Raw genomic sequence first — 144,179 nt, 5'->3', positions numbered from 1 at the left:
GCATTTTTCAGCACAGAGTCACTTAGAAGAAATTAGTTTTGCCTACTGCACTATTTTATCTATACTGCAGCAGAGGGAATGAGCAGGGGATTAATTTCAAAAGTGTAAACTAAACACTCAGGACAACACATGCAATCTGAGTGCAATTCAGGGATTAGAATGTGAGTCAAATACTTATTATTTTAAAAAAAAGGGAAGTAGTGTCCATCAGCACTTACAGAATTTTTGATTTTACCCAAGACAACTTGTTTTCTTCATCATTAGCTTTCTTTCTATTGACTACAGTATGGTATTTGCCAAGGCAGTTTTCCGTTTCACCTGAGGCAGATTGAAAGACACCTCTGTTAGAAAAGGTAGCTTGTTAAATTAAACTAAAGATGTTCTAAAAATATTAAATTTCCATCTGTTGAATAAGCTGTGGAATATCATCAGAGACTAAATATTTAGTGTGAAAAAATTCAAATTAAGCTTTACATGCGTTAATTAAAAACAAACCAGCAAACATGCAGAATCTACTGTATGGCAATAAACATGTAAGAATCACTTCCTTGTCATTTGGATGAGTAAAATTATTTTGCCTTGACTAACATACAGCACAAGCAAGGAAGACATTCTCATTTGTCTTGATCAAGATTATTTGCTTTTACTTTTTCATATCTGTCATCCGGACTGATCCTTCCAGAAACTGTGTGAAATTAAGATTTTCCAATTATTATTTCAAAGGTAAAAAAAAAATCCCAAATCAAACAAAGTTCTATCTCAAATGAGTAAATTTGTGTTTTCTTTGTCATCCAACAGGCTGAGTGACTGCATTTTTGTGGCAGTGGACAGCACAGCCTCTGCCCTCCCTTGGACATGTACTGTGCAGGGACGTGATGTGGGAGGGATATCCTGGGGCAATGAACTGACAGATCTCCACCCTGGAGACACAACAGCAAAAAGGAACCAAACATGCTCACACATGAACATTTGTCACTCTGATCTGGGTTAAAAAGCACCTTTAGACCTAAGTACTTATGTTACAATATCATATTTATTATTTTAGGATGAGGGATCTGCCACAGCTCCCGTGCTGAAGGGCTGGCTTGGTGGTTTGTGTAAAAACCACTAGAGCCATCTCAAAACTGAAGCAGTAACAGCATTCAAACAACCATCCTTTCTCACTGAGGTCAGCCTGGGCATGCAGGGGCCCAAACATCAGGAATTTATTATTCCCACTTGCATTCTAGGATGTGTATAACACAGAACTGCTCATGTCAGGGAACCTCTGAGCAGCCAGCACTGTATAATGTCCCACCCAGCCAAACCCAAACTCATCTGTCACACCATGCAGAACAGGCATTCTTGGTGAGAAACTTTTCCTTCATGCAGTGCATGAAGGAAACCTGCCTTTAAAGGCACATAGAGCAACCTAATTAACATCTTTTTATCAGAGGCCCTGCCTACCAGGCCAGCATTTTTCTTCATTCTTCACCAAGACATAATGTCTGCCTCTTACTTTCTTCAGAAAGAGAAATTGTAACTTTCTTAATGAAGCTTTAGAAGATCCTCCAAACTTTGAATTCCCTGTATTTCTAACCCATAAGTCCTTATATACTAGTTTTATTAAATCCTCAAAGCAAACTTTGCCATAGCTGAGTACTCTTTCACTGTGTCCTTACTAACATTTTTTCATGAATAAAACCAGGTCCTAAACAGGAGATCTGAGGTTGCTCTTTATCTCCCAGCTACAGTAATCTCCTTATCAATTTGTATCATATCCAAATATCTCAGAGTTAACTAGGGCAGGAAGTTTGATTCTTAAAACTGAAACAAAACACTCTCAACTCTCACTTTCTTTAACAATTAATCCCAGCTCCTACTCAGTCTGCTGTCACTTGGAATTTGGTTTTAATGAGGAACTGAAGCTCTGATACATGATATCTACTCAGCAATCACAAACAGAGGCTTCAGTTAAAAAAAAAAACCACAACAAAAAGCACTAAAATACTATGTGCATTTCTGCTGAATAACCAATAAATGGATGTAATACTGACCCTTTACAGGTTCTCTGGCATAAAAGTGTCTCTGTATTTGAATGTGCCCATATTTAAATTAAAGAGGCTTTTACCACAAAGACAATAGCATGGTCTCAGCACAGAGATGTTGTGGGAATAACATTGGCACAAACTTTTCCATGAAGAACACAACTGCTGCCTTACAAGAGCTGGTGACAGGCTGGTGCTTTTCAGAGCAAAACAACTTCAACTCATGGGGCTGCTCTCCTACAACTGCCCTGGACATTTGTCTTCTCAGACAGCAGGCCAGAAACACCAGCAGTCTGAACAGGGATTTGAAATGGACACAGAGAGACTGAGCTTTCTAAGGCAGCCTGGAAAGAGAAGAAATGTTAATGGCAAAATAAATGGGTTTTGTACGACCCTTTTAGCAATACTTTTCACTGCACAATTTTTCTAATACAATGCTAGACCAAGCTAGTAAATGAGTACTGATCCTTTACCTTGAAAGGAGTTTTCCTTGATTGCAGCAGCAGAGATTGCAGTACTTTGTGTGTTACATAGCATATATATGAAATATGTGGTGTATGAAATGAGAAAGGAATTGCCCTGAGTTTTATTTTAATCTGTAACACAAGAGTGTCAGAGCACTTCTGAGTAATGCAGCTTTTCTTAACCCTTTACCATTTAAAGATTTCATTATCTTCTTTAGAATTTTTTGAAATATATTTTTGGCAAAGTACTTTACTGCACTATGCTTTGGTATCTCTACTTCTGCTAAAGACCTCACTAAAAGTTAATAAATTGTTTATAAACTAAATTAGTTATTTCATAATAAACATTACTATGGTTTCAAGTCAATTATTTCAATCTTTTAGGGAACTAAGTGTTAATGGCATTGAAAAAATTTCTCTCTTTCCTGTGGGAGAGAATACTATATTATCCTTGACATAAAAATGCTTGTATTTAACAGCCCCTGAGACAATCCTACTCCCCTCACAGCACCTGCAAGGGAGCAATTAGTATCTGTGAGAATTTCACATGGCACAGAAAGAAATGATCTTGCCTGTTCTATTTTTTATTGGCAGCTCCTAGGTCACTGGTGTGGGGTGCTGGAAGAGACCCCTGCAGCAGAGATCAGATGGACTGGGGGAAAGGGACAAGATAAACCCATTTGCCACATGGCTACACAGTTTTCCTATTTTTTCTCATACTTGTATCACCCACACATACAGCTGACAGAGAAAGGAACCAGTCTCTGCTGTGGAAGAAGGCACTGAATTTCCAAGGACAGATGCAGGGTGTTGACATGAGAAACAAAGGGTCAAATGAGCATTTTTAGATCACAGACTGAATCAAATAATTCCAGATGATTAAGACATCTGGGATAAAGGACACACAGGCAAAACAGAACAGATGTTTTGTTTCAAAGAATTCATTCACAAAATTTGTTTCAAACAATGTTCAGAGTTAACTCTAGCTCAGAGAAATGAACCTTACCTAAGTGTACTTAGAGCAATAACTGCAAATGGTGCTCTTAAAGAGCTGCTGTAACAGACTCAGAAGCTGCCTCAGCATTCAGAGAGGCAGATGGATAAGGCTGAGCAGGGGCAGTACCACCAAGGACAACCCCACTGAGCCTCATCCCACTGCCCAGGATGAGTAACTCAGTGTCTGCAGGGGCTCACTGGGGGGAGAACCACAAATGCCAGCAGAAGCTGATGTGTGCCTGAGAAGGCACATCACATGCTGTGTGCTGGGAACCACCTCAGTGTGCCAGGAGAGCCCCTGAGCAGTCAGCCAGCTCAGAGACACTGATGAGCCCCAGAGGAATTCCAGAAAAACAGACAGGAAAATTTATGTGCAATACAAGTACTCTTGGCTTGTTTCACACCTTTTTTCCATTGTTCAGTATTTGGTGTTCATTTGTTTACATTCCTTCTAAAAAGTGAAGAAAGCATGAGAGCATTAGAGGTGTTCAGGGAGCAGCTTACCCATCTCTAGCAAACTATGCAGGCCAGTGGTTGCTCCAGATTAAACATTAATAGAATAATAAATGTATTTCAGCAAAGACTTGGATTACCTTAGTGCTTGCTGAACTCATGGCAGACTTCCCCAGTTCCTTATCTGGGTATAACCATAGTAGAAAATAAAAACAGTTAAAAAGGGGATGTGAAAAGCACATGTTTATATGATTTAATATAGGATAGACAGCTACCTTTGGTAGTCATGAAGTTGGAGCTGGTTCTTAAAGGGTGATCTATGTTTCATAGCACTTTATTATGATTTGATTAGATGGACTCAAGGGCAAGTAGATCTCCTGTCAGACTTGGAGACAAACATAACAGTCTCTCTGACCCTAGCACAGCTGTGGTATTCACATGGCTGACTAGAAATGGTCCTATTAAAGCTTTCTAATATCTGGGTTCAACTCTGATTCACATCCACCAATTACTGCAGGAAGGCTATAAAGTAAGTAATATATATGTAAACAAAGACAGCAATATATATGTAAAAATTGAAAAATCCAGGCTAGGTATATTAGACCCAATCCTATAGTCATTATTCTTCTTCCCCTCCTCCCCACATACATATTTAGGTAACTGACTTGCTTAAGCATCTTTAAATAATTAAACATCTTTAGCATTCAGGTAAATCTCAGGCTAATTCAAACAAAAGATAAATTTCCAGGCTTTCACAGGAAGCTACTAGCATGGTCTGCCTGTCCCTGTGCTACAGAAAGCCACAGCAATCTCTCCAACTTGACCCAGTGTTCACTGCATAAATGAAGTGGCACATATTCATGCCAGCTGCCCCCTGCTTGGGGCTGTGCAGATATATCCAAATTCTCTTTTAAGTTGGTGTGTACATCTTCAGTCCATACAGCTAATTTGGATCATTTGGATTTAATTTCAGCTTTGCATGGCAAAGAGCAACTTAATCATCAAGAAGCAGTGGATTTCAAAAGGACCGCTCAAAGAATCAGCCCTTAGTTGATGCTGAGCAAGGGCTTCAGCCATGAAATTGAAATTTCTGTTTGCAAAAAAAATTCTCCTGAGTGCCACAGTATAAACATTGACCAAAAAAATTAGACACAAACATACAGCAACTGCAAGCAAAAAATTTCTTCAACTACTATCTTACTTGGGTGGAGCACAATTTAAACAGCCTAAAGATCTGTACCTAAATGCACGTGTCTATACTGACATCTTAACCCATGAATTATTGTATGAATACCACATTTATTGTATAACAATACAAAAAATGGGACTACTACTATCATTAATGAGACAGGACCAAGGCCTTGATAAGAAGATGGAAACAACATCCCTGTGAAAGTTCCTATCCATTCAGATAACACTTGCATAAATCCAAATGACAGGATGACTAGGAGTAGTGATGTTACACTCATGGGGACTGTGTTTAGAGTAATGGCAAGGGCAGCAAAGACACATATTTAAAATTAATGTGCACAGGAAGATGTTGAAGAATTGCAAAGAGTACATAATTTTAAACTAGAGATAACCATAGCCAAACACCCTGTGTACCCTTAATATTGCATCTGTACCAAAAGAGTATAAAGAAGATAATGTATTAAATTTCTATATTGATATTAGAATGCATTTTCAATAGGTAATCAGAAAGTTATTTCAAGTTTCATAACAAAAAGAGAGTTAAGTGATCCTGACTAAGTCAGCACAGATGTGCTGGTTAAAATGTGCACATCCTGAGACCCAAGTGAGCTGCAGCAACCACTGTCTCCTGTGCAGCCAGTTGCCAGGAGCTGTGGAAAATGGTTAACAGCATTGCAGGTCTACAGAGGGAGAGAAATGTGGAAGGGGCATACAGGGCAGACAGAGGAAACACTGAAAGAGAGGAAACTCTGATTTGTGGAAGGGGAAGATGGAGCAGCAGGTAAGTACTTGGAATCTCATGAGGAATCCAGTAATGTTTCCTCCATGAAGAGTGATCTAAGCATTCAGGCAACCAAAGGATCAAAGAACAGACTGTGAACTCTCATTTTTGTAGAAAACTCTCCCTTTCAAGTCCACACAAGTTTTCAGTAGTTAGATCAATGCAAATTATTGCGTCTATTAATGAACATAGGACTCCTGCATGTCCCAGGGAATCAGTAGGGCACCTTTCACAAGCATTACATCTATTCAGAATCACAGAATCATTTAGAGTGGAAAAGTCCTTCAAGATCATGAAGTTCAACTAATAACCAGCACTGCCAAGTCCACCAGAAAACAAACCATGCTCCTGAGTGTCACATCTACACATCTTTAAAATACCTTCATACTCCAGCATTTCCCTGAGCAGCATGTCCTTGACAGCCCTTTCCATGTAGAAATTTTTCCTAATATCCGATCTGAGCCTCCTCTGGTGACACTTTGAGGTCATTCCCTTTCTCTTGTCACTTGGTACCTGGGAGAAGAGGCCATCCCCCACCTGGTTACAACCTCCTTTCAGGCAAGTGTAGAGAGTGATAAAGTTCCCTCAAATTGCCCTTCTCCAGACATAAATTATGCTGTATTTAGTTAATACATAAATCCATCTCCCATTAAAATGACATCTCAGCTTTCAATATGTTTATTTTTATTAGGTAAAAATGCGTCAACTCTTCCTTCTTGATGTAAAAGGATCCATTTCTTAGTGCACTGCCCCTGGATTTAGAGGGGATTTTGGGACCCTGTTTTGCTACAGACTGTGCATGACTTTGGACTTAATCTCTCTGTGCCTCAGTAAAGGATAAAGCTGCTATATTTCAAGGGCATGGTGAAGTATGCTAGGTTAAGACTGTGTGGATCTTGAATGCAATCAAAGCAAGCCTTACACAGCTCAGAGAGGCAGGTAAATGGTTTATACAAACTGGCTGACTCAGCAACATTGCACAACCCAAGTCCTGGCCAAGTCCAAGTGAGGGACCAGAACCAATGAGAGCAAGAAACCCAGCCTTCTAAAATGAATAGAAAATACAAATAAACATGGTATTTCAGCGAAAAATAGAATAATTACATTAAGACCAATTTTAAATAGTTTGTTTTAACACCATTATGATATATATTTCTACTTAATTTGCTGGTTTGTTTTTTTTTTTTTTTTTTGGTAAGGCAACAGAATAGATTATATGTCAGTGACCATTGTGCAAAAAATGACAGATGTGCATTTGTCACCAGAAATGGTTCTATTGACTTTATTGAGTGTTTCAAGATCAATGTGCTTATTTGAAATTTAACACTCCTAAAAATTAGCATAGAGGGCTTCCTCTATGTAAATGAAACTGAAAAAAAAAGCATGAAATTTAAATAAAATTTATTTTCTGTTGAGATTAAACTTAAAATGTTCATTTTTATTGAGCCTACCTTGCATTCTGCATGTAAGTTATTGCAACATCCTAGTTCATCCTCATCTCTGAACATCAGGATGTCTCTCTCCACTGTTAAATAATACAGACTGAACCAAGTGGTAAACTCATCCCTGGAGAGAAAACAAAAACCATACAGCAAGAAGAGTGTTTTCATTAGCTTTTTCAATCACTGACACAGTGTAAAAGCAGGCACTGGAGCTTTTGTTTCAGTGAGGAAAGTCAATTTAACAGTGTCCCCAGTCCAGCACAGTCAGTTCAGTGTCCCTCAGCTCATCTGAGCTGGTGCTATTAAGTCAATTGTTGCCCCCCTGGCCAATACAGCATTCCAGTTACAATGCACTTTCAGATGATGCTTTAAATGCTTGGTTCAGCAGGGATACACACAGCTTTCTAGTATCAACCACTCCTGATCAACACTCTGATTTTTCCCTGTTCAGTCTATGTTTTGGAGATTAGCAAAACATTACTCATCTCAGTCACTATCTTCAGCATTAGCTAGGCAGTCTGCATAAAATTTGCATTAAAATATGTGGTGGTACAATTACTTTAATAAAAGTGGACTAAACAGACAAAATAGTGAATGAAAAGAAGCAGGTATAATAGAATACGATGGAATAAAAAGACAATATATGAAATAAATAGCTGCTAAATTCACAGGGCAGGAATGTGAGAAACATAACACCTCAAGCAGAAAAGGCTGAATGTTTTTCTTAATATTCAACAGTAGAACAAGTGAGAATGTAGAAATGTGACTTAATGCTATAAAGACTTTGCCTTTAAAAGTTCTATCAGAATGGGCAGCAAGTGAAAAGGCAAGAGGAGGTCTGGAGGTATTAATTGTGCATACACAGCTCAAAAGCATTTACAAGAAAAGACTCATTTTCTTTTTCCTATTTACTTTGCCCTGGACTGTAGTAACAGAAGACAATACAAGATACTGAGGATTTCCAGACTGCAAAATATTTTGCAGCTGCATAGGACACAGAACATGAGAAATGTCAAGTTCATAAAATGGATGTACTTAACTGAATTACAAAAAAAAAATAGTTTATTTTGTAATTTAGTTCACCATCCCAATACTTATCCTATGTTCTATGACAACACAGGTTACAGTATTAGTTATACCTCCAAAATTTTCCTGTGGTCTGGTATGGGCCCAGTGAGTATTCTCTCTCAAAAAAAAAAAAAAAGGAAAAAAATAGTAATCTCCATATACAATAAAGACTGTAATTTTGGAGGAGAGAGATTTTAGGACTTTTCAAAAATGTTTACCTTATATATGACAAGAAATGGCTTTGGAACTTTGGTTCCAAAAGCTAAGAGCAAACTAAGATGTTGTTTGCTAGATAGATTCTTCTGCAAACTTTATAATGAAGACAGATTCTTGGGTAAGACTATACACAAGTGGAGAAGGGAACCAGGAATGACAAGATCTGGGTGCACTGGCTAGTTCCTAACAAAGTGGTTCTTAACATGTAACTAAGAGGTGAGACTCCTTTCCATGGAATACTGCTAAGGGAAAAAGTTTATATGGGTTCAAGAGAGCCCTGACACTTAAAATCCATCAAGGTTCACTGAACAAACAGAAACCAACTCTGTTTCAGGAAGTTCTTGAGCAGAAAATGATGAAAGCCCTGGAGAGAACCAGTCTGTCCCCATCTCTTCCCCAAGGTATCTGCTTTCAGCTGCTGGCTCATTTTTTATGGATCTCCCTTTTCTGACAATAAGCATATTTGTATCCTATCCACAAACAAGTTTCCTTTCTGTAAGCATAAGAAACAACACAACAATCTGGCTATTTGACTTCACCACTTGTGCTCCAGCATATGCCTACAAAACACATGAGGAGGTAACTTTGCAAGTAAGAATGAAGTCAGTTTTTAGGACATGATGCCTTACAGTAATTTGAATGCTGTATTATTTGCTCAGAGGATGCCCATGCCGCAGTGTCAGCAGGTGTGGGAGTACCACACAGGCACAACGTGCACAAGCCCTGTCCTACCACGACTCAGCAACACCAAAACCACTTTTGGCAGCAGTAGCCACTGTTATCTCATAACTAAAAGGTCTGAAAAAGGCCTAAAATAAATTTTTAATGATGCTGCCCACATTAAGGACAGAGGTATTAGCCAGATCCAACTGTCACACATCACCAGGACTGAAAAAGCCATGAGTACACAATCTTAGAGTGCACAAACAGAGCTCTGACTGCTCCAGCAGAGGAAGGAAATTTCAGCTGGCTGTTTAACATGTGTTTGCTAACCAACATGTGTTTGCTAACACTACTTCTGTCTCATTTAAAGATACTTTCAGAAGGAAAAAGAAAGGAAATCCACAACAGCAACTAAAAATGACACAGAAGTAACCAACATCAGCTCTCCCTGTGGGAAACCAGGTGTTGCATTTGTCACAGCTGATCTTATGACAAGGCTCTCAGCTGCAAACACGTTGCCATAGGGTTTCTATAGGTGACCAAACAAGATGAATGGGAATTCCAGCCTAGACAACATCTGTTTCTTCATCCTGACCCACTCTCTCCCTCCCCCAAGAAGTCCTTCAGCACCTGGGCTCAGCCAGGCACATGTGCTTTCCCATCTGAGTCAACCCACCTGAAGATTTCCAGTTCTGGCTGTTTGCTGTGGAGGGACAAACATCTCCAGCATGGTGAGACTGAACTTCATATGAAAAATACTTACATTGACTGTCTCAGCCATGAATTCTTGAAACTCTGGGGAACAGAAGGAGGCTCCACTCTTCCTCCTGTTCTCCCCATTTTGAAGAACAGCCTAATGTATCACATGACATTTTCTTCTTCAAATGCCTCTCTAAGAAATCTAATAAAAACTTGGTTTTCTCCCTTTTAATTATTACATGAGCAACGTATACACAAGACAATCCATAACTAGGGCTTACTCTGAATATTATTTCACTTGTTTTGTTGAAAATGCTTAATGCAAACACCAGTTTGGAGAAAGACAAGCAATTACAGTGCCTATCATTTTTTCTGATAAAGGTCATTTAGCAGTATATAAAGCTTTCTACCCCTGAATGAAGCTGTTCATATTCTCACCAGAAATCATAACGTTTCTGGCTTTAGCTATGCTTTATTGAAGAATTCAATCTGTGCTATGAAATTAAGTACATATATGATGTATAAAACATAACCATCAGAATTGAGAAACAAGGATTCACATGTAAATTTTGTCCTTCCTAACACACATTGCCTGTTTATCTCTTAGTGCTTCTGCCTCAACACAACTTCATCTCTTTTTGCAATAGCCTCCGCTTCTGTTCCTGGACAGATTCTTGTTTCCATTGTTTCCTCTCTTAAATCTTTTTCCTCTTCCTCCTCACCTCCTTTAAAATGAGTAGAAAAGAAACCTCTACCCAACTCAACCTTAAATCCTTCATAATTTCATTGTGGCTTGTGGACTACATGAATAATGAGACTCCCTGTCTCCAGAAACCTGACCAACACTCTTTCCATCACCTCCTGTCCCATGACAGTTATGAGCACTCCTGAAGGACAGCCAAGCCAGCATGGAATCTTTTCTTTCCAGCTAAATCCTTTGTTTCCAACCACAAGAAATTTCTAAACTCCTCAGCAGAGAGAAGATCTGTATCACCTCAGTGGGAAAACCTTGTTTTTGGGGCACTGGGGGGTGAGGTCTGCCAGGGCCCCCCTTCCTACATCAGATGCAGACTGGGAAAGAGGCAAGAGCCTTCCCACCAGCTGCCTGGGACATGGCTCTGCTCACTGGTGCAGATTGCTAAAGGTCAGAACATGATAAAAATCAGATTTGCTGGAAGTTAGGAATTGTCTTTTGGATCGCATATCCCAAACATGAGTGTGATGGCCTGGACTGGCTTCAAGTCCACCATATAAGCAGGCAGAGCTTGCTTTCTTTCAGGCTACCAACAAGCAGACAGGACAAGGGAAATTAAGGAAAAAAAAAAGGCAAGCATTGAAATCCAAAAGCCATAACTCACCAATTAAATATGAGACTGACAAGGCACTGAAATCCTCTCAGGACCAGATCCTTACTCCTAACTGAACCTCAACTGAATCAGGAGAAGCCTCTGTTGAAATAGGAACATAATCACCCTCAAACTTCTTTAGATCACAAGTACCTGCAAGCTGGAGGCCTCAATTTACAGCTGTTTGATAAATATGAAAATTAGTAAAACTTCCAGGTGCAAAATGCTAAGAAGCAATTGCTGCTAAAATCACAGCTCTGGGACTGAATTAGTGCATTTGGAAGCCATCTGTGCTCTTACAGCTCTGATTACAGGTGGCAATTTTGCTGATAGTGGCATATGATTATCCGTGGCAGCAAAAAAAGGCTGTTTTAACTCTGAACTGTTCTGTGTATGAATCTGCAATCAAGCTGTCTGGGCACAGCCACAGCGGACCAAAAAAGAGAATAAGCAGTATCCATGGCCTACTAGAAGGAAGAGGATGAAGGAGGTGTGGTCCTAAACCACCAGGCACTGATTCATACCCTTTTCCTAAGTTTTGCACCTTTCCTTGGCTCCAGGCAGACACAAAATCCCATTTCTGCAGGATTCCATCACATGGGTTTGGCAAAGAAAAAAACCTCCATGTTGGCTCTTCATGAAGAAAATGGGGTTGTCCTTTTAAACTACAAATGTTCCTTCATGCTTTTATGTGATATTGGATATTGGAAAGAGATTTCTGCACTTTTCCAAAGGTGTTAGACACAAGCATTTCCAAAACAAAATACAATGCAGAGAACAGAATCACTTTTTAAATAAAAGTATTCCAAGGAAAAAGCACCAATGCCTATGTGCTTACTGCACTTGGGCACCTCATGATTCTGGGAGGGAGGAATTCCTGCTGGAATGACTGTGCTCAGCCAGGGCAGCAGGGGACACACCTGTCTGCCTGCCCAGGCTGCTGAAGGGAAGCTGCTCTGAAGTTTTGCCTCTGATACATGAGTCTTATCAAAAGTGAGTAAAAAATGATACAAATGCACAAGATGCAGTGGTCCCAGGGCAGTGGCAAAACCACAGCATTAACCATTGTAACCTCACTGTACTAACAAAACAGTTCCTCTTTGGCTAGCCAGGGTGACATCCTGACTATAATGATCCTCTCAATGTTTAGAGTACTTCTCTACTCCAGAGGGAGAATCCTGAGGTGGAACTTGCTCAATTTATGCCCAAGATTGCATGACTTGGGTTCCACAATAGCCTGGAGTCACACTTGCAGACTTCCATTCCTCCAGCATGGTCAGGCCCAGAGGAACAATGATAATTCCAGCCCCATCACAGTTAACTTGCTTTCTGCTCCAAGAAGCAAGGGTTTTTTTTGGTTTAGCAAACTATCTATTTCCTATCTATATAGAATAATGGGAATCTTTCCCCTCACTTACTGATTTCTGGGAAGAAAAAAACCCCACAAAACCAAGAATATTTGACCCACATCCCAGCCCACCTAAGAATTAAGGCTTCTTAGAGGATCTAAAGAAAAAGACAGATGAACAGCATGTTTGTAAATGTAATAATATATGTCCATATGGAAGGAAAAGCTAAACTGTCCTTTTCTGTGAAAGAAGCTCAACAGATTGCCTGGAAATAGGCAGCTCCCTTTCCCCTTGTAAGGGAAGCAAATGCCATCCAGATGGAAATTATCAAATGGATCAAACAGCTACATTTTATTCCCAAATGATCTTTGTTCTACTTATCACTCATTACACCAGGAAAATTATTTTTCCTGAAGCCCAAATATAGTAAAAAGAGTATTATTTATCGTATGCTTGTTCAAAATACTCTGTGTTGAAGGTTTCCCTGATGAGATACTGATCTTGACACACAAGAAGGGTGAGAAGAAAAGTGTCCTTCCTAATGAGAACACTCCTTTAAGATCTGTGGAATCTTTTAATTCCCATTAAGCCCACACTGTCCTGGCAGCAGTTGGATCTGAAGCCACTTCCTGATGCCCAGGGTGATGAAATGCCCCTTCAGCAGCCCTGTCACTTGCCAGGTTTTAAAAGGGGGAATGCTACCAAGTCCCAGCAAAGCCACACCGAGGTTCTTCTGCTGCCTTCATTTATACTGTCCAAAGGGTAAATACTTCAACTGTAAATTTGCATTGAATAAAAACTAAATTTAAAAATCACAAAGAATCCTCATCTTTGACCTAAGTGATTATTAAGGGCATGTATAATCAAATACAATATTTTCAGGGAGCATTTTCAAGGACATAAGAGGCATTTGTTACTACCTAAAAGAAAGGCAATGAAATCTCAACTCCTAATTTTTCTTACGACTTTGAAAAATTTCTGCAGCATTTTATGTGGTAAAAATAATATTTGTTTAAGCATCTCCTCCTATAAATTTAGGATTATAAATATGGCTAATTACCCTATTCTCTTACATAAGCTCTAGCTATTTAATTATAATATGATCTTTTAGCCTGAAAACCGACAGCAGCACAAATACAGTTTTATGTGAGGACATAAAATGTTTAACAGCTGTGGCTGACTGACAGGACCAAATCAAGAGCATCTAATCTAACTGGGCCATGTAACACTACCTTTTATTTCACATTAATCATTGAACACCAGTTCAACTGTGTCATAGATCAACCAAGTGGGCCTATAAATTAGGCAATAAATTAGAAGTTGATTTTTTAATGGTGTGGTCACTAACAGATAACACTGGGTTCAGGTGCAGCAACCCAAAAAATAGAAAGTACTGATAATCAAGGAGGAATTCAACAAGCAGTGTCAGATATTTTGTACAACTCTGTGCTTGGTAATTAGTCCCAAAGCAGTCATTCTGAAGTGGGAAGAAGCCCCCAGTATTAAGCTTCCAGAGTATGCAGCTGAGACATGCATAAAAATGTATTGCTACAACCTCTGTTCAACTGAGAGCTTAAAAGTAGGAATTCATAATAAGTTGTGTATCATGGCATCTCTAATAAAACTTACAGACAGGACAACCTCTTCTAGGGGGAAAGCTAGGCTGGAATAATAAAATAGGAATGTTTCTACATTTTAAAGGGGTCAGATTTATCCACCACAGAAGTTATGGCTCCTAATACTATTGTCTTACTCAGAGCCTATTTACCTATAAAATTTACAGGGTAGCCCAGCACTGCAGAAGACTGTTTATTTCAAAACAGACAAGGAGTGTTTGCTTTCATGCTAGAGCTTAAAATTTTTTCCCGCCCAAGGACCACTATTAAATCAAAGCAAAGCCTTCTTTTCAAAATGGTTTATTAAAGTGAAAGATGTGTCTTGACAATAGCATTATTCTTTCCCAGTATCCAGTTTGCCAGTGCAGAGAGCAGCACTCACTCTTAGCTGACATGTCACCTTCCTTGGACCTGCAGGACTCAGAAATCACTTTTCATTCAGGAGCAGCAGAAACCACTTCCCTCCTGTGCACTCTGCAAAGCTCCCAAGGAAGCACACCAACAAGGAATAGCTTTAATATCACCTTACTTAGGACACAGAAATGAAGCAGAACAACACAAAAGAGGTCAGAAGCCCTCTAAAGGAAACACTTGTGCTTAGCTGATTTCCCAGGAGAATTGCAGTGCTGCAGCCACTAATCCACTGCAGAGAACTCCCCCCAGCTCAGGCTGAACCCATGTTTGAATACACTGTTTTATAAGCTGCTGTGTCTGTCCTGCACTGTCCTCTTTTAAACTACTCAAGAGGAAGCATGCACAAGTGCAGAGGAGAGCACAGCTCACAAATAAAGAACAATGAATCTGGCTTATTACCATGCAAAAGCTCCTGAGTATTAGCACTACACCTGGCATATGCTCAATACCTCACTTGATGAATGCTGCTTCTGCTCTCCTGGGGCCTTGAGTGAATCTGTCAGGTCAACAAGGCTTCAGGAATACATGCTCATTTCATTTCCTGTTTAATCTATTTATAAACTGGTACCTAAACATTTTACAGTGAATCCAAGGTGTGTGACAAAACCATTCAGCTAACCCAAGCTGTAAGTACAGAGGGAAAGTCCTCAGCCAGAACATTCAAAAAACAAACCAAACAAACCCTAGATAGAACAACACAAAAGAGAGGCTCCCAAATATTATTGTCATTTCCTCTTCTATCAAGACTACTCTGGTGTTCAGAGCAGTCACCTTGGACTCAGGAGGAAGACTGCAAGTCTTGGTCCTGCTGAGCACAACCAGGTGACACAACCACAAGACCTTGGTCACTTTACTACTGAAGTACTTTGGGAGGGAATCACCTCCCTTTTTTCCTGCAGTGTAGACTTGACATCTGGGCTAGTTCCATTCCACTCATCTTTACAGTCAGTGAGTAGAAAAGGCTCCTCTAGAGTGCAGATCATCTTGCCTATATTAGACCTACATTATGATGAGGTGAATCCTGTCCTGTAGATCAAGAAATTATTTCTCTTCATGGTGGCAGGGACACCAGGAGACTAACTCAGAAATGTCCCAAGGAATCCCACTCCTTGGAGCATGACTTCAGCTTAACTCAAAAAATGGTGACCAACTCCCTGCCAGGAGACACCTGACAACCACTGCTTGAAGGTCTGCAGTGTTGGCTGAGCTGTAAGCAATAAAGAGCTTGATTCTGTAGCCTAATAAAGATCTTGTCACCAGATCTAATACAAAGTCTTGTCACCAGAGAAGACCCAGGAAATGTTGAATCAATTGTCTGTCCACATGAAAAAAGTGCAAATGGCAGTCTCAGAGCCATCTCCAAAGGGGACAACAGGAATTGCTGTTCTGGGAAAGATGCAGATGTCAGATATCACAGAATTACACAACATTTTGAGTTGGAAGGGACCCAGCAGGATCATAGAAGTCCAACTCCTGGCCCTGCACAGGACAGCTCCAAGAATCACACCACATGTCTTAGAGCATTGTCCAAGTACTTCTTGAGCTCTGTTGGGCTCATTGCTATGGCCCTTCTGTGCAGAGCTGTTCCAGTGCCCAACCACCCTGGATACAAAACCTTTTCCTGACATGCAGTCCTAACCCTCCTCTGACACAACTTCAGGCCATCACCTTGGCTCTCTGTGTCACCACAGAGAAGAGATCAGTGCCTGTCCCTCCTCTCCTCCTCACAGGGAAGCTGGAAATGCAATGAGCTCTCCCCTCAGTCTCCTCCAGGCTGAACAGACCAAGTGACCTCAGCTTCCCCTCAAGGGCCTGCATCATCTTTTAGCCCTCCTTTGGACATTCTAATTGCTTTATATCTTTCTAATATTGTGATGCCCAAGACTGCACACAGAATGTCACCTGATCTTCCTTCCACTGCTCATGCATCCTTATCCTTTTTTGCCTTATCTCCAAAGGAAAATCCCTGCTCAACCAAGACAGCTTTCTGCCTCATCTGATAGACTCGAAACATTTAGGAATTGCCTGCTCCTGTGCCCTCAGGAGGTGCTGCTTAAAAACTGACCAGCACAGATGGACCCCAGCATCTGAAAAAAGCTTTTTCTCAGGGAACCTTATTCATGAGTTCCCCAAGCAGTCAGAAGCCTGCTCTCCTCATGTCCAGGACTGAAGTTTTTCTGGCACTTTTCCTCCTGTTTAAAACAAGTGATTTTAAACTCAATCACTTTATGGCTGCTGTGGCCAAGACAGCCACCAATCTCCGTCTCACTCAAGGCCCTCTCTGTTAACAAGCAGCAAATCAAGGAGGGCATCTTTCTTAGTTGCCTTTCTTATGATTTAAAGGAATCTCTTTGTTCCTCAAACAATTTATCAGAGTTATTGGCCAGGCAAGGCAGCCTATAGCAGAGTCCTACAATGATATCCACATTATTTGTTAGCAAATAGTACTTTTTTCTGCCTCTCCTGAGCACCATCACACAAGGTACTTTCTGTACGAACCTGATTCTGTCCATGTAACAGACCATGATTCCTGTCCACACCAGCTGCAGCTTTGTTTCTTAGATTTCAAAACCCTGAAGAGGTCATGGCCTTCAACATGCTCTCCAACACTCACTCAGGGCCAGCCACCTGCTACCCACCACTAATTCTCCAGAATTACTGCACAGCTCCTTCTGTGGCTGCTCATCTGCTCTGGAGCAGGCTCCTTGTGACAGAAAGGGTTTCTGGTTGTGCTCACCAGCCATAGGTTACAGACAGTACACTTCTGCCTTGCAGAATGATGAGACACCAGAGCATCTAGGAGCTATATCAAGTAATTTATTATTTATTTCTGCCAAGTTCAGGGACTTCAAATGAGCCTGCCTGCTCATTCATAAACAGCCATTTGCAAAAGATCTACCACCCACAAAAGGTCTCTAATTACCTGTTAATTCAGGACCCACATCATATTGGTGATTATACCCAGCACAGAAAAGGCACATAAAATTGTGGGGTTGGCAGGGATGAGCAGAGCCCAATCCTTTGCTATCCACAGAGCACTGACATTAAGGAGTACTCTTTCTCCTACAAATCAGCTCCTCCAAGAGACAAGAACTGCCTTGTCCCCAAGCAAAGCTCTCTGTGCAAACAGTCACAAATTACCAATCCCTATCAGCTAGGCAACCTCACCACGAGATTTTAAAGCCCCTTTACCAGAAGGGACTGTCTGCAGCCAGCTGGAAATAGAGATGTGGCTGCTGAGAGACAGTCCCCAGCCCACAGAGGGAAAGCAGGGAGGCAGCACTCAGCAGATGGTGGGGGCAAGGGACAGCCACATCTTCCCTTTTTAGCTGCAGCTTTCAGCGAGGGTGAGAAAGAGTCATTCTCAATTTTCAGCCTTGGAGCCACATTAAGAAAACCAGCACTGTGCTCCAGGTGCTTCCCCTTCCAGGAGGCTTTGCCAGCCAGCCATCCACTGACAAGCCACAGCATTTCAAATTCCAAATTGTCCAACTGCAATTAATACAAGTCCAACCAAAACAAACTCCCAGCAATCCTTTACTGAAATACCCCTTTGCTCCACGATGTTCTCACACCACAACCAAAAAACAGAGGCTAGGCAGAACAGGTAGCATCTTAATTTCTGAGTAATCACTGATTCAATACTCCCAATAACCCATGAAAAAAAGAACTCTCTCTCCAGCCTTAGATATTTGACCTGGTTCCCTAATGGCTTGAGCACACAGTGTCAGTGCCTGGGAAGGCAGGTCACAGCTGCTCTGGACCACCAGGCTGAAACTGAGCTGCTCCTGCACCCTGCTGAACCTGACCCACCATCTGTAACAGGATCCTCTAGCTCTTTTTCCTTTCTTTTTCTGTTTTCTCTTTTTTTAACGACCTGCTTACTTCACAAGGCATAGCTTTTTGTCTCAAGAACTTCCCACACTACATGAAGGTTTCCAAAGGCAGATAGTTTACATTACATGAAATATGACAGTGGCCACAGTCCAAGAGCCCTTTAACAAGGGTGCAAGTCAGTCTGGCTCCCACCACAGGAGTCTGACACTTTCCCTAGGGGTGCCTAACTCCCACTCAGAAAAGGCTCAATGGTTTATGCAGCTAAAAGCAAAATTCTGCTAACAATATTTTATGCAACCACTGATCTTTTTTTCCCCCCTCTCTTTCAGCAGCAAAAGAGACAACAGGGAACTGAACTGCTACAGGACAAAGTGTCCCCTGCTGGCCTGGTCCCACTGTCATCTACATTTGGGCTGGCATGTAGGGCACACAAGTGAGTGTTCTTCCCATGGAATCTAGTTTATTTATGAAGGAGAAGACAGACTGATCCATACCTGGATTTTTAATCCGTAGGGTAGTCAAGGTACAACCAGAACTTCCACTGCCTATTCCTAGTTCCCTCTTAATTTAAGGTTTAAATTCAGTCTTTAAAATAAGAATTAAAGAAAACAGTCTCTACTCTTGCCCTTACTTGTATTTGCAAATCCCAAGACAGAGGAAAAAACAAAGCACAAAAAAAGAATGATCTGCAGAAAATCACTTCTGCCTGCTATTTTAAACCATATTTATTTATGGCAAACTGCATGCAATTATAGACATATATATGTGTATATATATGCACATAAATATTTTATGCACATTTATATGTAAATGAACACATTATTCTATGGTTCCCCATTATCTTGACTGATAGGATGGTCAGAGCCAGATAGACTGCTGACAGACTATATTCCTAGCTAAATGTAATAGACCATTCTTTCTGAAATATCTGATTTTCCGTCCCAGGCTTGGTTGTTCTCCTCATTGCCAAGAGCAAAGTATTGTGAGAAGGATGGACCTAAGTCAGTGCTACCAGGTGCCTGACCTGATGAGATTACATTTGTGCAAACAGATATGTAAGGTTTTTTGGTTTAATTAGGCCTTAAGAGAAAGGTTTGCACTGCAGAAATCTTTCATGCATTATCTGGTTTTAATTAGGGGCTTTAATATCCATCAGCTTATGGGCTCAGTGAAAAGGCTGTTACTAAGAAGGTACTAGATAGTGCTTTAACAAATCAGAATTGCTACTGACAAAAAAAAAAAACCAAAAAACAAACAGGTGTTCTTAGGGACTAGAGCAAATTTAATCATAGGCAACTTGGTTCTTTGCTCACTCCTACAAATACCAGTCCTGGGGATGAAAATGAGTGACCCCAGACTGAACGCAAGACCTGACTCCCAAATTTCCTATGGGAATGAAAGCTTCCCATAGCACAAGGCAAGCAATACATGGGGAGTGGCAGGCTTCATGAGCAACCCTTCTGCATTTTCTACAAATGTTTACTATACAGGACAACCTAGGATCCTGGCATCTTTTACCTGAAAGAAATTGAGTTTTGCCATCTTCCCTACTTTTCTGTGCCTTCCCAGCCTTCTCCAGCATATCAGTTCTCAAAGAGGAATGCAGAACATGTTCTTTCCACTGGTTCTGATCAAACCATTTCTGTTGTAGACATTAATAAGATGCAATGGCAACTTTACCTTTTTACTTGCAGGATTAATTCTTTCTAGTTAAGTGAAACTGCATGCACAGCTGAGTGTAGACAAAATACAGGGCAACTTACCATTAAAAAAAATAATTATGAATGCTATTTTCCTGAAAAATCAGAGAAGTAGTCTAACGCAGGAATTGCACTGACTAAAGAGAACTCTTTAAAATATGGCATGATCTGACATTCTAGGTGTTCTTTGCATTTGAACACAAAAACTGGCTTTACATTCCCTGTTTATCACTTCACCTGCCAGTGAAGAGCAAAACAGATAAAGCACAACTGGAGGAGGATTATTAGTTTTCTTTAATTTCAGGAAAATGCTCATTCAGTGTTGGAAGAAAGTGATGGATTTTTTTTTTCTCCTCTTACAGGAGAAAGGCTATCCTTTCCAGTGGTTTTTGATCCTCAGATTCCAATTCCTCCCCCATGTGAGTACAGTCTACTCCACAGTGCATTTTTAGTCTCAGATACACCATGAGTTTTCTTTTTATCTCTCACACAGCCTTTAGAAAGCACTATGCACTATTTCAGGTTTCTGCTTCCGTGGAATTCTACTTCTGAGTAATACTTCTGTTGAAACTAGAAACAAAAGATGTAACTTTGCTGCTAAAAAGAGATATTTTGATTTCAGTATTAGGTAGCTCAAATCTAGAAAAAAAGAACTGGACAAATATTGCCTGCGTATATTAATAAACACTTGTTTGATATTAGCTATTGATCCCTGAAAATCATTTCCTGTGCTGTTTCAAACAACATCTTTGGGAGAGGGAGAGTCTGAATGGGGAGCAGGCTCATGATGGGGAGCATCACTCAATAGGCAGCATGGTGTCATCCAGCTCCTTTCCAAGTATCCTCATCCTCCAGCCCAGTATAGATAATGCCATTCCACTCATGCAGGTCCATGGATGGCAAACAGCAGAGCACAGGTGGCTCAACACAGACCAATTCAGATTTGCTCTGCAAGCACACTGCTACTGATCCCCCTCAATATAGAAAAACCCCAGCAAACAGTTCACAGAATGAGGGCCAAAATTAATTACCCTGTATAACTCAGTGAGCAAACTGAGACTCCCACAGGACCTCAGCTCAGCAAGACAGCAATATAGGAACCATCTGGTCTGACACTGGACATTTTGGGTCAGGTTCCTATAAATGACCATGTTTAAATAATTTGAAGCTAAATAATTTGTTTGATGGTGCAAAGTACCCTCTCATCTTCTTGTAAATCAACCAGTGAATAATTATTTGGTTTGATCTCACTATCACTCTATCCAGTAGTGAGAAAAATAGAGTAAGACAGAGGTTTAAAAGACGAAACCTTTAGCTGACTCACCTTTTCCAGTGCTGCTGAATGCAGCTCTCCAAAATGACTGCTGCTAATTTATTGCCATTCCTCCACTGTAGTGTTCAAACTTCAGCATTTTTAATTAAGAGAAATGAAAGGCAGCTGAAGCAGCTGGCCAAATGGTAACTGTGGTATCTGCACATCTTTAAAAAATGCTTTGTAGCAGGAAGAATGGATGTCTTTAAAAATTAAAACCACAAAGGGCTACAGGATTTTAACTGAAATCTGTGACTTGTGAAGCAATGCAGAGAAGTGCCAGCACAGAATCCATTTGCTGGATGAATTGCTTGAGTCCATTTTGAATTATTGTGCTTCAATGCAGGTAATATCCTTGCAAATGTCTGTTCTTCCATCTATATCTCTGTGTCTGCAGCCCTTGTTCAGGAAATTATTAGTTCCAGCAGGAGGAAGAATGGGGCCAAATAACCTAATTAGCTTAAAATGAAGCCTGAACACTTAAAATAAGCCACACTTATCTGTGATAGAAAGGGACTGGACTGACAAAGGCTTAATTTCATGGAAAGTCACCATAGCCCCAAACACAAAGTAGATTGCTTCACTAGAGTAACAAAGACTTATTATCGTATTATCACAGAGTATTATTATTAATATCCTTATTATTAGCACACTTCATGCATTATGATCTGACCTCAGACTGAACTGGCAGGCCCTGTATTTTACTGTCAGCAAGATAAAGCTCTAAGAAGTTCTCACAATGGCTAATTCTTAAAGCATCATTTTATCAATGAAACAGTTACCATGCTCAATATTTACAAGAGCTTTTGCATATCAAAATATCTTAATACTTGACAAGGCAGCTGATGGCTGGATAGCAGGTATATCTGTCTTCAGAAGTTCTGGCCAGGCATCAGGAAGAAGTGAAAGGCACATAAAAGCAAAGCCCACATTTTGGAATCTCACTGGTACCTCCTGCTTGGGCAGCACTCAACACCACCACTTCCAGGGACTATTTCCCTTGGCCTCTGGGGTGTGCTTTCTAAAGCTGTGTTGGATGAAGAGCAATTCAGTTCCTGCTGTAATGCCACCTTACTGAGCAACTGAAGGCAGCTTTCCACAATAAAGTGTGAGTGTGGGCATTAATATTTCATCAAAACCAGGCATTTTATTTCTGGCTTCCGAAAAACAAGTAGGAACATACTCTGAACCAGCTGGGGTAATCAACAGAGGCAGAGGCAAAGCACAGCAACTGTGACATGCATTACTGTGTGTGAATGCCCTTTTCTAATAAAAGTGATGAAAAATACAGAATAAAGATGTAGGAATAATGGGTGTTTCCCAAATGTGTTCACTCTGGTGAGGTCACAGTATAAATCGGTAATTTGCAGAATTTACAGCCATGCTCAGTTAAACTTCCCAGAGCCAACCAGCACCAGTGCTCTCATGCACCTGCACAGCCACACTATTCCATCCTCCTTTTCACAGCCAGCATGCACCCAAGGCTCCTGCAGCCCAGACCACAGCTATTTCTGAGCCAGACTGCGAGGAAGTGCTGTCCTGGTGATGTCAGCACAGCTGGCCTGGCACTCCACACACTTCTCCCTGTGGCAGGGGTCTGGCAGCACAGGGTGCAGCCTGCTTTGTCCATCCTGTGAACTCAGATATTTCTGTGCCCACAATGCCCATGCAGTCCTCTAAAGAAAGTGGCTGTGGCCATGTCCAGTAAAACTACTCAAGCTAAGCTACAATTTTTTACTTAAAAGCAGAAATTGAAGGATGCTATTTTATAGATACTAGCTCCTACAGCAATATACTGTATGTATTTACAGATACTAGCTCCTACAGCAATACACTGAATGTCCTGCTGTAGTTGGGCCTATTAAAAAAAAGGATATATTTTTTAAAAATCCCAGTAGAAAAGAAACACAGCAAAATTACCCTGTAATTTTTGTAAAATTAATTTCTAGGAAGTCTATGACACTACATTTCTTGACATTCCAAAGGAAACAGTCACACAAGGGAGATGTTCTTTCAGAACTGCACACTGAAGAAATAGGTTACACATAAAAGCAAAAGTGATTTAATAGGTTTGTTTCACAGTTTCAGTTGAAAGAAAATCAAATCATCAACAAAAGGTGAAAAGAAAATGGGGTGGTGGCCTGACTAATGAAAAACCCATGTATTTCAGTGATCTCAAATGTTCTGTGAAGTTTTCATAATAAAAACTATCACAGCTCTTTTCCATATAAATTTTCCAGTCATCTCAAACTACTTGCTAGGCCGTCCTAACAAGTAAAATATCTATGATTTAAAAAAAAAAATAATTCATTGTACTTTTGTATCAGTGGGAAAAATCACACTGCTAAGATGTTTACCTTGTTTTATTTCTGCAGGTTTTATTCTTTCCCATGCAGCTGATTTCTCCCCACAGGATATCGACCTTTATTGCTTGCTGACAACACGTCTGGCAAATAGCTTTCTGCTGTGGTAGCTGAGGTTGAGCCATCTGTTTTTTCTCCAGAGAGCCATGCCTTATTCATAATGGCATCTTTGTGTTTCACTCCCTGGGCAATAGCACCTGCAGGCTGGTTTCCTCTCTGACCCCAGGATTTGTCATCGTGTTCCGACGCCGATCCCTCCCCTCCGCAGCCCGGAGCCCGGCACGGTCCGGGGGCACGGCAGCATCCTTCATCCCTGGCAGCACAGACCAGGGGGCTTCCCCGTGGATCATGGGCAGCCTGGGACCAGCCCATGGGTCTGAGCTGGAGGGGACAGCTGAAGGTATCTGAGGAGGAAAGGAGAACAGGAACCCTGGATGTCCCAGTGTGTTGCTGAATGTTTTTATGAAAACGGGATGCTCCGTGCACTGAGGCTGATTTCAGCTGCGGCCTCCCTATAATCGTACAGGAGGCCCATGTCCTCTTCCATTGGGATTTAATTAAAGCTCATGTGATTTATATTAAGAAAATAATCTCTGAATTCATGAAGATCAATCAAAGAGCTACTTGCATTCTGCTTTTCATAATGGTTTTCTTTCATGGCTATATTTTCATTAGTCTTTTTTCTGTGTGAGTGGGAGAGAGGAAAGGACCAGGAAACTTGATTTGAACTGTTACATATATCCCCTGCACTAAATAACACGTTATCCGAATTCTGAGTCACCATTTCATTGCATAATAAATTACTTAACTAAAAGAAAATCTCAGCATCTTCCGTGTTCTTTTCATTAATGCCAAAAGCAAAAACAACACTTTTAATTGTTTCATTGCATTTATTTTAATCCAAGATTATAAAGGAAATTCACTAGAGTAATATTTTTAACTACTCTACCTAACTGGCTCCAGTAATTGCATATTTGACTTTTGTTCCCACACAAGTATGAAGAGGTTATGCTGTCTCAGAGAGGCTGAAATCTCTTGCGTGTTTAGTTTAGCAGCAGACTGTCACAAATGCAATTGCAATTGATCAGCTCTGTTCTTAACAGGATTCCTGCAGTTAATGGAAATTACTATAAAGAGCTTCAGGGCATAGGAATAATTGGATCACTAAAAAAAAAAAATAAAGAATTGGAGGGGAAAAAAGGTAGGACAAGATCAACATAACAACTTTTTTTAAAACATCCAACAATTTGCAAAGATTATCTTACCGTAGAGTAAGATACACCATGATGAAATCAAAATCTTTTAATTATTTTTGTAAGCCCCATGCCCCTCTTAAACAATGGGAAAGAAAATGCATAATGAAAAACATTAAACAGTTATTACTGTCCGCTTGTCTAAACTAACAATCAACTGTGCATCTCTGGAAGGAATCATTCAAACATCTCTATCTTCTGCCAAGAATAAGAGATTTCACTAAACTAAAAAGAGTGAGAAAACTTGTACTGACCTGGCAGGTTTTGGGGTGGTTTTCTCTTAGTTCTTTCTGCAAGGCTGTGGTCCTCTCTGGGCTTGCTACTGTGACAGAGGAGCCAGCACACATGTTTGGGGTGAGGGGAGAGTTGTGGGGGCCACTCATCCCTGGCTGAGAGTCTGCAGATACTGACCCTGTCACCCCCTTCCCTCTGGCACGTGCCACACGATCCTCTGGCTGTCCATTAGCCTGTGAAACATCTGTGGAGGAAGGCAGCATCTGCAAGAGAAAATAGCATTTTAACAAATTCAAGATAGATTAAGTGTTCCAATGCTGCTCATTTTGGATTAGTGGAAGCCATTTGGATCAGTTCACTAAAAGAAATATTCACCAAAATTAACTGTAAATAAACTACATTTAGGAAAATAAGGGAAAAGATACCATACCGGTTATTTCAGATGTAGAGCATTCCTGCACCTCTCTAAATAAAGAATCCTCTATTCAACAAGTCATCCTCAAAACAAAACAAAAAAGATTTCTAAGCTTTAAATACAGCTGAAAATTTGCCTTGGGCTATTAAGAAAACATAGATTAAAACTAGAAAAAAATTCCTAATTATAAAATTATCTCAGTTTTCTTGAAGAATCTAAAAATTTCTTACAGGATTCTTTTACAAACATATTTTCTCATTCCACACTGCACAACTAATTCAGGTTTGTCTACCTATGAATATTCAAAAAAGTTAAGCTGAATAGACTCCAAAAGTTCAACTGCATGAACCCTTATCCAGACCCTCCTATTCAAAACAAACAAACAAAAAAATTCAGTTGATCTTATTTAATCTCCAAATCAACTTTAACACCAGAGCAAACTATCCTTTTAGAATATCATCACTGAGCTGCAGACAAATTTAAGAGAGAAATGGCAGTTTAATTATGCACATTTTCATAACAGTTGCAAGAAATCTCCCTGAATACTAATGACTACTACAAGGCAGTAGCATTTTATCATTCAAAGCCAAATTTATTATACCTACCAGATCACTTTTGCATTGTCTCTTGAGATTGCAAGCCTTGCCATTTCAGCCTTTCAGTTTTTGAAGATTTATTTCTTTCTTTCTAAAATTAATACACCTCATTATGCATTACCATCTCATTGCCATTAGTCCTCTTTCAAAAGCTCCAGAAATGCAGATACATATATATGCCAGGTAAGGAAGAATTACTTAAAAGAAAACACATTTTACTTAAAATAATATATTGGTTTTGCTCTGTGCACCTTTATTGAATTTTAGCTACACCACCTGTGTCCATTAAAAAAAATAAAAATCAAAGTACTGAAATGCAACAGCAGTGTAAGATTGCTCTGAAATGACCCAACAGAAAGATGAGCACTTTTTGACAAGCTCCTGCATCTAAATATAGTTCTATTACGACATAAAGAAGAACACATGGGGTTTTTGTTGTTGCCATTTCACCTCCTGTTCTTGGCTCTCCACCATGAGCAGAGGGAACCAGTTCTGATGAATTGTGGCCATTGGTCCCCCTAAAGTACCCAACACAAGCACTTGTGGCCAGCTGAGACACTGCCCAGCAGCAGCTTCCCCCTGGATCCTTGATTTCAGGCTGAACAACAGGCCTGGGAACAAGGCAGGCACATCCAGGAATGGAAGGATCACTCACATTGGTCAGTTTGGGGCACAGAATTTAGATTGCTGCTCTTCCCTAAAAGATTTGCTTTCTCTGTGCTGATCACAGAAGGGGCCTGTGATACCATCTGGATATTGCATTTATTTAGGGAAGGTGGCAGAATACCCAAACATATCCTAGCATTGCAGGCACAGATCAGCTGGAAAGTGAAACCTTTACATTTGGATGTTCCTCTCTAGACACAGGAGCCCAAGGCAGCTCCAGAAGTCCTTGGTTTCTAACCAAGGTTACAAGTGCAGTATCCCTCCCCATCACTCACAAAAAAATGCCAGCTGGCTTAAAGCAATGAAAGGTCAGCCTGAAATGTTTTGAGGCATGAAGATATCAGATCTAAAAATATTTGATGAGAATTTCCTCACTACAGGAAGCACAGTTAGAGGCATTTGTGGTGATAGATGAGAGTGAGCAGGAGCAGAACAAGTTCTGGAGCTCAATGACCCATGCAAAAGCAAATCACTGCCCTGCTCATAGGCAGAGGAGCTGGTAAAACTGCCAGAAAAAAACACACCACCAAATCAAAGCTGTGACACTGGCACAAGTCATTTCTAGAAAAATAACCTCCTTGCAGGTTATAAAATAACACCACAGCCCCTTTTGCCTCTTGGAATTAGCAAATTCTTCTGCAGCCAAAGTAGTGACACACAGCAGGAAGCAGGGTTACTGCAAACCCCAGTGAGTGAAGATGCTGCTACCCTGACAAAGATTTCACAGTGTAGTCTGCACTGTATTTGAAAGTTGGTATGATTCTCTCAAAAGACTCATCTCTGGTGTGTCATAAGACTAGCACTAAAGATTGTATTTCTTACAGCTAAGCAAAAATTCTGTGTTTTATCTCAATGCCCAGACATTAATTTGTTCTTTTTCAGGTTGGTTCATTTTTATTATTAATTCTTACTATATTTATTCTATTCACCTATTCTTTTTTTGCTTTCCTCTCAATTTTCCATAAATTATCCCACCTAGGAAGAAATTAAAATATTGTGATATTTGACCAAACTGAGAAGAGTGGAAAGTTGTATAATGCCAAGTTCTAGAAAGGATTACTACTGAAACCAAAAAACATCAGCTTCCCCCAACACTAAAAAAAAAAAAAAAAAAGACAGTGGTGTCAGAGAGAAGATGAAAATGTTTTAATTTATCTGCATATTTTTCATTGTAAATTTTATATTAATCTAAATTCTATCATTTATCAGAAAATAACAGAAGGTTAGTTTTTAATGTTTTTCTTTTTTTTTAGTCATGGCTATTCCTGTACTGGCATGTGCTGCTCTAGAGAAACACATGCTGCTGCCCATGAACTACAGCAAAAACCACTGCTGAAATATCTGTATTATGCAGTCAGGAAATAGATCCAAATCTTGTCAGCTAAACCCAATTTAACTTTCAAAGGGCACGAACCTCTTCTCAGCCAGCACAAATTTTTGAGATCCCCTCCATCCAAACAACCACTTAAATAATTATTGAACAGCTTTATCAGTTATTCAATTGGAAAGGCCAGGATGCCACTAACTTTTTAAAATCTGTATTTCATGTCTTTCAGTATTTTTAATAATTTCTCTAAAGGTCAAAAATAACATATCTTTCAGCAATGGAGTTCAGCCTTCTTTAAAAAAATTACTAAATAACTAATTCCACTCCTTCATCCACTTGCAATTCCAATCATTCAAGGCATGTTTTGTAATGTCAGGTTAAAAAAAGCCTCTTCCTGCAAAGAAACTTTTGTCTTGAAAGGTCCCAAAAAGACTGAAAGCCCAAAGTTAAATTCTTTCTCCCTTCTGAGGGTGGGACTCATAAAACCAAAGTGTATCTCCCCTGGTCCCCTCGACAACCACTGGAGCCCAACTTTTACAGCTCTTCCCACCTTAACACAGAATCCCAGGATGGGTCAGGCTGGAAGGGACCACACTGGGCCATCTGCTCCACCCTCCCTGCTCAAGCAGGGCCATCCCAGAGCACATGGAGCAGGATTGTGTCCAGATGGTTCTTGAAGATCTCCAGTGAGGGAGACTCCACTCCCTCTCTGGGCAGCCTGTCAGTGCTCAGTCATCTGCACTTACCTAAAGCAGGTACATAAAATGGGCAGGATAATTCCTTGGAAGGTGTTTTTCTCTGCTTTAACTATGAAAATAAATAGATAAACTACCACAGATGACTGTCAGAAGTACAGACACCATATAGGAAACGTATCTCACCCTCAGTGCCAGAAAAGCCTCTGACCTTGACAGCCACACACAAACCATTTTAAGGAAAGCATCAGAGAATTTTATTTCAGGCCTATTATCTTCAAATACAGTTCACTGGAAACTTGCAAAGTAATAAGTAGAAATACAAACCAATAAACAAACAAAAAGCATTGTTCTATCAAAACATAGCTCAGAAGAAACCCCTTGACAGGAAGAAGAATTAAGCTGTGCTGTTCTGCACTTAATCCCTATTCTGTAAAACAATTCACTGCACTGGACACATTCCTTGCCTGGAGCTTTCCATCCATAAGGTTTAAGATGAGCACATGAAAAGCATTAGAAAGCACTACCATGTATCCCTACATTCTTTGCACAAATTCCCTTTCAGCCCCAAGAAATTAGGGCAAACAGCCACAATGGTTTCAGATCCACTATGGAAAGAATATATAAAATAAATCATCAGGTCAAAGTGTTCCAGCCCAAGAGAAATTGGATGAGGAGCATTTTCCATTACAGACATCCAGACAGAGGCTGTTTGCTCAATCATTTAAAGGAAAGAATTAAACATCCTCCTTTTTCTCCACACCTAGCCCAAAAGAGTGAGAAAAGGCCCCAAATATTGCACAACTGTATTGGCTGGGCTGAGTCCATATGAAAGGGGAGCCAAGCTCACTTGCTCCTCTGTGTGGTTCTCTGATCCATCAAAAGCAGCCTGGACACTGCCTCATGTCCAAGCCAGCCAGACTGGGTAAATCCTGGCACTTAAACTGCAAGTAGACACCTAAACTCAGGAAAAAAATCGAGCCTCCTCTTTCACATGTCCTATTACTCATCTGGAACATCTCCTCTTGCTTCCCACTTTTACCATCCCAAGTAAAGCAGCTGTTGCAAAGCCAAGTCCCAGTCCTTTTTTGTGAGATGTTTTGTGAACATGAATGTCCAAGATCAGTTGATGAATGTTGTCCTGTGTTATTTTCACTGGGAAAGGCAGAAAAACAATAACTGTTAATAATGTCCACAAATTAATTCTACAAAAGCAAGAAAAGAAAGATGAGGCCAAGGTCCTTCCAATTAAAAAAATAAAACCAGCCTTTAAAGGGAGGTGATTAAAATGGGGCATGACAAAAGGCCAAGCATGGACACACATTCTGTGTCTGACATTTGGGATGTGACTCCCAGCCTTGGCACTGTGCCGAGTGCCACGTGTACCCGCTGGAGGCAGCCCTTGTCCCAGCCCTTGTCCTCTTCAGCCACATGCTTTTTGTTTTCCAGACACAAAATAAGACAAGGTTTCAAAATATTTCTATTGCCAAAATTTATTATCGCTCCAGTCCAACGGGCTGCAGTGGTTTCTCAATTCTTTTAAAAAGAGAATATATCACAAAGCCTTAGAAATGAACTTCTTCATGCCTCCAAAAACTTCAAGTTCATATTAGACATACATTGTCATTCCAATGCCTGCCCAAACAATGACTTTTTAAAAAACTGAGAATCAGCATTTATTCATGATCCGGCACAGATCTTTTGCTTTCAACAAAGTGGCGAAAGTGGTGGATGAAAAAGAATTAAAATAAAACCCCTTCCGTGCAATCATATATGTTTATTATGATAAAAGCCCACTAAAATTAAAATAAATGATTCTAAATTGCTCAATTAAACTAAACTACAAACAAAGAGCTTCATGGTGTACAGTTTTATCATGAGGAAAAGTAATTCAAAACCTAATCCTCTTTACAAGGACTTATTAAGAGAAGGAAAACTGGCTTTATTTTCTGAACATAATACTCTAGCATATATCTGACATCACTGAAAAGTGCACTGCTGGAACAAAATTATGAGATACTACATGATTCAAGCAAATTTTATTTTTCACTCACAAACATTTGAATGTAACACTGGACTGTGAAAATAATCAAGAATGACAAGCCTCAAAGTGTATGCAGCTCTCTTGAACTGAACTGATGGAAGTCTTGAGTTAGTCAGCAAAATAAAGCCACAGGGACAACAGGGATTTATCACGTCTGAGAGCAGAGCCTTGAATGCTGAAAATGAAGTCTGAAGAGAAGCTCCAAAGACAGTGAGTTTTGTATAACACCATCTTTGTGGTGTACTATTTAAATTGGGATGAAAATTAGGGAGAAAATACTGTCAAACAGAAGGAAAAAATCAACCATCCATTGTATCCTGAATAAGCAAAGAACTGAACTACCTTGGTCTGTGAGCATGAGTTACCTGGTGGCACCCAAAAGTGCCCCACTGAAGCTGGGGCATCCCATCACCCAGCAGAAGCAGCTCTATCCCCTCTCTTGTAATTTCATATACAGATCAAAAAAAAAAAAAAAAAAAGAGTTCTTAATAGAGCTATGAACCAATTTTTTCTCTGAGAACATGACTCAAAGTTTTTTACTGAGCTAAAAAAGGCCAGGCACTGAATTGAGTAGAGTCCCCTCTCCCTTCAAAAGGCACTGGATCAGTTCTTCATGCATCACTGCAAACTTTGAGCTGAAATTCATCAGTAAGTCAGGGCACAGAGGTTTGCTGCCAATGTGTGACAGGCTTCCACTTGTTACTTGGTCCACTAATGAATGAAGCCAATTGCAAATCTTTAATTTAAGAAGGAAAATAAAAGCAAAAAGGAAAACCCAAAAACCAACAATCCACCAGGTTTTGATTAGTAGAATTCTAATGTTATGAATGCTGTAGGAGTGAAAAACTGAGGGGAAGGAAGGAATGAGCTTTCAAAGGAATTTTATGTAAGTGGATGTTGGGCTTAGCTCTGGAATCCTAGATGTGAAGTCCAGTGAGAATAAGAGTTGAAAGCAAGAAATAAAATTTCCAAGATGAAAAGTTAGTTCACTTAAACATATGTCCACAGAATTCAGTACAAGATCTTTTAAACCAAAGGAATGTATCACATGAATATGAAAGAGTCTCTCTCTCTCTGTTTTTTTTTTTATTGTAATCATCATTAAATTAGTAGTAGTGAAACTTGGACATTTTTTTCATAGAAGTGTCTTCCATTGGAAACCTGATGCATAGAAATAGACGTTTTTCACAAGAACATGAAAATCTTCCTTGATAGGAAAGTTTCCCCCTGTTATAAGTGGAAGTACTTATCACAGGCAAGAGGAGCCTTCAGCTCAGTGTGAAGACACCCAGCAAGAACCAGTCTGTTCTCTGAATGATAAAAAACCCAGGCTTGAATCCTGTTTGTGCCTGAGCCTAAGTGAGACCTGTGGCCACCACAGTGCCAGACACCATGAAAGGGCTTGTGCTCCACCCAGTATGAACAGCTGAATATCTGTCAAAGCAGGGGATTTAACATGGGGCTCTATGCTGCAGATAAGCTCACTGGCTATCAGAATATATATTTAATCTAATTCTCTCTTGTTGAACCTGCTAAGTTCTGTGATAATTGAACATTTAGGGAGACAGTGTGAGTGTGAACAGTGTTTTGATATTCATTGAGTTGGCAAGCTTTATTAATGCTCATCTATCTCTGCAGTGTCTGAGAAAAGTCTGAAGGCAGGGGAGCACTATCTCCCTTCTGGCAGATGAGTCCCATAAAACGCTCCTGTGCAGTGGGAGCTTGGGTGAGGCACTGCTGGATCCACACTTGAGGCCCTCAAGGACAGACAGCCAGACACAGAGTCCTGTCCCATCCTGCAGCCAGGAATTTTCCTTAACATGCAGTTAAATTGCTTTTCACCACAAAAACTGAGTGATAGCTTGCAAAACTTAGTAACACTGAAAAAATAAGCATTATCAACATGATATAGAATACCACTCGCTGTGTAAAAATGAAAAATCATCAGAAAAATAAGCCTGTGGAATTATTATATATATGTCCATTTTGAGCATCTTCTGCTGGTGAAATTCTTTTTATGTATTCATTTTGCAGTGCATCGTGTCAGCTGAAGTACAATATTTCTGTATTGCAATGAACCAATATTCTGTGCTTTGTTGTGACAAGCACACAATATTATACAATGTGTAACATACAGTATTTCCTCCCCCTACTCCATTTTTAACCAAAAAGAATCTACTTGAGTGTAGTTGACACAAAGTCTACCAAATATTGTTTGGGTACTTTTACAGGCTTTAAAAAAAAACAAGAAACAGAAATCAAAAGGTAAAATAACTTCTTGATGGACACTGAAGCACTGCAAGGGAATTCCTGTTTCTTCAGGTCGCCAGATTGAGATTCTTGTCCTTAAAAAAGTCTTCAAGTAGGTGTAAATCCAAAATTAGGAAGTTTATTCCCAGCATCCAAGATATTAATGACAATATTGAATATAACCATGTGTGAAGCTACCCTTCCCACCTTTGCCTTGCCAGAGAAACACAAGTGATTAACTCCCTTTCAAATACAAATGCCCACTGAGTTGATTAAAGTCTTAAAATACTCACAGTTGACCTTTTTTTTCTTGACTTCTTCAGAAATCTGAAACAATGCATTGTGCAGGAAAGAAATGCAAAAATTCATATTTAAAATGAAATTGGGTAATACATGCTGCATTATCCATCAGATACTTAGTCAAAATACCAGGGGGAGTGTTTCTTGCATGGAACATTGATGCACTTTGCTTTAAGCTCCTGAAATTTAGACCCTGCCTACAACAACAGTAAAATGGCCAACTCCATGATTTGTCTGAAGCAATACTTATATTAAGCAATGAAATATATTTTATAATTACACATTAAGTCTCTCTAAACACTTTGAAAACCACCACTTAATTCAATAGTGTACACTTGAGGATCCTACAAGGAAGTAGGAGCACTAACCTCTTGATCACACACTGGTGTAAAAGCTACTATGTACTCTGCCAGGGTCATGTCATTCACCAGGCTCTTCATCTCCTCATCCAGTGCAGAGTTAATAAATCCTTGCCTGTGGAATTCATCATGCATTCTCCTAATGAAGCTGTTCCTCTCCTGGCACTTTTGGGTGAGGCAAGCCAGCTTAGCCTGTGTGGCATGAACATATAAACATCCCATGGTTCTGTCCTTTCACTCCCTTCTGAGACTGCAAGATTACATTTTGTGTCTAATCTGTAATTGCACATTTTGACCCAAAGCTACAGACTGTACTCCTATGTCTCTACATTATTAGATGCCTCCACACCTTCAAGAGCAATATATATGCACAGATAAACTGGAAAGAGATGTTCCCTTTCCATGTGCAAGGTCCCCCTTTTGCCAGGCTGAAAATAACCTTGCAATGATGCCAGTGAGCCCTTCCTAGGGTGAAGGCAGCAGCCCCCAGCTGATGAGGGACAGCTGCAGAGGGAAGGCACAGGCACAGAAGCCTGTAAGCCAAGGGATACCCTTCTGCAGGTCCTGAATCAGCGCTCAGGGAAACACAGTACCTTCAGAGGAGCTAATGTCAACCTCACTTCAGACTTCCTCTTCTGCAGTTCTTTCTCCTGAAAGGTTGAAAAATATCCTGCATCAATTTACTCAAGAATTACTTTGAAATACTCTAGCAGTTTTTTGGTGTTTGTTTCAGACCTGACTCTGAGGTGTACGCTTTGCATGTCTGTGTGACCCTGTATCACAAACAAGATGAATCAGTGCAAGGCACGGGCTGCACACAGATAGGCTCTGGCATACAAACACTGCCCTACTCACATTAGCATTGGTCTTAAAAATAAACAAAGGCTTTTGGATGTTCTTAGATGGAGCTTTAGATCAGTGAGGTTATTTAATCAAAGCAACATCACATTAAAGAGTTGGTATCCTTCATTATGCACTCGTACATATTTACTCTGTGAATCTTCCAAAACATTCATTGGGGGAAAATGTTCCCTTTCTTTATCAATATTATATTGTAAAATAAGAGAAGAGAGGAGGGATTTTCTGCATGTATGTTCTACTTTGGAAAGCAAACATAACAACCTTTTACTCTGATACAGCTGATACATGTCCTCTATCAGGAGGTGAAGCAGGATAGGCCAGATAACTTAGTCCGTACCTTATGATTAAAATCTACTGATGGTAACCCTCCTTTCTGATTATGCACAAAAATAATACAATATCCTGCCACCTAAAATCCATTACCACTATGAATCAATACAGTACTTTTGACAATAAAGTACAGATTCATTTGCATTTATCTTGCCTGAAAATTTATATTTCTATAAAGTTTACAGTGAGTATATTACACTCATCATTAAAAACCCTCCTCTATGAAAAATCAGTTATGCTGAAAAAGGTCACATTGTCCTCAGCTAATAAATTGTGGGCTTGGGAGGAATCAGAGCAGGCAGGACAGGGGAAACATGTCTTTTCATTGCACTGGGGGAACAAACAAAGAGTTGGCAGTAGATTCCTGCACTGGAGACATTCAATTCTTGATGAGGCAGAGAGCAACAAATCTTGCTGATGCAATAGAACAATTAGGATTTGTCCATTTATATAGACAGCACATCTCACCCTTTACTCACCTACCACCTGATGTGACACTACAGAACAGTTTCCATTTACCAGCACTGTTCTTCTAAGAGGCATCCCCTAACCCATGCCTGAGAGAAGCCACTAACCCTCTTTACAGGTCTGGTTTAGAGCAAACCACGGCACAGGATGAGGCTAGGAAAAACAAAGCAAAACTACCCCCACCAAACAAACAGACAAACAACAACAAAACAGAAACCAAAACTGCAGAAGGATGGGTTTACTGTGGAGAAAGTAGAATGAAACCTGTTCCCAGTAGGGAGAAGACAATAATCTCTTGTATGTCAGGGTATAGACAGAGGAGAAGCATGTTCTACTTGTTGTATCAGGCTATGAAGAACAAAGAGCACTATTGAGAACATGCCATTTAGTAGCTGTTTCAGAGCCTGGTGGGCAATTCCAATTTGGCTCACATTGTAACGATCATCCCGTTCCAAATTATAGTTCCACTAGGAAACAAAATCTAAGGGAAAGAAGTCCTGGGAAGATTTTGTTTCTACCCAAGAGTTCAGTAGCTGTAGTCACACTTAGAGCAGCAGCTTTGCTGTCACACTGGAAGGCAGCAGCTTTGCAAACCTTAATGTACCTGCTCTAGTTTGCCAGGTGAAATGTAATGCACAAGTGTACAAATTGCTTGTGGCAGTGCATTTGTGCATACACGGGGGTTCTCATCAGAATAACCATGACAAAAATCCAAACCACACGCCTATCTGAGAATACTGAAACTCTTCATGTGTAACCCTAGCAGATGAACCAAAAAAGTTAGGAAAACTCTATCAAAATTCTACTATTAGCTTGGAGTTTCATAATCTGATATAGTGGATAAAGAGAGTTGTGAATACTAAAAAATCTTGACAATTGAAGCCAAGGAGATTCTCTGTAAAGAATTTCAGCATCACTGTGCTTGCATTACACTATGGGGATTAATTAGAGCAGATATTGAATTTTCATGATCATCTATCATTTTTCCATAACATGGATCACTCAGGCAATTTACATCTTTTCCCAAATTCTCTGAAATCAGGAATACTTTTATATGCCTGGAAACCATTTAACTATCCTCAGATTCATTCCCAGGAAAGAAGACTATTTTGTTTCTCCCCTTTTAAAAGAGAGATGTAGAATCTGACATCTAAGCTCACGTTCAGGCACACAGAAAACAATTTTATACCTTTTCACATAGCTGAGCCTGAAGGAATTCCACTTCATTCTGCAAGTCATGAAACTGATTTTGTAATGCAGCCTGGTCCCTGAGCTGGGCTTTCAAGGTCAACACTTGCTGCTCTAATCTCTTACTGGATATTTTATTCACCTCTTTTTCCTGGGCATCCTTCAATGTGTATGCAGGCTAGAGAGAAAATACAAAGATTTTCAATTTAGGTGTATAAAACAACAAAAATATTCTTATTCATGTATTCTACCACAAAACTTCTAAATCAATATAACTACCTACCTTGTACATCAAAAAGAAGCAAGCTGTTATAAAATGCATGAGCCCAAAACTTCATTAACATATTAGCACTAATATTTTGCACTAATCTTAAACTCTTTGTATGTAAAGAGTACTTGACCCTTGTGAGAAGAGGTGTAGAAATGGATTCTTACAACATTCCTTCAAGGTGAATATATGTATTGTAATGATTTAATAAATGGGGAAACTGGGCAAAGACAGATGAAGTGACCAATCTCTGGTCACATAGTGAGTAAGGAAAAAACTCAGAAGTTCAACAAGAAGCAATATATCCCCTGTTTTTCTACATATATTTATCTCAGTGAGATAATTCCACTGTCTCAAATATTTATTTATTTATTCTGGAAGATTATTAATAAACTAATCAGATCTTAAGTAAACATTTCTAAAAAAAATTTGTAACATTAAAATGTAATAATTGTGATATAAAGCAAGTGGAAAGACAAGCTTCTGAATTTAACTCCTCCTCCCCCACTCTTCAATTTCTTTTCTCCCCAATTTCATGCACATAGATTGAAAGGATTAGTGAGAGCTTTAGATTGATGGTCAGCATCATAAGGTCAGCTCCTACAAGTGACACTGCCTGATTAAACATATAGATTTAGAATGAAGCAAATCTGAAGGAGAAGGAAGCATCCTGAAAAACACATGCTATTATATTTAAAAAAAAAATTGAGTTGATACACACAGCTGTCAAGATTTCTGATAATCTAAGTATCAGTATCTAAGGAATATACACTTAATAGATGTAGATATAGATATAGATATACACATATACATATATATATATATACACGTATATATATATATACACATATATATATAAAAGATAAAGCTAAAAATTAAAAAATTATAGACCCATCAGACCTATGATATCCAGTGGTAAAACCATATAACTTCTTTCTGGCAAAACAGAATGATCGTTTGATTTTAATGGTTACAAACACCGATACAACTGAGAGAGACACTCATACTCAGCCCTGATGCACAACACCACAGTAAATTTTTCCCAGCCTTTTTGACAGCCCTTCTGGCTTTGGCTCCCTTGACTACAACACACTGAAGGCACCATTCCATAGGGAACAGCAAACTGAGCTGATGGATCACGTTACTCTGCCTGCAGCCCATCATTGCAACACAGATTAAACCAGAAATATGTCACTGTCACAGTGCTCCTCCTCCTGAAGCCAGTCCTCTGAGCACAGCATTGGAGCGGGTCAGATGCTTTGTACCAAACTTTTTGGCTCCCTCTTGTGTCAAGAGAACAATAGGAACAGCTGGGCACATCCCCATGGATCAGACCAGGGCTGCAGGGACAAAAGCCCGAGGAGAAGCCCATGGTATTTCCCCTGTCTTCTCTCCCACACGAAAAGTATGTTAAAGCCAAAAGGGAAACACTCCCTAACTGAAGATACTTTATGGAAAAAAAGCTGGGGAAATAAAACAGCAGAGAAGTTCCCTCTTTCCTTTTGCATTTGGCTGAACCACCAGGAGTTTTCTGTAGTTCCAACACACAAATGAGGCATACAAGATTTATGATGAGCACTCTGTCAGATGCCCCAGTTTGCAGGGATCATAGGTTATGTAGTCAAGCTCCAGAAGGATGAAGGACCCAGCAGCTGGGACTGGGAAATAACCAAATGATAACTAAGCCCAAAACATAGCATTTAACACACTGCACTCTTGTAAAACCTGGTAAGATCACTACTTTTTGAAGTTGGTACCTAAAGATTAAAAAGAAAACCAGCACCCTCCTCTTCTCATGTGAATTGTGCTTGTCTGAAAACTCAGTGAGAAAATGAGAAGGAATATCACCTGTTTGGCCACAGGCCTTTTTTGCAGACAGTCATCAGGAGTTCACTGGGGAAGCCTTGTGCCTTATTTATTGTGTGCATTTCATGCAAAATTATATTAGTTTCTAAAGCTGTAAACATTGCCCTGCCCCCTTCCTGCTCACCCCCATATTTCTCTTTAATTCAACCACAGCACCACCTCAACATCCCAGAAAACTCACCCTAATGCTTCTAGGCTAGAGCATATTTCACCTGCTAGCAACTCCACTGAAATAGAGTCCTAGCAACAAGCTTCAAACACATGATCTTAGCTCTCTTTTACTTGCAATGAATAATATCATGACAGCCTTATGGAGTCTCAGGTGACAACTAGGATCCCTGGGCAGCAAGGCCTGGAGCACATAAGAAATGCAAAAAGTTCTAAAGGACACACTCAACACACAGCATATTTCAAACACTTTGGGTTCTAGACCCGGAGTGCTCACATCTTCACTTCCTTCAAGCATTGCAGCAAGAGGTGTTCCAGAAAAGTGGAGTTTAGAACAGGAAAAAGCATAAATTACTGTGATTTACTGTAAAAGTGTTTATTAGTAACTTTGAGTAATGAAAAAGGGTTTTGTTCAAGGGTAGCAAGTAACTGAAAACAAAAACCAGATCACCAGTCAACAAAACTGCCCTCAGGAAGTAACATGATGCTAGAAAAGTAGATCAGGATCTTGTCTGTGACAAAAAGTCTTTTGTTTTACTCTAGAAAAAATTATCTCATATTTTAGGGCCTCACACAAACCCACTATCAACAGCTTGGTGTATACTAAAAAGTTTGTTTTAGAAGTGAATTATTGAAATAAAGTTGACCTTTGTTAAGATATATCTACTCTATTTTCTATCCTACTACTTGCTAAATTGTGCCAACAAAATAAATATTATTTGATTAAAACATAATGGACTTGAGTTATGCAGAGAATTAGTTTTGCCATCAAATAGAGCAACTGAGGGATTAACCCAGTTCTGTGACGTACATGGACTGCATCTCTGACCCTGGAATGAGACACCAGTATGCAAAAATTTGACAGCAAGCCTACAAGAAGCCAGACAGAAACAGCATCACAGTACTGCATAAATATATCCTACTGGTCAATAAGCACTGATTTGAAAACAAGTTTTTGGAGGGATTTAAAAGTGGCAGGGTTTTATAGCAAAAGGCTGACAGAAAAAAATTCTGTCAAGGCTGATGAATGTTATTCCTGTGTGAGTCATAGGAATAATTACCATCTTACTTCACTGACCAACATAATAAACCTAATTGCCCCAGACTGTCCCTAAAAAAAGGATTAAAGCTCTATTTCCAAAAAATGCACACAAAATCTTATCTGCTAGCTTAAACAAAAGACGTGAAACATTTCTTTTTATTTTCAAACAATTTGGGCATTTCTTCTTGCTTGAAATAGATTCTATTGTATTAGGATGCTACATGCCAATACATCAGAATGACATGAAAAATATTTTAAATTTTTCCTTTAAAAGTCTGAATTCAGCTGTCTAAACACCAGCCCATAGTGCCAAGCAGGGTGTACAAGCTAACATGAAATAACTGCCTAGGACTTCCTGGCTACCTACACCTTCAGCCAGGATGCCCTAAGGCCTTTAACTGGGATAAACAGTGACATTTAGGTAACTGAACCGATCTCAGAATCCTTATATTTTCCAGAATTTGTTTCTGTTTTTTTCAAAAGCTATATCCGTCCAACCTGTTCAAAACAAATCTTCAAATATTTGTAGATTGCTACAAATGTGCTTTTCCACCTACTAGAAATTGAGTATTTCCTCTTTGCAGCTCACCAGTTAAGGAGGGCAAAAATAATTACAGGGATAGCTGAAAAGTCTTTATAAAAGCTGCTTCCAGAAGATTATTCAGTAATTAAAAAGGTTTCCTAAAACACTTTATTTTGGTGGAAAACATAGACCTGTATCAAGACAGAGAACCACCTGAAAATTAAAAAAAGTTTGATTTACAGCAAAGCCAGAATTTCTGTGATATAAACACATTCCAGTGAGATAGAAAGATTTCCTGGATTTTGGAGACACATATTTGGGCCACATGCCTCCATTAAAGACTTTGACGTTAATCCACACCATCTGTCCAGAGTGTCAATTTGCCTGTCCAAATCCAGCAATCAGGGCTACAAGGCCTGAAATCAGGGCAGAAAGGCCAAATACTGCAAAACACTGCAGATTCCTCCAAGACCTTTCATTTAGGCCACCTGAAAATGACTTTGGCTAAAGACAGCAGAACAAGAGCCCCCCTAGACAAAAAAGGGAGGTGTTGACATTGCAGAGCCCAGAACCTGAACTGCTCTGCAGACAGATGGTCTACCTTGCAAAACATCTGCTCTCTTTTAAGTTTTCAGTGCCTGGAGAGGCTCTTTAAATCTATTCCCAATACCAATAATGGGTGTCTCTGCAGCCAGAACCCTCCTCCCTGGGACCAGGCTTTTCTCCATGCCATTTACATACATACCATTAATTTGTAGTGCTGCTTTCCCTGCATTTTGTCCCCAGCTTCTTGTTTAAGGTGGTCTAATTCTGAGAGAGCCTGCATCAAACGAGTTTTGGTTTCTTCATACCTTGTTTCAGCAAAACCAAGCTCTCTGTACCACTTCTGAGCCTAACAGGAAGAACAAAAATTCCTGAGTATAATTAGTCCAGCAGTGGTATCCTTCCTCAATACCAGCTTACAACCATGGATTTGAGGCTGCTCCCTACATCATGGCTTTTGAATTGTTATAAATTGATTAAAATAAATGGAGTTATACAATACACTGCAATCTTATCATAAGACATTACTGCAACTCTAGAAGTATGCCCTATAGAAAATCTCACTACAGATATGCCGAAAAATATTATTTAAATTTATTTCTAAATGTGAAACTACCATGAATATTCTAAATAAAGTTTTAAAAAGGTGTGGTGTATGCACACATGATTTCAGAGATTACATCTTTGAAAGTCCTCAGAGCAAAGTTAAAGCAAGTTTTTTATTAGCTGGGCAGGGGGAAAAAGTTTTCTTGAGGAATGTGCCATGGTTTCAACTGGGACAGAGTTAATTTTCTCCTTAGTAGCTGGCACATTGCAGTGTTTAATTCAGTATAAGAATCAAAACAAAAATATCCAAAATGAAGAATGCAAAGAAGGGGAAAAAAAGCCCTCCATATACTTACCTTTTCATTTTTTTCTAGGCTGCCTTCATTCCATTTACACACATTAACTGTAATTTTGAAAACAAAAGTAAACCTCAACCAAAACCCACAAAGAAGCCCCTCAACAGCTGTGCTGTTCCCTGACAGCAAGCTCTTTCCTTTGTATGATATATCATTTTTTCTCCCTTCTGGAAGCAAAGGTTTCACATTATTTTAAGTGAACTGAGGAAAGTATTTTAACACACAACTTCCTTATAACACACAAAAGAATTAGAATGGCCCAAGTTAGTCAGATTTTACAAAAGAAATAAAAATAAAACTGTCTCTTTATGTTCAAAATACAAGGTAAGAAGTCCTTGTCTAACTATCCAACAGTCATCTAAATCCACCCCTTCATTCCAGCTGCCTCACTTGAAAGCTGGAAGGTTTATAAAGCATCTGCCAAAGGACAGTAATTTCATACACCCACCATGAAAACCCCATTGCTATATTTCCTTTACATACTCAACACACCCTCTGCTGCCACATGGTTTGTCCACAGGGCAAGTGAGTGATGCCTGGTACAACCCCACAAATAAATTCCTGCCACAAAAACGATACATTCTGCCAGGATGTGCATGGAGGGGAGACTGACTGATAAACAACTGGAATGTGAATATCTGGTGCATTCGGAAAGGCACAACACTGAAAGCTTTCTTGAATGGTGTCAGAAGTGCAGATTTACTTCACACAGGCACAGAACTACCCCTCCACACGTGGAAGTCTCCAAGAAGGTGTTGCTGCACTTGGTGTTTGCTACTCAGCTGTGGAGAGAAGGGGCAGCCTGGCAAAGCCTCTGGATGCCCCAAACCCCTGACAGTGCCAGGTGCACATGATCTGGCTTCTCACTCAAAAACTGCTTTCAGCTCAGGTTTGCAGTAACCCTCAGTGCTCCCACTGCCTTCTCCTTCTCCTCACTGCCAGGGATGTGGAGGGAAGCAGCTGCCCAGAGATGCCAGAGCAGGCAGGTTGCTGTGTGTGCCTTTACCAGGGCACCCAGCCTCTGGCACAGTGTGCTGCAGGAATGCAGCTTCCCTTGATGTTCTGGCCAACCAAGGGTGACTGTGCCATTCATCACTCAAAGATCAGATTCTGGTTCTGCAGATCAGACACTTAACTGTTTTGTGAAAGTGTTAGAGCCTGGCAGAAAGAAGACAGCCATGTAAGAAAACATAAGAAAAACCAAATTTGTTCATCAGAAGTACATCAGAGTAGAAGCTTACCTCTTTTTTTGATTTTTCTAATTCCTTTTCCTGTATTTTTAGTTTCTCTTCCACCTTTCTGACTTGCTCTTTCATCATACTGTAGCTTTCAAACATGCTGCCCTGGATAGAAAAAAAGACATGATGACTCCTCTCACCGGTACCAAATGGCACACAGTTGTTTATAGAAAAATAGATGGTTTCCTCTTAAACTACTGCAAAAAAATTTGCACAAAATCGAAGTATTACATATCAATATTTCCCTGCTGACTGTTCTCAAGTGAAGTAGTAACTCTGCATTTATAAGTACATAGTAACTCCACAGAAATTCACTGTGGTGCAAGATGTATGGCTACAGAGGAAAAACATGGAGAAGAAATCCACCATGAGTAAAGATCCTGTCTTTAGAGATATACTTCATATACACCCAAACAATAAAAAAAATAGACCAAATCAAAATAAAAATTAGTAAATGATCATGTGCACACTTTTCACCAAAGCATGATGTTTTCATCATTATAAAAAGTATCCTTTTGTTAGGAGAACTTGTAGTAGAATAAAAGCTTCTTGTAAAAGCTTTTACTCTTGCAATAACATAAATAATTTTTTTAAAAGCCTGAACAGTGCAGCCTTTTAAGTATTATTTTTAACTTTGTAGCTTGGTGTATCACTTTAACATTCTCTAATATAACATTCCAAAAAAAAAAAACCCCTCACTGGCATTTTGCCTTCTATTTCAAAGTTAACTTTAGCACCTCAGCTCCTGTTAAGAGGTTACAGTTTCCTCCATCACTCAGCTTTGCCCTCCAAATGACATTTGTATCTCCCTTTAGAAGATCCTGCTCGATAACATTCCTCACTGTTATTATTTACCTTTTTCCCAGGGGAATAATCTGAAGGATCTATAGCCAGAACTCCCAGTTCTTCAGTTTGTGTCACACTACATGCTGTTTCAACTTTCTTTGGCTTAAGACCAGGTTGTTGACTTTCCTCTTTTAGTTTTACTATATTTTTGTTTGTTCTTATACTTTCCTCTTTTCTCAGCTCTTCATAGGTGAAACCCAAAGAAGACATTAACTTCTTCAAATTTTTATTTTCTAACATAAAGTTTGCATTTGCTTTCTGAAGTTCATCCAACCGTTTTGAAGTTTCTTGCTTGATTCTGTCTATCTCTCTTTGCAGTACACATTTTTCCTCCTGTAAGTCAGAAATGGTTTGATAACAGTTAGTTTTGCAGTTTTGGAGTTCTGAAACTAAGGTCCTGTATTTATCTTGCTCACACTTTATCTCTGCCAAATGTTCCATCAAAGTTTCTTTTTCACCTTCTGAAAGAGCTATTCTTTGTAAATTTCTCTTTTTCTCTTGCATTAATTCATTATATTTTGCTACATAGTTCTCCTTGTCTTGTAATAATTTAGCCATTTCTTTGAAGCACCTGCTTCTTTCTTCTTTCAGGTCAGAAAGCAGCTGGAAGTACCTCATTTTCCTTCCATTCAGGGACAGAATGCTCCCGTGAAGTTTATTTGATGCAATTGTCCATGAGTCTTTTTCAGAATTCCTGTTTTTCTCTTCAACATATGAGAGATTCTTAGAAAAAGTTGCAACTAAAAATGTTCCTGGGGTCATGGTGCTTTCTTCTGTAAAGTTATCATAACATCCACCAGCAACTTCTTTCTCATTAAGTAAGTTTTGGAATGAAACAACGTTACCTTCATCTGCTGCTAAAACATATTGAAAATATGCATCCATCTCCTCTTCCAGGGCACACATCATCTGAGCATATCTGTCATTCTCCTGTTGTAATACACAGATTTTTTTGGAGTAATTCTCATTCTCTTGCATCAGCAGAAATATTCTTTGAGAACACACAGCCACTGCTTTTTCCAGTACAGATATTCTCACATCACATTCATTTCCAGGTTCCCAGGCTGACAGAGGACAGAAATACTTATAAAAACTGTTCCCTGGCTGGAATAGTTTGCTTAAGCACACAGGCCTCTCTTGCAGAGGAAACAGCAAGTTTAGTGGATACCTCTCTTCATCCAATGAAAAAAAATTCTGAGTGTATTCATGCTGCACATTTTTAGCAGCTATCTTTTGACATGAGAAATTCTTATTTGGGTCATGTAGTTTCAAGGTCTGGTCTTTCTTTTTTTTCAGGTGAATATTGCTGGAGGGGCTTGTTTGGTGAGTTGGTTTCTGAGCCTGCTTTCCTTTCTCTCCCATTTCAATTATGCCTTCTCCATTACATCCACTATTCACATCAGGGATGCAGTTTTCTGAAATATTTTTTTCTTTCTCCATTCGCTCAGGACTCCCTTCAAAACCCTTTTTAAAGCCTTTGAAATCAACAGGTAAACTTTGGGCACCCTGCATGCTATGGAGACTCTCTCTGGCTTTCACTCCTGGCTTCCCAGGACTGAAAAATTCAGTTTTGCAGGAAACTTTAGAACTTTCCTCAAGATCACAGGTCACCTGTTGTTGTTGGGCTTCCTCATTCTGTATTTCCTCTCTTTCAGCTCTTCCTGTAAGGATTTTTTGGTGATACTTTTCATCATCCACATCTTTATCCTGACATTTTTTCTCACTCACACTTTCTGGAGCAATTTGCTTGTTTCCCCAGTGTTTTTCCATGTTGAATTCTTCTAGAGATGTTGTGAAAATTTCAGCCACAGTGGAAGGCAACGTTCCATGAAGAAATCCAGTATCTCTGTCATAAAATCCTCCTTTTGCAACAATGCAAAGGCCATTAGGCCAAAGATTAGTATTTGTCTCACAGAAACTCAAATTCCCCACTTTCTTCTCAGTGGTGAAAGCTGTTATGTGACACCTTCCAGGCTCAAAGAAGGTCAGTTGGAACTTCTTCCCCATTAAAATTTCAACCACAGAAGCAGGGAATGTCTTCACTGGTGGAGTTACAGTTTCCTTCAAGAGAAAAAAGGTTTCTTCATCTTTGGTTTCCTTACTTGTCTCATCACTGGGTAACTTCCCAGAACAAAGGGTAAGCAGTCCTGCTGCATGATGACTTGGGGTACACCTGAGCAAAGTGAAACTGTCCCCTAGAGTATTTGCCCTCTGTGGTCCAAGGGTGACCTGATGATAGCAAATGAGAAATGTTTCAAATTGAAAAATATATGCTACAGTATGTTACTAATCATATTTTGTTTTTTCCTTCATCCACAAAATACTTGATTACAGATTGATGAGAAAAAAAAATATATATACAAAGGGTTTTCAAATAATTAAAAGACTTGCAAGGAGTGTAATGTTATAAATTAGGCATGAGTAAGTCAACCATTGTCTTAGTGCACACCTGTATTCACCTTGTAAAGCATCTGTAGTAGCTATAATTTAAAGCTACTTTTATATTCACCTTTAAATACACCAACTCTTCATTTTCTCTCCAATTTCACATGCTCCCTGTGCACAAAGATAGCAAGAACAGCAGTAACTTTTCTTCTCACCTGCTCAGCCTCAGCTAGACCAGCAACTTTCAGAAAGGCACTGGAACTGCATTCCAAAACTGGTACAAGGTCTTCTGGTAGCTCCTCCATCTGCTTTAGTGCCTCATGACTACAGGCTGGTGTTTCTGTTATGGTAAAGCATTGGTAAATGTAATGTCACTCCCAGGTAGTTACCCAAAAAGCAAACCCAAAATCATCCAAGAAGATGTTCTGAATACAAAAATATTTCAGTGAGTATGCTCAAAATTACCTTCTGTACCAGCAGCATACATCACCACTGATACAGATACAAGCATGAAGTTAGACATGAAAATGAGCTTCATAAAAACCCCATAAATATCAAGGTCTAAACCAAGGCGTATTTGGGGTTCACAGTTTCCAGTTCCCAAAGTACTGAGAAATGGAAAATACATTTCATTACACTGGGCAGGTGAAAATTTAGGGATTAAAATTACAGGTTAAAATTACTAAGTGCAGGTCTGCATTTACATACACTAAAATTTGCTATAAAATTCCCATTCATTTATGTTCGAAGAATTTACCTGATATAATCTACCAAAAAAATGCTTTCATGTTGTTTGGTCTGAAAAGCAAATCTGTCTGCTGCATGGCATTCCCAAATACTGTACTTCATCCAGGCCATACAAAGTACCCCCCCTCCTCTGTAGTTTCTTGAAAGTTCTAGGATTTCTTGTGAAAGCTCATATCTGAATAGTGGCAAACAATTATCATTTCACCTTCCCCAGATGCAGTTTACAGATTAGGAGGATTTTCAAAGGGTTTACACCTTTTAAGTCATACACACCCCATGAATGAAATCATCTTCACTTTAATGGCACAGAAATGAAAGGAAGAAGTCAGATTTCTTTGCCTACCAGACTCTTTATCATGCAGCAGCACAACTGGAGTTTGAGTAGCTCTGCTTCTGAGTGAATCCAAGACTGCCCTGCATTTCAGATTCTGAACTTCATCCTGAATTAGATCTCCATTCTTAATGGGAAAGGGGGTGGAGAAGGAAAAAAACCCACAGGTTATATACATATACAGGTGTTTGTGGTATGAAAAACAGGCAAATAAATTTCCTTTGCTATTTTACATACAAAAGGCAAATTATTTCCTTAGAACTGCTATTATTTAATACAATTTTCTTATTTCAACATTTTCCAGTAAATGCTGTAATTATAGACTTTCCTTTAGTTTTCCCTTCATACTTTACATAGCATTAAGAAAAAAAATCTGAGTCACAAGCACGTAATATATCAGATCACAGGTGAAACAGTGGCTAAATTATATGGTCATCAACAAAGATAAAAGAAAGTCCAATCAAGTAGGGAATAAGACTAATAGTTCAGTGCCCAGCTACAAAGACAATTGTTCCTAGGTTGGAAGAACTCAAAGTGGAATAACCATTCTGAACAAAATTTTGTTTTTCCATTGATAATTTCATTGCATATTTCATATTCTGTTCTTGACATTTATCTTTAGTCCTTGATTGAATTTGAAAATTTTGACACTTCCTGATGCAAAGCAGATACCCCTATTGCTTGATAACAGCAAATCACATTTCACATGCACTGTGCTCATTTTCAATGAACAGAAGAATCAGATTTGACTGTCTCAGTAAAACATTATTGAGACAGCAACCAAAACAGTTACACCACAGAAACCACGCCAACACAGGCACTTTTGTCTTCCTGCAGTGCTCTGCAGAAAATGCCAGCAGGAAATAAATCTGATCCCTTTGCACTGAGCTGCAATTTTAAAATTACATATGGATGGGAAAGGCAATGACTTCCAAGTCTTCAGTTCTTAGTTAGTCAGAAAAGGCTGCTGATTTTCCACAGGACCACCAGTGAGAGTAATTTTTATTTCAACCCAAGTCAGCTGCCTCATTGTTGTGCTCTATCAAAAAATCTTGACTGGGATGCACAACTTAAGTGGAAACCACAACACTTCCAAGATTTCTTCCCTTATTTCCTCAGTAATATCAATTAATAGAATGGTTTGGGTTGAAAGATATCTTAAAGGTCATCTAGTTTCAAGCCCCCTGCCATGAGCAGGGACACCTTCCACCAGACCAGGTTGCTCAGGCCCCATCCAGCCTGGTCTTGAACACCCCCAGGGGCAGGGCATCCAAAACCTCTCTGGGCAACCCATTTGAAACTAATGCCAATTCCCTGAAACACAATTATTTCTTTCCTGCACCGTTTCGTTTATTTCTTTACAGATATCAACTCTTTATTTATATGTGGGTAATGTCAAAAGAAAGTTACACAAAATGATGAATAAGGCACAAGGCTCAGGTATCAGAACATCACACTGAGAAATCAAGACCTCAGCTGTCATGTGGAAGCTGCAGAAAGATGCATTGCTTGGTTTTTTCGTACTTTTCCCTCACCTTCAACAGACCCCTCCTAATGCTCACAAGTAGAAACTGATAAGACAACACACAGCCAGATGTAACAAGCTGCTTTCTTTGGTGTATGCTCCTTTCTCATTCAGGCATGTACTGCAACTGGAATACTGCAGACAGGATGCTGATACTGAGTTTGGAAATTCAAGTTTTCCACAAGATTTACTTGGAGACTACACTTCACTACGAGATGCAGTTCACCTCTAGGTGCTCAGTCTAATTGGATCTTGTATTGCACACAATTTTTAATTTTTATAGCTGTAGATGGAGTATGATGAGATCAAAAAGGAGTTTTCTTGCAACTATTTTGGCTTAAATACTACAAGATCGAAATGCTGAGACTGAGAAATTCTATTTTAATACATGCTGGTAAAACTCCAGATAAGGGGGGAAAACCCTTTTCAGTTTTACAGAAAAAACACCAGATGTCTCCCTCCTCCTTTTATCATAGATACTGATTTTTTTCCCCCTGCTATCTCAAGTAATTTTCTACTAGGAAAATGCAAGTGTACTCTTAGTAACAAAATAGGAGGAAGAGACAATCAGTAATGCAGAAGGCACAAGATTTGATGCTGCTGATGCTATACACAGTATTTAAAGAACACTAACCACTCTGCAGCAGAGTAAAGTACACACAAATTATGGCCTGTTCATTTATACCAAAGACTGGGTAACTGAGACGCTAATCTCCTAATGACACCAGAAATGTAAATTAATACTTCAGAAATAAATGGTTAGAAAACTTCATGTAGAGAAAATAGGCTTCTATTAGAGTACAAAGTAGAAAGAATACTGTTTCTTGAAGACTTCTTGGATTGGTCGAAGGAAATTAGTCAGTTGTGCACCTTGCTTTCCCATCTTTAAACAACTCGGCTTTTTTTTCTCCTTTTCTCAATTTTATCAAACCAACAGTAATGTTTCACTACTTCTTCTCTCTCTGAAAGCCCTCACTCCTCCTGACTTTAGCTGTGCAGTACCCTCATAGTGCACCTGTTTACAACTCAGCGCAAGTCCCTCAAGAAGTATCTTAAAATATTTCCAAACCATATTCTTCACTCCCACGGAAAAGTGAATACACCAGTTAAAGTGATTATAGCAATGGCTCGTGGTAAGCAGTTGGTTTTTCTGCCACCTCGGGGCAGCTCCAGAGACATGTGGGGTGAGGTGCAGCTCTGAGCTCTCCTCAGAGGTCACCCTCATGCTGCTGGCCACTGCAGGAGGATCTCACCACTCTCCCACAGAGACAAACTCCTGGAGCTCACTGCCTTGGGACTCTAGAATCACTGATGGGATAAAATCACCAGGCCTGCAAAAGTGCATTCCAGGTTAAAACCAGGTTAACTACCAGGTTAAAAAAAGAGCCTATATTTCCTCTAGCTTTATGGATACAAGATCCTCTCTAGCTTCTCCCAGTTCTGGAAGTACTCACAGTCTGACTGACCTCCAATATGAAAGGGCTTTGTTCATGCCCATTGCCTCTCGGTTAACTGCAGCTAAAATCAGGAGAGTTCTTGGGATATCAGGTCACAATCTGAATGAGTGTGAGGAATAGCTGATTTCTCTTTAAATAAAGTCTCAATAAAATAGCCTGCACCTCAGTGCATGAAGAATAAAACTTTGTTTGAGTCCACTCTGTGAAAATAATTGTTCCTTGTCAGCAAAACGAATTGGCAGAAGCTGAATGCCATATTACAGCATGAGCAGAGCTTTCCCATGCAGTGCTGGAGTGAAGAGCTCGAAGCAAACAAGTCCCATTCAGTGTATTCAGGGCATATCACAATGCTGCAGAGCCACCAACCACTGACTAGCTCAGCTCATTTGTCATGAACGCTGCCTCCATCTTCCCTTGTTTACCATTATCCAGAAAATCTCAGAGACAACATTTATTGTCAAGAGTGCTTTTTGCTCCAGCATTTGGGCATGAATAACATGCAAAAACTCATCAAACCATATATATCCTCCTCCACTGAGGGGTGTCCACAAGGCAGGTCTCAGAAGTTCTGGGGTCTACTTTTAGTGCCAATCACATTGACATTGAGACCTTTTGCTGTGAGCACATCACTTCAAAGGTTAAGCAAAAAAGGTTTGTTGAGCATCCCCACTGTGCACCTAACAAATGCTCTGATTTTCACACCTAGTACTGATTCTACTAGGTGTGAAAGAAACACTGGGAAGTACTAATCAATAAACAATAACAAGAAAAAAAATCAGGCAGGATAAAACCTTACACCTGCATCTTGACTGTACCTCTCATGACAGGTGTAACCCAGGGTGATACAAAGATAAAAGCTAATTACATTTTGCATTATTTTTACTTACCAGTTGACTTACCAGGTAAACACTGTTGTCCCCATCCACCAATCTCATAAGTTTAGAGTATTTTTCTTTCTTCTTTTTCAACTTCATAGTACCTTGATTTTTTAAAGTTCTGTTTTCATCTAAAAGCTCTTCCACTTTTTCCTTTAGTTTGATTTTGGATAATTTTAAGCTATAGACCTGATGGTGAGATTCTTCCAATTTTGTTCTGAGAAAGTCTTCAGTGTTCTGAGAGCACTGCAGTTCAATCAGCAGGTCTGCCTGTTCTCTTCTAGTATTCTCTTCTATTTCCCTCAAGAACTTCAGGTTTTGCTGAAATGCCTTAAGGTGGCTTTTCACATCATGCTCCACATGTTCAATACAAGCCTTCCATTCCATTTCTTCCCTGCCAGGGTGTTTACAGCCCTGAGTCCCACTGCACAATGACGGCAGCTTCTGCTGGAGGTGCTGCACCATTCCCTCTTCTAGCTTGGATGTCAAAAGAGCAATATGGGCATTAAGATCTAGGACTTGCTTTTCCAGCTTAGATACCTCACCCTGAAGGTAACAGTCCCTTTTCCTCAGTACTGCTGTCTGTTGTCTCTGCCTTTGTTTGTAGTGCTCAAAATATTCTGACTGGGTTTTTATTTCATCCTCTTTTGTCTTCAGCTGCTCCTGAAGCCAACGCAATTTTTCCTTGTGCTTCTTGTCTGACTTCTTTTGGTTTTCAACCTATCATTTCAGTGAGATATACAGTTAAACAACTGTTAATAACCATTCATTTCTAATTTTTCTTAATTTAGTGACAATTCTGCCCTTGTTTTCTGAAAACTCAGGAATGACACAAGTAGAATTTTTAAAGCAAGTAAAATGCTGGACTTAGAGCAAAAATAACCTGCTTTGTCATTTCAGCCATCACCAAAACATCTCAGTAGGAACCAAATAAAACAAACTCATCCACATCTGCTACTGCATGACATACAGGAACCTTTGAAACACGTTTTTGAATGTTCTAAAGTACATATTAAGCCAAAATAAACCTTAGAACTGATCATACATCCAGCTCTGATTTATGCAGTACCAGATCCTTGACACTGACAGTACTGTAGCACTGGGGTGTTCCAGGCAGAGGAGCTGTGGTTCTGTTATAGAAAACAGGACACACACTTTCCAGGGCCCAGGATTTTTCCCATTGCTCTTCACTGTACCTGTCATCTGCCAGCTCCTCTTATGAGACTGCTGAAAAAGGAGAAAGGAAGAGATGCCTTTTGAAACACTTTGAGAAAGACTTTGGCATTTTCTTTTGCACTACAGTGTGCTTGAACACAGAGACTTGAGGTGAAAGATGCCAGCAAAAGGCAGAAGAGGCTTTCATGAGTCCTGTACTGCCCTTGCTTTGAGCAAAGAGCCACCAGTATCACAGGGACATTGCAGCTACTTTGAAGTAAGACTGAAGGCACAGAGACATGAAGGAATGACTTTGGTTTTTTCAAGGACTTCTTTAGATCAGTCATTTTGATCGTCAGTACTTTCCTGTCTGAGGCATTCACTGGCAAGGACTGGTCAGAAAGAACACTAGGCTGCAAAGTCAGGTAGATGTGAGCTAATATTTTGTTTTGTTAACTCTTGATGGGAATATATGTCTAAGCTTCCCAAGTCTTGAAAAATACATTTCATTTTAAGCAGAGACTGTTCCTCATTCTTGTGAATCTTGCTACACAATACTGGTATCCTGTTAGAGTATTCAACTTTGACCTAAAATGCTGATAAAATGAAAGGCTATCTTATGAGAAACAGAATTGAAAGACATTGTTTCACTGAAGCCTGTTCCTGAAAACCTTCCATTCCTTCTCCATTTTCATGAGTCCATCAAGTGAGCAAACTAGATAAAAATGCCTGTTGTATGGGGCTAGAAAGATAAAGAAAGGACTGAGCAGGTCCTAGGGAGGAAGTTAAGAAGGGGGAGCATAAATTTGATCAAGGGCCTGAATGAGAGAAGTAACAGCAGGGCTATTAAAAGCAACAGAGAAATAGAAATCCGGGAGGAAAAAAAAAATCCAAAAATTTTTCTGGTTTCTTTGATTGTAGAGAAACAGGAAGGCTGAGACCATTCATTGCTTAAAAGCAGAGGTCACTGGAGATGAGCTTGACTTGTAAATTACTACCACAAAGAGGAAATAAACTAGGTCATTTGAAACAATATCCCCTCACCAAGTGGATCAGGTCCTCCTGAATGCTTTCCAGTTTCCCTTTAATGCGCAGATTGGCATTTTCAACCCGGTCCAACTTCACATGAAGTTGATCAATCCTCACAAGAAGTGTTTTGTGTGACAGCTCCAGCTCTTTCATCCTGTGATAGCGAGAATGAACATTTTTGCTAAGTAAATACCCCAGCACAGTTCCAGATGGATAAGCAGTCACAAGCAATGCATCAATTTATCTTTTCTTTTTTGTATTTGCCTCCCAAAAATAAAATAGTAACAAATTTTTGATCACTAATATAACAAATACTTAATTCTTAACAAGTCTACTGGGGTTTGCACATTATGTAGGAGAGTGTAAAAATTGTTAAAGATTACCTTCCTGCTGACTTAATAAGAATACCATAAGCAAAAACATGTACAAGATTTTTGCTCAATGGAGTTTGGCATGCTATATGAAGTAACAACTCACCATAAAGGCAACCACAACACTTCAGTCTCTGCATGTACTTGATCATAGGATTATGGCAGGTTCACAGTCAGTGAAATTCAATTTTTATGACAGTAAATTCTTCCCATCAAAATTAACATTACGGGCAACCTATGTTTTAGGGGCTGAAATGAAAATATCTCACTTGTAACATGTCTTCAGTGGGTACTAAAACCTACAGTGCATAATTGTATTGACTTTGTCTGCAAAGATGCATTTTGACAAAATACAGGTTTGCTTTGCCTATTGCTAGTCAAATGGTATGAAGTGTGATATCAAAGTCTTTTAAAAAAGATTATTATTTTGAAAAAAAATCCATTATTAAAATATTTCTGACAAAATTCCTTGATGAATTCAAAGCAATTAAAAATTATACAAATAAATGTTTTAATGCCATTTATATTTTCTATTCTCTTTAACCTTTACATTCTTTAGAACAGTGCTGACTATCAAAACCTTATTATTCTAGTCAAATGTATAATTAATGCTTGATGGCACCTTCATCTACTATAATGGTTAGCATTGGCACACTACATTAGATGAAGCTTTCTGAAAAAAGGAACTTTTTTTACAACATGAAATTCCAAATTAACTCTTATTTTAAAAGGAAAGGATTATACTTGACAAACAGAATTTGCATCATATGAATATTTAAGAGTGAAACACCCTGAGAAAGCTGCCTAGTTATTTGCAACAATATGCTAGACCATGCTGTAAATCTCACTTAAATAATAATTCTTAAAAAAATTTTATTGCATTTCTATTATGACAGCTACACAAAATGCACATGAATCTTCTCCAACACTGTAAGAACACAGAAGGTCTTTCTTTTTGCTGGTTCTGCATGTATCATTTGACAACCAGTACACAGGGCAAAGTGAAGGGTACATTTGTCACAGAACAATAAATTTTAATGCAAACCCCCCCTTTCATTTACCTATTTCTCAGGATGGAATCTGACTCCACGTAGTCCTCTAGAACACCTTTCAGTTTGTCCCTTGACTTTTCCAGCTCTTTTATTCTGAGAGTCAAATTCTGTTCTCCAGCACTGTTTACTTTTTCATCAGGTGTGCCTGCATCTTCTAATTCCTGGAAAACCCAGGGAGTAGCAATTTTAACACTGACATTCAGGATAGCAAATCCTTCATTACTGGGCATTCTAATACAGTAACAGAATTCTTGTTCTCTTCCAGATGAAGGATCCATGATGTAAAAGAGCCCAAATTAGGTTCTCAGTGTACTACAGTCTAAGCCTGCAGTAACAGAGTCTAAGCCTCTGATGATCAAATGAACAGTCCTTCTTGATTCTGAACACATTTATTATTTATGAGGAAGTCTCATTTCATTAGCCCCATTAGCATGTATGAAGAGAGTTTCCATTCACAACATGAGATCCCCGTAGATGATTCAGTTAGACTAATTAATAAAGGAATTTGTCATCAAAGTTTTGAAAAGAGAACAATTTTCTACTAAACACGGGAGTTCATAAAACTGAGTGTGTTTACTTTGGGTAGATATATTACATTATTATTGTTTCAAAACAGAAGACTGAAAAAGGATATTTCCTATTCAAAAGGCATTCTATAACTATTTCAGAGAAAACATTCTGTTTATTTAATTGGTACTTTGGAATTCTGCATGCAGTATTTTTATTTGTATCTACTTCACTTCTGACAGGTCAGGAAACCATTGCTGAAAGAAATTTTCAGATTTGGGGCTTGAGAAGGCAAGCTAAGGTTGGTTCTTTTCTTCTGTCCCTTTTAGTCATAGATCTAAAAATTCTTCAGAAACTCCCTTCAGTAAGTTTAGTCTTATAACTGTGTCCTGGTTTCTGCTGGGACAGAGATAATTTTCTCCTTAGAAGCTGGCACAGTGCTGTGTTTTGGATTTGGGATGAGAATAGTGTTGATCACCCTCTGATGTTTTGGCTGCTGCTCAGCAGTGCTCACCCCATGTCAAGGACTTTTCAGTGGCTCATGCTCTGCCAGTGAGGAGCTGCACAAGGAGCTGGGAGGGAGCACAGCTGGGACAGCTGATCCAAACTGTCCAAAGGGATTGCCACACCACAGAGCTTCACTGTACAAACTGAAGGGAATTACCCAGGAAGGGACTGATTGCTGTCCTGGAACTGGGAGGCCATTGGTCAGCAGGTGGTGGGAAACTGTAGTGCAAAGCACACTCGCTTGTCTTGAGTCCTCTTAAATTCTCTCTCTCTCTCCTTATAATTACAATTATAAAATAATAGTAATATAATTACATTTATTAGCATCAGCATATTATTATAGTAATACTTTTTCTCAGTTATTAAACTGTTTCTCAACCCAGGAGATTTACCTTTTCTTTCTGATTCTCCTCCCCATAGTGGAGGGAAGGTGTGGGGGGAGCAGGGAACTGGCTGCATGGTACTGGCTGTCAGCTGGGTTAAATCTCAACCAGCTGGCACCTGCGAAATGCCTGTGAAATTATTTTGCTGCATTTGTGTTGATATGGAATTGGATCTGTCACTTGAATTCAACCAGAGTTTGAATTTATTACCAAGGAAATAATGCAATTACTATTTGTTTGGGTTTTTTTTGGCAATCAAATGCTGAATCGACAGCTCAAAGAAGATAAAAGTAACTTTTGTGATACTGATGAGAAGAAAATGGCACAAAATCAGTGCAAAAGAATAAAAAAACCAGTTCTCTTATCACCTCATGTTTTGATGTTTTGTTATGTCCTATTCACAGGTTCAGTCCACAAAGTTACATAGAGTAACTTTGGTCAATTGTGTGAACTGTCTGGCCCAGTGTCAGCTGCACAAGGACCTAGAACTGAAACAACTCAGGCACTCCTCAGCTTCTTAAGGAGCCATGATACTTAAAAGCTTCAAGTAGGGATAGACATCAAAGGATCAATCCATGTGGACAACAAAGTTCACACCTCTTTGTGATACCAAGCTCTTCTAAGAGACAGTGCATCCCTGAGACATGTTAACAAAATTGCTCTCCCCTGGGTGGTATCATTTTCCAAATGGAACAGTATCTTCAATTTAGAGTTCCTTGAGACATCAGTATTTTGTTTTTACTTGTTATTTGTAAATGGAATAGACATCCTATTCTGTGACAATGCTTATCCCTGAACAGCACTGCAAAAGGCATATATAATAATAGTGAAAATTGTTATTTTTCTCATTAATAACTTACAGTGGAAACCAAATTAATATCATTTGCAAGTGTAGCATGAAACCAGAAAAGCTGTTACAAGTGACACAGGCAATGAAAAACTTACAGTTTCCTTCTTCACTTATACAGCTGGGACATACAGATCATAGAGATGATTTGAAAGTTGTGTCACAAAAAGGGAAAATCAGGCCGAAATTCTGTGATTCAGGCCATCTTGTATGGACTGAATCACAGAATAATAGAATCACTAAGGCTGGAAAAGACCTCTAACAGCACCAAGACCAACCACTAACCCAGCAGTGCCAAGTCCAGCATTAAACCATGTCCCCAGGTGCCACAGCCACACCTTTGAACATTTCCAGGGATGATGATTCTATCAGCTGCCTGGATAGCCTATCCCAAAGCCCGAGCATCCTGCTAACACACTGTACCCATTCCCAGCACTACAGCAAATACCAATATACCACAGATAGTAAGACTGCAATGATCTGTATTCTAAAATTACAAATCCTGCTAGCTCCGTGCAGGAAAAAACCATCATAAATGCATTGGAAAATGTCAGCCCAACCAGACATTTTCTTGAGAAAACTATCACATGTAAATGATAATGTCATGACAAAACACATACCAAAGTAAGGAAATGAAACTGCTCATACCCTCTCTGCCTTGTAAGGAGCCCCTCTCCTGTCCGTGCAGGGCACGTATCGTGGCAGCCGCGTGCTCTGACCATCCCCTGTCTGTGCTTGCAGCTCCTCATTCAAAGCAGTCATGAGCAAATCTGTGTCCATGAGAAGTGTTTCTTTGCCAAGTGAATCCTTGTTCCTTCACTGGCACCAGGTTTGATTATCTCAAGCTCTGTTTACCTTCTGTTGTGGTCCTTTGCTTTTGAGTCATGCCAGGACTCTCTCTTGCAGTCAAGGCCTTACTTTCCCACGTTCTGTCATCACACTGCTAAAAGCCTTCACTAAAACATGAAAAATTTCTGTTTGAAAACACATTCTATAAATGCTTGTTCCTTTTGAAAAATATATAGTGAGCAACGCATTCTTTTGGGGATTGAGATTCCAGACTCTTGCATGATCCTTGTTTCCAAGGCAAATTGTGCTTTCTACCAGGGTTATTCCAACCCAGACATCAGCCTCAATTTGATGCATGTGACTGAATTAATCTTGTGGAGTGTCTCAGCTCCTTCTGTAGGTAAAAGCTCTTGTCCACTGATTCTTTGTGCAGAGTATTCCTCTTCAGAGCCTGATAATTATCTGAGAAAACAGGCTGCCTTTGAGGCTGATTCCAGCACCTTCAACAGCTTCCTCTGTCCTTCCTTAGTTCATTGCCTTATGTTATTTTTGTCAATCATAATTTCCACTTCATGTGGTGTGTTATTGTAACCAGCTACTTATGTTGGAGTTCAGTGTGTCCATGGGAGTAGATTTGTTTCACAAATATGATTTTCAAGAAAATGTGAGGGAGGAGAAAGTTATCTTCTAATATTGTGCTCTTAATGTTTGCATCTTGCCTCAACATTTCAGAAATAATTAAAATTATCTATTTATTCATATTGCCTTTACAGTTCTGAAGCACTTATTTGTTTTTCCTTCTTTGAAAGAGTAATATTTTTTTTATTTTCTAACCATTCTCTTAAAAAGGTCTTTGCAACTTCCTTTTTTTCCAGTGTGTGCTTCACCCCACAAATTTTTCTTGCAGTTCAGGTGGTCAATGACTGTTTATCTACCTCTGCTGGTTGAGGTTGTGCCATTTTTGCTAATGATTATGTTTTTTTCATTTCACCTGAGAGGATGCCATGATTTCCAAATATTCATGTTCAACTATTTCTCTGCTTCTCACATTTCTCTACATGCCCATTTCTCCAAGTCCTCCTTTCTTCTTGGAGAGATAACTGAGCACAGCACATCATGCATTCTCCTTCCTTGACCTCTCAGGCCACCATGAATCTGTCATTTTCCCAGTGCTGTCTTTACAAGACATTGCCTTTTTTTTTCAATAAACATTCAAAGAATCATATTTCCCACACAGTTCTCACCCACTTTAAAGTTTTTATACTTCAATCTACCATCTTGCCTTTCTCCAAAACCCTTCCTTTCTGTGCCTGTGGATTTCCAACTTAGGAATTTAATAGGAATTTGACCACTGCTGGGTTGTAAATATTTATTTTTTTCTGGCTTTGAACATTTTGCTTCCTTTCAGCTATTTACTATAGACAAGTCAAACACTTAGCTTTTTTAATATAGATATTAAAAAGGAGATCCTGTGTTTCTTGGGTGAAATGCAAACCACATTTGTTGAAAGCATGCAGTATGGAGACAAAGATCTCAGTACTGTAAGAAAACCATTTGGTAGATAACAGTTCACATAGCAGCCAGTAATTGCACTTGTATTTTTTCTGCTGTTTGGTTGGTGGGAGAGTGTAAGTCCTGTTTGTAATTTTTTTCAGTGTTTATGATGTGCTGGTCCTTATTTGATTGTGAAATCATTCCAGCTTGAAGCCATATCTTTTAAAAAAATCTCTAATTTTAAGTTGAAATATTTTGCAGCTTCAAGTATTATGCAAACTGCTTTATGAAAAAAATGCACCAATTTAAAGCTGCTTAATAAATGTTTTCCGTATTTTTGCATGTGGACTCAGCTTTTCACTCCATAGCTTCTTTTAATAGCCTGCAAACAAAACAAAATAGAAAATAAAAATTAAAAAAAAAAAGTCAGCTGAGCTTTAGATAGAAAACATTACTTTAGAAATATGTGTTTGTATTGAACTCTAAATTCACAAACAGCACAATACCTTTCTGAATGTTTCATATTACCTTCAGAATAACTAGAACCAAAATTACTACCAATAAATCACCTGGTTTGCCTTGAAATAATTAACACTGTTGAAAAGTCCAACTATAATTAAGTCTCTTAAAATTGGCTTTTCTGTGTTAGATTAACTGGAGACAGATTCACCTCTGGCAAGATGAATTAAAGAACATTGCCCTTCACACCAGCACCACAACTGGATGTGCACTCCTAGAAATGTCAAAAGCTGAGTAGTTATGTGGCTACACAGTTATTACCCCTGTGTTATCTTCCCAAAATTCTTGTCACCAACCTTGAATTTAATTACTTAAGTGCTTATTGTTAACAGGAAGCATAGTACATTATATCAGTACAATGCATTTTTTGAAGACTATGAAAATTTTCAATTTATTTTAATTTTTTTTTCTCTTTGAATCAAAGGGGTGCCCAGAATACTATCAGGTAATATCTGCATGGAAAACTATAAATCCCTTGAATGCATAGTATGTAAAAATATTTTAAATGGAATTTTAAAAATGCTGGTGATTTCATTGTTTATTGAATGTTTATAGAGTATCTCTAGACTTGGCCAGTGGATCTTTCAACATATTTAAAAGCATATATATTCATCCAGCTGTTAGCACCTCTAACTGGGACTGGTATAATAAACCTGGAGGAAATTCCAAAGGCAATAGTTTGGTGACTCTTTTAACATTACTCTTTCAAACTTATGTTAACCAAAATAGCATCTGTCTTATCCAAAAATTCACTTTAAAATGTGGAAAGGTGAACAGTTTACAACAAGGCTTCATCTTTCTTCAAACACCTTTCTATAAGCATATGCTCAATTTTTTACAAAATAAACAAAATTTCAGAAGTAATCCTGAAAATACTGAAAAATTTTGTTCAATTTCAACTACTTTTCAACTTTTAACAATCAATAGAAAGCTCCTGCACTTTTAAGAAAATGATAATACCTGAGAGTTACATTCTACTCATCTGCATCTGTTACCATTTTATTGAAAAATTTATTGAAAAATAAAAAGTATAGGCAGCAATACTTGTAATAAAAGCTCAGAACAAGTTTCAAAGAGCACCAACAGAAAGATGATAACTGAACATTATAGACCTGAATAAACCCTAGAAAAAGCCCATAATAATACAGGTCTGATTTCTCAAAAGTATTTGAGATCTGGGCAGTAGAAAATATTGTTTCATGCTAACAATATTGTCTCATGCTCATAATAGGAGCTTAGGGTAATTATTGTCATCATTCTGTTTCATCATACAGTACTGATTGCAGTTTCAAAGATGTTGATTAAACTCCCACTATGAGGAGATTCCTTGAAGATAATTCACAACAGATTGCAAAGAAGAAAAAGCTTAGAAATTTTGTAAAGGTAAAAGCATTGTGTATTATTGGGATCAAAACAAAGAAAAACAAAAATAACACCAGTAACAATACAAATACTGTATAATATTCAATAGCTTTGAAGCATAGTTTAGTCCCCAGTTAGGCTGCTGAGTCACCATCCTTCCTGAAAGGCAGTGTGGAACCCTCACTGCTCCAGGGAACAGGACTGGGACTGATTTTCTAAACTGCACTTCCCTCTTGCTCTCTGTGAAAGGTGAGTACTGGTGCTATGGCTCCTGCCACAGCTGAAGAAAGTCACTGCCTTTTGCACTGAGCTGAAGGGACCAGGACACTGGGAAGGACAGTGAGAGTGATGGCAGTGTCTCCAGGGAGGGAGAGGCACAGAGGGTTTTAACCTCACCCTTTCTTCGCTGTGTCATGCACATCACAACCCTCAAATTGCCTCATAAAAGGGAAAATTTCTTATTGTTTCCTAAGTTATTTCATGGTCTCAAGGATCAGGAGGAAGTCAAATAAACTCCTTATTTTGCATGGGTGGTTAAGCTCACAGGGCTTCTTAGAAAGCAAAACTTGGGCCAAACTTTGCCTCCTCTCCATCCAGCATGACAGAAGGCAGGAACCTACAGCAATAACTGACCTTTGAGACAAAATGTACCTGCTCTGCAAGAATGGAAAGCACTCACTGCAGCTATGGCAGTCAGTATCTTTGAATAAAAAATCATTTCTCATTGAAAACCCAATCACTTTCTGCAGAAATCTAGGAAGGAAAGTATCCAAGTTGGACTTTATAGATGGCTCTTCCTCCCTGTGCAGGTAAAACCAGTATGCCCTTCCTCATGGTTTCTGGGTCTTACAGACAATCCCCAAAACATGGTGAAATCTAGTAGTCAAAAACTGAGTGCAAAGAAATATAAAGAATACCAACCACACGTCTCGGCTCAGTTGTGTCATCAAGGCCACAGAATAAATGCTAGTGAAAAAAACAAAAAAAGGAACAAAAACTATAACATAAGATCAAAAGAAAATGAGGAAAAAAGAAAAGAAAGAAGATGTAAGATATGTAATATGAAATCCAGTGACATTACAGCAGTTAGTCTTACATCATTAATTGAGTTGATCTGAAAGAAAGACACAGTATAACAATCTTACTCTAAAAAACAGTAAAAAAAAATCAGCATTTGAGGGCAGTATTACAATGGCAAAATCTGTGGATTTTTTAACTTCATATAAATTAGGCCGGGTGTTGTGATTTACTTAAAGAAGTACTTATAATTTCACACACTAAAGCTTTCCTGAATCAAGGCTTACCAAGCCAAGGGCACGACCTAAATGCAACTGAAAAAGCAGAGAATCAGCTTTGAGATCACAGCATGTTTAAACAGCGTTTGTTCCTAATATATCTATCAACCCACAGATTAAAACAGATTTTATATCATTCTTCTGTACAGTCTCTAGAAACAGGACAGTTTGCTGAAGAACCTATAGGGTAGAAATGTTGTGATATTTATGTTCTGTTTTGACAGAATTTTACACAATACTTAAAAAATGAATCCACTCCTAGAGGAAAATGAAAAGTCATACTCAGACACACCAAGTGGTGCATTGCCCTTAGCTACCACCAGCCATAAATGCCATAAATGCTGCTGTTCCTTCAAAAGCATAGGACTTCTCTCCACAAGAAATTCTTGTGCTCAGCATCAGTAGCACGAAGGTGTCAGTCTGCACCCTTTAACACATTAAACCTTTAGAAGAACAATGAGGTAAAATTATATCATTCATTGCTTCCCTGACAACACAATCTTCCTTTGGGCCATCAAAATGGGATTTAATCCCAGGGAAAAAATAATTCAAGTGTAATAGGGATAGAAGGAAGCCCTCCACCCATCCGAAAGCTGAAGGTCAATAGAAAGAGATGAAGCTTTTTTGAGGTCTCTTGCTAGTGTAACATTAAAGCAAAGAGGATGTTAATCATTTTAACTCATTACCAGCTTTCTGCTAAGCTTGTGATTAAGCTCTTTCTTTTCCAGTGCTTTTCCACATCCATCCGGCTGATGAAGCAGCAGAGATAATGCTATTTTCCATTTCCAAAATTATCAGTCTGGCTAATCCTGTACCTGCTCTGTAAATGACAATGGCAATGGCAATGCCTTAAAGGCCTACACTTTGTCATGAACAACATCTAGAGATGTTTATTTTTCAGAACAGGTGGATAAACAGTAATATTTGAAATAATTAATATGTACAAGTATTGTCTATCCCTCAACATTTCTCTGCTTTGAGGAGTTAAGTACAGCACCTTAGACATCACTGGCTGCTAGGCAGGAACAGCTTCAGGTATAGACTTGGTCTGGGGCAGAAGAGGGCAAAGGCAGCAGAAGAGCCCCTCTAAGGGTGAAGAGAGCCCTTTTAAGGGTGAACAGTGCCTGTGTTTCTCTGCCAGTGCCAGCATGGAGCACTGCCCTCCCAAGGGATGCAGACAGAGCAGCCCCAGCCACGTCATTGGGAGGGTGACATAAAGCAGTAATTAGCAACAGCAGCAGACAGCCCAGCTCCTGCAGGCTCTTCTCCTGCTCCTCCACGGACCCAGACAGGTATCATGGTCTGAAAAGTGCAGGACAAGGTACAGCAGAGGGGAGACAACTACTGTGGGGGCAGAAGGGGCTGAGGAAGATGCTGAGGGAACTGGAGTAATTGCTGCACGTGCATCTGGGAGGACTGCCACATCCTGAAAGCAGATGAAGGGATGCTGAGATCAGAGAAGGGTGAGGAAGAAACTTTTCCATACCCAGTGAGTTGCTCCCTGAATCCTCCCTCTGTTCTGCCAACCCCACTGACCCCTTTCAACTCCCTCCAGAGTCCTGCAAAAGCCTTCCTTTTGCCCTTTTACCCATTCTCATCCCAAGAGAAAACAACGACTGAGAACTCCACTAAGGTCTCCATTCAGCCCAGCAGAAGGTTTATGTAGGATTACATGCCCATAAATGCTGAAGAAAATGAACCTGGGATGCGACTCTTGTTGGTTCAGCAAGGTAATGTAACTAAAACACTCTGCTGGGGCTGGAGAAACACCCATTGTCAGTCCATGCTCTGCAGAGCAGCCTAAACTCCACAAACCTGGTAAAAACCTGAGCCCACACTCCACAAACCTTCTGCCATCCCAAGTTTGGGAACCACAGTGACACAAATTAACTTGCTGTCTGAAGCCTTGATCAGAGCTTCTTCTTTAAAAAAAAATCAGATCCATTATATTAACTTTTTTCTATATTAAAACAAGAAATATTCCTTAATTGTAGTTTGGCAGGAATTTCCATAATTTTGTTTTATTTTTCAGTACTTGAAAGTTTTGCAAAGCAATACTATCCAAAGAATAGGGCTGAGCTAACCAATTTTTTCAGCGACAAATCTTTGTTCCTTTTTGATCTAAACCACAGCAAATCCTCCTTCTACTGGTCTAAAGTCTCCCCAGACTCTTTGAATCCTTCCTGTAATTGACAGAAATCCTGGATAGGAAATAATTTTGAGCAGATTAGGGACAGAGCTGCATTTCATACCACAATGACTCAAACTCAAATTTGATCTTGCCTTAAAATAGATTTTATGATATTAGGTTAAGTACTATTAACATCAGTGCCACAGAGAAAAACAATTTACTATGGGAAAAAAATCTCCGTTGGTACTGCCCAGACAGAATTTTACCTTTTCCTCAATTTCTTTGAGTTGCCTCTTTTGAAGTTCTATTTTATCTTCTAGATCTCGAATTCGCTGGAAAAGAAAAAGCAAAACAGTCATTATTATACCTAATTTGAAAAGCATATGAATAAAAAAAATAAGAAATGGGTTAAAAATAAAGAGAACAAATGGCCATTATTAATGGAACACTTCCTTTACAGTTATATTAGGCATTTCCATGGCAGAATTTTCCACATTTCCACGAAACCATGGCAATTCAAACAAGCTGCATGTTCAGAATATCATATTTATACCAGGAAGTCTACTCATCACCACTCATTAATCATAATTTTAACATATACACACAGAAAATTCCATTTTGCATCAAAATTCTTTTTTTATGCAACTGCCAGTTTTTCTGCTTACCTAGACAGTCAGCAGATGACACTATCACATTTCCTTTTAACCCTTAATTTTCTTTTCCTATGAAAAATACCGTGCTTCTAGCATAGTCAGGCTATACCACAGAAAAGAAAGAATGCACAGATTTTCAGTTTATCACAAAGATTCCATCCAGAGACTCAGCTCTGTCCTATTACCAGTCACCTCCCACCAGAGCCAGATGGAATGTTTCCTTCACTGCAGCTCCCCATATTTTTAAGGATTTTTCTTGTTCAGTTTCACAAAGATTCTTCAAAAACATGACTGCTGCTGGGTCCACATATCTTCTTCTTTTCTGTATCACATATCTCTTTTTTTCCTTTCTGCAAGTCACACTTCTTTTTTCTTATTTTTTATCTTGCTTTTGATGTTGGGGGTCTTATACAATTCAAATGCATTTTATTACACTTTCAGTATATTGTACTTGTTACAGATAAAGTAGGTTATAACTAATTTTTTCTATAGGCAGAAACATAAAATCTTCTACTAACAGTCACTGGTGATCAAGAAAAAACTTCATACAATGAGTTTTTTTGGGGGTTTACTACCCAATCTCAGCCTGGTCTACACCAGCTGTTAACAGCTCCTGCACTTGGAAAGACAAATTATCATCTCCTCTAACGTGGGTGGCATAGGTGAGTACAATTAATGCAGCTGCTGCTGCCTCACTCACAAATTATTTTATGACTCTCAAATTGATGTGAACAACAGTACCTCTTTCAAAACAACATCCAGTCATCACTGACAAACCTGTGTGTATCAGCTGCTGCTGGTAGTTGTTTACCTGCATTCAGCTCTAAGACCTCAAACAGGGTAAATGCTCCACACTCATCATAGCCCAGGACAGCTGCAGCAAGGCAGCAGCTGAGCCAGTGACCAGACTGCTTTGGAGAAACACAAAGTTTGGCCTGAAAAATCACAAATCTAACCTGGAATTATTCCAGATACGAGGTACACACAACCCTGCAGTTCACTTTCCCTAGGGCATGCTCCTCCACACAAATATTGAAGACAAGCCATGGGCAAAAAAGTGCTCCTGTTTCAAAATGGTAAATTTCACTTAAAGCCTGTTTTGAATATTGCACATTCAGTGTAAGTCAATCAAAATCTACACTATATCATACTGCAGTGCTCAAAGATTTCCCCAGATAATGCACAAACCAGCAGAAACCAGGTTACCCTCAGGTGACATAAGTGAATGCACCTTTGCTGACAACCACAAATGCCCCAAGCACAGCTTTATTAATTTCACTTTTCCTCTATTCCATTTAAATTGATTTATAGCTCATCTACACCCTGTTCAAGGCAAGCCTCTCTCCCAAGTGATCATCTTCATATACTGCATGTAGCAGGAATGTTACAATCACTGTGAAAAACCATGGCAGAAGCAGGCAGTCGGAATCACCCCCAAGATCTCGAATCCATCAGGTTAGACTCCTGTTTCTCTCCTACTCTTTACAGTTATGCTGATTCCTGCTTCTAACCACATCCCAGACCTGACTGACAGACTTCAGTTCTCTGGGGGTTGTGTGATTTTACCTCAGAGCATCTGGCTCTGATGCTCCGAGCTAAAATTTGACCATAGCAGGATAAGTGGAAAGAAGCAATTTCTTAAAAAATATCATTTTCAAGATTTATCATGTAAAGTTATTTTTCAATAACTCCTGAGATTTTGCCTTAAAAAAAAAAAAAAAAAGAGAGAAAAGAAAAAAGCCACTGAACATCTGGTGGCTTTGTCACCTCAGGGTTTAGAGCAAGTGTACCTCTCTAAAAGAACAAGTTAATTAGGATAAGATGGCATTTTTAGGATTTGGGAATTCTGTTAATCAAGTAAAAATCGAGATGTTATTACTCCCTCATGAATTTTTCATCTTTTCAAGAGTATAGCTATCCAGCTATTTTCTCCAACTATTCAGAACAGTTCTAAAAAAAGGGCTGAGGCTTCCATTTTCTAATTCCTTCCCATAATAACTGCTGAATTTTTGCTAAATTTTGGGAGATGAAAGATAGAGAATAGTTTTAAGGTGCAGAACCATATACTCTCTTAAAAACCACTTAAAATACAAAGACAACCTACCAGCTGAAAGGAATACACAAAAGATTGAATTTCTTAGCACTGAAACTCTACAAAAAACTCTAAAAACAACTAGATTGGTAACAGTAAGGCAGATTGTGTTGGTTTTGGCTAGAGTAATTTTCTTCACAGTGGCAGGTGTGGGGCTGTGTTGTGGATTTGTGCTGAACACAGGGTTGATAACACAGAGATGTTTTTGTTATTGCTGAGCAGAGCTCACACAGAGCCAAGGTCTTCTCTGCTCGTCACCCTCTACTCTGGCAGGGAAGTTGGAGGTGAATGGGAGGCTGGGAGGAGACACAGCCAGGACAGGTGACCCAAAGTGACAAATGGGATAATGCAGACCATGTGACATCATGCTCAGTATATAAACTGGGAGGGAGAAGGTGGGAAGAGGGGAACATTTGGAATGGTGTTGTTTGTTGGCTCCAGTCCCTCTTACATGTGATGGTCCTTGTGCCTCTGGAGATGGCTGAACACCTGCCTGCCCATGGGAAGTGGTGATTTAATGTCTTCTTTTATTTGGCTTCTCTGTGCAGCTTTTGCTTTCCCTATCAAACTGTCTTTATCTCAACCCATGAGTTTTCTAGTTTACTCTTCCAATTCTTTCCTGATCCTCCTGGGGAAGGAGGGAGTGGGTGAGTGGCTGTGTCAAGCTTGGCTGCCAGAGGGGGGGAAGCCTCAGGAGCTCTGTTTGGTGCCCAGTGCTGTGTTTGGTGCCCAGTGTGGGACTGAAGGGTTTGGGATAACAACAGGTTCAATTGGGATGCACTAGATTGAATTTACAGCTCTTAGTGCTGTTCAGCCAGGGATCAGCAGCTCCTGTTCCTGCCCTGGGGCTTGATTACCTGATTGTATATTGGACTCTACTGCTCAGTAGTGGCCACTTCTTGCTTTTCCTGCCTGCTGCAGTGCTGTGCTGCTTATCACCTCACTGGGTTTGCCTGGGAACGTTCTGATAATAGGCATGGTGCAGGCTTGGGCTGGCAGGTGGCCAGGGCACTGCTGCTGCCCTGCACAGGGCAGGTACAGCCAGCAGGGCAGACACTGATGGGTGTGAATGTGTGCTCAGGGCTGCTCCAGGCGTGGTGCTGAAGGCAGGTGACTCTTCAAACAGCTTGTGTACCTCTCATATCAGTGCAAATCACAGTGACAGAATACTTTTGCCACCAATGAGTAAAATTTTGTAATGAAGTTCTTTGCTGCAGAAATGAAAGAGTCCAAATCTAGACAGGCCAAAATCTATTTTAAAACACAACCTTGGGCTGGAATAGTTCATCAGGTATCAAAGCTTGGGGTTGTTTGCTCCTAGCTGTTTACTTGCTTTCCCCTGGAGAATTATCCAGGAGGATGAAGTGGGTGTAGCTATTCCCATGAATATCCTCTGATTGCTCAGGGACAGACCTGGCAGATGGCCAGCATAGTTCAGCTATTTATATATACTGAAAAATATTATTTAATCACTTATTTCCCTTTAACTGTAAAGAAAGCCTTAGTGTTTAACACATAAAAAGAATAATTTTCTCTTATTGTACCTATCTGCATTTACTGCATTATCTTGATGACAAAGATGACAATTTCCAAAATACAACTTTAAAAAATACATGTAAGATAAATAATCATAGCTGTAACAAAAAAAAACATCTTCTAGAAGTAGCAAGACATGTTCATCAGTCAAAGGCCATATTTAATTACTGAGAAGGCAATTACACAAAAGTTAGAGATACCAATTAAGACCAAGGCAGGACTGTTTGAGATTTAGTATAAGCCTTTGTATCTTTGCCTGTTCCTTTAATTTGCAAGAATTGCCAATCAAGAAGCTGTGGGCTCAATCTCAGATTCCAACACTTGAATAAATGCTTTCAGTATATTCTGATTTGTTTATGTTTGCAAAAGTGTGACTGTGACAACAAATCATGCAGAACTATTTCATTGTTATAATGAAATTCTACATACTTTTATGTTTCAGGATATAAATTGATGATCATTAGGTTGAGCTTTTCCTGCTATGTGATATAGAGTGGTAACAATTGTGCTATAAAAGATGCATTCAGTGCTACCCATGACATGGCTTGCAGGAACCTTGCAAATCCAGTGTATTTTCATCAGCACAAAAATAGTGTGAGGAACAACAAAATTGACTCTATTTTGCTCTCAGAACTTTGATAAGTCTCAGCTGAAAGGAAAGCCACAGGCTGTTCTTCTCTTTATTTCCTTTTTTAAAAAGAGAGGGATAGGAAATATAGATAGGCAGCCTGAGTCCAGCAGAGTGTTTGTGTTTCCTTTGGAGTCCCCAGCTTGGTCACAGTCAGGGTGAGGATCAGGGACAATGCAGAGCAGTGCTTTGCTGGGTTCTAGCAAGTCCTGTGTTCCTGCAGTTAATCCTGCCCTCAGTGACAGGAGTGCACCTTTTTGGGACTGACAGGATTCATGAGAACAACCCTGTGTAGTCAAATCGTGGGGCCATACAATGGAGTTACTGTAGGCAAACAAAGAGCCATAGGCAGGCAAAAACAGGGCAATGGGAGTGCAGCCATGGAAGAGGAGAGAGTAAACACAAGGGACAGACTCCTAACGCTGGGCACCTTGCCTGCGTGCCAAACCAAAGTGACAAAATAATGAATACTTGTTTCTCATTGGTTTTATTACAATAGCAAATAAAATCTCATCACAAAAGTTCTGGACAATAGATGGTGCCTTTGCAAATGCTCCCTGCACGGAGCTTCCCTGAGTTTTGAAAGAGGGTTTGACCAGCCCCCATTTCCGCATGGCAGGCACCTGCTTGATAAATAAATCATTCTTGCACTAGCAATGAGTTTGCTGCCTCTTCTGAGTGCGTGCTCCCAGGCAGCCTCGGTGCAGCCAGGGCTGAGCACTCCCTGTGCAGAGCTATCAGCAGATGGCTCTGCTGGCCAGGCTATGCTCAGAAACAGCTGCAGCCCTGCCAGGAGTGGAGCTCAGCTCACAGATCCACTCCACGGCCAGACAGCCACAGAAAAAAAGATGCTCAAGGTGTCTTGCTTATTACTTAGTTGTGATTTGAACAGGCTTTTAAGTTCCATTGTGATACTTTTCTTCCTAGTAGTTACACATGCAGCACATGTACTGAGGTAGGAGGCACAGATGTAACAGCCTAAAATGCTGACAATTGGGAAAGGGAGAGCACACCCAGAAGGGTCAGGCAGCTAAAGAACACATTTCCTTTGGAAGTCTGCAATGCCAAGACAGGCAAGGACTGTCCCTAATGCAGCACTGCACATGACATTGTTACTAACAGAGTCACAGAAGGGACATTTACCATCAGTCACCGACAGTTATATAAATTATATGTTCACTGACTGCAGGCCTCTCCAGTTTAATTCTTGAAGAGATCCCAAACACAAAGGGCTTTCCAACTGCCCCAAAAGCAAGAAATTTCACTTTTTTTTAGCAGAAAAATTAATGTGCAGAAGATTCATCATAAATGCTCATAACCCTCAATTTTGTTTCACCTCATGATGGAAACTTCATTTTTCTGGGAAACAGGATCCACCTCTTGAAGTCCAGTGACTCACTTAAGCAATTCTCTTTGGTAAACTTGGATGACAAGTGCCTTCCAGTACTGTCAGGGAAATTAAGATAAGTCAGTTCTTGAGTAGCAGAGAACTGAGCCACCAAGATGGGACATCCCAGCAGGTCTGACCTTCCTACAGAGTGGGAGTGTCTAAGTTTGGTAGAAGAATTGCTTTCTAGGCAGTATGGTACCTGAGCTGACCTTAGTGGGACCCATTCAGGTATCCCTGCACCTGCAGCTCAATTTTCCTGATAGCTGGAAAATTTCCAGCACCTTTGTTGCACCTTTGTACAAGGGAGTAATGACAATAATCAATCTGCATCCAAACTCAGCAGGAGGCTAGATAACCCTGGATGCAGATTGATTATTGTCATTACTCCCTTGTACAAGGGTGCAACAAAAAGGATAAAACAGTATTTAAAACTGAATTGAAGATAAAGAGTCCAATTAAATCATATTAGTACACTTCCAGTAAAGAACCAGCCAGGTACTGATTTCAAAAGGCAAATTTATGTAATTTATACTGTGCTTTGGTTCCTGCAGCTATACTGCAACCCCAAGGTTGCAAGCCACATCTCTGGGAAGTCTGAGGAATCAAAGTTTAGGCAAAATGCAAGCAGCACGATGGTGGATGTGTGCCTGGAAATATTACTCTACTTTCACTAATAGAGACATTTCACTAACACAGGCTTAGAAGACTCAGCTTGTGGTTTAGCCAAAATGACAATATTGCTCCATTTAAAAAGAAGAAGGTTAATGGTATTCCCACACAGAACACATGAGGTATGAGTGCTCAGCATGTGTTTTAATAGCAATCCATCTACATTAAGTACCATTCCCATTAATACTTCTCCCCTTGTAAAGGAGCACTGAAATAAATGGAAATCCTTAGTCTGAGTTCAGTGAGCCCTAGATTGCAGTCTCAGAGCTACCATTCTTATACTGGAAGCAACATTTCAGCCCAGTAATGATTCCTCATAAATTTAGACATGGGAGGAACCTCAGAAATATAAAGAAAGAAAATTGATCTGAGCTGTACAGAAGTGCCCCACTGCACTTAAATGCCAGGTCCAGATTTCCTCCCCTAAGCAGTCAAAATGTGTGCACTTCCTCATGATTAAACTTGTCTTCCAAGCTACCTCAACTTCTGATGAGAAATTGACAGTGTCACTTTCCAGTTACAAGGTGCCTTTCACAGATTCTTGGGTTTGTTTTTTTTTTAACTTGCTGTCCCAGCTGCCTTTTTAGTAACACACACAGACAGAATTTCTACATTTTCTCTCTATTGGGCAGTGATGCAGGCTATATGAAGTGGACTTCTTCATCCAAGCCTTCTGTCCTCTCCAATTTACTCACAGGAGTAGTCAGACATTCACAGTCCTGAACCAACACCTTGGATAGCTTCAAATCCTTAGGAAGATTTGTGAAAGGGGGAAAAATCTATCAGGAAAAAAACTTTTGTGACAAATTTTGTGTTTCAGACAATGATCACCACATCATCTTTCATTTAGGTGTCAAACTGTAGAACTGATGTTCTTGTTCCCTAAATAAGTAAGTAATGTGATACCCATATGAATGTACTGTTTTTACAGACAGCAACACCAAGAAGATCAAATAATCTAGCTGCAAAATATGCTCCTTGCCATGCCACTGCACTTGTGAAAATACAGGAATGTACTAATCAGGGGGGTTAGAAATCACCTTAACAGTTCCTGTGACACACTCTTATTGGATTTACATTCACCAGCAAATCCAAGAAAACAATTTGATAATTTTAGCACAAGCAGACAAAGAAGGATTTGCTAAGCTGCTTAGAGCCTGGCCCTGGAATGTTGGAAAGGTTCAGGTTAATGTCCTTTCACGGGACAGGCTACATATGACATGAACCATGTTTTGAATCTCTGAAGCCATCTTATGATCAAGAAGGTATCTCATTCTACAGCAAAGTTTAGCATGGGAAATATTTTCTCCATCTGACAGAGGGAAGAATCAATATTGTTTCATTACATCATTATTTTAAGAAGATCCTCCTCACTGTTAAGACACAGGTATGTAAGATCTTGAGCAGTGTGAATGGCTTAACTATGTTACATGTACAAATTTAAACAAAGATTAATATAAACTGACTTGCCTTTAGCTATTATTCAAATCACTAAAGTGATGGATAAACACATTCTTTTCTTGGGCTTTTTTGAAATCCAATGCATTCTAGCAGCTGTTTAAAAGCATGTAGTGCTTTAACAGTACAATTTGCATATGTAATTGTCCCATGCATTACTCAAGCTGTTGAATCTGCTGCTAGAAGGGGTGTGTATTCAGAAATCCATATGTTCCCTTTAATCCCATATTCCTAGAATGTGATTTTGCATAACGGTCATAAGGAAACAAAAATGCCACTGCAACAGCATTAGTTTAAGCTGGTTTTGTTGATATCTTATTTTACTTCATCAATGAAACTTCATGTAAATTTCAGCCAGTTGCATATGATAATAATGGATCATTTTGGATGGACTGTACCTCTCTGATTCTCAACCATTATTTTGTTTGCACAGCAGGTAAAAATTTCATTATTTTCCCTGTTCTGCAGTCTAATTATAATCAAATCAATAGTTACTGATGTAGGAGAATTGTTCTTTTTAATCTTTATTATGCATCTGTAGTTTCTTTATTTGCCTTTCTGAGGAGAATGAACCTTTTAGCAGCTGCACTGATGCATTTCTCAGCAAATGTATTCAGTGACATTTGTAGTTGTAAACAAGTGAATTTTATAAATGCATTCAGCCCCAAATAACTTTCTGTTATAATCTGATACAAATTACTATATATATGTAGTATTTATTAGTAAACTTGATTCATCTTTTTTTAACACTGAGAATCTTTTAATTTATGCAACAACATATTTTGATATCTAACAGAAGAATATCAACAGTCCTATTGCTTTTCATTAGGGAAAAACAATAATTGAAATCATATTAGATTTATATTTACACAGAATGGAGAATGGCTATGCTAAGTCTATGTGAGCTCAGAAGACAAAACACATTCCACGTGTTAAAACTGACTCTGTGACAGCCTAGACAGATCATCAGGCAGGAAAAGAACCCCCACAAACATAATGTATTATTTATCATTAAATTTAGATTATTTTACATTCAGATATTTAAATAACAAATTCCCATGTAGGTAATTATAACGATATATGTATGCATTGGGCATATGAAAATACACTTATACTTCTGTAACAAACTTCACATACTTTCTCTTTTAGCCTTGCCTTTCCTCACCTCCCACTGGCTTTTCCTAAGAATCAGGGTATTTAGGATTTCAGATGAGAGGGTTTCAGCATTCAAATTTCAGATAAGAATTTTCTTGATACTAATGTTATTGCAAGGCATACAGTTGCTCTTACTTTGAGTGGAACCTCAATCAAACATTGTTTAGGACAAAGAGAGCAGACCTTTCAGATGTATTTTTTTAGGTATTACAGCAGTCCTGCTATCACCATTTTTTCAGACAAGTAGCATCACTAAAGCAATAAGCAAAGCAGACACAGCTGAAGGCTATATAAAGAAAACATACACAGGGAAACACTGTAAGATGAACATATAGAAAGTACTAAAATTAACCCTCATCTGCCATGCATGTCAGCTGTGGGAAATTACAGAAGTTTATTGTGATATTGTCATTATTGCAGCAATAATGTGCTGAAAGACTGCATGCTCACTCCTGCATGACAAATCAATACCACAGGTCAACCATGATTAGCCCAGTCATGATGTGCTGATGAATATTGATGACAGTTATACAGCTGTGGTATATCAGATGCTTTTAAGAGCGATTCATGAATATAAGACCTGCATTATCAACAGTAATCTATTATATTTTAAACAACAAACTACAGGCCATTAATACTAAGGAAAAAAAAAAGAAAAATCAGTGATTACCCTAGGTATACCTCTTCATATTGTATGCAAACACCTAGCACCTTAACCTTTGAGATTCAAAATAAACACATTAAACCATTAAATCTAGGTAGATTTGGAGAAAAAATTATCTGAGCCTCCCCAGTTATTATTAAAGCAAGGTTCATAGTAATACTTCACCTAATTTGTAAATTGTGTGACACAGCTGTGAGTTTTGGACCAAGGCAGCCTCTCTGGCACAAGGCAACATGGCAGAGGAGGGGTTGTCTTTAACTTGTCCTCTCTTTCACAAAGCATTGTGCCAGAGAGGACAGATTTAATAGAACACCTCCTCGTGCCTATCAATGCCTATATTTTTATATATCAATGGGGCACACTGAGCACAGAATCCTCTCTCCCTCTCCCCAAAAGTGTTCCCATCAAATATTAAACCTTAATAATTCTCCTTGGGTGAGAAATAAACACCAACCACCCTCCCCTCTCCAAACAAATATCTATCATAAATGGCTTAGGCAATATGGTCATATAGATATGGTGACATCCAACACTATGGATTTGTAAGCAAACTGCTCTCCCAGCATGGAAAAGTTGTCCATGTAGAAGAGAGCAGGAAGAACTCATGGGGCAGTGGCATTTACCATAGCATTGTTTGGCCTTTAAGCCAGAAGAGCTGTGCCCTCAGAAAAAACAGCTGGTCAGAAAAAGAACTAAGGAATTTAGTGAAGAAAATTAGTTGTTGTTTAACAATTTCAAGTGATATTTTGACATTTCAGGATGAAAAAGGACATTGGTGCTTCTGACTTTTCCTTGGTGTCCATAAGAAGCAGGCCCCATACCAGCAGTGAATCCTTCTGGTTTAGGAGTGGCGCTTGGAGGTCAGTACCTGCTCTGTCCTAAAGCTTTGCCTCCTTCTAGTAAAACATGCAAAAAAAGTGGTCATTTCTTGTCTTCTTACTTTTGAATAAACCAATCTGGTCACAAGAGTAAATGCCCTAGTTTAATGAAAACATAGTAAAAATTTTTACAGCTATATTCCAACTATTTAAAGTTGGAATTGGATGAGTTCAGCAGTTCATAGATGTTTTATATTCACATCTAGAACTAAAGTAATGGTTTCTTTTACTCTTAAAACTGGGCTTCACCCAAGAATATTCTAAATCAAAAGAAAACACACTCAGCTTAGTACAGTACTACAGTACAACTTAGGGGGAAAAAATCACACTTTTTGATGGCACAATGAACTAACCTATCTTTTATCTTTTTTTTTTCCTAACATTTTAATACAAAGATAAGACTGCTCTAGGAAATTATTGGACTACATTAATAAAATCTGTCTTTCATATAGCTTCTGACTGGCATCAGCCATTTTTGGAATTGTGTGTCAATCTGCTATCCTTCAAGGATTTTCTATCTTCTCTTTGGATTCAAAATAACTTCAGATGAAATCAGAATAAATTACATTCTTATTATAAATTTTCTTCATGTTTGAATACTGCCAACAGTGCAATTTGAATAAATCTATCCTAATTTAAAACCTGCTTCTGCTGACTTTCCCCAGTTTCATACTCCAGAAGCAACTACAGTAAAACCAACAAGAATATATTTTGGCTTTTAATTTGTTTGATTTATATAAAGCATAATTTGACATTTAAATAGTTACTAGTTTTAGAAGACAAGATGATTACAATGTATTTTTAAGGTGAATTAACCATAATGTTGTGTGGATTTTCTGTACTGGGATTTTTTGGGCTGCTGTTGTTTTTTTGTTTGGGGTTTTTTGTTTTATGGGGTTTTTTTTTTACTTTGCTTAATTAGGAAGTTGATATCACTACTTCAGAAACATGTTGTATTGCTCTGTTTAAAATATCTTTTCTCTGAGATGGATTTTATAGCTACACAACACATTTTTCTCTCCCTCTAGAAATGATTCAAAGTATATGCATAAAAAATTACTCTTCTTAACAGAACTTGCTGGTAATGACCTTCATATTTTCAAAAAAAACAGTAAAGTCATTCCACTGCACTGACTATAGCACAAATGTTGCTTTTAAATGAAGTCCTGCTAAAAATAAACCAGACATTGATTTCCAAAAGGTTGTAATAGCAGTGTAGCACAATGAGACTTTTTTGATGGCAACATCTGCACATGCCCTATTGCTGGAAGCAAATAGCACAAGCTGCTCATGACAGATTTTTAATTAACATGTTTTACCTCCTCCAAATAGAGAGGGTGGTGTAAATCAGAGCACCCTCTCTGACTTAGAGGGAGTACTGCCAACATATTTCAGCTAAGGATCTGTCCCCCAGACCTGCATGTTACACTCTGGGTTTAATAAAAGTGTTGTGTGCCTTAGCAAGCAGATCTAATCACACAGTCTGTCTAATCTGGCTCCACAGAGACCTGCTTTCCTTAATGCACAATGGGTATACATGAATGGTTCCACTTCTGTACTAATGAACAATGATCATGTGGGGCTATACATGCCCAGGAAGAACAGAGCTACCAGTGCAATACAGAGCCTAACTTCTTATTTATTTTATATATATATATTTATTTCACTGGAACAAAGTCAATACCCAGTGGCCAAGACCTCAAGCTTTACATCTGGACAAAGAACACGTAAAGCAGCTCAGGCTCACACCTGGGCAGCCACTTACCCTTTTCCTTATGCCCATCCCTGTGCCTCTCAGACAGTCCTTCCCCAGGAAGGACATTTACCAGCTCTGTAAAACCAGCACGTCACACATCCTCAAGGTCCCTGCATGAAGCAGTTAATCTATAATGAAACCTTACATTCCAACCTATAGCTTTCACCACGTGCCCTCCCATTGGTCAAGGAGCATAAGCAGAAGGAGGGAATTCCTTCTTCATCACCAGATCCCCTTGAACCCCCACTCTGTGACACAGAAACTCTGACTCAGAGAAGACTGTTGCCAGCCTGCCAGATAAGCAGAGTTGTTCTTTTGAAGCCCTTGTATCAGGCAGACCAGAAGGTAATGAAAGCAAAGTAACAGGCCTTCTGAAGTGATTGAACTTCCAAAGTTTCACAGAATTTGGAGTCTTTAGTATATGATTTCTGTTTCAGGGAAAGTTTGAGAGTGTTTGCAACAAGAAGACTCTGTATTAAGCCTTGCAGGTCCATCATGTTGTCCTGTCATTCTCTGAAACCTCTACTTCAGCAGAGAAGTGTTGCACATACTGTAGAGGCACTGCAGACTGTAAAATCTGGCCAGGTCTAGACAACTGTTTTGCCAGAACAAAGTGCAGTGGGTGCTTGCTGATGTCACAGCATCAGCAAAACATCCCCTGGACGTAAATACAGGAGGAAAGGAGGGTACTTATCAGAGATGTACTTTACTTAGTGCAGCTTCATCCATTCATTAGGATTCTCTCAGCACAAGTGGGGTTTCATTTGTGTAACATTCAGCTTCTGTCATTTGCTAGTGAGATGAAAGTAATCCCGTGAGAATTAGCCCTCCAATATCCCAGGCAAATTAACTAGCATCTTTGCCTTTGTTTTTCTTGTTTAATAGGGAATGGGGGCGTAGGGCATATGTGTGTGTGTGTTAAAAATAGATGACTAAAATACTTAGATGCTTATTAAGCAGTGGAATTCAGTTTAACATGTCCTGCAGGGCTGTAACATTAGCATGTCTAATGAGATGGGCACAACACGAAACTCTAATGACATCCTATAAAATGGATCTGGAGACAGGTACATAAACATCCATGGCTAATGAAGTTATGTTTATGCTGGCATTTTTGTTTTCCTGTGCACTCATCATATTTGACCTGATGTTGTGAAGCAGTCTGTGAGTACATGAACTGGACTAACAGAAAATATGCTCCAGATGTGCATATAAAGTGCTCTAATTGATAGCAAGCAGGCCATGGAACAAATTGGAACAAAATCTAAATTAAACCCCAGATATACATAAAATATGGAATTTGAGTCCTCAGGGACAGCTGTTTCACTTTACAAATCTACTCCTATTTTACTCCTATTTTTTTTTCTTTCTATTTGCCGCTATTACATGAGCTCAACATGGAGGCTCTGCCCAGGTCCCCCAAAAAAATGCACTCTGACAAGGACACAAAATGTGTCAAACCACATTCCTGGTAGAAAGCAAAGGACCAAACTGTATCTAGTCTGATGTTAAGATCTGAAATTGTCAATTATTTAGGTGTAGAGGCATTACTCACACTCATTGTCATTCATACCTGTTAAATATCATTGACAAACAATATTTACCCAACTGAAAAGAAGTGTTATTGTTTTGAATAAAACACCAACAGCCTGGCTAGGAAATTGGACTGCCTAAGAGACTAACAAAAAACTCCATTCTCACTAATTTTTAACTACTCTAAGAACATTAAACTAATATCTTCTGGCTCTGTCCTTATTTACCCAATTTAATATATTTACTTTCTCTCTTTCTGACACTTTGAGTTGCAGCTGGTACCTACCTTCTCTAGCTTTCTGTGCACCATTGCTGATGACTAAAACTAGGTGACAACCCATTAAAGAAGTTCATCTCTTGCTTTCAGTGTTACGCATTCCAAACCAACACAGCAGAGTCAAGGAGTAGAGAGAGAAAACTTCTGTTACATCAGTTACATCAGTTTCACCTATGCTCATCTAGAAGCCAACCTGAACAGAGAGAGGCTTGGACTAAACTAAAAGCAGTTCTTGCCCCAGCACCCGAAATAGCAACATTGTTCTGGACACATCTGCATAGCACATTTTGGCATTTACAATATGTGATTTCAGACTTGCACAGAAAGTAGCCAAGCAGTCCTCAAGATCTAGGACATCTGCCTACAACTTCCAGAGTCTACTATAAAGGAGCACCAAAATCCTTGGAAACTATTATTTCTGCTGTAGTAATTAATTAACACCCTGAGACACTTCTTTCACTTGAAAGCTCTCACTTTCACAAAAACACTAGCAAATGCTACCAATACTAAATAATTACCCTACTTCTATAGGACAGGACCTTGCTAAATTCAAGCTGTCAATAATTGTGCTTAAGGAAGCAGTTTGGACAGACAAGGCTTTTCTGAATGAGTTTAAAGGAGTGAAAGTTTGCTAATAGCCTCTTAAAAGACTTCCTGAAACTTCCTTTTTTATTTTATTTAAAAGAGGTCATAAATAGCTAAAATAAATAAAAAGGGGGGAGAAATAAAAAACTTGGATTCCTGTAACTACTGTTTCTACCTTAACTCCTTTCATGGTGTTTTACTCTAACAACCTTCAATTCTGACTTTCTCTGCTTCAGGCCTCAAACTTGCAGCAAGCTCCCGCTGGAGTGCTGTGGAAGGCAGCGTGGTTGCTCACACACCAAAGGTTGTGCAAGAGCCCCGTGTGGTGAGACAGTGCCTCGTTCTGTGCGTGCCCCATGCCCAGCACAACCAGGCCCCGACACCACGGGCTCCGAGGAGCCGTACAGAGACCAGACTGAACACAACTCCACGAGGTGAGGGTGAAGCGATGCTGTCGTACGGGCGGTGGCGGCAGCCACAGAGGTAACACCGACACCGAGGGGGAGGAGAGAGAACCGGGAGGGATTACCTGCTGGGCCTGCTGCAGCAGCTCCATCCTCTCGTGCAAGATCTGGCTGTCAAACTCCCGGCTCTGCCTCAGGATCTGCCGCCGCACCTTCTCCACCGCCGCCCGCAGATCCTCCCGCTGCGCCTCCGTCAGCGACTCGCTGGCCCGCCGGCCCGGATCCTGCTGCAGGGCATTATACAGCGTGGCTTCCAGCTCCTGGATTTTCTAGTGCAACCCAAAGCACACACAGACAGGCTGGCGTTTGAATCCAGCGAGCAAACGACCCACCGAGAGCTAGAGGAGAAGGCTAGCAAGCGAGGCTAAGGCAGGAGGGCAGGATGGACACAGACAGACAGACAGACAGAAAGCAGCAAGCGTGAGCGGTGAGCAGCATTCCACACAGAGTGCACGCAGCCTCCTGGCAGCGACGGACGCCGGGGAGATGGGTCCTGCTCTAGCAAATCATTGATTTTCCATTTAAGAAAGATTCAGAAGATAGGTCCGCATTCGGTACCTGATAAAACTCCAAATCCTGATGCTGAACATTACAAATTTAACTTAAACTAACAGATTTCCTTCAACTGCAGCTGAATTGTCCTATAAAATAAAAAGACCACAGGAAAAACTGTGAACAGAAATCTCGCTCTCCCTCTCTGTGGCCCTGGTGACCTGATACCCACAGCTCACAGTCTATGTCACTGGCTTAGCTCCAAGTTACCATAAGCAATGAAGGAAGGAACACTTGTATACACTAATCCCTCATCCATCTCTTGCTGTCTGCCAGATTCCTAACATGATTCTCATACACTGACCAAAACTGCAGTACTTTGCAAAGCACACAACACAGGAGAACTTCAGATTCACGTGGAGAACTGTACTCCCAAGAGGAAAGGAAGGAATCATGGCAGTGTTTCCTTGATTACTGGGGTTTGCATGATCCTATCAAAAAACAGCATCCAGACTAACAACGTTTGGATCAAGAGCGTCTGACCATATCCCTTTGGCCCTCACAACACCTTTGTGAGGTAGGTAATTCCATCCATATTAGTGATGCACAAACAGCTGCACAGAGAGGTTAAATGGCTTGCCCAAGGTCACAGTGCTAGAAATAGTGCCTGCTTGCTTTTATCTCTGTTATCTGCTCTGAGCACTAGACCTTGCTTCTTCTCTGAAAACATTTTCCACACAAGAAACATTTACAGTGTATAAATAGTGCTTCAGGCCATTATATTTTTATTTCCTAAAGTCTCATTATTAGCAAAGTTGTGTGTGTAGTATTACCAATTCCTGCATAATTCCTGATTGTTGTTTAGCCTGAGAAAAGCCAAGGTTTGCAGCTTCCCTTTTGAAAAGGAGGAAGGGTAAGGTTGGATAGGATCGCACAGGAAGGAATCGCAGAGGAAGAACAGGCATTCCTGATTTAGGAGAGGTTAGCAGCAGTAATACTTACAAATGCTTCAGGAAAAGAAATATTGGAAAAGTTCTAAAGTAATTTCTGGTGTATTTTAGCAGTCATGGTTTCTTTTCATACATAAACCAGCTTCCAGATGTACCAACAAGATGTTTGCATATCATAGAATAAAAAATGCAACGCAAAAATGTTACACTTGTAAGTACTATAATCCATTTCCTAAACTTTTGTTTAAGAAAGAGTTTATTTCTAGTCTGGCAGGAAAAGGAAAAAAAATATATAAAGTAAAAAAGAGTCCTATTTATAATTAAAAAAAAACAAAACCAAAACAAGCCCTGCATATTTTATCAGATATGTTCAAACAAAAAAATTTAATGACTGTTCTTTTCCTACCATGTATGCCTGGTCCAGAGCTTGCTTCCTGTAGTCGAGTTCTTCCTCTAAATAACCCTTCTGTTTACTGAACAGGTCCTGAGCAATAATAAAAACAAGGGAGTGTTTGTTCTTTATCCTAATTCATGAAGAATCATAAATGCCATCATTTTTCTGCAAGCTTTCTACTTGAAAACAAAAGAAAACCCATAGCAAACGACCCCGTTCATCCTAAGAATATTTGGAATATCAAATTTACAATATTAGCACTTCAAGTCTGTCTGTCATATTAACAAGCTGTACCTAGAAAGCATTGACCTCTACACCAGTGCACAAACCTGCCTGGACCTGACAGAAGCACAGCAAGAGGTGAGTGGGGATGTACATGCATGTGGTCCAAAAGCTGAACCTCACACAGGGCCAAGGGAGGGAAAAGAGAAAATATCCCGTGGAAATATTACCCTTAAGGAAATCAGGGGGCAAGCCCTAACTCCTGCTGTCTCATGTGTTCTTCTAGGGAGGAAACCCGAGCATGCAGGGTTATCCACAGCTGGATTCTGCAGCACCATCCTGTGATGTCTTACTGAAGCTGAAGTAATAACTCAGTCCTCAGCTTGTACAGGCAGGAGGCCAAATTGAAACAGGTGAAGTGATGCCCAGAGAGGTTGAGTGAGTAGCTGAAGAGCTGAAGAAGTTTTCAATATACCTGAGATTTACAGGGATTGTTTACTTTTGTTCTTAAAAATCAAACTCCTTAACTTTCACAGCTATTATATATAAACCTCACAGATGGGGGGTTTCAGTGGAACTCAGTATCCACAACATGATATTTCAGGCAAGTTGTGGACATTCAAATGCTTGCCCTTAGAATGTTCTGAATCATAGAATGATAGAATGGTTTGGGTTGGAAAGGTTCTCAAAGATCATCTTGATCCAGTCCCCCTGCCATGGGCAGGGACACCTTCCCCTTGACCACGTTTGATGATAGTAAGTAGAACATCAAAAAGTTACTTAATTTTATTAACTTTTCTTTCAAAGCAGGTTTTCACAGTCAAAAGAATTAGTAGTAGAACAAAAAGCAGAAAAGCCCTTTGACTGAATTTAATATTTTCTATCATTCTTTTTCCTAATCAACAAACTTTTGCATTTCCTCCACATGTAGAATAAATGCCAAATTAAATACATTGGGTTCTTAAGATCACTAATTGCAGCTTTTATTAACAGTATTAAAAAATTAAAATATTGTGCTCTGGTTAGTTTTATTGGATATGGGATTACCTCAAAGTCACTTATTTGGCCAAATTTTGCTATCAGACATATATGTGGACTTTTGACAACTTTTCTGTCAGTTGCCAGTGGTAACAGTAGCAACATATAAGACCAGTATTAGAGGATTCAGAGGAACAAGGTGCTGTTTGTTCTCTGTATAAGAAGTGTAATATTCACTATTCATTAATTTTGTAAACTTGGAATTTTTTTAATTACCTAATGATTAACATTCAAGGCAAACCCAAAGTTTGAGTCCGACCTTGTTTCTGGGGCTGGAATTTGGTTGGGAACAGATGGGCATATATTGCCATGATAGCCATTTTAGAATCTTCTGCTCCAATATATTCTAAACATGCTACTAGTCCTGAAGGAAAGGGCCTACAGCAGGTTCTGTAGGACATATTTTTCAGCCCTTATTGGAAATCCCCAGAACTCAGAGTTCAGAACTCTGGAGAATGTGATATGGTATTAGACACCACATTTATGCCACTGAATGCCACCATGGCCACCCAGGTGGCTCATTTTCTGACATGGATGAATTACAGCAACTGCAGGGCTGTTGTACAGGATGAAACACCCCCATGCACTGGGAGTGCACAGCAAAGGACAGGCCTGCTCCTGACTTTCTTACAAGTGTCTGACACCACAGAGGTAAGTTCACTTGTCTGAGACTATAAAATGGGTCAGAGCTACCACCAGAGCCCAGAATAGCAATGCAGCTGCCCTGATCATGTTACCTCTCAAAAGGGATAGTAAAGGCTGCCCACAGAAAGCAAGAGGGAAGGAAACAAGAATAGGACCCCTACCCTTAACATGGGTTTCAAGGACAGCTACACCAGTGCTCAGTCCTTCTAAAAGTATCATGCTAGAATATAATTTCTCAACTCATTGAGTCAATCATTAGGGATGCAGATTCTCAGATTGCTGTGCTAAACAAATAGAAGCAAGGGCTATCCATGGTAAGACTTGAAAACATCACAGATAATAAGGGGGAAGATAATATATCAAGTTATAAACCCCCTATTTTTTCAATTTTTCTTTATAAAAAAATCTTGTATTTGTGGCCACTTTCCATTCCCCAAGCCTTTGTATTTTTCCATAACAAGACTTAAAAATAAAGAAATAATAAATGTGGAAAGTATCTTATCTGTGCTGATATGACAGGTTACACTCAACAGAGAACAGTCTCAGCACTTATATTTTTGTTTGTGGCTCAATCACACACTTCTTCAGTGGCCCTGGGCAAATCACTTAACCTCCCTGTCTCATTGTCCCATTCTTTAGGAGGAATGCAATGCTGCTTATTTATCTACCTGTAAAAGGTGTGGTGAGGACTAATCAGTGTTTGGATTGCCATTTGAAGATGTGAAGCACAGCATGCATGGTAAACCAATAAAACCAAACACTCCTCCTAAAACTGTTCAACATATGGAAAAATAAGGTCAGTTTGTTCTTCAAGACAGAACTGCTTTTTGAGAAAACATTCTGTCTTTAGGCATGAAAGGTCATCTGGAGTAAGAGGTCTTGACAGCTTGTCCAGAAGCTGAGTACCAGAGAGCAAAGAAATACCCTTGCCAATTCTACTAGCATGACCCCAACATTAAAAAGATGATGCTGCTGCCTCACAAATTAATATACAAAGAAAGCACAGAGACAATTTCACACTGGTTGACGTGCTCTCCAGTTATGTTTTTGTGCCCTAATGCATATATATTTTTGCTATTATTGTTCTATATAGATTTGAAAATTCTGTCTCCCCCCTAAAGAATACAAGCAATAGATTGTTCTAGAAACTGCTTGCCTATTTTACAATGAAGCCATCTCTGTCAAGCAGAGAAAGGCAGCAAACTTGCCTGGGATGAAATATATGCACAATCCCTCACATGAGTTTTAGCTAAATGAATTTTTAGCTATCGTTTCTTACCTTCTCATTCTCCAGGTCTAACATCTTCTGTGTCAGTGCAGCTTCTGTTCCCTCTATCTGTTTCAACCACTACAGCAGTGTGAAGAAAAAAAATAGAAAATGAACAGAGATTTTGAAAAAGGTTCTACCAAATATTTTGCAAATTTGTTGCCAGCACTTCCAGGCATATACTCCACCCATGCTGTCTATTCACTCTGGATACACACATGAATAAACAGGTGGTGAGAGCACAGGCAGAATGGAGGACTGCAGAGACACACTAAAGACTCACAAGTGGAGGTTGCTTTCCTACAGAAAATTAAATGGGGTTTTCCCCTGTAAAGTTCAAGAAACAACATAGATTTGGGTCAAGAATGCAAAATCATTCACTGATTGTTTCTTACTCAAATGCTTGTTGGCCTGATTTGTGAAACCATCATCCCACTTCAGGCCTCCAGTCCATCATTTTTCCAGAGGGCAATTTAAACAAAAGACAAGGTGGAAGACTCAACAGTTAAATCTGCCCAGTTTGCTGCACTCTTTGTGTGGAAAAGGCTCACTTGCAAAATATTGGTAATGTAGAGGGAAAAACAAAACAGACAGACAGATGGAAATTCTTGTAGTTGCTACTATGAATCCCTTACCATTCAAAACAATCAGAATAAAGAACAGCAATTGCATTCCAAAGGTAAAAATTACACATCATAATAGCTAAATGCATGGATACAAGGTTCTTGCTTAATTACTAACAGTCACCAGGATCATGTTAATATTTCCATTTAAGTTTATTGGAATAGATGGGAATGGTCAATTCTGAATTATTTAATTTCCCTACTGGTCTTCAATAAGGACCCATGACTAGCTTACAGAGAGAAGATTTGCCCCTGATAATTATTGGTTTCCTTTACTGCCTTGCTTACTAACACTGGACTACTCATATCTTCTTTAAGTCTTTTGCTAACCTTTGCACATCAACTCCTTCAATTTAATGTTTTGGTGAATTGATTAGGCCTCAGACTCAAAGGAATTAATGACATACTAGCTTTTTTTCCCAAGATTTGCATAGAAAATTTCAAAAAAGTAAGTTTACAACTTAGGAAATGTGAATTCATTACTTCATCATTTTGAACCTTCCACTATTTAAGAGACTGATGAATAAAAATGGAAATTTGTTTTATCTGCTTAGAAGGTTAGCTTTCCACAGAAAAAAATTAACAGGAACACCATATTCCCCTGAGATTCTACTTTCACCATCTTTGTTTTCTTCATTTCAAAGGTGACAAGATGAAGATATTCCTAAGGAAAGCCTCACCACGGATATTCGAGCATTCTGAACCTTTGAAATCAATGGAAGTGGGAAATCCTGAGCATCTCTCACAGCTACCCTCAATCAAGTGAAGGGCTATTTGCAAAAATTAGAGGTCTAATTTTTTTTAAGGTATGCAAATGATATGCATAACTAAATGTTGATTCTGAACGTTCTGTGCCTGTTACCCTTTCATAAACCATGGGGTACAGGAGACACAAACAGTATTTTTGGGAATCTATATCTAAGCCTTTTATAGTGGAGATTTTCTCCTTTTATTTTTTGGATGTGAAGTGCTAAAATTCCTCCTCTTTTAATGCCAGAGCACAGTGAAAAACCATAGAGATTTTAGCCCTTTTCCCCATTTTTATTTTGCTTATAGCAACTACAAATTTAAATTAATGATTATTAAATTACCTAATGCAGATTATTTACTTTAAGGTATTTAGATAAGTAGATTATCAAAATTATATCAGTTAAGGCAAGTATTAAAATTGCTCAAATTTTAATGTAAAATATCTGATTCTGAATTTTAACAATACATCAGGAAAGATTTAATGGAAACATATGAAAAGGATGCACAGAGCTTCTTCAGAGAGATATGCAAGTCTTTCTTAGTTCTAAATGTCATCCCTTTCCCATACAGATTATATTGTCTGGAAGTAAAGAACTAGGCATTCAGAAATTACTGTATTGTGCAAACTACTTTTTCTCTATGTCCACTAATTTACAGAGGAAAGGACCACTGACTGCTCTGAGCTTTTTCAGTCATCCACAGAGATGAGCCCAAAAGGGACCATGGGCACCTTACAGAGGGCACCTTCCAACTGCTGCCAGAGCAATGAGGACACAGCACTTCTGGGAATGGAGTCTCTTCTGTTAAGTGGATTTTTGTACTTTATGCTAAGGGAGTATCCCCAAAACAGGTTTTTATTTTTTAACTGGGTTTCTTTCTAAAGTTTGGCTTTACCTCAAGACATCATAATCCCAACATTCACGTAAGGATGAACACATGCTCCAGTCCAGATGACCTGGACAGAAAAGCCATGATTCCCTGGCAAAGTTATGAAGTATCTTAAAAGTCATGGCCAGTTTTAAGCAGAGAAAAATATTTACTGAATTCTACCTTTTCACAGAGGGAAAGCACAGTCCCAGCTTGGATTATTGCAACCTGCTCTTCATTTCTCAAATTCTAGAGAATACAAAAAGATGCATTTTAAATTGGATTAAAAATTAATCCTTTAACATGAGCAGTAAGTTTTAACCATACTTCAAAAAGTAAATCAGTTATAACATTTAGGACTATAAACATGACCAAAACATGACCCATAACTGAAAGTACTAAAAATTAAACCAAGGGTGCTTAGTTCCACTCTATTTCAGCGTACCAGCGCCACAACACTTTTCCAACAGATCATTTAATGAAACAGATCAGTCAATGAAAATTAAGTGGTTTCAGTCAGGGATTTTGCAATTTTTTCCCTTTTTTGCCAGTTCACTGGACTAAGCCTTGCAGCAAGTGAATCTCACCTTCATGCACTTCAGACTTCCGATTAAAGAAAACAATGCAAAGAGTAAGTGCCACAGAAACCTCCACAGGACTTGCAACCTAATATGCAAATCTAGAACTTAAAACTAGTATTAAAAAGACTTCAATCTGTTAAATCTAGCTATAAACTGGACTCAGCTCCCTGGATGTTTTTGCCCCAAATGTTTGGCTAAGATTTTATACTGTATTTAGCAATAAAGAGGAAAAAGGGGAGACAGTTATCCTTGCCTTTCTAGAAAATCCACTCCTGGCAGTGAGAGCTTTCACAGTAGAAAGTGCTACTATAACTACTCAAGAGGGATAATTCACAGCTTGGTCTGGCTTTGACTTCTCTTTTTCATCTTTTAACTTTGCCTGTTACAGTGCCTGTTTTTTGTATCATTTGGTCAAGACCAAATCCTACCTTGAAAAAATACTCTTTTCACTACCCTCAGTTTAACTAAAAAATTTCATGTTGTAAAAGCCATCCCTAACCATTCATATTCTTCATACAAACCCAGGCATATAAAAATCACCCAGTGCACTGTCTTGGATGTTAGTATTTGTTGTGGAAAAAGAATGCTTTAAATTAACCATGAAACTGGAGGTACATTGAAAAGTAAAAAATTGTTACCCCATTATCTCCAAGAATATCTAGCTTCTTCATAAGTTCAGATATATTCACGTCCTGAAAAAGATGTTTGACACTTATTTTTTATGAAGTAGGTCAGAAACAATTTTTATATGCTACATTTTATGTACCCTTTATTCTTTCTGTGTGTGAAAAGACTTCAAATGTAAAGTGAAACATAATTTTGCATCACAGTTACAAAAGTAATTACTGGTACTTTAAGACAAAACTAAAAGTCACTTTCAATTATAACAAGCAACCTGGATGTCTGTGCATGAGGACAGAATGTTCCTGTATCATTCACACTTCTCATCCTGCTAATGTGTGAAGAAGAAAGATCAAAACTGATAAACAGGTTTAAAAGGTGTAAAGAGAAAGGGCTTAAAAGACTTTTTTTTTGTTTGTTTGTTTGTTTGTTTGGAGTGGACCATCAACCACATCAAGCTGCAGAAGTTTCAAGGACAGAGAGTACGAACAAAGAATTGCTAAGAAAGTTTGCTTGGTGGTTTGCTTTTTAAACAAAACCATGGAGTTTCAAATCAGCCTTACAGTGGCAGAAGGAAATGTGCACAGTGGGCTGAACATCCTCCTCCAAATGGCTTATCAGCTCATAATCATCTTTCTGATTAGAAAGCCACATTTCTCTGCCACTCAACTCTCAGATAATGAGCTGAACAGCCCATCCTTATTAAAGCTCTGCTGCTGAAATAAAGAAAACCACTCCTCTGATTCAAAAAAGAGAGGCATAAATTCATGGAATCACATCATCATAGAATATGCTGAGATGGAAGGGATGCATCAGGATCATTGAGTCCAGCTCCTGGCCCTACAGATCATCTTCCCCAACAGTCACACCATGTGTCTGAGAGCATTGTCCAAACACTTCTTCAGCTCTGTCAGGCTGGAGCTGTGACCCCTTCCCTGGGAGGCTGTTCCAGTGCCCAGCCACCCCCTGGGTGAAGAACCTTTCCCTGATAAAATTCACGTGATGTCTGTATTTCACACTGTGCCAGGATCCATTCCTAGGCCCCAGAACTCTATTTAAAGTTTAAAAAGCTGTTGAAAAGGATCACAGAACTGGTTAAACAGAGGTAATCACATTCTCCTGAACTATCCCAAGCTTGCTCTGCAAGTTAACACATCAAAGTTAACATGGACCAGGGATCATTTCCACTGCCATTTGTATGCAGCCTTGCCATTTGAAGGCAGGGAGCCTTGAGAGCATGGGAATAGAACACTCCATGTTAGTCCAAAATGCTTAATACACACACATAAAGTTAAAGCATATCATAGATGGCAATGGAAAAAAGGGAATTATGGATTCTGGTACACTCTACCTGCTACAGAACAACAGGTAAGCTAAAAGTGGGTCTGGCTGTATTTGTAGGGGATATGCTAACTGATGACTCTTGGTGTGCTTTGGGAGATGAGAATCCAACCAAATCTGTAGGTCAGAAGCAGATTTTAACTCTTTTCTTTCTTTACCCAACTTCCTAAAAATCTGCAGGGACAATTTCTGTTTATTTCCTCTCGAGATCATGCTGTGCTCATTAAAGCACTGAATAGCAACAAGTACTAGAAGAGGACTTGTAAACACACCTAAAAATTCAACCATAAATCACCAGTGAGTGGCACTGAGATGATGCTTTAGTTACTTGTAGAACAGTTGCCCAGCCCTGTTGTGTAGCATTACTGACCACATGAGTCTGAATTCAATCTTAAGTGAACCAGCTTGCAAATCAAGTTGCACAAATGGCCTGTTCATGGGGGAACAAGAGTAAAAAGAGTAATTCTTGCTTCCTTATATCAGAAGGTAATCAAGAGAGATCCTGTTGTTTATCTTGTTCTTGTTTTAAAAGAGTCCCACCTATTTGAATGAGTTCTGGGTCAGACACCTCAGGCTTCAAGGCCCTGGCCTTGGCAAATAACTTAAGCATAGTCATTGAAAAAATAAAAGCCTTCACTAAATTGGGTGTAAAATAAGGACTGAATGTCATATTTCTGAAGTCACATGAAGACATTTAGTATCATGAACCATGTACTGTAGCAAGCCTGACAAGGAATCACTTCAACATCCACATTCTTCCCTAGACTAAGTGTAAATTATCTTGATTGACCAGCCTTCAGTTTCACTGAGGATCTCCTGACATGTCCAGATCATATTCCTATGAAACAGTTTCCCCAGTTAAAAATATCTTTTCTAATTTGTTTTCTTTTTTTGCTTTTTCTTCCCTGGTGTCAAACCATTAGTTTGGATATTAGACTGGTCATTCAAGAAAGGTTCCTAGCCATTCTTCTGTTTCTAGTGTTTCTCTGCATATACCTTTATTCCTTCCTGATGGCAGAACAGTTGAAGTGCACTTCCATTGTTTTCAGGGAAGGTGGTTATATGAAGATTAAATGCTGGTGACCTTCTCTCTCTCTCCTGAGGAAAGATTTGTTTAAAAACAACATTTGTGAATATACATTAACATTTATTCCCCACCTTTACAAAACATACTTTTACATCAAAAAGGCAGATTCCTACTCTCATTCCAAATCTACTTTTACCATATTTGAAGAATTTTGGCTAAATACAAACATGGTGTTAGCTGCTTGCTGATTCCATGCACACAGTTTCTGCAAAGCAACCTGACACTTCCCAGATGCAGAACCTTTGCAACACTGGCCCTAATTGACTAGAGCCCTGAAATATTCTGCAGGTTGGTATGTTGATTATAACCTTATTTGACTACTGTTTTTTTTCATGGAACAATAAAAAAATTTAGAAAGAAAAATCTGCAGAAAACAAATTTAAACTCCATCACGAAATAGTATTGTTGAATATTTTCTCACTAAAATTAAACCTGTGTGTCTGGTCCCTGTTTATTCCAAAGTCTGTCTTCCTATTAGAGCATTTAAAGTCCCCATTCATATTCACTCCAAAAGCCAAAATGTCAGAATATGTTGAAGGGCAGCACTATTCTACAGTTACAATGTTCTTTGTGACAAAACAAAAAATTATAAATTCCCATCTATCTAAAGATATTTAGTATATCTAAAATTAACTGGTCCATGTACATGACTTCCATCCATTTTTTCAAAATACCAACCTATCATTTCTTCAGAAGAGAGATATAACATAACAAACAAGCAATTTTTAGCTAAATTAAATTTGCATGTGCATGTGAAAAATGACTGGACTGAAGGCTCTGGGAAACCAAGGCATTGGGTCTTACTATGAATTCTCTCTGGCCATGAGAACATGAGCAAGAAACACCAGATTTTATCTCCATGTTACAAGGGGATGCTTTGGCAACATGAGTTTCATTTTCTCACAGAGACCCCTACTACAAATCAGTTCCTATGACCATCCATGTATTACTCCATTTCCTAAATCACAAATGAGGTGCTTTAATTGATATGGCAGGCAGGCTGCTTCCATTCTCTTAAACAAGTTAGAAAGCATGGCAAATCTTGTTCATTAATTAGGTTAAACCTAATTTGAAACTACAGTGTAGAGAGAAAAAATCTCTGTAGTCTATGAAATTTCCCCCCTGAAACTTTTTAAAAATAATATTTACATCAACAGTCTAATTCTGAAATGGGCTTACATAATGTCTTAGTTGTTGTAAACCAAAGCCAAAACTTTAATGCTTATCCAAATTCAGTTATGATTTTAGATATTGTTAAAAATTCATCAGTTGCTATTGCATTCAACTCACCTAAACTTGCTTGCTTTAATTGGTAAATAAATGTTTGTGTTTTATACTTTATCTAATTCTCATCTGACATAACTGTGCTAAAAAATACTGTCCTGATTACCAGTAGAACGGATGGTTTTTCTAAAGCATGGCATTGTCAGTCACACTGGTGTCTACATGCTTGTCTACTAAGGAGAAAATCTTTTCTTGCAATCACATAAAAATACTTCCATTGTTATTCTTTGAAAGAATTTTTCCAAGCTTTGGCACATGACAAAACCTTACATGACATACTGAGCTGTTTTTGATGGGATGCTTCCATGTGAAAAATACATTCATGAAGGATCTATAGAAGAATATTTGTTCGTTGCTTAAGAAATCTTTTTTCCGACAGTTTTACTTCTAAGAACACCCACACTTTAAGAAGCAATTTCTAGTGCAATGGCCAATTCAAATGCTACATTTTTCTCTATTTTTCTTTACAGTCCTTTAATAAAATATAAAGATATGTATTAGACAGCATATCTATTTATCTGAACATCTACTGAAATTCTAATAACCTAAATTCATAATTTTGAATATAATGGGCTACGACATCAAAACATATGGTTGATAAAGGATGAGAAAAAGATTAAGAAATGTCAGACAAAAAGAACGTCCACATAACAGGGAGACATGACATTTTCATCTTTACCAGACAAGTTATCATGCTGAGATTTTTGGTGAAACGTGCTGGGTGATAAAAATGGAGGAGTGACAATGAGAGGTTTGTCAGAGTTTATTCTAAGCAGTGTTAAGAATGCTGGTGATCTTTGAAACTGAACAATGTGTCATCAGGCAATACAACCATGTGACAACTGTGCATCACACACAGATGCTTCAGTGTTACTAAATCCGACATGAGCCCAGTTTGTGAGGGGATGAAGGGATTGCTTTCCATTGGAATCACAGGCTACATGTTCAGTGCTAATAACAAATAATTTTGCTTATTTCATTTATGCAAAGAATGGAATTTGTTTGATATAGGCAACATATTAGTTTAACATACAGAAGCTATATTTCTGCTTTACCACTTTTCTTTGGCATTGCCAGAGGTTTGGGTTGTTTTTTCATTTTTCATTGACTGAAGCCAATTATTTCCAGTCCATGACCACTTTAAACCATGAGAAAGTGGATTTAAGGTAAGAGGAATTCTTTGGAAGCTGCTATCAAAATGTGTTCTTTTTAAGATAAATTTACTTCATATGAATGTTGTCAACATTAAATTGATGTTATTTAAAGCAATTCTACGTTGATGTGATGGACTTGTCAGATCTTTAGTCAGATCACTGCATGCAAGATGTGAGAAGGTGTGTTAATTTAATCAATGCCAGCCAAGGCTGTAGAATTCATACCAGGTGATTTTACATGCAGGAAAGGAGCAGTTATGGAAATGAAACAAATAAAAAAGGCAAAATATTGCAAAACAAAATATTTTATTAGATGAAAACCAAACTATATGCAATTTATATTAGCTATATTACATCTTTATAAACATTAGTGAGCATTTTCTCCAAAACACATTAAGGCAGTGGCATCAATTTCATTATCCCAAGATACAACATTTAAAAAATAGATACCTAAGTGACTTCCCTTAAACATGCACCAGACATCAGTAATCTTTACAGGAATTTCAGCTTGGGTTCAAACATAATTTCTGCTCCATTTGAGAGTTTGCAACAGAGAGAATCTCTTACTTCAAGCTCTAGCACTCTGAATTCTAACAGCTCATTCTGGTCTTTTGCATCTTGCATCTCATTCTTCAGCTGATGCTCTTCTTGTTCCATTCTGTAAATCTGTGAGACAAACACAACATGGTAACACCCTGTAACACTAGAAAAGATACTGCACAGAGTTACAAGCCAGGGGTTTAGACAAAAGTGCTAATTATTTCCATTTTTCATTATACATCAGGCTGTGTTATAGAAATAAGAAAATATTTTATCAGAAAGTATTTCTGAGAGCTGTCAGCGGAAAATGGTCAATGTTCTCTTAAAGTAATAATCTGGAAGTAACATAAAAGTGGTATGAATATTGTATCTAAATAAGTCAAGCAGTAGAAGTTTTCTTTTAAAATCCAGCAAATGAAACTGAATTACATTAACATTTGGGTAGGTTGTTCTCATTGTCTTTGCCTAATTAGACATCCAATTTTTTACAGTATGTGAAAGACAATAATGGTGTGGTTTTAATGACTACTTTTTAATTTGCCAGAATTTTGCCTTGGGGTACTAACAAAGACAAAATAGAAATTCAATACTGGCTATTAATTATGCCAACTAATAGCTTTGGTCTACTGTCTAGTTTAACTGGGTGATCTTTTGCTTTGTACAAAACTAAATAGAAGTGTACCATCTGGCATAATGTACTTTAACATTTATAGTGCCCATGTAAGTGTCCAAGTAAATTAAACCTGTCTGTAGCTACTTTTAATCATGATATTGTATTTGGTTATCTTATTTGTATTACATTAATATTAAGCTACTAATTAACAATATCAGTTATTTGTCTTCCTGAGTTAACTAGTCAACTTTCCCACTACTATCAACAAAGAAAAATGCAGATGCTCGGCTCTAAGTATCTCAGGCAGTTAATATAATAAACCTTAAATCAGTCAGTATTACTTAATGTGTGGAAAAACTATTAAAACATTGAAGGGAGCAGGCAATTTTGCTAGTGGTCAAGACAATAATAATCTTTGTGTATCTGTGCATTTTATTGGACACTAGAAACCTCAGCCAGCTTAGGATGCACTGGTGGCTCTCCATGTAATTCCACAATAAAAAGCAGCTTTGATTCCTGAAGAATGTAAAAGCATGTTGGTACTTTAATCAGAGGCTTTTACTTAAATTTCTGTTTCTGATGAGAAATAAAGCAATTTCATGCTGATTTTATAGTACTTAGTGCATTCAATTTCTTCTGTGAAAAAGGGCAGCAATGGTGTAAATATTCCCACATACCTTCTCTAGCAACTCTTGATTTGTTCTAATTAACAGCTGCTTTTCTTCTACCCATTTTGAATCCTGTGAGGAAAATACATATGTTTTGTTAAAGAAGATAAATGGATGCCTACAATAATTAGATTTCAGACACCATTTTGCATTCAAGTATAAAATCGTCACTCACTGAAAAATAAAGCCATAACAAATGTTTCAAGGATGTACAGCACTTTATACAGTGAAAATAAAAGTTCTTTCCTGTAGCAGTCTTTTGTTTCCTAGTATGTTTCAGCTAGCATGTACTTTAAAGTCTTTACATGTAGCAATTGTGGGTTACCACAGTTATATGCTTTATGTAATTTTGAAAACATTTATTTACTCAGCTGAACTCAAAACTATTGCTTTCCATTGCAAAGGTTTGGAAACTTTATTGCAAAATCATCCCATTTTTAGTAGTGCAATACAAATACAAAGGAAGGAATGGATGAAAATGCTTTTACTACCCCAAATGACCAAAAAGAAGCCTCAGCAATATAAAGTTAATCACTCTCTGCAAAAATCTGAGAATCTGGATAATACACAGTGTTTGTGACAAGAAATTCAAGGCTGTGGAGGAAGAGAAGTGATGCAAGACATTGTACACTCCATTTGGCAACTGTATTTCCAATTAATCACTTGTTCCAAAACATGTCTTTCCTTTTAGGTTTTCCCATGGCTTCAAAAGGCCTGATCAAATATCCCTTTGAAGAGCCAAGGTACAAAAACTCATGGCCAGCCATAGCTGGACATTCCGATTTAATGGATTATAACAGCCAAATTTGCTCTTGTTTTTCCTGCAGAGAAATCTATTTACATTACCTTGCTCATGCTGCTCAAAAAGGTTTATTAAAACAATATCCAACACTTAATATGCCACACTAACACTAAATCAAATTATCTTCTAGCTTCAAGGAATGATTTATTTAAAATCTAAATGCCCTTACTAAAGTATTAAGGACAATGAATTCTTTTTCAGGAAGATATTTGCACACTGATGTTGCATAAGGAATAAATGAAATCTGGTTATCTCAGCCAATCAAACATCCTTGAAATTTCAATCTAAAATATTATATTATATTGATTCCAATTAGCATTTTTAAAACAGTTTAGTTTTTCTACTTACTGTCTACTACAATTTCATGTTGTAGTTCATGTTCTCTCTACCTTTTTCCATTCATGCACCAAAATGCATTTCATGTAATAAACAAGCTCTTCATGGTTGTGATGGTATAGGAATAATGTACTAAAATGAGTACTGAACGGCATTACACTTGTCAAGAATTTTTGAGGCAAGTAAAAGAAATGTTGAAAATAAAATCTGGTGCCTAGTTTAGTGTTTAACTAGCATTTTACTAAGGTCAAGGGATGAAGAGTTGCAGGCGCTGACTTAGGGTGGACATCCCAATGCATGGACATGGTAAACATACCCACATGGTAAGGTTCAACAGCTATGTCAGACTGCAGCTTCAACTACTCCAGTCCACACAAGCGAAAAAGCAGATCAATCTGCTCTATTGATAATAAATTTCTGCATCTTCCAAGATGGAGTCCAGCTACACTTTCTGAGAAAATGTGAACTCCAGCAGAACTGCATTTACACACCAGACCATTGAGCCAGTTGAGCATTCATCCATCTGGCATATTGCGTACTCCAATACTTTTAGATTTAATATTTGACATTATTTAAATATATGTAATATTATTTAAATATATTTATTATTATTTAAATATTTGCCATTAGATGTTTTAGGAATTTCTTCACTTAGTATAAAATTTCTTATGCATGCACCTCAATGCACCATGAAGAAATGGATTATTAGTTTTTTGTTACTTCTGGGGGAATATTGACAGGTCCAGCCAGAAGAAAGATTATCAAAAGCCATTGACAGCTACTTTGAAATTCCACATAAGTTGTTTTAAACCAAGCTTCACATAATTTTTTAACAATAAGCTTCTAATCTCATGCTCTGAAATAGACTTTAGGAAATTTCCTGGAATAATACACTTGGATCTTTTGATTCCTTATTTCCTTTACAAACACACTCAGGGGCTGGCTCCCAGAATGAACATTCCACAATTATTATTAAATTATCATCACTACCATGACATCTAAATGACAAAGTAGTAATAAAATAATTTTTTTAAAAAATCACATAGTGCACAAAGAATTCAGTTTATCATACAACCATTTATTTTGTTGACTGTAAATACTAACAGTTCAGGAGAACCAAGCAGGTGCTAGAGCTCCCAGGAAGACATTGTGATCCCCTCTGAGGAAAGCTAATGCTCAGTGTACAAACCAGCCCACTAGAAACAACATCATAGTGCTCCTTGTCACATCCCTGTTCACCCTCTCAGGATTACTAAGATACAAAGTGGAAAATGTGGTTCTGAATCTCAAAGTGATAATTGATTAAATTCTAATTTCCAGATATACCTTTTTGACATAATGCTCTTGGAAAAAAATCACAGAATTCCTTACATGGGTATCCAAATTCATTTATCTTTTTTACATACACAGTACTTACATTATACACTGTACAGTCAACTATCTTGTTAATGTTTTCAACTACACAGCAGTTTGTCCACAACATCTTTCTTATCAACAAACCAAAACAGCAGCAGTAGATGCTTGGGAGGTCTTTGGTTTCATTTATTCTTCCAGAAGTTCAGTGGGCCATCATTTTTAGATTGGTAACATATTCTCAGTTTTTAGTAATATTGTATTTACATGAAATTCACTAAGCAAGTTGCAATTTGTGTTAGCTAGCATAAATGATTTTTGTGTTTAATTTGAATATGGTCCCCAAACCTTTGCATTGATACAGAATCCTACAGAAAATTTTAATTACAAAGAATAAACCATAAAAATGGTGTTATCATTCATTTGGTATTATATGTAATTTGTGTCAACTGCTACAGGATCATCTTTGAAATGTGTAACTGTAGCTAGCTCTATCTTATTACTATAAGCTACCTGCAAACTTAAATTCTTATTTCAAACAATTAAGCATAAAACAACATCTCCCCAATTTCTACTGTGTGTTCTAGCAGTCACACATCTGAACAACTTTCAAATGCATGCTCATAAGTCTTAATCAGACTTCCTGAGGGCCCTAGACAATATTAAATATGCATCAGTAGACACATCTTTGATGAGTGTTTACATATATTATATATACTGAAGCACAAGGCCTGATTTTACTTTGTGTGATGGTTTGGGAATCTGAAAGCAACTGGGCCCTCTGAGACTTAAACCCAGGAGAGTAACACCTCAAGTGGCTCCCATTAACCTGACAGGCTCAGTGTTCATATCTCTAGCATGTCTGGAAGTTGGGGTTTTAAAAAATTTTTCTTTGGTACACACCAAAAATATTCTCCAGTAGAAATATAGAATATTTATGTTATTAGAGTTCATAACAAATAGTAACAAAATGGAAAAGAGGAGAAAGCCCTTCACCAAATGGCAACGGGGACAGAATGTGCATGTACATGTGGTTATTTTGGTACTATCCTTTCGTGTATTATGTGTTAGAAAATGAGACTGTAGTGACATTTTCTTAGACTGCAAAATCCTTTACTTTATTTGAGTGATGTAATGCTGCAGTAGCAATTAAGCTGCACCATTCACACCAACACACCAGTAAGCAATGAAGATGGCAAGGGCACCACTGCACGCAGAGAACATGATGTGGGAGAGCACATTAAGAGAGCCTTTTACCTGTCCCTTCTCCATTAGAGCTTTCTCCAGGTCCTCAATTTTTGCCTGACACCTGAGAAGATCAGCTTGCAGCTGTTCACGAGTCTGGGAAGGGAGAGAGGGGGGAGGGGGGAAGGAGAAATCAAAAGTAAATACATTTTCTACTATTTTATGGGCTGTCCCGTCAGCTTTTAATGTTTTTCGTTAAAATAGTTGTTTATATTACATGATATTTGAAGCTGCCAGTTTAACAGGATATCTCTAAGAAGCTATTCATAAGCTTTAGTAACTTAAGGCAATTGGGGGGAAAGGGATAAAGGAGAAAGAGAATTGCATTAAGCACTGAAAAAGGCCTTTAGGTAAATGAAATATATTGACCCAAAACAAATTACATATCCCATAAACAGCACATGCTGGTCAGTTTTCCTCATTTACACCATCATTACACTCACCACTACACTTCAGTGGGTATTTCCCCCTCTGTCCAGTGAGGCACTAAAAGGCACTGGATCAGACAAGGTGCTAAACAAAAAAGGATATAAAACACATGTTTCTGGAGACCCTAACCACTGAGGCTCCTTGATCTACCACAAGTATTTTTGTCCACCCTACTTCAGGTACTTTTTCACCCAAGCAGTTTAAATATTCCTACAGGGATTTTTTTTCCTGCACGGGTGCATCTTTGGGTCCTTGCTTACCTTAACCCTCATCTATAAGTAATAGGAAATTTTCATCCCACCAAAATAAACTATGCAAAAAGCTAATGTCTGACTCACTCAAGAGATGGATTTGCAGGGATGTACCAAAAAAACCCAAAATGCAATTAAAAAGAAAAAGCAACAATTTCCAAGACTCAAAAAGTACAGTCTGCAAATGCCTGCAAAATAAAATTAAAAAACCCCATGAAGGCAAAGAAAATACATAATGGCCTCTCATAATTGGCAAATAGATGACTGCCCCTGAAATCCTTTTTTTAATAGTAGATGGAGTTATGCCCCCCATCCTAATTCTATCTTGAGACGTGACCTTCAGTCTTTATAGCTTTCCTTGGCTAAGTGTCTTAGTTAAAAAGAGTGTCCAAGCTGACTAGGCTTTTGTAAGATGCTAAGAGCTCTAATAAATAAAGCCATAAAGCAGTAATTCTACTATTATAAGAACTATATTTCACAGGAAAAAATAAAAAAGAAGCATAGGTTGGTTGAGTCCTTTCCCACCAGTAATTTTTAAACACATTAAAATAATTTTCCTTCTGCATTCTTAGTAACACACTGCAGTGGCACAATACAGCAGTGGCCGCATGTAGCAAAGCAGTAACATATAATAATCACAGTATTTAATATGTTTCTCCATTTTTGGGGTTTGGGGAAGTTGTAGAGGGAAGACAGGCAGGGTTTTTTTAACTGTCCAACTTGGTGTCCATCAGGAGCCCCTACTTCCTGTTATGCAAAACTGCTTCCCAGTCAGCCCAAGATTTGGGTCAGATTTTTGATTCAGATTTGGGAGATTTTTAATATAATCATGTGATGGAAGTACCTATGCCCTTGTAACAACTTACCCTGTGCTTCATTTCACATCCATCATGTCATTATCCAAATTGCAGGTTCAAATGTGTTATCACTCTCATAGCATAAAAATCTTTAATATATTGTACGTGCTAGAATAAAGTATAATGACAAAACACTGGGCTTTGCATTTCACTGACCTGCAAAGATACCTCCTGCTATTACAAATGGTTTCAGCTTTTTCTGTTATTTCAGAGTTAAAAGAATTTCAGTTAAAAAATTACCCTTGCTTCTCTCTCTGCATCCAGGGTTCCACCAACTTGTTCTTGGAGCAATGCATATGCTCTTTGCAAAGCTTGATACTCTCTTGTTAGCTGGCAAAACCTGAGTTCAGCTTCTTCTTTAGGTGTGCTCTTAAGGAAAAGGGTGAAAAGAGGGTTAGTAAAAATATATTTAATAATGGGTTTGTCTGTACAGAAGAAAAACAAGCAACACAACTCATACTAAGTCTCAAAGTTTAAGAAAGGTATGAAATCATAGAACAAGTGCAAAGGAAAGGAAGGAAGGATGATGAGTAACTGTGTCTACCACACAACTTAAGGACAGAGTAAGTTGCCACATAAGACAGCAATGTACAGAAATGGGAAAACTGTCTGGGGAAAGATGAGAGGAAACAGTTTTGTGCAACATTGTCTTCAGCAACTCCAGAGCCAGAGGGGTCTCAGAAGGTATTTGTTCTATTTCTCAAGCTGTCCACCCTTCCCTCCTTACACTTGTTCTCTACAATGCCAGGGTAAAACACACTGACACAGAAGCAACATTTCAAAATTATTTCAAATATATTTTCTTAAATTTATTCTTTTAATACAAAGTATTTTCAAAGTCTTTATTTTCCTTGAATTTTGAGCCACTAACTTTAACACTTATAAAGTCCTTCCTATACTGCTGAGGACAAGAAATGTCCTTCACTTTAATTAATTTTTGCTCCAGGAACTGTAGTTCTAAAGAAAAGAGATTACAATATTATTTGGCACTAAATCTAGGAAAAAAAGGAAGCTTCTTATGAGGAGTATTAGGCAGAAGTTAGTGAACAAGAAAGAAAGATGAAAAAGAGCATCTAATTCGTGCTTTGTGCTCACACACGCAATCTTCCAAAGTAGGCCAGCAGCAGTGAATATCACAGAGCTGGGACAAAACTTGTCACTGGGTATTTACTACCCACGATCATCTAAGCCTTCATGAATTGTAAAGGACTCTCTGAGTATTGTGAGCAAAGAAAGAAAATCCTGATTGTATCAAAACAGTCAAATAAATTATAAGGTTGAAAGGCAAACTGTTGTCTAGTAAGGATTGACTTTTGGCAAAGCAATATGCCTGTTCATTTTCTCTTGACTAATAAGAAAGAGTTTGAGGAAAAAAAATATTTCTGACACCAATATCTGCCAAATCTCTTAGACAGAATATTATTCATATTATTGCAAAGTGTGTATGTTACCAGATTTGAAAAAAACCCAAAGGAATTCTCTGCCAAATCTTTCACAGTATATGTGATACAATAGCTGAAAGTTTGTATTTATACTTCAAGAGGTTGAAAGAAGAATGAATCAGTTACCACTTACATCTTCCAAATCTTCTTCTGGCGTTGCAGGTGTCCTGTCTGTTTTATCTGTGTTGTATGAAGTTACAGATGAAGTTTCTGAATCAAGAGACTCTTCATCAAATCCAAAAAATGTCTCCACAACATGCCTCTGAAAAATTAAGGTTTTTTAGCTAGTAGCTAAACAGATGAAAGGCCCCAATGACCCAGTAAGCAGTAACCAAGGTCTTCTCTGATGATTATTTTAGAATTTAGAAAGAAAGAAAGAAAGGTTCCAGTGCAAACTCTTCTCTGATCAAATAAGTTACTTTTTCAAAATCATTTGTGGAAGAACCTCCAAGAACAGAACTGGACATAGAAGAGAGATGAGGCAAATACCAAAAGAATAATGGTTTAGCAAAACCATAAAACCTAATTACCAAAATCACACAAGTCCTTACAAGATTCACAGTAGAGAAATCCAGTATCTATCCAGAAGAAAGTAAGCCAGTACAACACAACATATAACATGTGCAACCAAAAGGAAAAAAAGTATTCTGAAGGCCAAGGCAGAATAAATTTAATTGCTCATACTAATTGCAAAAAGAAAAAAATTCTATTTTGGAAAACCCTACTTAAAAGTATACATTAATGCTTACCATTTGTTTTTTTCAATATCATCATTCTCATTTTTTTCAATGATTTTGCTCCAATACTATGGCTAACCAAAAAGACTTGTCTAGGGAAAATCAGCATTGCATTGCAGATTTAAAAAATTTTACACAACATTATCAATTAAATGCATGCTTAGAGAAAATTAGTAGCTAGTGGAAATGAGTACAATATCACTTGTGAAAATGTTGATTTTTTCAAATAAACTTGGTCACAGAAAGCAGCATATTTCCATGGAAATTCAAATGTTTAAAAAATTGTTTATAAATTTAACTAGAAAAAAAGGGTTTTAGCTGTTATTAATCAATAGAAAGCATAACTTCTTAGACCACACAAATCCAACACAATTTCAGAGAAGCAAAAAAACTGAAAATATTTTTTTAGAGGGTGTTTCTGAAAATGGATTTAGGTTATGAAGTGGCCTAAACAGAAGGTAGTGGAGAGAGATGGCTGTAAGAAGATGAAGAAAAATCTCTGTATATTTTGCCACTGCTTGATGCTGAAGCACAGATCCTGATGTTACAGTTTGCTGTTTAGGTTTTTTTCAAATACATATCAGAGGTTGTCTATGAGCAGATAGTAGCTTGTTCATTAAAAAAGCCATAAGGATTAAAAAAGTTATCAGTTATTATTAATTCCAAACATCACAAATCCAACATTTCAGCAAAGAATTGTGATCAATCAATTTAATTCAAGGTACTGAAAAGTTTTAACTATAATGCACTCTCTTATGATGATTTCCAAATATTTATCTTCCTTTGCAGTTTTCCAGACTTACCTAACCTTAGAGATTTTTTTCCCAGTATATCTACGTAAGTATGGTTGTCTCTTTCTCACAAAGCCCTGATGCCCACTATATTCTTTTGGTTCAGCACAGCTCTCATCAGCAGTGTTTTGATTTAAGGGGTACCAAAAACTAAAGCTTGTAGGTGTGACTTTTTGCCTGCATGCATGACACCATGTGCTCCATTGCCAGTCTGCAGCCCTGGTCACCACAGTCCCCCAGCTCACAACCTCACCACTCATCAGCTGAACAAGTCCATAATAGTTTCACAGTACAGCTAATTCCACTCAAACTGCCAAAGACAGCTCCAAGGGCATGTCCTGAATCACTCAACTGTTTCACTTAAGAAGGCCCCTTCAAACAGGATTAAAAATTTTCATTCAGAAACCCAAAAAGCCATGTCTTTTCTCAGCAGACTACACTTATCCATATGCATGCATGTAAATATGATGCAGCACAAAAGGCAAAGAGCTTCCAAACAACCTTGAGAAACAAATTTCCTTTTGCAAGCTACTAGACCACTACTTTGTGAATTCGTAAGATCACAGTTATAGTGCCACAGCTCTGGAAAAACATTACTTTTTCCTCACTTGTTCAGGCAGCACTGTGATCTTCTGCCAGGCAGAGCTATGTCCAAGGTGCTTAAGACAAACAGTTCCTTGGGATAATCTAATCCTTTCCTCCAGCATTCACCAGTTCACCTTTCTGTCCTACTTAACAAAACAAAGGGCACCAGGAACAGGTTTAAGCTCTAGTCTAAAAATACAAAGACTTAGCAGAAAGCTAATGTATTTACTCTCACTTGAATTAAAACCATTTCAGACTTCTTTTTAAGTACAAAGGTTTACCACAAAACACAAGGGGCCATTAGTCCTTGGGAGATGGCCCATCTAGCTCTTCTCCCCCACTGAATACTGGTTGCAGCTTACAACCACGTAACAGTAATACCACAAATAAACATTGGAAGTTGAAAATAGGGACAAAGAAATGGTGCTACTTCAAGTTGTAAGGAAGACAAGTTTATAATCTGAGCAGCCAGCTCGACTCACTTTCCTGACTCCAACTGATCTGCAGATACAATTACAAGCAGGTACATTTGATGGGGGTAAAGAAGATGGTGGCAGGTAAACAGAGTGTCAAGCCTTGACTTGGCAAAGGTTGGCAGAAGGAACTTGTAAAAGATGGAGAACAAATCTCCAGTTTATTATCATATGGCACAGAGATCACACTACCATAAGGGTCAGCAGCAGCTGAACTAAAGTGACAATAAAATCTACCTACCTATGGGATTGTTTTGCAACATCTCTGCTGTACAGTCACTTTTAGGTAACTCAGGTCAAATACATATCTTCCTTTAACTCTGCATGCACATACCCACCCATGCCATTTCAAGAAATGAAAATAAATCAGCAAAACAACAGTGATTTTGATTTTAAATAAAGGTATATAGGCTGGAGAAAACATTTAAAGCAATGTCATTATTGTGAAAAATAATTTGAACATTTCACTTGTAGCAAAAGTAGGGGAAAATATATACATATCAATAATAAACCACTTGATTATTAGATATGAGGGAGTTCTGAAAAAAAAACCAACTTAATATTTCCCATCACACTAAAAAACCCCAACACTTAAAGGAGAGTTAAAAGTGAAAACTTTTAAATGCTATAAAGACTACATGTAGTATTTGCAGTTACAAGTGAACTATTTATTTTTAAGACTCCTTCATTTTTAGAAAAGCTGTATATTTATCATTTTGTGGAGCAGATCCATTCCACAGCAATAGAGATAAGGTATTGAATTACTGTATATTACCTGCACATGTATGAATTGCTTCATGACATAATTACAAAATAACCAGTTTTACTGTTGATCATCTAGTATCTGAAACAACCAGCTACAAGAACTGATTCACAGCAAAACCAAAACAAATTAATTCACAAGGGAACAGCTGTGGAGAGAGAAAAAAATTTAAAAAAAAAACCCTCAAAAAAAAAGACGTGTGAGTCATAAAGTTGTAGATAATAAATAATAAAGCATCAATAAATATATCAACTCCAAGAGAGACTCCATGCATGCCTCAAAAGCTGAACCACAATAGTTTCTGCAAAGTATACAGAAATGCACAATAGTCACTGGATTTTTGCAACTGTATAAACTATGTTTATTCAAGTTTCATTCAAACTTTTTTTAAAAATGGAAACATTCTGAATTAACAATTTTGAGATTGCTTTATATTTGTTTGCACATTTCTTATTTCTAAATCACAACTTCTTAACTGAGAAAATAGTCATGTAAATTGCTGAAAAATTCTGATTTGAATTCTAATTTCCACTGACTACTGCCATGCATTTAATAGCAAGTATTTTTCATGTGGATTTATAGTGATGTTTTAATATAATTTTAAAGTAAAATTATGGATTAGGTCTTTATAACTCAAGTATTAATACTTCTACTGAATGATGGTGCTTAGTAAACATCAAAGTTTAGACTACTATAAATCACTAGTGAGACATAAACTACATTATATGCAAATTTCAATATAATCTGATTTCTCTGTTGCTAAAAGAGTTTAATTTTACATTTAAATATCTCATTTTAAGGGATCTAATCAGACAAGATGAAAAAGATCCAAGATATATTTCCTTGTAATGCAATCAGATGTGCTCATCAGTAACTTCTTACCTTCATGCTTATATGTCATTTCTTGGCAGCCAGAAAAATAAAGGCACACCAAGGCACAGAGGCAGAGAAAAAAAGAAAAATATAAAACAAGAAATATGAACTCCATTACACCAGTGTTCAGGCTTTCCACTACTGCAAACACAGTTCATTTATTAAAGTAAAAAAAAGGGGCACAATCCACAGAGTCCTGCAGTTACCAAATGAGCTGGGTAAATATGTCTTACTTTCAAATGCATGACTCCATCCATCATGGAATGAATGCACCTCCATTCCACATGTCAAAAATAAACAAAATATAAAAAATACTGCTTCTGAAGTTTCTTGGTTATTTCACAACAAAAATTGAAAAAAAAAAAAATTAAAAAGCACCCTGGAAAAAAACAGGTACCTGACTATATGGAGTCACTACATCACTCCTCTGAAGACCCTGCAAGCACAGAGGTTATAAAGCCCATCCCACTTTGCTGCTCCTTTCCTTGGGGAGCCTGAAGCAGTTGCCAGATTGTTCCATGGATTCCTTGGGAATTAAAAGAATGCTCAGTGAAAGCTCCAGTAGCAACAGTAACCTAGAGCACCTACAGAGCTCCAGAAATAATGCTGATAGCTAATTACAAAACCAAGAAATACAGAACTTTCAGAAGCTTCTTAGCTGAACTGATGTTCAGGGCTGTAAAGGCTACTGGCAGATCCTTCACACAAGATATCCCAAAGATGGAGAAAGGCATTCCATGGATTCTGTCCCAGATAACACAAACAACTGTCAGGAAATACTCTTTAGAAAACGACCACAGACTCTTTAGAAAACCACCACAGACTCTCTGCAGTCAGACCATCTCAAGACTGAAGGAAGCTGGAGTCTAGAAGTAAACATTTAGGAAAATCTGCAACTGATGAGTGTAAATCTCCACCCTGTGCACCATGTTCCTGGTTATTAGAACAAAAAAGGAATCATTCTATACCTTCCAAAATGAGCTTATCTGACTATTTTCATGAAACCTCATTCTCATGAGTTATTTCTGCCTTCACTTTGTCACAAGGAATGGGACCCATCTGGAAATAGATACAACCCACCAGCCAAACTTGTTAGTTCACTGTGTTAACCCTAATTTTACATTTAGCAAACCTTAGAAAAGCAAAGCCAAAGACTTAGATCACCAATTTCTTCTTCCAAGTGTTTGGTTAGAACAGAGGTTTACACATAATTTCACTACTATTCTATACAGGCTTTATGGGCTGTATGAGATATAAAATCTTGCACAGATAATAGCCAGAAATACACTAATGCTGTGCATGTCTACATATAACACAACTCATCTTAGACTGCCTTTATAGTCTGTGGAGAAAACCAGGCAATTTTAGGCCAAAACTCCAATGTCCTATTTAGATATCTACTTCCAACCACTTTAATTTACCACTTTGTCCAAAGTGAGATGTCTGTATCTCACGTCCGTTACTGACATCTAACCAACGTTTGCAACAGCTGGATAAATAAATTCCACAATTTTCTTCTGGATTCCTGATATAGGCTGTAAAAAACAGAGGTGATGAAATGGCAAAATCCCAACTCATTTGAGTGAGCAACTCATTCCACATAGATTGTTTAAATTAACTGTGGGAAACACAGCTTCCTTTGAGGATTTTGATCCTCACAGGACACCACAGGTGGCCTGGAAGGAAATCAGCCAGGATTGGATTTTTAGAAGTTAACACCAACTGCAGTTAAACTGCGAGTCAACGCTGCTTATAAATGTAAATACAGGTTTATCCAATGGCAGGTATTGGCACAGTAGTATTATTTATTATTTCTTTCATTCCTTAAGGAATTAGCTCATTTAGAAAGTTTAAATACAGCTATAAATGAACTATATTAACTAGTGTGTATATATGATGTAACTATTATAGTACATATAATCCTTGGTGTAACTACTATAGTACATAAAATCCCAATTGCTCTTCTCTCATAATCTTCTCTTTTTTCACTTGTTTTTGTTTTATAGTCCTGCTTTTCCATTCAGGAGATAGCATCACATAGAATTTCAAATGGTCATACAGCCATTGAAGATCTAATGGACAGGGGATGGAATAATTTGTAGCAGAAATGCCTGCTACTGATTAATTTTTTCTTTCTGATGTATCTTTTATACCCTAAATAAGAGTGACACCCCTACTAACTCTGCTGCCCATGTGTATACAATTCTTGCAGTATACTCAGCAGAATTCCCCATATTATAGCACTCTTAGCAAACAGAAAATAGCATTGCCACAAACTTTTTAATGGTATCATGCCCATTCTTTTCAATCCTCATGTTATTCAACTCCTGCTTTGGTTGATAAGGAAGAGACCACAAAAGGATCAGGTTGCTCAAGACAAAATAGGAAAGGAGCAGTGCCTACATCAGCTGAAGCTCTACTAACACAGAGCACTTTCAAGATATAAATGCATATTTATTGAAATTTTCAGCCTACAGAAATTCTCATCACCAGTTACCAACACCTAAAAATTGACTTAACTAGCTTTGTTTCATGAGGAATTTTACAATTTAGCAAATGATCTTACACATTTGACTTACAGTCAGATAAAGGCCAATAATTAGAGAAAACTATAAAAAGTACAATATCATTTACATACATATATATATCTTTACTTTTGCATTCTTTTTTTAAAATTGCTCTCAAAACACAAATTTCCAGTTACACTACATCAAGAAAGAATGGTGTTTAAAGTTGCTGCAAATATATTTGGCAGGATCTAATGTTACTTCTGATTTTTTTTTCTTTTTTTCCTATGTAAAAGACACACCATTATTAGAAACAGAATTTGAAGAAACTACCAGTGAAATAGAGAATCCCAAAGGATAAATTTTTCAGAACATAGGCATTAGAGTGCAGAGCAATAAAAAAGCACCACCTGGAGGTTACCAGGAATAGACTATGCAGAACACACTGACACAAGGCACCCATTTATGACAGAATATATCTTAAGCTACTATATAGATGATAATGTTAGCTCCACTCTCCATTTCCATTTTTTCCCCTCTTACTCCATTTCCCACCTCCCACACACATGCTCCAGGCTCCTAATGTTCAACTTCACAAAAAACATTATTCAGCAAATTGCTTTTAGTGCATTACAAGAAACTTTAAGGGTATTTTCTGAAGAAAAACTTCTCTGCTTTTAAGATCTGAATTTTTGTCTTGAACCCTGTATTCTGGAGCAGATAAGTTATTAATGTATAACAGCTGGAATTGTCTTATTACATATATCACATACAGAAATATTATTGCAGTAACATCCCCAGCATGAGCTATTCTTTAATTGTGATTTAGCTCTATGTTGGTACAAGTAGTTTAAAGGGGGTATGTTCTTTAAAACAGGCTGAATATTTGTCCTTTGAAATCATAGTATTTTCAAGCCATTAAATTATTATGCCTCAAGCCACTTGAATATTTAGGCTACAGCGGCTAAAAGTGTAATTCTATTTTTTATTTAAAACAAACCCCAAAACAACATCACTTGTGTGAAGTACAAAACTCTTGAATTACCTTCAAAAATGAAGCACTTACCAGTAAGTGTAAGCAGAAGAATTATATGGATTTTTCTCATTAAGCAGAGCTTTAAATTCAGGCAGTATTTGAAAGAGGTGTTGTTCACAGCAACAGAAATGCACGAAAAACCGAAGGTTTGCTCACCTTTGGAGGCTTCAGACTTTTCCTCCTCTGTTTTTTAGACCGCAATAAGCGTTCTCTTTCCTAGAAGGAAAGAGAACATTTTGGTATGGGTTTGTTTTAAAGCTATACTTAGATATGTCTAACACAGAGAAATACCATTAACATTTTCTTTAAGTCTCTGGTAAAGCTAACGATGTCTTTACCCTTTTGAATAACACCATGTTACACCACACTGCACTGCAGCTTTGTGCCTTTAGCAAACAAACCTTCAGCCACGTACTTCACACATTTGATGGGAAGTTGGCAAGAAAAGGCTTTGTTAAATACTGAGCACAGATTTCTGACAGTTCCTTTGACTCTTTTACCAAGAAGCTCACTATGGAAACAGAATTCAGAGTGTCACTCCAGTGTTCAACCATCCTGAAGCAGCAGGTCGGTAGCCAAGAATTAGTCCGGTCTCAGTAATTAAAAGTTATTATATCAGACATATTCTGATATACAAGCATGCATATGCAGACACAGTGTTACATCTGACTTATCCTTGTAGGGCAAAAGTCTCAAATCCAAAGGCACTCTCAGTCTGTGTCAGCTTAGTCGCTGTCTTTTTTCTACTCCAGTTTTGGTGCAAGATCACAATAAACTATACCATGACATGAGGAGGTCATGACTGCAAATGCAAGATTTATGTTCATCTAAATCCAAGAATACTGCCTCAAATTCCAGAGGAGAAGAGGAGGAAGAGAAGGTAAAAAAATGCGAAGGATGAAGCCAAAAAACCCCAACAACATAGGAGGCAGGTGCTCTGTCTTCTTGCTTTTTTCTGATTCTTTCCTTATCTCTGCATCTTTGTTTGCAGCACCTCTATTTTTAAAAGACAGATTGCAGTTCCAAGTGCTTCTTTAGCAGTTATTGCTCACTGCATGGTATTATTTTATTCAGTTATTTGCTTTGCATTCAGTTCAGAAACTGGAAAAATAGGAAGCTCACAGTAGAAATCACACCAAAATTACTTATCAGCACATTGTTCCAGGAAATAAGTTTTGGAAAATGCAAAATAACTGAGAGAAGTACAACAACTTACACAGCACCTTGAATACATGTGGTTTGTAAAATAAAGAAAAGTAATGACTGCCAAAGTAGAATGATGCAGGTATTTCAAGCTGCAGAATAATATAATATTTTAAGCTTAAGAAAACAGACAGTTGAATTTTATACTGTTAAAGAGTGCTCTTTTCTCAGATGTCCATTTAAGGCACATTTCCTGCTTTAAGTGGGATATTCTGCCTCCCAAGCAGGTGTCCAAAGAAGTGCAGTGCAGAATGAACAAGCACTTCCAAAATCCCAGTCTTCCTGTTTCTAGTCTTGTTTATAAGAAGACTGCTTAATTTACTTCTTCAACATAAATCAAGCTACCAGAACAACAATAATGCCAATTAAAAACCACTAGCATCTTTTGCAGTCATCTGAGTTTACCTTGACAGCTTTCCTTTTAAGAACTGACCAGAACACCCTGTTGTGAGAGAAGTCATGTTGACAAGGTTTTAACAGCATCAAAGATACCCTGCAGATGACGCTGTTCATCAGTTCACACAACCCTACTGCCTAAGACTACTGTTCTTATTTCCATGTATCATATTGCTCTCAGCTGGAGTCAAGCTGATTATTTTTATATTAATCAGCTATAGGACATTTTGGGTCATTCTTGGTAACTATGATACATTTGTAGTCTGTAGAGGTGTGGGTTGGGCCAGAAAAGAGAGCTCAAAAGCAACAGCGTGCAGAATTCCACTGCATTCACATCAAAGGCAAAGGCTCAGTAAGTTTGTACTGGAACCAAAGGAGTTTCCTAGTTAAAAATTTAAGTAATTTCTGCAAGTGGAATAGTATCTGTAAGTAGGAAACAAAGCAAAAATGAAACAATATTTTAAAATATTTATTTATTTTACTTTCACACTAAACACAAGTTAATATTATTTGACCAAAGTCAAGATACAATGTATTTCCTCATATCACTAGCTGAGACAGTAAAAAGAGAGTCCTCTCATACCCACTTTGCACTGAAATATAAGTGAGGTTTTATCTGCCATATACTGCACATCTAATGTCATATCACCATCCCTGCCTATGCAGTTTTATTTGGAAGCTAAAGCAGCATCACTCTGTGGACCAGACCCTACATCATACATCCTACTGCTTCTAACAGTGGGACACTGGGGAATGCACACAGACATCCAACTTTGGCACTGATTTCAGAGAAAAATCCTGGGCCAAAATCTCAGAGGAGCTGCCTGGAACTGAGACAATGTTCCACATACAGTAATAACACACCTTCTTCTTCCTTTTTGGAGCTTCTCTTTTTATTTTCAATGATGCATCAAATTGTTTAATTTTCTATTTAGACATAAGGCTCTTAAATTCTTTTTATCATCTTTTAGCAGTCAGTAGTGCCATTTGAGATGTCTGAGTCTGCCTGAGTTCCAGATGCTGCTCCAGAATGGCAAGGGTCTCTCAGAGATTATGTGTAAATTTCTGCCAGCACCAGAAGGGTTTATCACAAATTGCACTAAATAGCACTAGACACCTCTAACACAACTTGAAAGATTCCTCATCAAACACAACTTGAAGGGTTCCTGCAAACATCAAACACTGCAAACATCCATGAGCATCACCTTCAGCAGCCTTCGGAGTCAGAGGGCAGCAGCTGGGCAATTCTAATCCTAAACCATGCTGCTGCCTTTGCTCTGATGAACCACACAGAGCTCTCCCCATCTTCTTTAAATACAGCTTGTATGGCCAGCTCAGCTAGAGATGCTCAGCCAGGTGAAATTAATGACACCACGTTTCCTTCTTTAAGAACTTCTAGATCAGGGGAGTGCATCCAACACATTTTAATCATTAAGTTTTGGAAAGTCTCCTTTACCCAAGTTCCTCATTTGTTGACAGCCAGTTTTGTAAGTAAGGCTGATCATGCACTTTTTTCACAAGCAGCTATTAATAGGTAAATATTTTTAATACAAAGATTCATACACATTCCAAAAAAATTCATTCACTACCTGAGAAAAAACAACAACCCTTTGACACCAAAGAAGTATTTCTATACCACTACTACAACTGGAGTTAAAACATTCCTCTCAAATCTTTAGCTTGCCTATAGATGTGTGTGCATGCACATGTGTATACCAGTCATAAACATTACCACTGTGAGATCATCAATAACATGCTGTTGTTCTTTGACTTGCAGTCTAAGGAATTCAATTTCTTGTTCCTCTCGTGTGCTGCTGAGATCATTCAAAGATGTGTGCCTCTTCAGTGCTGGTTGTGCTGATAACTTTTCTTTCTACAAAAATAAAAAACAAAAAGAATGTTTTAAAGTGTCTTGCTGCAACAGGAGAAAAAACTCTCCTGTGTGATGTAGCAGCCAAGAATTCTGTGAACCCATCAGTGCATACTTCACTACAACACAAGGCCTCTTTCAACAAAAAAAAAAACCTCTCACATTCTATATGCCACTGTGTTAATCTCTCACATAAGGTATTTTAGAACAGAATCAAAGAACAGTCTGGGAAAAAAAATTAGCATACAAGTGAAGTTAGTGATCTAGCATAGTGCATGCACTCAAATTCAGTTCTGACTTCTAACCATAAAAGCAGTATTTATTAAAGCTGATTTTTAGTCACAGCTTTTTACAGCCTGCAAAAAGCATTTTATCTATCTGGGCTCCTCTCCCTTAATCAGTGAGAATTGATACAACACAAAGCACATGGCACTCTGAATTTAGAATATGAGTATTCAGCTGTATTGTCTGCACTTGACAGTTGCACCATCCCACTGTGGAGACTGATGTGTTTGTTAGAATAAAAGCCTCACAAGCACTTCCAGCTCAAAGTAACTGTGTGCAATGTGCTCTCATAACATGATGTTGGAGATGATTATCTACCAGAGAAGGTTACTTACCAGTTCTACATTTTCCCTCGATAAATTTTTTATTTTCTCTTCCATTCTCTGGATACTTTGTAACATATCATCATTTTTTTTGCTCATCCTCTTATTTTTTTCTACCAAAGGCTTCAGCTGACTTTCTGTCTCCCGAGAACGTTTCAGCTGCAAATGGCAAAGGAACAAAGTTAGCTGTGCTTTAGTTTACCTTTGAAGGAAAGAAAAAACAGGTGTGTTTCCACTTGCTTTTCTTAATTCAGAAAGTTTAGCTCTTCTGCTAAATGGCAGCTGACATACACCACTGCTGAACTAAGAACTACAGCAGTCCAAACAAGTAAGATGTAACATTTTTGCATTGTCTGGTCGCTGGATTTTGCTCTTAGCAAACACTTATGATCATCCATAGTGACTTCTTTATTAACTAAACTCAATATAAATAAGCTTCTTGTGACCAACTAGGTACCTAGACAAGTTGTTTTCACCAATTTAGCCATCCTTTAAGAGGAGGACACTCCTCCTCCTCTTAATGAATAATTAGAGCAATGAGAAAGTCAGCCAGAGGGCACAGATTGAATCTCAGCATTCTGCTGACATTTTCAAGCTGCTCAATTTTGCTCCTGTGGTTTTATAATGTTAGACAATTATGTGAAGCAAATTACTGCTCTTCCTTGCATTTGTGTGTATTTAATATTTCACTGTTTTTACTCCATGCATTGTTTCATTTGGGAAAAAAATCTATTTTTCTCAGTCAAAAGATTTTTAAATTTGCTAAGTTTTATCTGGAAAGGAGAAAGAGATCATATTTGTATTCCCAAGATAAATTCACTGAGTATTTGGTTTTCTGTTTCATTCTTGATAAAACTATTTTTCACAGTGCTTAATCACATGGTCTTCCTGATACTACTGATTTTATGTGCACTATTGTCTCATAATATAAAACTTGCTCCACATCTCTTTCAAGATATATTCTTTATGCCACTGAATCTAGAATCAGGAAGAGCACTTGACTGAGTGATACATGCCCTGCATCTAGAGGGACACTAAGGATCCATTGAAATACTTCAGCATTCTTCAGGGATGTTTTGAATTATATAGGTCCAGGGAAAGGATTAACAAGGAGGGAGATGTCAATGTTTCCCAATGATGTCAATGTTTCACTCATCTGTAGGACTGACACATGGCACCACTTCAGCCCTGAACATAATTTTAAAATCAGATATATAGGTTCCATCTTTCTAGAATGGAAAATCTTCTCCACTGTCACTAGAGTTAGGGCATTAAGGGACATGTGTAAAAATTCCTGTTGTGAAACTCACCTCCCATTGCAGTCAGTGGGAGTTTTACCATTAACCTCAGCACAAGCAATTAAGTACCGATAAAGGCTGATAAAATTCATTCTTAAAATCCATGTCATATCCTTTTTTGTGTAAGTTACTATCCCTCTTCTAGGGTAATTTCACCTACTTAAGAGACTTCCCTTGAGAAATGGCAGATTTTTCATCCCTAGCACAAGAAAGCTTTTTTAACTTCTAGGTAGCATAAGCATGTCACAGAGACAAATCTCAAAAGGATGAATAAAGCAATTTAAGTGCATGGATTATGCATGTTTTACACAACATCATTACACAGTGCTACAGGCAACATACCAGTTAATTTGATTACTATGACCCCAAAACAAATCTGTAAATTTTTATTTTTATTTTTGTGGAACAGGAAAGATTCCATCCACGTCTTCTGTGGTCACAAGATTAATTTCGATAGGAATCTCTGTTACATTTAGATATAATTGACTGAGGCCAACCAGGACTAATTCATAAATTATTTATAACACTGACTTTCCAACATTAAATCTTCTGCCATAAAGATGCCCTCCCAGTCACCATCTGTGTTATTACTAATTATTTTACCAGTTCATTTCTTTCATCTGCTAGGAGAGTATTTCTGTCTTCCAGCTTCCTTATTACAGCATTCAGTTCAGCGATTTTTAACTGAAATCTCCGCACATCTCGTTCATCCAGGTGCTGCTCCTTTACATCAAAAAACACACAGATTTATAAAATTGCACTTTAAAAAAAATATTTTACTGTCCACAGTTTAATATCATAGCTTAGCAACTGTTTGTGTAAGTTTTAAAGAGACTCGCACATCAGTGTCTGGAAAATTTATTATAATTAACCAAAATACTAAATAATAACATCCTGGAAAAATGCTTCATGAACAGCATTTTGTGAAATGCATGTAAAGTTTAACAATTAAATTATCTTGGTAAATAATATAGCAGGTTACTCCTCACCAGATTTCTTACTCTCAGCTAAAACAGTTCTAGTGTAAAGGACATAGATTAAAATACATGGCTCAGTTTTTGAGAAATATAGTACCTATTTTCTAATGGTTAAAATATTCCTAAATTAATGAAACAGTGAGAAGATACTGAAGTTCACAGATCAAGATCACAGTGTAATTTCTGGAAGTTCTATATCCACATATTTCTCAATATTCTTTACAATTTAAGAGGTCCAAGGAGTTTTTAAATCATCAGTAAAACAGCACAGTGCAGCACCAGGCCATTTACCATTAATTTGTCCTAGTAGTAACCACAAAACCAACTCTCCAGAGCTGAATTTCAGAGAAAATTCCATTTTCTTACCGGGCTTCCCATCAGTTCACTGATATCTCCCACTCCTGCAGGAAGCTCCCTCTTAGGACTACTGTGGTATCGTTCTGCCTCCTTCACTTGGACAAGCTGCTCATCCAAAGCTTCTTTCTGAAGGAGCAGTTTCTGTGTATGGCCTGCCTGGACACCAAGGTCCTTCTCCAGAGCCAGAATCACCCTGTCTTTGCCTTTTATCTCGTCCATCTGGAAAGAAATAATGCATGAAGGAAGTTTCTGTAGCATCCCCAAGTGCTCACTGCACGCAAACATACAAATTTGCAAAAACAAAGTTCTGTTTCTCCCAGGATTACACCAGCACTGAAACTGTGGCTGCCAAAAAGGAAATATATCTTTGTAGTCTTTTTCTCTGTCCTTAGAAAAGGTTCAGCCTTCACTCAATCAAGAATTTCCTTGGTCCAGTCTCAACTCAAGAGACAAACAAAACCAGAGGCAAACATGCAGTGAAACAGAATACACAGCCACTGAAAACATCCACTTCACCTGAGGATACACACTTCTGTAGAGAGAAGAAAAATCTGCTTTCACTATGTTTCAGCAAAGAAACACAATTAGTACAAGACAAACACACCCTTTAAAACTCACCTGGGCTTTGTTTCAAAGCTTGAGCCACAGACATTTGCCCCATGTTGACTCCCTGTTTATTAGTGAATATCATGTGTGGTGAATCTCTTCACAGACACTTAAAATTAGTAGCATATACATGCACAATATTTAAACTTAAAATCTTAAGCATACCTATGTATTTTATGTGCCCTTGTTAAAAGATTCAAATGTCTTTGTGTAGAAGGAAAAAAGTAAGTGCACACAGACCATTAGAATAAAGGGTAGAAGAAAGAGTTCTTAAACACCCTCTCTGGTTACTGAACTGTGCGTTATACATCTCCATACCAAATAAAGCACACTGCTCACAGTGATCCACTGCAGCTCTCACAGGATTTGTCCCTCGCAGCATCAGTGTTAAATTCACTTTGGTACTATTCCAAATGCTAGAGGAAGTGACAATCTGCAGCAGTTACTATAGAAACAGATTTCTTAACAAGAGCATTAGCCATTAACAATGTATTTATTGGAACTGTGCTGTATCTCCTCCAGTTTACAAAACTGCTTTCTTGGTCAACATAGATGCATGGAATTTTGAAAGTCAATTTTATTTTGAAAAAATAAAATAATGAAGTAGTTAAACCATATGTTTGTTGTTTATTGTACTCCTACATCTATAGAAGTCCTTTCTGTTAAGTTACACCTAAAGAAAAAAGAAGGAAAAGAAAAGAAAGGCATACTAGAAGTAATTTATAGTTCAATCAAAGTGATTTACAGGATTAAACACAATGAGATTACATGATCAGATGCAATTTGCTTCTTCAGGATTCTTGTCTTAATCCTTTCACAATCTACAAAGCGCATGAAATTAGTTTGTGTAAAGGACCTGACTGGCAGGAGATGGCTTGGCTGAACCATGATAAAAAGGTCAGATTTGAAGTGAATAAGCTGCTCTAGACTACTCTGAAGGTCTAACTGGAACTGATGAAGATTGGCTCAGATGGAGATTTCTTCCCTGACTTAGAAAAGTTGCTGTGTCCCAACTCTTCATACAGAAAATAAAAACAATACTTCCCAGTATGACTACTCCCATTTGTGAGACTTCCAAGTATGCCAAAAAAGGACATGCAGGAAAGAATGCAGTTTTTATTAATGGAAGAATTTGCAACATGCAGGATTTCAGAGGGACTGTGCAGTGGACAACAATGACAAAAATTAAGCAGCTGCCTCATTTCCTGAATGCTATCTGTCAGGCACACTGATCTATATGGGAGCCCTTGGGAGGAAAAAATGTCTGTCATGTAACTAAATCCTGTGGACAGTTTAGCTTTCAATTACACAGGTGTTCACACTGAACATCCACATATCTGACACAGGAATCTGCCCAGGCAAGACACACATTCAGTAAGACCCAAGCTTACATACGCAGCCCTAATCCAAGGTACCTAATTAGTAGTGTATTTCATACTCTTCCTGTTCTCACAACCTAAATGCAGGGACATAGGCTTTAAGTTGGAAGAAAAAAGGAAAGCAACAATCTTGGTACTTGCTGAACTGACACAGAACTGATCCTTTGAAACAGATGTGACCAGTGCAGTCACACCCACCTCACCCTCCTCTCACACTTCCATTGATCAAAGCACACAAGCTCACACAAATCAGAAAGAGATGCCACAAAAGAGCATGGCTTTGAGGCAAGGGCTAAGCAAAGGCAGAATTCTCCTCTGCTTTTCCTAATACCCTTTTTTCCTACCACAAAAATCTACATGTGATGAATCTTTCAGATAAAAACAAATGCCTCATGTTTAAATCAAGCTAAAAGTCTTTGAAACACTGATATAATGAAATAGCAATGACTGCAGAGACTTTATTTTGGGTTTCTATTTTTAGTTAGAGGTATGCACTTGAGAACCTCTTACTGTAAACCTGTGCACACACACACACACACACACACAAAAATACACAGAACACTGCAATAGTGCTTAGTTTTTAATAAGCACAAACCACCAGAACAAAGAATTTCTAAGAAACTAACTTACCACAAATTGATAAAGATGATTAGAATTGCATCAAGAGTGCCTCCAAATTGTGCTTCAGAGGCATGGGGGTCAGTACAATTGTGCTCTCTTCAAGGGAATGGTTACACCCTTTGTGCATCCAATGTAACTGCATTGACCTAGTTAATGCCTCAATTTTCTTATATCTACAGCAATCTCACCCAAAGACTCACTATCTTTTTCAGCCTTCCATGGTGCAGAGCAAATCTGCCGAGCAAATCAAATCGTCTTCCCTGCCTGTTTTCCTAACAGAGAGCACAAATTGGTCCAGAGTGGGGAAAAAAGGGGAAAAGAAGTATTTTACAGCAATGCAGCCTCCCTCAGCTCCACGTGGAAGAGATGGTATGTTAGGGGCCCAGGAGGCAATGAAAGAGGAGCCACATGACTAGGAAAAAGAGAAAGATGGTTGAAGTTTAAACTGAACATGAGCTGCCATAGAAGACTTTAGTTTAGCCTAGTATTTTATATTCTAATATTTGTAAAAGCTCAAAGTCTGCATGTCAGCTCTGTCCCACTCAAAAACAACCAGAGCCACAGTTTGTTATAGGAAGGGAAAAAATCTGGCAGCATAAACGCCAACCAACTAATGTAATTAGGTATGAATTAGGTATGTATTTTAGACATATGTATTATGGTCTCTATTTTAGTGGGGAGAAGCATATCCTCCATTAGGCAAATGAAAATCAAAATGGATTAATCCAGTTTCTCTGCTGCTTCTATTTTAATCCATCACATGTTGTGGAAGCAACGCTGTCGTAGCCAAGACTCTCTAAGAATCTTCATGGTATTAAAGAGAAGGAGTATTTTTTATTAGACTAAGTGACAGAATTGATAAGAAAGCTTGCAGGCACAGAAGCCCTTCAGCAGATGAGATTAAGAAGTGTTTTCATGTTTTCTACCATGGCATTGCACTTGAAGGACCAGCATTTGACAACTGGAACCTGCGTGCCCTAACTCCTGCCACTGCTTCCATGGATTCCTGCCTGTTCTGCAGCTCATTTGAGACCTCTCAATAAGATACAGAGAATAGATACCATCTTTTCTTCCAGCCTATTTAGCACCATGTCATCCCAATCATGCATTGTGCTCACACATATTGTGTAAATCAAATACATAATCCCAGAAATCTCTTCCAAGTGTTGTTTAGGTTTCAAATTTGTTTAAGTTTAAAATAAATTTACCCACTTTTTGCAGCTACCAAGTAAAACAAGGTCACATGAACTCTTTTATATTCTCTTTTGCATGGATTTTAAAGTACTTTAGAACAGTGATTATTTTTTTAATGCATTTAAGGGTAGTACAAGTCAGAAGAAAAAGTCTGTGGTAGGAAGACAGTGGAGCAACATGAGGTTAGGACCTATTTTCAATTATAGGCCTTGAGAAGAAAAGTAGCAGAAATACCCTCTGAAAGAGGATTTAAAGAAAATAAGATCATTCACAAGCAGCTGCAGAGGCAAATTACTGAGAAATCACCTTGAGTAGCATAAGTAACTCTGGAGCTCTTGGTTAATATTAGAGCTTTTAAAATATAATTTCTTCAGGGGTTTTGTGCTGTCAAATGTTGGTTGCTGAACACAGACACTACCTGCATTACGTCAATGAAGGGACAGCATTTACAACCTGTGTCAAAATTACCCAGGTTCTTAAGAACATGTATCTAACTGCCCCCTTACAGCTAAGAGAAACCAGCAGAAATTAGTCTTTTAATAATATTTATCAAACATAAAAGAGAACCAAGCCAGTCATTAGAAAAAGCATCCCCTGCCAATTAGGCCACACTTCAATGGCTACAGTGAAAGAAAGTCAGAGACCTTTGGGGGAACTTTAGTCTCTCATGAAGTTGAAAGAGAAATCCCCAGGGAATTAAAAGCCACATCTATCAAGGCAATGACATATTCAGTTTCCAAAGTGGAAAAAGCCAGCTGCTGCATTGCCAAGTGTAAGACCTGCCTCTTTACCCATCCTTGTCAAAGTTATCTCCTAGCCAACTGCAGAACAAAATTCTACAGTGCTCTTCTCCAGTAGAAAGTTAATTAACCTTTGTACTAAGTTCCTGACCCTGAAAGTAGGGCTATCATGGACGAGGGATTGCTGGTTACTATGAAGAACTAAAAGCAGATGATACTCAAAAAACCAGGTTAAGATCAAACCAAAAAGAATTAACATCTTTTGTATTTATAAAGGGACACTAAGAACTAACAATATCCCAAGCTGAAAACTCATATGGAGAAAAGAATTCAAATGTTCCAGAGCTGTGTATAGTATTCCCTACAAAAGACATGGTCAGCTATTCAAATAAATGTTTGCTGCTTATTTGGGACACTTAGGGGGAAAAAGGACAAGAGATGCCAACCATTCAGTGGAATAATAAGGGTCACAGACAGAAGTGGATAGGATTTATTCTTAATTTCATGTGTAATTTTTCTAAACCAACAGAATATTTCCTCCTTTTAGTAGCTTTCACCACATATTTTTCTGAAGTGTATAAATCTCTTTAAAAGTTTTGATAAATTATACAAGAAACACCACATGGGCGGAAAATTCCAGAACTTACTGATAAGAGGTTTCTCACATCTTGCTCAAAAGCCAGTTACAAACTCTGCCACTAGATTTCTCCTATTACCTATCCCAAGTGTTCATTAACAGAACTGTCATGAAAAAGTAGTCAAAAGATTAAAATGTAGCAAGACTAAGTAATACAAACTTTAGGAAGTTTTATTTTTTGTCCATGTGCTACACCACATGTAACTGTTGTGGGTTTTTAATACTGTTCCAAATTTTGTAAGGAGATACAGAAGTCAAATTTGTGACCTTCCTAACTTTTTAGAAAATATTAAGAATTAACAAAAAATGCCGAGCCTGCACTATGAAAGAGCTCTCATTAGATCTGCTTGATTCAAGGAAAAACAACATCTGGCTGGAATGCTGCCCTGTGAGCTCCTAAAAGAAGAAGCATAAATCTTGAGAGGACAGAAAGCCAAGTATTATTTGCAGTCCTACAAAGCTGGAGGTGCTGAGTCTCTGCTGCAGATTAGCTCAGCCTTGGAATGCAGCTGAAACACGTGTCTCAAACAGATGGCAAAATCCAAGGAGCAGCCTAGCATTTGATAGCAGCAGCTGTGTGTGAAATACAGGCGGGGCTGAGCGGCCGGAGCAGCGCGCTGCCGCTCTGCCCGGCCGCGCTCGCCTGCCTGGGATGATTCAAAGCTCAGCTTTCCTGGCTCAAAATTCGAGACTGCTTCGGAGTCAAAACTCACACACACACACGTGCCAGGGCACAAGTGAAGTGAAAAGAGAAAAGCCAGGGAAAACCCTTCTCCCCAGGGCCAGCAGGGAGTGTCCCTGCCAACAGCCAGCTGTCCCTCTGCTCCAGAATTTTCAGAGACAAATGTCTCTGCATTGCCCCCAGTGATGAAAGTAGCATAAAGACACAAATTCCACTGCCCCAAAATGGCAAAATCCTGGTAATGGTAATGCAGGAGAACATGAATGCTATTAGAAAACTGTTCCCACCAGTAAGTGATTTGGGGTTCAGCGGAGCATTAAACTTTTGCTTCTATTACTTTTCATGTCAATTGCTCATATGAAGAAATCGAATGCACTGTTCCCCAAATTTGTAGATGATACCAAATTAAAGGGAGCTGTTACCACACCAGAGGACAGGAAAACCCTTCAGAGGAACTTTTTGACAAGTTGGAGAAATGAGCCAAGAAAGCCTCATAAAGTTTGCCTAAGAAAGGTACAATGAATGTCCTGCCCCTGGGCGACCTTAAATCCTGTTGGATGCCAATTGAAGTTGGCAGTTTTGCAATGGGAAGAAAGAAAAGAGGAGAAATAGAAAGACAAAAGGAAAGATCTTTGCATCCTGTAGGGCAAGTGGATATGGGTCAGTGGTGAGAGCTTGCAATGATTGAAGTTAACTTGACACTGGGCCAAAGTAGGAGGGGTGTAAAAGAGATTTAGCTTTTTATTAAGCATATGGGAAACTACACCAGGAGCACCAGAGCCACTCCTGGCCTCCCCAGCACAAAAAAGAGGGTATTGACAAACTGGCCCAAGTGCCATATAACTGGAGGAAGGCCAGTGAGACCACTCTGGGGCTGCAGCACCCAGCACTGCAGGAATGGTGAAGGTGCCAGGCTCACTCAGCCAGCCAAAGGAAGCAGGCAGGATGAGTTAAAACAGCAAATATCCACTGAGCCATCCAAAGGGGAATACAGCCATGAACTGAGTACATGCTTCTCCAAGATATACAGCAAAAGGACAATAGTGACAATCAAATAAGAACAAGAAAGAAATCTCACAGTGCCTGGGCTTTAGGGCAGGCTTTCTCTGCTGAACTCCATCCTGGGAGGTTTTCAAACAGGACTGGAGGAGGCCCAGAGCAACCTGGTCAACCTTGAAAGCAGAGCTGCTTCAAGCAGGACACTGGAGCAGCTGACCTGGAGAACACCCTCACCATCTAAATTTCCCATGATTGTTTTATACTCCCCATGCTAAACCATACTGAAGACATAGACACCTTATTAGAATAATCCATACTAAGGACAGACAGACAGACAACCATAATAATAGCTGTGCAAGGTTAGAAAATATGAATTTGTGCGAGTTGAAATTTTGGGCTGTCCTAAACTGGAGCAATCTAATTCTTAATTCTAAAAAAACTTTTCAGAAGCCTTCACTTAGAATGTGAGATGCTGTGTTACACACAGACACAAAAACTGAAATATTAGTTTTAAAAAATCAATATAAATGATACATGGGCTCATTCCATAACAGGGTTTTTCTCTTGAAGAGAAGTTTCAGTGAAACTGTCTGGACTTCTACCTTTAAAAACTGCTTCATCTCTTAGTTTGAATTATATTCTTTAATGTCCTGCATTATATTTATTTGGGAAACACCAGACAGAAGCAGGATTCCACACTGGAAGGAGTTTTTTGTTTATGCAGCAACTTAATTCGGACTAAGGAGATTAAGGACACTTAAATAGTGGTCTCCATAAATCACTGCTGATCAGGAACTTCTAAAAAACCCTAATTTGAAAACAATTTCTTTTACTTTGATGCTCTTAGCAGCAAAAGAATTTTTTGCCTTGCAAGTATGAACCTGCAATACTGTCACATTGATCTTTAGACAATTTTTATAAGGCTACTTGAAAATACAATTGAAATATGCAAATTTAATTCATCTGGTGTACTCTATGCCCTCTTAAACAGGAACCTGATTGTGCATCTAATACAATCAGTGGAATCTTACTGATTTTGTGGGTAAGAAAATTGGGTCTGTTTTATACTGAAGTGAAGTCTTTCAGTTAATTTCAATCCAATCTGTTAAAGAATATTTAGGAAGACCATATGTGTAAAGATTTTAACAGGGCAGAATGGTATTTAGCTGGAAGATAAGTAAAAGGCTTGGTGTTAAAGACATTTCCAAAAAAAGAAACAGTGTTTACTAAAACATATACCACAAAATGCAGGGTCCAAGTTCATTCCAAAGTTTAAATATCATATTACGTGTTCACAAAAGAAACATTCAGGTTTTCTCTTATTCAACCACTATTAAAAATTAGCAGATCAGTGACGTCATAATTCAATATCTTTTTAATGATTAGGCTTTTGCATGAATTTTCCAAGGCAAGCACTGCAAAGTGCCCATTAATCTTGCCACTGCAAAACCAGTACCTAGAGAAATGAGCCTTGCAAGGTAAGGGCCTGCTGAAAATCACTGTCCAAGTGGAGCCAGAATGGATGGAGCCCTGAACTAACATGGTCAATGACCACGGCCTCCTTCCCCCCTGGGCTGGCAGCAGAGCAAGGCTGGGCTGTTTCCCAGCATCCCAAACAATGTGAGCAGGCTACTTCAGGATTGCTAGGCAAAAGAGAGCAACTTTACTTACCTCTGAAAACTAACTTCAAACCTGATTATCAAACCAAGTCAGTCAGTTAAAGGGCAAGCTTAATCAAGGACAAATTGGCTAAAATGGCTATTTTGTGTACTTTTGTACAGTTTTCATTCTGTGGAACAATAAAACTGTTCAGACTCAACTACTCAGAAAATATGGGCTAAACAAAATAAATAATAACTGCTCTTTTTTTCTTATATTATTCTCCAAGGTGCCTCTTTACTTTCAAGACATCTGTTTCATTTGTCCCTCCAGTTTGCTATTAGCTATTTTTACTTCTGGTTTCATAGCTGCCAGCACATTGTGCTGATGCATATATACAACAAGGATGCATTTTCTTGGAGGATGGGGGAGTAAAATCCACAGCAAATAGCATTCCTTAAATTAATGGAAAAATATATATCACTCTTTCATTTTCAATCACAGGAACCAAAAAATTCAAGTATAATTTCTTACTGCACATAGAAAAAGTGTGTTATAAATTTTGCCAAATAGATATTTTACTTTCTCTTATTAGGCACTAGGACCTTAGCCATCCAATCTTGTTTCTGTTGAGGTTTGTTGGGTATTTTTCATGCCTCACTTCAAACACAATTCTCAAATTGATTATTCATATTTTTTAAAAATATGGTCATTATAATTGTATCCATATACACATAGTCAATGGATTTTGCTTTTTTTCTTTCTCGTAAACTTATTTTTTAATAACAGTCAAGAATTGTAAGATTTTAGTCAGATTAGTCATGGGTGTTAAAGTTAATGGCAAAATACAGATTCTTTTTTCTAGCTGCAATATCTATAAGAAAGGCATTCGGAAAAGTAATCTGTGATCTGAGATGCAAAATAAATCAGCCAAGTCTGACAAGAAAATCAGACTTCATCCTGAATTACTCTATCTGAATTTGAATTACATTATGGCCAGACCATTCAGGTCGTTAATTCCAAAGATGCTGGTTTCTTAATAGTGCCACAAAACACCACACACATACAAAAGAACACATTAATTGAAACTCAGTTACAGAACTGTGCTAATATTAATAACACTTCCTTTCACATCCTGATCATTTAATCTCACAGAACGGTACAAAACAACACAGAACCCCCAATCCAGAGCTGATAGGGTTAATCTGAAATCGAAGGCGAGCATCCCTTGAACTAATTAAGTGGAGGGGAGAGGAGAGATGGAAATATCCCAGTGATCAGATTCTATAATCCCATGTGCTCTCTCAAAGGAAAGAACCTATCTAGGAACCCTGCAGTATTTTTTACCTCGTCCCAGATTTAAAGACTGCCCTGTGCAATAACAACTACCTAAATTCCTAGGAATTCCTGGAAGAAACCCTTTCAAAAAACCCCACAAACCATGGAACTTAAGAAAAAAACTGAAATTCATCATATGAAAGGAAGGGAGGCACTAGAAGGCAGTACAAGACTCTTGGAGAAGATATAAACATTTCCTAAGAAAGCCCATGAGATCAGTGGCAGGCTTCCTCTGGTGCTGGAAAAAGGAAACAAGAGTTACCTGCACACTCTCCCAATATATTCACCTTTTTAGATGCACTGAGTAACACAGGCCCAGCAAGACTGCAATTAAAATTTTGAATGACTTCACAGAATTTTTTTCTGTGCCAGACAGAAAGCAGAGTGCCCTTCTTCATCACCTTTGCACAAGCACAGGCTGAAAACCTCTACTCATGAAAGTGAAGAGTTAACCTTTGAAACCCTTCTTGGAGGAGGTTAAATTCATTTAGAAAATGTCCTCCAGAAAAACATATGCCAGAATGTATCAAACTTCTCTCATCTGTAATGCTTTGTCTGTACTTCATAGTCATGATTTTAGAATTTTACATGTCTAGCAGAAACAGAATATGAAAGAAGCCATGTTTGCAGAAACGCCGCATTGTCGGTCTTTGCAGTGGTCTTAATTAATGAGCAAAATGATACCCCTGAGACTTGATCAACATCCAATTAATTCAAAGCATAAATATTTACTGCATTAAAAGCTTTCATTGTCTCAGACAGAAAATCAGCAGCATTAAATAGATATTACAGTTTGTACCTTGTCCTCATCGTAATTTTTCCTGAGGAATACAAGAAATAAGAGGTCATTTCTGCACAAATTCAAACCCACAGGATATTTTCCTAAGGAAACTGATGTTTCATTCTATTAAAAGTCTGTACAACTTGACATAACATAAATATTATGCTTATTGTATTTTTGTATTTTATTTGCATAGCTATCATACTGCTAGTTTGTGCAGATAAACCATTAGGTATATACATAGATATAGAAAATATCATGTTACCAAACAGAAGTGTCACTTCATGAAGACCTCTCTAAATGCATTACTGTGTACTGCCTATCTTAAATTCTTTACATTTCACAAAGCTGAATAATTTGGGGCAACCACTGTCAGGAAATACTGCCTGGATTTTGATTTTATACAAACAGCATAGTCTGCCATCTGTGCTGAAGTCCTTGGGTTTATGAAGCGTGAAAAAAGCCTGCTGTCCTAGGCCCTAACTTTGCTGCTCCTATAGAAAAAACACAGAAATTCTGAAAGGGCAACAGTGCTTCATATTGAATGACCTGGATAAAGATGCAAAAGAAGCAAAGAGATTGTCTTGTTTCAGCACAACCGATTCCTCCAATTTAAATATAAAACTCTATGGGAATTTAATGTTGCCATCTCACAAGGCATCCTTGCACTGTCCAATGGACAATCCCTGACTTGCTTTGGTCACCAGGAGTATAGTTGTGCAACTAGGAAGGAGAAAGTCTATTTCTTTGATCTGTTGAGAAAATTCATTCTGAAAAGCCTTGGTTGACTTTTATTCTATTTGGTGGGACATAAAACTTTGGACTGTGTTGGACAGGCTATGGAGCCAAGGTTCACCTTTGCTGTAAGGAGGAGAAACAGTGGAAACAGTGGCCCCTGTAGCAATCAGCACTGATGGAAGACAGCACTGCCAAAGGCTGCTTTGATGTTTATGGGCACATACAGTAGTGTATCAATACCTGCTACAAACTGAAATAAGCAGCATTACTCAGTGAACTCACCAGCCTGCGGATCTCCCTCTCACACTCCCGCTTTATTCTGTTGATCTCATCCTGGTGGGACTGATAAGCCGTGCGCAGGTCCGCAGCCTTCATTTTATCTGCCTGCATGATGTTGTTCAGAGCTTCTTCAAGCTGCTTTTTGCCAGATTTCAGCTCCAAGATCTCTTGTTGCAGCTTCATTCGTTCCCCATCGAAGGCCTTGCGAGCCTCCTCCTTTGCCTCGCTCAGCAGCGCCGTCTTCACCTTGTCGGCCGCCCCGTCCCGCAGGACATTGACCGTGGACTGCAAACGCTGAATTTCCCCATCTTTGATTTTCACCATTCTTGCCACCTCCTGCTCATGCTGCCGGATCAGTAGCTCTCTGACACTCTGAAGTTCCTTCATTTTCTCCTCGTGGAGCTTGGCTTTCAGTTCAGAAACATAGGCAGTGTGCTTATGCTGCTCCTGCTCCCTTTCTTGCTTAACCTCTTGGATTTTTTCTCTCAGTTTACCCACCTGGAACAAAATATAAAATACTGATTAACAAGCACCACTCCACTTTTAAAGTCACCAAGGAAAATGCCCCTAAACTGTTCTTAAAAACCTATCCTGAGTATTCAAAAGCAAAGACTGCACACCTCTCTCCAGTAAACAAATGGAGAAGCAGGGCTGGGAAAAGGCCATGTGCATGTTAAGGAATCTGGTATAGGGACATGCAACTGGTAATGAGTTCTCACAGATCTAGGGAATAAAATAAAACTGACCAACATGCAATCTAGTTATCTCCTTATTTCCTGTACCAACCACACCAGACTATTCTCACCCATAACCCATCTACTGTGCTCTACAAGTAAATGGAAAATTACTCAAACAGGGAAAAGACTTTACGTTTATGTTGGAAATACTTTTATTTTGGATTTCTTAATTTCTTAGCTATTTTAATGGGAAAGCCCGTATTATATAAGCCAAAAGAATTGGCCTTTTGAAAAATCAAGTCTTCTCAGTGGACTTCAGATCTCACCCCAAAACTGAGACTATTCATGTCCCCAGACATTTCAGAAAATATAGGCCAGTGAGTCTAAGGGCTGGGGAAAAATGTTATAGACTATTATAGTAATATCCACTGTGATGAAACCTCATTATAAAATGATGCTCAGCAGGCTGCATGGAATGTAATGCTTTTTTTCCATGTGGGATTAGATGTTAATTTAGAATAAAGGGGGAAAAAGAGAAAGGCTCACTTGTCTATTGTAGTATACCAGAAAGGCTATAATGTATTTCATCATTCATAGTTTCAGTAACATCTTTCAACTATCCCCATTATCGAGACTGCCAAAACCTCTATAAGAGGCAGAGGTTTCAAACATTGTATTTTAACCTTCAGTGCCAATACAAACTTACATAGCAAATAGAGTTTCATATTAAAAGAAGACTACCAAATAGCAGAATATTAGTCACTGCCACATCTGCCTCTATCTGTACAACCCAAAACTGTGATCTGTAGTCACATGATGCATTTAATTTACACTAAATTAAGCCAGAATTGAAACTTGATCAGAGAGGTGTCCAGTCAGGATCAACCCACCACAACTTGACCTGAAGCCTTCAGACAGCTGGGACAGCAGACTTTTCCTGCGCAGAAAATGTTACAATCCTCTTATTTTGAACAGCAGCTTTGAAAATTAACCAACTCAAACTTACCTTTGATTTAAAGAAAGGAAGAGATTGGAGCAAGAAAGGAAGGAAAAGTATCGTACATTTTTATGAAAGTCACCTAGATGCACTGTTGACTAAACACCACCTGGGAGAGCACTATAATTAGAGCTGTTCAAAAGGTAATAGCTCTGAGTCAGACAGTCACACGCAGATTTTATAGATATTGTCACTCTGTTCCAGGATGATTCTGAGAATGTATCTTTATTAAGAGAGACAGAGGTTGGGTTTTTCCCCCAAATGGTAAATCAGGCTATTGGAAATTATCTGTAGGATATATCCATGTATTTTTTTCAGTGGGATGACATTTTGTTCCAAGCCTACAGTAGATAACAGTGATTTTCAGTGCTTGCATGAGGTTACCCAATTCCATAGGAGAGTCCATGGCAGGGAGGTTGGAATAGATGATCTTTAAAGGTCCCTTCCAAGCCATACCCTTCCATGATGCTGTAACAAAACTGTCACTTACCCACCTATCTACCATCAGAAGAAAACAGACTGGTTTATAGATAAATTTAAAAAGGAAACAACATTCATTATTTACTTATTGCCTTACTGATGAGCCAAAAAAATTGAAATTAAATTGAGCAATGAAACCAGCTAATGACAGCATGGGGAAACAAACTGCATAATGGCACATACAAACACAGATAATATACCTCCAGAACCACAGTAATTTTAAATTAGTCATATTGCACATAAAGCATACAATTGAAAGGCAGTTTTCAATACAACACATTCATGAGCTTAGCTTCCTAAAAGAATTTTTAATAAATGAGAAATGGATTTTGACATTTTGGAGGAGCACTGAGTCACCAAATTAGCATACTTGCTCAATTTTTTTCATCTTTCACTAAATTAAGGGAAAGCAAGGCAAAACCTAATGCACTGTTGTTCTCTGTGAGAACAGGTATTAACCACTCAGAGTAACTGAGTACTATCATATATCACTACTAATTTTACCTAAAAGCTTCAGCAAGAGGAATTTAAACAAGAAAAATTTTAATCCTTCAAAAAACCCTGGAAATCCTTCAAAAATCTACAAAAAAAATCCTTCAAAAAACACAGCATATTAAATGCTTGTTACGTCTCATGATCCAGAAAAGAAAGATGCATCCTAATTCTCAAGGTCTTTTCTTATAACTGCTTTTGGTCAGAGATATTGGAAAGTTAGATCTGTCTGTTAGATCTTTACTGAAAGCCATAATCTGCTCTTCCCTCACCCCTCAGTCCCTCTCTCCTGCACACTGTGCAGTTCTGTACTCCTCTGGCTTCCAGAACAAGAATGAAATTAAAATAGTAGTGTGGCATTTTCCTATATGCTTGAGTCTCACTTTTTTGTTTGTTTGTTTTTTGTTTTCTTTTATATGAAGAAAGCCATTCTACCCAAGAAATTAAGTCAATAGGAAAGTAAAGATCAGGGCATCAAAAAAAAAAGTTATTGTCTACCTTTCTAAATAAAAATGTAATAATTGGTGCATGTTTGATGCAATGTTGTTCAGTTCTGGGCTCCAAAGTTCAAGAAAGGCAAGGAGCTACTGGAGGGGGTCCAGTAGGGAGGCCACAAAGATAAGAAGGGGTCTGGAGCATCTCTTATGAGGAGACACTGTGGGAGCTGGGCCTGTTTGGAGAAGAGATGACTGAGAGCAGACCTTGCCAATACATAGAAATATCTTGGAGAATGTCAAGAGCACAGTGCCAGGCTCTTTTTGGTGGTGCCCAATGACAGAATAAGGAGCAATGGCCATAAACTAAAACACACAAATTTTCACCAAGCCATTCTATCACTCCTCTTCCCGGTGGTGAAGTCTGCTGTGGCATTTCATTTATCCTAACCCCTAGATGTTGTGATCACAAGCCTATATATGTACAGTCACAAGTAGAATATGGATATTTAAAAGCAGTAACTGAACTTGGTGAAGATGGAGTGACAGCCAACATTATAACACCTTGCTACCTAGACCAAAGTATTACTCAAAATATTGATGACTACCTTCTAATTTTTCCTAACTATCTCGGTGGGAATAGGTACTTTGGAATACTTGTTCCTAAATATTCATGGATCTCATCATAAGCATTTATAAAACCACTGAGCTGACTGCCAAGACCATGCTCATTCACTGCAGCTCCTTGTGCTCATAGCACTGGACTTCGAGGTTCAATCAGAGTGAGTCCTGTCCCCATTCATGTTAAAATAAGTACAATGTTTGTGCTTTGGTCAGTTCCTTTCTTTACTCATTACCCAACATCTGGATGTTTTCCAACAAAGCCTTTTCACTCGCAGAGTGAGGGTATGTGAGCCCCTGCTCAGTTCATGCATTTCCTTCTCCAGGCTCTCCATAGATGGCAGCAAACCGACAGTCCAGACGGACATCCCGTATCCAACAGGGCCCCCAAAGCTATCCAGCAGGTGCTCCCAAAACAGGACACAGTACAGGGGAACTAAGGCAGGGCCACAACTTTTGCTTCACCCCTTAGGCAGCATAAATGAACCCAGCTACTCATGTGTCCGATGGTCAGAGCACCACCAGCAAAACCAACAAGGATACACATCCAAAAACGTGCAAACATGTCAATTTTGGATCAGGTATTGCATAAACATGCAGTAAACAACTTTACAGAAAAAAAAATTTCTTTACATGGATCAACAGCCAATGAAACAAGATGTACTAGGAAAATATGTACAAAGTTTTGAATGTCTCTTGGGTAAAGTTTTATTTCAGAGAAAGCAGTATTTTTCAGGCAAAAGTATGGTAAGGCTAATTTCCATCTGTGATGTCTCTCATCAATTAGAAGGTTCCTTCTCAGATAAATCATTAATATAGCATATACGTGAGGGAAAAAATAGTTTAGGAAAATTAAATTGAATAAATTGGCCCCACAAGAGTTTGTTACCTTTCCTAATACAGTTTATACCCCATGGGTCACAGAGCTGTCTGTTTAGCAGCTTCAGTACTTCTCTCTTACCTATTTTTACACCAGTAAATATATCTAATTTATTTAGAATTCTCTAGGTACAGTTTTTTTTTTTACTTTTCTGATACCAAGAAATAATTTTCCTTGGTTTTGTTACTATTTTTGAACTACAATCTAAACAGGAAAAATCTCTATGACTTTGATTTACTCATCTTGTCAGTCAAGGCTTCCTGTAACTGCTGCGCAGACCAAGAGTAGGCTGGGAAATAAACTACATGTTCAGTTCCAGTTAAATCATTTACAGCAAGCACCACAGCAAAGATGAGGGAAAGAGCTTGAAGATCTCCTCCCCCAGCTGCATCCTCACAGAAATGCACTCCAACACACTGCAGAATTTACTTCAGACTGCAATGCACACTTGGTAGGATTTTAGAGCACTCTGGCTGTAATTTCCTCTTTCTTCTTTCACAGATTTCATTTGTGAGCTCACCCATTTCTCTGCATGCATATGTGCACAATACACATTCTGTCTCCAGTAACAACCTCAACACACTAGAAAATATTAAATTTTAAAGCTGAAGAAAGGTAAACTAGAAACCAAGCTGAAGCAAATTCTATACTGAATATAGTGTAAGAAGACTAGTTATTGAAAATATTCCTGCAGCTGTCATGGTCATGTACTTACACCTCATTCTTACTTGAATCAAGAGTTAAACTTGATGCTCTTACAGGTAAAGACTGGAAGTGAATCAGGGCTAAACTCTTTCTAGTGTTCATGTGATTTTTTTTAATCAGAGTTATTTAATCAGCCAAATTTAATTCATTCTTCTGTCCAAGGTATACGATAACTTTATGTAATCTTTTTAATGCAATTTTAAAAATCATAATAAAATTCACATCCATATTTCTACATATAAAGTTATGCAGAGCAAAATAGGAAATAAGATGACTAAAAGGAAAAAATTTACTGGTGTAAATATAATCTACCATCAACTCAAGGCTCCAAGCAGAAACACTGAGATACTAAAAACAGTGAAATAATGCAACTTACTGACCTGTAAATTATTAAGCCACTACTAAATTTCATGGTGTGTGGTTTTAAAAAGCTTAAGTAGTTTGCACAACTTGTTTTAAAATTTCGTGTCATTATATCAATCAACAGCAAGAGAAGTTGGATGAGAAAGCGAATAGCAAAACCCCTGACTTATCTGTTAATTTACCAATACCCCTGACCAATAGGAGATTTGACTTTCTGCTTTAGTCTGTGAAGAAGAAAAATTTCCAAGGCAACACAAATTTAGTTGGCTGATATTTTCTGAACCTATTGCATCATTCAAACACAAATTAAGGCTTTATGATTTCTTTTTCCTCTGTAAAAAAAAAAATAAATTCTGAGGATTACATTTGTGATGGGTTTTGGGTTTACTTTGCAAATTAAAATGCAATAAATAAGACCTTCCAAAGCTGAGTATCACACAAGGATGTTAATGAAACTGGAATGTACAGAAATGTTGTTATTCAGGTATTCCACATTTAACACTGACAAAAAAGAAAAATGGCTAGAACAAAATCCTTCATATAAAGAGAACACATTTTCCCTGCATACTTTCTCCACTTGGTAACTCTTTGAACTCTTGCAACTACAGTATCCCCAGTCAAATACTGATAAATCCACCTGCACATGGATTATTCTCCAGAACTGCCTTGTACAAAGTCAAATGCAATAATTGATTTTAATAAATAACAGAATAGAAGTAACCTTACTGGCTTATTCATATTTTGAACAACCTACACAAATATATGAAAGTAACTGCTAATCTTCATAAATACAAATGTATTTGATGAATTAATATTTGATGAATCCTATGTGTCCTCTTGATTACCTAAATACCAGTTGTGCATATGCTAGGTAGACAAATATTGATGAATCTGTTTCATCAGCAATCAGATGCATCCTTGAATAGCTCAGAACAATGCACACATAACCTCAGAAAATCAAATTAGGACTCCTACACAGACAGTTTCCAGTTAATTGATATTCTTCATAGGCATTTAAAGTGACATGCCTCGAATAAAGTGCTGATATTTGATTTTGAAGACAATTTGTTTTACAACATACAGTTTTCAGTAATGTCAAATACAAAACTCCTTTGTCAGTAAGCTAATGCCATTTGTATTGCTGTGATTGCATATTTCAGTGACTGGATGTTTGGGGATATTTAGTCACTTTTGCACAATATTTAAAAGAATTGGCACCAATTTTAGTTTATCAGTTGTTCTTCTGATTTCACTTCTCTGCCATATTTTTCTTTTACAACTACCACATTTTAGTATCAAACTCTGCTGGTTTTCTAACAGTGCTGCTGTTAAAAGAATGATCACAAAATAGAGACAAATACCTTGGTTTTTTCTTGCTGAAATTCTATCTGGATGTTGGTCAGTTTAGTTCGCAGCTCCTCATTAGCAGCTTGCAGGGCTTCAGTCTCCATGTCGGGCTTCTCTCCCTTGGCACGACTTTTCTTTGACATAATTGTTTTTGAAGTTTAAAATAAAATGTTTGCTCCACACTGAGCTACCAGCTAGTGCTTTCTGCTCTTAGCATTTAAGAGTTGTGCAGTGGTCAACAAAACCTTTCATACAAGTCTCTGCCATCATGGGAGCAGTCTCTCATGGCCTGGAAGAAGCAAAGTAGGAACAGAATTAGGCTACAGCATTGAGCAGAATCAAATATCAGACTTAACATCCATTTTTAAAGCACACTGACTTCCTTGATTTATACTATACTGCATAATGTACCAGAGTTTGAAAGAAACAGATAAGTTACAAAATATTTCACCATCTCTAAACTCTATCCACTGTATTCTGATATTCACAGAAAAAAAAAGTATTAACAGTTCTGATGAATATAGCATATAAACAGAAATTATATCTTATTCAAGACCTGACTAGAACCATGCTCAGAATTCCCAAGAGGCACAGAGAAAACCATAAATTAATTGAGGTAGTGTTTCAGTGGGAATAGTTTATCTTTTGTAGTAAGAAGAAAGTATTTCTCTCCCTAATGTATCAGTTATAATGCATAATTGTATTATTCATAATTATCATCGTGTTTCACATCATCAGCACCTATTAAAAAGGTATCACAAAACTGGCAAAACATTTAAAAATGTTTCTTTAAATATCCTGTCTATAACCTGCTTATGTTCAGGGCTGATACTGTTTGAAAAGCTACAGTGGAAGCAAGAAAGTATTTAACTTCATTTTCATTTCCCAGTATGCTCTAAGCTTAAAAAGTATTCAATTATTTAAATCAGCTTTATGTAATATTCAACGAGAATATCAATAGCAGACAAAGAACCCTAATTCCAATAATTAGGAAATCCCATGATTAGTTTGCTTCATGAGTAGTCAGTATAGAAGTTTAATCTGTGATTTTTTTTCCCTCTCTGCTCTTCTCAGTGCTCCACAAGACCAAACTGTGGAACAAGTGCTATCAATGCTGAACTAGATTCCAAACCCATGTTCTCTGCACACTTTTAAATATTCACATAATTTCATCATTCAGTTTTTGACAAAGCAGAAAGGTTCCTACTTTAAAACTGAATGACATTACTGGAGTATTATATTTCCAAGAAAATTTTTATCTAATTGCCATCAAACACTAAGCTGATCTTTCCAACCTACTACTGATGGGGAGTAATTTTGAAATTGTATTAGATTGAAAATCCTATGCACTCCTTAGCACATACTTTCTAAAGGGTTAGTGACTAATACCTCAGGTGTGTAGAGAAAAGCTAAACACCTCAGTTTTATCCTCCTTTTCAAGCACTGGTGAACAGGTGGTGAGTTAAATATATTGCTTAGAATGACAAGTCAAATCAGATGAAAAGTGAACAGAACTCAGGATGCCAAGTCTCTGTTTTATTATATTCCCATTGAGTTCTTTCATTTGTAAAAAATGATGAAGAAAACATGAACTTTATCAATTATTTGCTGAAGTAACTTAAGAGAAATAGTTGTTTTGCTCTGTCATATCAGACATCCTTCCTTCGAAGTACAATGATTTATCGAGATATCCTATTCAACACAATTTTTTTGTTCCTTGTATTCATTATATGAAGCATTTTAATATATAATGGGTGAAAAAACCAGGAACTTAAATGAAATTTAATTTTGTTATGTATTAGACCTACCTTACAAAACAAACAAACACTGGTGCTATTGTGATTTTACACATAGTAGTTGATTCAAGAGAAACAAATCAGCAATATTCTTACAGTAAATTTAAAAAAAGGAACTTTTTGGTGAGTAGAAGAAATGTGAGGAATTACTGCTCTTCATAAAGGAATTTCATGCTATTAATCTATGGAGTTTCTATGATGCTCAAATTACATTTAATACTCAAATTAGCCTTAAAACTAGAGAGTTCAGCATTAGTCTTTGAAGTACTCTTTAAAATTAAAAAAAAGCCTCTCAAGGCATTGCTCTCAATTTTTTTCTTTTAACTCTCAGCATTTGAAAATTGTACTTTTCAAGTAAAAGAAAAGCTTAGACCCAGAACCTGAAGAAAATCACCCTCTTTTCTTATAGGCATTGAGGGAAGGAGCATGGGGAGAGGAGCAGGAGCACCACCTCCCAACCAAACTAAACATAATATAAAACCACAAAACAAAACAAAAGAAATAACCAAAAAAACAAACCAACAACAAAAAAACAAACAAAAAAAACCCCACAAAACAAACAAACCCACACCAAGAAACAACAACCCAGCAAACTGCATTGGTGGGCGCAAAATTTCCATTTTTACTCTTCCCTGGATACATCTGCAGCCTACCTATTTCAAAAGCAGGAACTATGGCAACACAAGGCCTATCTATATACTCAGAGAGGCACACAGCCCAGACACACAAGGGCTGAAGCAGAGATTGCATCCTGATTCCCAAATGAAAGGCACAGAACCACTGAGTGCCCAGATTCCCTCCTATTTGACTTCCCACATTTGATATTTGGATAAAGGTCAGGACAAAAATAAAACCCCAAAAACACCGAACAACTTGTAAACACAGTGAGAGAAAACGAAGGAGAAAACACTCCACTCTAACAAAATTTTAGTGTCACAGATGCTTCAACCAACAACCTATTTATTAACTCCCCATATGTCTGCTGAGAGGCAAATTTATGATGCCACCAGGATACAGTTCCACAATCACTCCATGACTAAAAATAGCCAATTCCTGCACTCTGAGTTTTACACACTTCTCGCAACCTTGGAATCATTTGAATGTATTTTATATTTGTCATCAAGAAAAAAGATAGGAAAGAGTAATGGATTCTAAAGCCCAAGTCATGTTTTCAGCAGCCTCTGGACCATATCAAGTTTCTGACTTTACTTGATAGGTATAAGGACAATTATCATTGAAGAAAAACAACAAAATAAATAAACTTGATTGAATCTGAATCAACTACGCAATAGTTTGGGGGATTCTTCTGTAAAGGATCAAAATATTTAACATGATTTATTGTGACGGTGATTGCAGGGATCCCAGGATGAGGGAAGAGATGAGAAAGTTGACTCCATGTTCAGAAAGCTTGATTTATTATTTTATGATATAGACTATATTAAAACTATACTAAAAGAATAGAAGAAAGGATTTCATCAGAAGGTTTAGCTAAGAATAGAAAAGGAATGAAAAACAAAGGTTCAGACTGACCGAAACAATCCGAGACAGCTGGACTGTGATTGGCCATTGATTAGAAACAACCACGTGAGACCAATCCCAGATCCACCTGTTGCATTCCACAGCAGCAGACAATCATTGTTCACATTTTGTTCCTGAGGCCTCTCAGCTTCTCAGGAGCAAAAACCCTAAGGAAAGGATTTTTCATAAAACATGTCGGTGACAATTTATCTTCCAGGTGGTTTGGGAAATCCATTAAATTCTTAACATGCTAGAAAATCAATCAGCTGAACAATGCCCTAACTTCCAATTTTTCTTCTATTTGCTTAGCAGATTTAAAGGTTGTTTTTATAACTACCTCAATCTCTTCCCTGATTTTATCAAACAAGACAACAAACTATGGAATTGATTGCTATATGATTATTCTAGATGTTAAATATCAATAAAACATAATAGAAAAAAGAAAAAAATCAGTTACTGCAGAAACATGAAAGTGTAGCATCAAAGAATTTTGATTACATGAGGGTAAGGAAAAAAAGGAACCCAATACTTTCTATTGAAAAGTAAGTCAATGTAAAGAAATGCAGGTCTTTAAACATTATCCTGTACAAAATACAAAAAAAATATGGGGAGGATTATAACTTTAAAGAGTGAGTCTTTCAGTAACAAACAGTAATCAACAGGAAAAGTAAACCCATAATATCAAGTAATAAACATGGATAACATTATAACATGATATATTTACTAAATTATATCAACCAAAATTCTGCATTCCAGCCTTATTTCAGACTTCAACAACATTACTCAGCTGCAGCACAGTTTTTGGAAGGTGAAATTGTCAATGAGTCATCTCAGCTGAAACACCAAGCCATAATTCAGTTACTGGAGGGAAATAATAAAGCTTCTTCATCTCTCCACTGCACCCCCACATAAATAGTGTGTCATTCAACTTTTTAAATTTCATCTTTATCTTATAATTCTGCACAGCCTACTGCAGCTACTCATACCCCTCACTGTGCTTGTGAACATGAGATGTAAGTACATTTTCAACATAGCATAATTCTGTACACTCAAGAAGTTTAAAATAAATTTTATTACCATAGCATCTGACAATAGTAAAGGCAGTGGGCACAAGTACAATGTTAACTTCAGAAGTAACTTCAAGTTCACCTATGTTATAGTTAAAAAAAAACAGTGATAATCCACCAGTGACTATAGGAAAGACAACATTCATAGCTGCTGATGCCCAGGGCGCATTTCTCACAAGGTTCAGATGACCTACATTTATTGCTTCAGTTCTCAGTTCTGTGTAATAAAACATGACTGAATGGATAAAAGCAAAAGAACCTCTACAGGATTGGAAAATAATACTCATCCTGCCAATAAATCCAAATGCAAATTATCAATACAGTTCTCTAAGTGTATTGTAGACTGGCCACCTTTCTGATACCCCTTTGTAGCCACCTACAAAGACAGGTCTATTTCTGTAACAGCAGAACCTTTGAGGGTTACTGTCAATCTTAGCCCACTTAGGGAAATACAGAGTTTCCTTACAGTGGAACACTTTATAAATGTCACTTGATTTTTTGATGGATAAAACCAGAAACAGCTTTGTTGTTAACTAACAGCCCACATTCATGTTTTCAGATTCACAGCCTAAAGTCCTGAGCCATTCTTGCTCTAATAATATAGATTATAGGGCCACACTCTACAGAAAGCAATCACCAAGAAACTATAAGCATTTTTTCATTGCTTTTCTGCCAGAAGACCCCAAAGTACCAATCCTGCAGAGCCATAAGGAACAGAGCTTTCCTTGGTGGAGATTATAGTGCAGCATTAGTCAGGCTTTTATGACACTTGCTCAGATTTCCACAGCAGGTGACATCCCACGGATGAGCACAGGAGGTGTAAAGCACTCAGCTCTTCAGGCCAGGTTAGTAATTGATTCCATATTTTTTTCAATGGCATCTCAGCCAAGGTGATCTCTGATTCTGTCACTCCACATCTTTCAGAAAATTCCCAATGCCCTCAGGAATCAGTACCCAGGTTTTAACTTTCCACCATGAATCACTGCCTTCCAGGTCCTTATACAGCAGTTGATAGAACTAATTTGGCAAGTTCCTAAATGAATTTCACCAATGTATTCATTTCTCTTCAGCGAATTGGATGTTTGTGATGTGTTCATCTGTTAAAACATATGCAACTAAAACATGTATACAAGTCACTGGGCACCACCACCACCAACCCAAAAAAAAAGAAAAAAAAAAAAGAGTAAGCATATCAAACTCATTTAGATGCTATGCACACACACAAATGTGTAAATGTGTGTGTACATGCTAGTAACAACCATGTGACACTGAATTTTTATTTTTGATTGGTACTACTCTATGCCACTGGATAGCATTCAGTATATTAATGGCTTCATTCTAGTGAAACAACATAAACAGCCCACCAAAAATACCCCAAAAAACTAGCTCTTGGTTAAAAGGAATTGCCACAAGTAAAAAGGAATGTCTGAGCCAAAGAGGACAGAGCAAAGGGAAGGGATCCTGCACCTCTCTTCTGCACTACACGACACTTTCATACGCTCGGAGTTACTGAAAATTTAACCTGAATCCTTTCTCAGAAAGCTATGAGCATGATTCCAGGACTATTTTATTTTAAGTAAATAAAAAATATTCACTGACTTCAACGAATGTACATTATTAATATTTACCCAATTTCACTTATAGAACTGTTTCAAGGATTTACCAAATCATTAATCATTAATATCGGTCTATTAGCCCTATTAAAAGAGAGAATGCTGCAAAGAGGAGTCCTGTGACACACACAGAATAAAAGAGACAATAACACAGAAAGGCAAAGTTCAAATGCAACTAAAAATGGTAAAACAGAACTCTCTCCCCACAACCTTCATAACTCAGCTGTTACACAACCACAGTGCTTTAGGGTGCTGGGTTCACTGCAGCTCCAGAGAGGCAGCTCTAGGCAGAGCTGCTCCCCTGATCTCTGGGTCAGTTCCTTTTTTCCAGCACAGACAGGAGACCTGACCTGATGTCTGCAGTCTGGCACAGTGCATCAGCCTCTGGACCTTCTCACTGTGCCCTGGGTATGAGCAGGGAGATCCCTGTGCTCCCACTGAGGAGCAGCATTCCCATAAAAGCAAATACTTAAGAGCAAAAACAGAAGAAGAAAGAAAGGGCAAGTTACAGCATTGCTCAGTTAGGGCTAGATAAATGGCAAATACAGAGACAGATTCTAATATCTATATTGACTATCACTGACACCCCACAAATATAATCAGACTGTCAAATTTGGGCTTTTGGATTATGCTGGACCAGTTTTGTTAACTACTCTCCTGATTTTTGCAGGAAGCTTCATTTGGGTATTTTTTTAAACCCATAACTATTATTATTTTTATTTTATTCTAAAGAGAAATAATAACTAAAATCTGAAACCAGAAAAATTTAAAATTCAGGGATGACAGTGTGTAGAATATGTGCAAGGCAACTGAAAGGTTTAGGGGGAGAGGTTCAGATTCCCAATTTGATGACTCAAGAGAGAGAGGAGGAACCTCAATGAGAGAAAACCTGGGGTTGTCCAACACTTAATTGCATCTTGAATATTTATTATTTTGTAAATCAATAGGGTAGACTTGAGAGGTCAGGCAAGTGTAGGGAGGAGAAAAGTGCTTCTGGATGTGATATGAGTTACCAGCTGAAAAGTAAAGCAGAAGGGACATGATTTCATTCCACTGTCTCTGATCTCAATAATTATTTTGTGCTGTTGACCAGCTTTGCCAAGTCTGTAAGCTACCTCATGCTGTGCCAGGCAGCTCACACTCTCACCTCACTGCAACAGCACAGCAGAGTCACACAGCTCCGTGCAGAGCAGCACGAGCCCAGCACCAACAAAGAATTACAGAACTTCTTCACCTACCAAGGGATGGCTCAACTTTCACACAACTTTTCATTAAAATCAGGACTCTCAGCCAAAATGAAGGTATCAGCCTAGTCAAGTAATACAGGAAGACTGACAAAAGAACATGCTGCATTTTTTCCCATCGTGGTCCATTTTTAAAGCCAAGTTCCTTAGTTCTTGAGTTCAAAGTAAGGATATACACTACAGAACTGGCAGTGCTGTTGCTTAAATTTTGAAGACTGATAGAATTTCCAATAAGGTATCTGCCTTGCTCAAGAATTTAGGACTTCAACCTTGTGATTGATTACTTCATCAAGGACTCCTGCTCAGCTTCAGTGTTCTTGAACCCCAAGTGCAAATCTGATTTCAAATCTAACTGGATAACTATTAGTATTATCTTATTGGCATCAGGTTAAGGCTTGATGGATTTTGGTTCCATCTGCAGTTCTGTCTCAGATGCCTTGTATTTTCTCTAACAAAACACTTAATCTCTCAGTAAAGTAGTCATTTCAGTTCCAGAAAGACTATCAGAAATGTATTCTGAGGGCAATATTATGAAATAAGAGACTAGATACATGTAATGAGAAATGAAACTTAAGAGACCTAGAAAGAGCCAGCAATTTTTTTGCAGGAATCATCAAATTCAGTGTCCAACAAACCTGCAATTCCCTTGGAAGATCTGTTAACTTTTTCACAGCAGCGCTCTGATAATCGGCCAACTAAAACTGGTATTTCAAATACTGGTCTTTGAGTGAATGTTCATTGCAGTGAACAGAGTTTAAGTCACTCTGGGAACTGGCTGATGCAGCTGCATCACCTGGGATAAAATATTTAAACTGGGTGTTTCAGCCAGACAGGAGCTTCTTTCCCCTCTCAGCTCTCTGAAAGGAAGCTGTGCAATGGCTTCAAACTACAGGAGTAAAGAGCACAGCTGGATACTAACACAGCAAGAGCCTGGAGACAAACTTCTGCTTCTCTCTCTGCTTAAACAGGACAGAGACAAACATGACAAAGCACAAGAAAAGCACAGAACAGAAACTGTGAACTGTGAACTCTTTGTGCAACCATCTTCCAATATCCACAGAGAGAATGCTTCACCACCGTGAGAAGACTACAAATAGAATGCCCTTCTGGTAACTGCCAGCAAATTTGATTCAAACCATTCCAGACTTGCTGGAAATGCTGTTGGCAAGTTGGCCACCAGAAATACAAATGTGCTCTCTGAAGATACC

At 38.3% G+C, this 144,179-nt stretch overlaps 1 protein-coding gene across 2 annotated transcripts; it reads right to left on the bottom strand.

Annotated features, from left to right (window-relative positions):
• Positions 1-62,420: 62,420 nt before the first annotated feature.
• JAKMIP1 (janus kinase and microtubule interacting protein 1) lies at positions 62,421-135,876 on the bottom strand (the record flags this gene model as incomplete). 2 transcript variants are annotated; one of them, XM_084204352.1, is made up of 20 exons in its annotated part: positions 62,421-62,651; positions 65,347-65,412; positions 80,884-81,087; positions 82,667-82,744; positions 85,839-85,907; positions 88,250-88,315; positions 89,286-89,339; positions 91,606-91,707; positions 94,702-94,800; positions 95,965-96,027; positions 99,704-99,787; positions 101,469-101,597; positions 102,804-102,932; positions 110,592-110,651; positions 113,767-113,907; positions 114,525-114,671; positions 116,414-116,533; positions 117,154-117,363; positions 128,741-129,235; positions 135,748-135,876. In XM_084204352.1, the coding sequence occupies 20 exons, from the start codon at positions 135,874-135,876 to the stop codon at positions 62,601-62,603; spliced, it is 2,496 nt and encodes an 831-aa protein (XP_084060478.1). In that variant the 3' UTR covers positions 62,421-62,600. The 2 variants fall into 2 exon arrangements, with proteins under 2 accessions (XP_084060478.1, XP_084060479.1); XM_084204353.1 differs by lacking the exons at positions 62,421-62,651; positions 65,347-65,412; positions 80,884-81,087; ... (4 more) ...; positions 91,606-91,707; positions 128,741-129,235 and having other exon boundaries at positions 94,568-94,800.
• Between the last annotated feature and the right edge of the window lie 8,303 nt (positions 135,877-144,179).

The sequence above is a fragment of the Fringilla coelebs genome, assembly GCF_963513975.1.
Source record: "Fringilla coelebs genome assembly, chromosome: 4".
In the NCBI taxonomy this organism is placed as follows: domain Eukaryota; kingdom Metazoa; phylum Chordata; class Aves; order Passeriformes; family Fringillidae; genus Fringilla; species Fringilla coelebs.
Note: the sequence above shows the minus strand (reverse complement) of the source record. Positions and strands in the feature narration are given on the sequence as shown.